This window comes from Mustelus asterias, chromosome 2 (assembly GCF_964213995.1).
Source record: "Mustelus asterias chromosome 2, sMusAst1.hap1.1, whole genome shotgun sequence".
Lineage (NCBI taxonomy): Eukaryota > Metazoa > Chordata > Chondrichthyes > Carcharhiniformes > Triakidae > Mustelus > Mustelus asterias.
In genome coordinates this window covers 44,443,977-44,556,814 of record NC_135802.1, presented here as the reverse complement: position 1 = coordinate 44,556,814, position 112,838 = coordinate 44,443,977, and the positions used below count along the sequence as shown (strand labels likewise).

Here is a 112,838-nt window from a genome sequence, read left to right as displayed (position 1 = left end):
CGGAGATGAGGGGTTTGGATTATGAGGAGAGGCTGAGGAGATTGGGTTTGTACTCGTTGGAGTTTAGAAGGATGAGGGGGGATCTTATGGAGACTTATAAGATAATGCGGGGGCTGGATAGGGTGGAGGCGGAGAGATTCTTTCCACTTAGTAAGGAAGTTAAAACTAGAGGACACAGCCTCAAAATAAAGGGGGGTCGGTTTAAGACAGAGTTGAGGAGGAACTTCTTCTCCCAGAGGGTGGTGAATCTCTGGAATTCTCTGCCCACTGAGGTGGTGGAGGCTACCTCGCTGAATATGTTTAAAGCGCGGATGGATGGATTCCTGATCGGTAAGGGAATTAAGGGTTATGGGGATCAGGCGGGTAAGTGGTACTGATCCACGTCAGATCAGCCATGATCTTATTGAATGGCAGGGCAGGCTCGAGGGGCTAGATGGCCTACTCCTGCTCCTATTTCTTATGTTCTTATTGTACAACTTCAACAAGACGTCCCAACTCCTGTCTTCAAAGTTCTGACTGATGAAACCAAGCATGCCGAATGCCTTCTTCACCACTCTGTCCACCTGTGACTCCACTTTCAAGGAGCTATGAACAGATCTCTTTGTTCTGTAACTCTCCCCAACGCCCTACCATTAACTGAGTAATCCTGCCCTGGTTCAATCTACCAAAATGCATTACCTCGCATTTGTCTAAATTAAACTCCATCTGCCATTCGTCAGCCCACTGGCCCAATTGATCAAGATCCCGCTGCAATTGGAGATAACCTTCCTCACTGTCCACCATGCCACCAATCATGGTGTCATCTGCAAACTTATTAACCATGCCCCCTATATTCTCATCCAAAGCATTAATATAAATGACAAATAACAGTGGGCCCAGCACTGATCCCTGAGGCACACCGCTAGTCACAGGCCTCCAGTTTGAAAAACAACTCTCTACAACCACCCTCTGGCTTCTGTCAAGAAGTGGAGATGCCGGCGTTGGACTGGGGTAAACACAGTAAGAGTTTTAACAACACGAGGTTAAACCTTTAACCTGGTGTTGTTAAAACTCTTATTCTGTCAAGAAGCCAATTTTATATCCATTTAGATACCTCATCCTGGATCCCGTGAGATTTAACTTTATGCAACAACCTACCATACAGATGAAGTACAATATTGGTAAATGTGAGGTCATCCATTTTGGTAGGAATAACAGCAAAATGGACTATTATTTAAATGGTAAAAAATTGTGGCATGCTACTGTGCAGAGGGACCTGGGTGTCCTTGTGCAGGAATCTCAAGGAGTTGGTTTGCAGGTGCAGCAGGTAATTAAGAAGGCAAATGGAATTTTGTCCTTCATTGCTAGAGGGATGGAGTTTAAAAACAGCGAGATTATGTTGCAGCTGTATAAGGTGCTGGTGAGGCCACACCTGGAGTACTGTGTACAGTTTTGGTCTCCTTACTTGAGAAATGATATACTGGCACTGGAGGGGATGCAGAGGAGATTCACTAAGTTGATTCCGGAGTTGAGAGGGTTGGTTTATGAGGAGAGACTGAGTAGACTGGAGCTATATTCCTTGGAATTCAGAAGAATGAGGGGAGATCTTATAAAAACATATAAGATTATGAAGGGAATAGATAAGATAGAAGCAGGGAAGTTGTTTCCACTGGCGGGTGAAACTAGAACTAGGGGGCATAGCCTCAAAATAAGGGGAAGCAGATTTAGGACTGAGTTGAGGAGAAACTTCTTCACACAAAGGGTTGTGAATTTGTGGAATTCCCTGCCCAGTGAAGCAGTTGAGGCTACCTCATTGAATGTTTTTAAGGCAAGGATAGATAAATTTTTGAACAGTAAAGGAATTAATGGTTATGATGAGCGGGCGGGTAAGTGGAGCTGAGTCCACAAAAAGATCAGTCATGATCTTATTGAATGGCGGAGCAGGCTCGAGGGGCCAGATGGCCTACTCCTGCTCCTAGTTCTTATGTTCTTATGAAAAGGGCCTGGGTGAGATTGTGGTCGGTACAGACTCGAATGGCTGAATGGCCTCCTTCTGTCACTATAGAGATTCTATGATTCTATGGTGGTCAGAAACTCTTCTTGGAATCAATTATGACCAAGTTTGTGAACAAATTGGTTTAGTCTCAGACTGTTGCCAATGAGGGGGATGCATACCATAGCTAGGGAATGGAATTTCAAGTGATGACAGAAAATATTGACTTCAGTCTCCCCAATAATTAATTGGAGGAAATTTCTTCTTATCCAGAACTGGATGTCAGATAAGTAATAGAGCTGGGTGTTGTCAGTGTACATGCGAAAATTAACGCTGTGCTTTCAGATGATGTTGTTGAGAGAGAGAAATAGACACCAGAGGTAATAGGGCAGGATTGGAAAACCATTTCAAGTAATTCTCTAGTTATGTTTAGATAGCTAAGAATGGAATCAGGTGATAGCAGTCTCACCCAGCTGGACAACAGTGGAAGAGGCATTGGAGAAGAATGGTGTGTGTTAACTGTATCAAAAGCTGCAGGGAGGTTGAAAATTATGAGGAGGGAGTGTTTATATTTATTACAGTCACATCAAATGTCATGTGTGATTTGGAAAAGAGCATTCTGGTCATATGATGGGTGGAAAACTGACTGGCAAATTTAAACACCCACAATGCCATTACGGAGTTGCCCGATTTTGACCTCGCAACAGTGAAGGAACGGCAATATACTTCCTAGTCAAGATGCTGTGTGGTTTTGAGGGGAACTTGCAAGTTCCCTTGTATCTGCTGCCCTTGTCCATCAGGGTGGTGGAGGTCGCAGGTTTGGATTGTGCTGTTAAAGGAGCCTGGGTGAGTTGCTGCAGTGCATCTTGTAGATGATACACAAATAACAGCAGTGTGTCAGTGGTGGCGGGAGTGAATGTGTTTAGGTTAAAGCCAAAACAGTTCCTGAGGCTTGCTCAGTCAAGTAGAATGCACATAGACTATAGCTCCCAACAAGCTAAGCTAGGAAAAGCATGACAGTCAAACAGAATGTGAATCTTAATTCAGAGTAACTTGGGGGCTTCAATTTAGGCTCAGTGGCAGCATTCCCATCTCAGAAAGCTGTGAGCTAAAGTTCTAGTTCAGAGACTTGAGCATGTTATTTACCTTGACATGTCAGAGCTGGACCAAAGGAGTTCTCACTGCTGGAAGCGCTGTTTTTCATTTGAGATTTTAAATTTAGGCTTACTGCTCTCTCTGGTGGACATACAAGATCTCAATGGCACTGTTTGTGCCTCACAGATGGTGGACAGGCGCTGGGGAGTCAGAAGGTGAGTTACTCGCCACAGAATTCTTCGCTTCTGATCTGTGGTTGTAGACATAGTATAGTAGCTGGTCCAGTTCAGTTTCTGGTCAATGAGAACCCCAGGGTGTTGATAGTGACAAAGGTAAACTTGCCCTCCTTGTCCTCTTGACTTGTCTGCAGTCTTTGACATGTGGCCATACCATTCTCTTTCACAGCCTCTCCACTGTCGTTCAGCTGGATGGTACTGCTGACCATCCTTATTTATTTAATCATATCCAGTTAATCATTTTCAATGGTTTCTCTTCTTGCTCTCTCACCTATCTCGTGTCTTCTAAAGATCTATCCTTGCCTCCCCCCACTCCTCTGTCATCTTTATGCTGCCCCTTGGGGACTGCATAGTGCTAGTTTTCAAATGTACACTTACAATACCCAGCTCTACCTCATCACTAGCTCTCTGGGGTGGCACGATGGTTAGCACCCTGCTGCCTTAACAGCATCAGGGACCCTGGTTCAATTCCCGGCTTGGGTCACTGTCTGTTAGGAGTCTGGACGTTCTCCCCGTGTCAGCGTAGGTTTCCTCCGGGTGCTCCAGTTTCCTCCCACAGTCCGAAAGATATGCTGGTTAGGTTCATTGGCTATGCTAAATTCTCCCTCAGTGTACCTGAACAGGCACCGGAGCGTGGGGACAAGGGGAGTTTCACAGTTAATTCATTGCAGTGTTAACATAAGCCTACTTGTGACTAATAAATAAATAAACTTTAAAAAACTCAACTCCTCCACTGATACTAGTTTTTTAGACTGCTTAGCTGATATATATTGCTGGATGAGGAGCAATTGCCTCCAATTTAATATGGGGAAGACAAAAACTATTATTTTGGTCCCTGCTTCAAACTCTGTTCCTTAGCGACTGACTCCATCCTTCTCTCTAGAAATTGTCTGAAAATAAACCAGTCTGTTTTATCTTTATTCATTCATGGGATGTGAGCCACACTGGCTAGAATTTATTGCCCATCACTAATTGCCCTTCCGAAGGTGCTGATGTGCTACAGTCCATACGGTAGATTATGGACAGGCTTTGGGGGCGGGAGGAGTGCAGGAGATGAGTTATTTGCCACAGGATTCCTAGCCTCTGACCTGCTCTTGTTGCCACAGTATTTATTTGGCTAGTCCAGTTCAGTTTCTGGTTAATGGTAACCCTCAGGATGTGGATAGTGGGAGATTCAGTGATGGTAATGTCATTAAATGTCAAGGGGCAATGGTTAGATTCATTCTTGTTGGAAATGGTGATTGCATGGCACTTAACAAAATGTTACATGTTACTTGTCAGGTTAGCATGGTGGCACAATGGTTAGCACTGCTGCCTCACAATGCCAGGGAGCTGGGTTCAATTCCCGGCTTGGGTCACTGTAGTCTGTATGTTCTTCTCTTGTCTGCATGGGTTTCCTCCGGGTGCTCTGGTTTCCTCCGACAGTCCAAAAGATGTGTTTAGCCATGCTAAATTCTCCCTCAGTGTACCCAACCAGGTGCTGGAGTGTGGTGACTAGGTGATTTTCACAGTAATTTCATTACAGTGTTAATGTAACCCACTTGTGACACTAATAAATAAACTTTAAGCAGGCCTGGATATTGTTCAGATCTTGCTGCATTTAGACATGGACTGCTTCAGTATCTGAGGAGTTCCAAATGGTGCTGAACATTGTGCAATCTTCCGTGAACATCCCCACTTCTGATCTTATGATGTAAGGAAGGTCATTGATGAATTGCTGAAGGTGGTTGGGCCTAGGCCACCACCCTGAGGAACTCCTGCAGTAATATCCTGGAACTGAGATAATTGACCTCCAACAACATCAAACATATTCCTTTGTGCTAGGTATAACTCTATAACCAGCAGAGAATTTTCCCCCTGATTCAGTGACTTCAGTTTTACGAGGGCTTTTTGATGCCACACTTGGTCAAACATTGCCTTGATGTGAAGGGCAGTCGCTCTCACCTTATCTCTGGAGTTGAGCTATTTTGTCCATGTTTGAACCAAGGCTGTAATGAGGTCTGGAGCTGAGTGGCCCTGGTGAAACCCAATCTGAGCATCAGTGAGCAGACTATTGCTAAGCAAGTGCTGTTTGATAGCACTGTTGAGGACCCTTTACACACTTTACTGATGATCGAGAGTAGACTGATGGGATGGTAATTGGCCGGGTTGGATTGTTTTGGAGGTTTTCCACAATGCGGGGAAGTGCCAATATCTTAGCTTGGCTAGGGGCGCAGCAATGTCTGGAGTACAAGTCCTCAGTACTATTGCTGGAATACTATCAGGACCCATAGCCTTTGCAGTATCCAGTGCCTTCAGCCATTTCTTGATACCACATGGAGTGAATCAAATTTACTGAAGATTGGTACCTGCGATGCTGGGAGGCATCGAAGGAGGCCGAGATGGATCATCCACTTGACACTTCTAGCTTAAGATTGTTGCAACTGTTTCAGCCTTACATTTTGCATGGATGTGCAACACATCCTCCAACACATTGTTTAATTGCCCATCACCATTCATGACAGGATGTAGCAGGTCTGCAGAGATTAAATCTGGTTGTGAAATAGAACATAGAAAAAATACAGCACAAACAGGCCCTTTGGCCTACAAGTTGCGCCGGTCATGTCCCTACCTACCTAGGCTTATATATAGGCTTACCTATAAGCCTCAATCCTATTAAGTTCCATGTACTCATCCAGAAGTCTCTTAAAAGACCCTATCGAGTTTGCCTCCACCACCACTGACGGCAGCCGATTCCACTCACCCACCACCCTCTGAGTGAAAAACTTACACCTGACATCTCCTCTGTACCTACTCCCCAGCACCTTAAACCTGTGTCCTCTCGTAGCAGCCATTTCAGCCCTGGGAAAAAGCTTCCGAGAATCCACCCGATCTATACCTCTCAACATCTTGTACACCTCTATCAGGTCACCTCTCATCCTTCGTCTCTCCAAGGAGAAAAGACCAAGCTCTCTCAACCTATCCTCATAAGGCATGCCAACCAATCCAGGCAACATCCTTGTAAATCTTCTCTGCACCCTTTCAATAATTTCCACATCCCTCCTGTAATGAGGCGACCAGAACTGAGCACAGTACTCTAAGTGAGGTCTGACGAGCGTCTTATAAAGCTGCATCATTATCTCCTGACTCCTAAAGTCAATCCCTCGATTGATGAAGGCCAGCACATCATATGCCTTCTTAACCACCTCCTCTACCTGCAAGGCCAATTTAAGAGTCCTATGGACCTGGACCCCAAGGTCCTTCTGATCCTCTACACTGCTAAGAGTCTTACCCTTGATATTATACTCCTTCATCCCATTTGACCTGCCAAAATGGACCACTACACATTTATCTGGGTTGAAGTCCATCTGCCACTTCTCCGCCCAGTCTTGCATCCTATCTATGTCACACTGCAGCTTCTGACATCCCTCCAAACTATCCACAACACCACCAACCTTCGTGTCATCGGCAAACTTACCAACTCGAGTGAGAGCGAGAGAGACACCGAGTGAGAGAGAGGCACACCGAGTGAGAGAGAGAGAGACACACCGAGAGTGAGAGAGAGAGACACACACCGAGAGAGAGAGAGAGAGACACACACATTTATGAAAATGACAAGCATCAAGGGTCCCAGAACAGATCCCTGGGTCACTCCACTGGTGACCGACCTCCATTCAGAAAAATCACTTAGCTCAGTCTATAACTTGCTGCGTATGCTGTTGGCACTTAAGTCGTCCTGTTTCGTAGCTTCACTCGGTTGACACCTCATTTTTCATTGAACCAGGGTTGACTCCCTAGTTTGGTGGTAATGGTAGAGTGGGGGATATGCCAGGTTATAAGTTATCAGGACTACTATTCCAGGTCATCTTGCTTAGCTAGCACTGCCTATAGAAATGTTAAGGAATGCAGATATTGGCAGAAGTTAGATTGCCCCTGTTCTGAATGAGTGGTGTGGAGATGCCGGCGTTGGACTGGGGTAAACACAGTAAGAAGTTTAACAACACCAGGTTAAAGTCCAACAGGTTTACCAAATAAACCTGTTGGACTTTAACCTGGTGTTGTTAAACTTCTTACTCTGAATGAGTGGCACAGCAGACTTGAGAGGCTAGAGGGTGAATTAGTAAGGCGAGAGTAAACTCATGTGCAACCTAAACACTGACGATGAATGATCTGTTTGTGTAATTTGCATTTTGATATTAAAAAGGTGGCAGTTTCTAAAGGGCGGCACGGTGGCACAGTGATTAACACTGCTGCCTCACAGCACCAGGGACCCAGGTTTGATTCCCAGCTTGGGTCACTGTCAGTGCAGAGTTTGCACGTTCTCCCTGCATCTTTGTGTGGGTTTCCTCCGGGTGCTCCGGTTTCCTCCCACAGTCCGAAAGACATACAGGTTCGGTTGATTGGCTATGCTAAATTGCACCTTAGTGTCAGGGGGATTAGAAGGATAAACATGTGGGGTTACAGGGATGGAGTCTGGGTGGGATTGTGGTTGGTGCAGGCTCAATGGGCCGAATGGCCTCCTTCTACATTGTGGGGATTCTACGATTCTAACTTCATTGTAGTGTTAACGTCAGCCTACTTGTGACAGTAACAAATAAACTTTAATGTATCACATTGAGTCTAAAAAAGGTACCGCTCCACAAATTTAAATGGAGAAGATCACCGATCTCCTCCACTGTGTTTTTCCCCACCATGTTTGATCGGCTTGTTAAAATTTCTAGCCTGCAAACAGTGGAAAAATGTCACATTTCGCAGCACTTTTGCTGCTTTCACTTCGCCCAGAGGCGGCGGTTTACGTGACACGCTGCGCGCGGTGTTGTGCTGTCGCTTGGCAACCGCCCGGGGCTGGAGTTGGAGAGCAGTCGGCGAGGGGGGAAACCTGCGGATGTGGGTGAGTGTCTGCGGGGGGAGAGAGAGAGCGAGCCGCTAAGCCCGGCTGCTATCCGCAAAGGCGGCCATTTACCCGCACTTGTCTCACTCATTCGTGGGTGATTTCCTCCGGGTCCGAGGACAGCGTGTCCGGTGGCCAGACCTAGGCTGTGGCGGTGCTCAGTCAGGCAGTGATGATGCTGATGAGCCTTTCCACCGGTTGATTGGCATTTTAAACGAGGCGCAATAAGCTTCTGGTAAAGGTTCACCAAGATTGAAATTATATTTATTGATTGATTGATTGTGATTGCTCATGTTATAATTTTTATAATTACAATGGGATTTTCACAGTAACTTCATTGCAGTAAAGTAAATGTTAAGTAAACTTTTAAAAAAAACTTAAACTTAAAAGCTTTAGCTCACCAAGTTGCTGAAAAGCGTGGCCACTTTTTTATGGAAATTATCCGCCAAAAATTCGTGGGATGCTTTCCTCTTATTGAGAAAATCAGCAGCACCTGTAGATGAATGTGTGGATAAAAGCAAATTACTGCAGATGCTGGAATCTGAAACCAAAAGAGAAAATGCTGGAAAATCACAGCAGGTGTGGCAGCATCTGTAAGGAGGGAAAAGAGCTGACGTTTCTAGTCCAGATGACCTTTTGTCAAATCTGATGAATGTGTGGAATTTACAACCACAGAATGTGGCTGAGGCCAAAATGTTGTCTGATTTCAAGAAAAAATTGGATATAGTTCTGGGGGCTAAAGGGATCAAGGGATATGGGGGAAAGGGGGGATCAGGATATTGAATTTGATGATCAACCATGATCAAAATGAGTGGTGGAGCAGGCTCGAAGCGCCGAATGGCCTACTCCTGCTTCTAGTTTCTGCATTTTGTTTGACCTCAGACGAAGTGTGTGAAATTCATTAGGGGGTTTGACAACACCAGGTTGGGGTCCGGCAGGTTTGTTTGGTGGCGGGGGCCACACAAGCTTTCGGAGCCCCAAGCCCCTTCTTCAGGTGAGTCACTTGGGGCTCCGAAGGCTTGTGTGGCTTTTGCTCCCAGGTAGACCTGTTGGACTTTGGCCTGGTGTTGTTAAACTTCTTACTGTGTTTACCCCAGTCCAACGCCGGCATCTCCACATCATAAATAAATTCATAACAGTTGAAGGATTGTTGTTGGCTACCCATATACAGCACATCTCCTGTTTGAGATAATTGATATAGGAATTAAACTGAAGACATGAATATATTAAAATCTCAACTGGTTCTGATTTGAATTTGGGCCAGTAGATGTGAACCCAACACCATCAAGGTAAGCACCAGTAACAACCGAATAAATGCAATAATGGTTGGATTTTGCAATGGTGCTCGCTGCCGACCTCAAAGATCTCTGATTTATCTTTCTCAACGGCAGTTTAAATCTAGTGCCAAATTGACAGGATCTGCAGGCATCAACAGCAATGCTGTCAGCAAACAAGGTAGGTAGCCAACCACATTGAAGTATTCTCACCGACAGCAAACCAGGAAGATAAAACAACTAATTACCCTTTACTTTCAATTTAAATTCTCAGATAGCAAAATAAATGATTATAATTTGATTTATAAATTAAAATACCATAAACAAATTGAAATTTTAAAATGTTTTATCATAATGGAGAAATTTGACATTTTATAATATAAGATTAGTCTTCAAGTCCAGTGAAGCATTAATTATTGAGAACTTAGTATAACATTAAAACCCCAGTTACACCTCATTCAACAAAGTGGTACTTTTTCAAGGGGATTTTCAGTGAAACTAACGGTGTAAAAGTTTTGTCATTTTATGGATTACACGTGGCGACCTCAACAATGCACTTTATCGAAGAGTGTACAATCACTGTCAGCAACTTTTAGATTTCCGCATTGTTCTGTGTGCGGAATCATAGAACGACGGAAGGAGACTGTCGTGTCTGTGCTGGCTGCCTGTAAGAGCTATTCAGATAAGATAGTCCCACATCCCTGCTTTCTCCCCATAGCTATGCAAATATTTTCATCCTCAAATAATTATCCAATTCCCTTTTGAAAAACATAATGAACTCTGACTCCACCACACTCAGGCAGTGCATTCCAGATCTTAACCACCCTCTAGATTTAAAAAGTTTTTCCTTGTGTGCACTTCAGAAGTTGCTGTCAATGTTGCCGAACTTATCAGCATACCGAAGGAAAAATAGCAATTTGGAATTTCTCAACAACCTATACATCTCAAAATACTGATCTCGACAATTTTCCTGGGAAGCTTTAATGTTAGAATTTAAGAACAGTTTTTTTTACTGCTTTTTAAAAAACCCCATGGGCAAGATTTTCTACCTGGCGGGATCTTCCAGTCCCACTGAAGTCAATGGCAGTTTGAATGGCTTGTCCATCCTGCTGCCAGGAAAACCACAGGGGGGAGGGGGGTTGACTTCAAGGCAAATTCCAGCACTTGTTTCTTTTGGTTCGATTTACTGCTCACTAAGGTGAAAGCTGGGGAATGAAACACTCCACTTTTGACACCCAATGTTAGATCATGTGTAACTGGATGCAGCTGTTGATACAGATCAAAGATCTGTCTGTTCCAGTGATGGACCAATTAGTCTAGTGAATGGGCTGCATGAGTGGCCCTGTTTCATCTCAGTGAGCCGCAAGATTGAAATCGGGCGTGTCCACTTTGACCCTTGAATAAGATTGAATATATTTAATACATACTGACTCATAAGTTCTCGGAAATGCTTAATCATTTATATATTAATAGAACTGTCATCAACTTCAGGTGGTAAAAACAAAATAAATATTCACATTTGGTATGGAGGGGCTTAGTTATGAGGAGAGATTGGGTAAACTGGGGTTGTTCTCCCTGGAAAGACGGAGGATGAGGGGAGACTTAATAGAGGTGTACAAAATTATGAAAGGCATAGATAGGGTGAACGGTGGGAAGCTTTTCCCCAGGTCGGTGGTGACGTTCACGAGGGGTCATAGGTTCAAGGTGAAGGGGGGGAGGTTTAACACAGATATCAGAAGGACATATTTTACACAGAGGGTGATGGGGGCCTGGAATGCGCTGCCAGGCAAGGTGGTGGAGGCGGACACACTGGGAACGTTTAAGACTTATCTAGACAGCCATATGAACGGAGTGGGAATGGAGGGATACAAAAGAATGGTCTAGTTTGGACCAGGGAGCGGCACGGGCTTGGAGGGCCGAAGGGCCTGTTCCTGTGCTGTATTGTTCTTTGTTCTTTGATTGGATGCAGAGGGAGTACACGGTTCTCACAGGCAATATTGTGTGCAATCAGCACACACCTCACATCACGTACCCTTGCATGCATGCACATCATTTCAGTCATGCTGGTAGAAAAATGCTACGTGGATGGAAGCCAGTGGAATGTGGCAACTCTGCTTGTGTTTCCTTTGTACTTTGATTTCTGTTCGGGCTGTTCCCCCTCCTTTTTGGGGAGCTGCCCCTTTTACTTTGTCCTGACTTAATCTGAGTTTGTTTATTTGTTTTGACCTAAAAAGAGGGCAACAGTCAACAAGATGGCTTGTGGGCCACACTCAGAACCCTGATGGGTTGAATGTGGCCCCTGGGCTGCAGGTTGCCCACCACTGGTCTGTTCTGCTTTAATGTGCCTCAGTCTTAATTCAGTGGAGCATTTGCCTTATACATTTGTTAGAATATTTCCATTTCTTCCATCAGTCATCTTTTGAGATTGCTAGATACCTATTGATATCTATTGTTAGGTGGCACCCTCTAAGCCAGTGGTTCCCAAACTTTTTTCACTGGGCCGCACTTTCGGAATAAAAATTTGCTCGCGCCACACCAATTTTTTTATTGATAAGAAATACATTCAAAAACAATTCCTAGCAGTGCTTGATTCATAACATGGAACACAACTACTTTATAATATGATCATGGGACATCCAGAAAGTATAAAACAATGCTTGTTTAAACCATGTTTAAATGTTTCTTTGATTGTCCTTGAATCTTCCCGCCACACTTGCCATCCTCTCTCGCCGCACCAGTGTGGCGCGCCGCACCCTTTGGGAACCACTGCTCTAAGCATATGTGTGGTCGATGAAGTTTCAACTCTGCACTGGGTTGCACTAAATTGTTATCCCCGAGGTAATTTATTGTTACCTCAGAGGGACTACAGTGACTGTATTTTTTCTGTTTTAGTAAAAAGTAAGCAAAGTATGTAGTAGTTTTAAATGGGACACAATTTGGAGAACCTGAAATATTAATTTGGCAGGAATTGATCAGTACAATTCCTTCTAAAATTCCAGATCATTAACATCAATAGCTTACTTGTTTTCATATAGTAGCCTTAATGTGGAAAGTCCTAAGGCACTTTACAAATTGAAATCGAGAGGCTAATGAAGGAAAATCACAGATCAGACAATTAGGAAGTTGTGCCTGAGAGTTTTATTGAAAGGATGTGTATTGAGAAGGTTTTTGAAGTTGGAATGATTTAGGATGAGAGTTCCAGAAGAGCCTTCCACTGGTGGTGAAAGGAAGGAGGATTGCCAAAAAGCCAGCGTTAGAGCTCCAAAGTATGTAGAAAGTTGTGTAACTGTAGAGAAGGTTGCAGAGGGTGGAAATTAGGCTATGGAGGAGCTTGAAAATGAGGAATCATATTGGAATCAAAATATTAACTCTGTTTCTCTCTCCACAGATGCTGCCGGGTCTGCTGAGTTTTTCCACCAGTTACTGTTTTTATTTCAGATTTCCAGCATCTGCAGTATTTCATTTAGAATTCAATGGCTTGGGGAACAATGGCCCATTGTAAAATACCAAAGAATTGGTGGGGACAAATTAAAGGTCTTGGGTTTTGGTCGACGAGTTAGCATTTCTGGAGAGTGAAACACCAGTCAAATGATCAGTAGAATAATTGAGCCCAGAGGTAATAAAAGCATGAAAAATAATTTTGTCAGCAGAAGTGAGAAGTGTTTCATAAACAGAAGGCAGCACTCTTCATAATGGATAGGATGTAGGGTTTAATACATCTTTGGGTGAACGGGACATCAGGGCCATGCATGATCTGGTTCAGCTTAAACAGGTAGTTGGAGTGGATAGAGTTGCAGGTAAGTTTCTGGTAGGATTTCAAAACGATGATTTCAGTCTTCCCAATATTCAATCGAAGGAAGTTGTAGCACATCTGTGACTTAATGTTAAACATAGGAACAGAAACAGGCCATTCAACGCCTGGAGCATATTCCTACATTTCATGAGACCATGATTAATCTGTACCCTTTGCTCCATATTCTTTAATATCCTTGACTGGCAAAATATATCAATCTCAGAATTAAAATTCTTTAATGAGCAAGAATCTTTGTGGGAGAGTTCCATGCTTCTCCCACCTTGAAGAAGTGTTTTTCCAAGTTGGGCAGCATGGAGGTAGTTTTGGGTTCTAGGGAGATGGTGGAACAATAGAATTGTGCATCATCAACATACACTGAAATCTAATTGCATGCCTATGGATGCTTTTTTTGAGAGATACTATCTGGATGAGAAAAAGGAATGGAGCATAGAATTCTGAGCTGACAGAGGGTGATGGTGCTCAGATGGTAGGAACCATTGCTAAAGGTTCTCTGGCTGTACATGGGTAAATAGGAATGGAAACACATAAAAATGAAAGCCCACTGCACTAAAAAATGGAGGAGGTTGGTGTAATTGACTTTATCAAATATTGCATTGAGGACAAGGAAGGCTAATCCACTACAACCACGATCCCAGAGGATGATATTTGTGACTTAGACTTGGTGCAGAATCTGCGATGCAAGAGAAAGAAAACTGAATTCTCAGTTTGAAGTTTTGATGGTGCAAATTATTTTTTTCCTCGTCAATATTGTGTGCACCTGTGTCCCTATTAGGTCAGCTAGGTAAAAAACAGATATTAATTGAGCCCAATCGTTTTTATTAACTCTTGTTCAGGTGAATTTTCCAGCGGAGTTATTGTAAGTAATTATTAAAAAAGGAAAAGCTGAGTCCCCCAATCACTTAGTGGATAATGACATCAGTTTAAAAGCTTTGACATTGGTCATGTTGCATTGTCTCTCTGTCTCTTTATGTATCATATCACATTGGCAGCCTATTCCTAAATCAACAAGAAAGAAATTTATTTGAAGTAATATTTAATAACAACTTGCATGTATATAGTGTCTTTAACATAGCAAAATGTCCCAAGCACTTTAGTTATTGTGCCAGAATTTACTGTGCCAGTGTTCATTAGATTTTCCCTTGCTCTTTTCTATGACTTTTTGCACTGGAAATTTCTGTAACTTAGAAATCAGAACATTGCAATGTTTTTTATGGAGCCAAGCGTGAACAGGGCAGGCAACCTTTTGACTCCCGAACCAATCATAGTGAAGTGTTGTTAGTGAACAGTGCCGTCTAAACCAGAAAATGTTAGAATAATGAATTCTGTGTCAACTTGGGTACAGAAATTGAAACAGAGGGAAAGAAAGATTGGATTAAGGGAGATTGAAAGGGGGAAAAAAAAGACAAAAACTTCAGTAAAAATGTTCATTTGAATATCTCCAGCAACAATTAGAATATGGGAGAATGAGATTCCACATGTGTAAAAGTGACTTTTCAGTGCCAGAGAGGTTGTTTGGAAGTAATTAGTACATATCTCAAATAACAACTTGACGTTTGTGCAATTGTCTGATTTGTGCATTAATAGCTGTTAGTGCCATTGGCTTCACCTTACTTTGAGAGTAGACTTTGACTTATACCTTTTGCTAAAAGATAGTAGTTTACTTGTAAACTAGAAGGGATAATTCATTGCTGTTTTAAATGGCCGACTGCATAATAATGCAGTTTTGCTTGTATATATTCTGTAGGGTGCTGTTTTTCTTAACAGAAATAATTGATTCTTTTTTATTTGAAAGCATGTTATTAAAATTCATGGATTGTGTGATTCCATATGAAGGGTCGGTTTTTGTTAAACCTGATCTTAACCAACTCAACTGCTTGTAACTGCTCCTAACCTACACCAAGTAGCATTCACCTTTGTGATTACTAACTTGCATTGACTTTCATTTCACAAATGCTTCGAATTTAACATTCTCATCTTCATGTTCAAACCCCCTTCTGGTCTTGCTCTTTTCCATCACTGCAATCTCATACAGCACAGAATGTTTAAAATATCTGTCTTCCTCCAAATTCGGTCTTTTATGAATTCCACCCCACCATCAGCTACCAAGCCTTCAGCCATTTGGATCTCAAATGTTCTGCCTAAACTTCTCTTTTTCCGACACCTCTCTCTTCATTTGAGACTATCCTTAAAACCTAATTCACTGGCCAAGCTTTTCGCCATCTTTCCTAATATCTCCTTTTAATTATTTTTTTTGACTGTTTGCATAATTGTTAAGCACCTCGAAATATTTTCCTACGTTGAAGGATTTATAAGTACAAGTTGCAGTTGACAATGCCTCCTTCCTTATTGGAGTAGAAACATACTATTTAGGGAGAAGTCTTGAATGCATTTTTAAAATTCTACTTCACTTTGACGAGATGTGTTAGCTTTGATCTGGTCTGCCTTCCTTATGGCTCAGTATCATTGCCCAGTTGTTCTGCACATCCTTCCAATTTTCCCCCATTTTTCATCTCCACTGTTTGCTGGCTTGTGAAGCACAGAGAATTACACCATTTCTCTTTCTAGTCCTTTTGGATTTTATCTTCAACTTCTAGTAAATCCTTACAACCCAGTGCTCTTGATACGAGTCTATAATAATAATACCCAGTTTTGGCCTGTCCGGACTGTTTTGACTCGTCAGTTTAATGGCCATGTCTATTGGTGGGTTTATTTGGTGGGCAGGGCCTGCTGCATGTAGAGGCACATATGCAGCTTAAAGAGGTCTCGAGGGCATGACACATGCAGCTGCCAGTGATTGGAAGCAACAGCGGTGAGGTGGCAGGGTTGGTGGACAAACAAAATTATGAAGGGAAAGGTGAGCCCAACAACAAAATTACCCTAGCTGGAGGGATTGTCCCTGTGAAGGAGGGAACAGTTTGATGTGACGGATGGGGGGATGGCAAGAGTGGGATTGGGATGGCATGGGAGGGAGGGGATAGCATGGCAGGGGTTGGGAAGGATTGATCAGTTGATGGAATGATCAGATGATGGAATTGGTTGAATGTGACTAATTGGCAGGGACAGTTAATTGGTATAACTTTAAAAAGCTATTTGTTGTGTTAAAAATGAAGAATAACTAGATTTGAATAAAAATATTTTAGAACTGCTGTCAGATGAATTAAAAGAGTACATTAGCATTGATCTTATAAATGAAGAAGATCATAATAATCTTTCCTAAACATGTATAAACATGGCTTGAAGTTTTTGGTTGTCAGTGTTATTCTTAGCACACTCAGGATTGTTTAGCAAATGCAAGAAAGGTGCAAAATCACAACAGAATCTTTTAACCAAAGACATCAAAATGCTGTACAGCCTAAGCAAAATGAAAAAGGAGATCTTTTGCGTAGATTTAAAGAAAATGAATTGACCAGTAATATAAAAACAGCTAATTTGCTCGAGGTTTGGGAATCTAAGAACTCATGCCGAACTTTAAATCTTCATTGTCACGTTCGGATGGCAGGTGAAATGTAACAGTAGGGGAAACAATATTACTAGTACCATATGTTGTAGGTTAGTTGTTAAATGTTTACAATGTTGTATTTTGATAGTGTTACTCTTGCTACGGTAATGCTTTTTCTGATGCTTAATTGGAGGTGTTACAAATGCGAGACTTTATAAGAAAGTTATGTTTTAAACTGTCTCTTTCAATTTAAGGTAAGACAGAATGTTCTGAATGGAGTTGGTGTTATCATGCCAATTCTGCCTGGAAAGAGGCCCATGTGATCTGTAACCAGAACATTTAGAAAATCAAGTGACAAGTTTTCACACTTTGACACAGTTTTTCTGGGAAAAGACACACAAGATTATGAGGACCTAGAGAGGGGGACAGAAATAGCTGCTGCTGTATAAGGTGGAAGAAAGTGTTTTGTGTTAACCATCAAGCAGGATGCTGGAGGGAACTGGTTCTTATTCAAAAATAAAGGATTTAAGAAACAAGGAGTCACCAGTGTGGGCTTTACAGCTATTTGGGTGTACTCAGAAAACTGCAGAAATGGCTCAAAAGATGGAAGACTCAGCCTGGTGTGGCAGAGAGAGGGGGAGTCTGCTGAAAAGCCAGGAGGAACTTGGCACTGAATCTTCACAACTGCATATCTGTAGGGAGTGTGGTATTAAATAATTTGATGGTATTAATTAGTTAATGGAAAAATACCTTTTCAATCTTGATGTTTTGTTGTCTATTAAGTAATGTTTAATCTAGTTGACTTTTGTTTGTCACAGTAAAACTCGTAAAACATAATATTTTGTCATGCATTTCTTTCCATCTGTCGCTGGAAATTCATCTTTTTCAAGTTATTGGTTTCCACAAGGATTGTAACAAGATAACATTTGTTTTATGGTTGTAATCTGCAAGAGAGTAATCTATTATATAGATATTAAGGAAGAAAAACTTGCAATAATGTAGCACCTTTCATGACCTTGGGATGTCCTAAAGTATTTTAGGGTTAATGAAGTATTTTTAAGTATAGCCGTTGTTTTCATGTAGAAAATTAGGGAGCCAATTTGAATTTACGAGCTCCCACAAACAAGAATGTGATAATGACCAGATAATCTGATTTAATGATGTTGATTGAGGGTTAGAGATTAGCTGGGACACTGGGCACCTCCCTATTTTTTTTTGAAATGGTATTGTAGAATGATAAGGAGGCCATTCTGCCCAATGTGCCTGTGCTGGCTGAAAGATCTATCCAATTAACCACATTCCCATAACTTGCAAATTTTCCTTCTTCATGTACTTATCCAATTCCCTTTGGAAAGATTATTGAATCTGTTTACTCCATCCTTCTAGTGTACTCTAGAACCCAACAACCTGCACTGTGTGTGTTTGTGTGTGTGTCTCTCTCTCATATATATGGATTTTATATGTGCAATGTATTTATATGTACACAAATAAATACAAGTTTCCTCATCTCACCTCTGCTTCTTTTGCCAATCATCTTAAATCGATATCCAATGACTCGTCTCACTGGAAATAATTTATCTATATTTACTCAAAACCCAGTGGATGGGATCTTCTGCATCAAACGGATAGACAAATATAGCCTAGGTTTAATGAGTGTTCCAATTAATGGCACCTCCAACTGTGCAGCACTTCAACAGTACTGTGTGGAGGCGACTGCCCAGATTTTGACTTCAAATCTCCAGAATGGGACTTTGGCTCAGAGGCAAGGTTAACAGTGCTGTGCCAGACTGATGCCTGGTATTAATAGAATGATTGGCTTGGATTTTAGATCCCCTGAGGGAGAGGAGATTGGAAAGAAATGGCTGCTGAGATGTGGAAATGGAAGTCCTACCCCACTGTTTCCACCTTTTGCCGTTTGTACCAGTCCGGGAAAGGAGGTGGGATTGTGAGCATGACAAGTTCTTATTTGGAAAAAGACAATATTATAGAAGTGGGCATTTTGCAACTTTTGGAATTTTCATAGAGGCGGCCACAATTTGGAAGACCTCTTAACCCACACCTGCAACCTGGAGGTGTGAAATGTGGCTTGGAGGCGAGAAGAGTATAAACTCCGAGTAAAACATGCTTTTTCTATACTTTTGTGGGATGTGGGCATCAATGGCAAGGCCAACCTCATTGCTGTGGATCTGGAGACACACCGAGACCAGATCAAGTAAGGATGGCAGATTTCCTTCCCTGAAGACCATTAATGAACCAGATGGATTTTTTTTTATAACAACCGGATGATAGTTGTCATTGTCATCATGACTGAGCCTAACTTTGTATTCTAGATTTCTTAAGTGAATTTAAATTCCACCAGCTGCCTTGGTGGGAATTAAATCGGTGTCCCCAGACCATTAGGCTGGGCCTCTGGATTACTAATCCATTGGTTTTACCTCTGTGCCACCATGGCCAAAGGAAGTAGTTGATGCCAAAACATTAAATGTATTCAAGAGGCGGCTGGATATAGCACTTGGGGCAAATGGGATCAAAGCTAATGGAGAAAAAGTAGGATTAGGTTATTGATAGCCATGATCGTAATGAATGGCGGAGTTGGCTTGAAGGGCCAAATGGCCTCCCACTCCTATCTTATATGTTTCTATATGAAAGTGTGCTTGGAAGGTTAAACTTGAGCATATATGGAGATCCAAGAGAAAATAATCTCAGAGGGCAAGAATGAAACTGGAGGTGAATCCTGGTTGAGACCATCCAAATGAGAGCAACATGTGGGAGAGAATTCCCAGACAAGTTTTGAATGCTGAGATTTGAAACCTTCCTTGAGAGAGACAGTGGACGGGATTCTTCAGTCATGCTCACCTCAAAACCAGTGAATCCTGCCCGAGATCAATGGACCTTTGCATGGACTGCCCTCGCCACCCACGACAATTCCTGTGGCAGGCGGGATGGGAGAATTCTGGCCAGTATTTCAATGAGACCAGTTTGCTCACAGTACAACAAGCATCTGGGTGGGTTGTTGAGCAAACCATAGGTTTGGTTGCATTTGTAATTTACTTTGCAGTATGGTGTCTGACCATAGTTGGCTTTTTCATTCACATTTACGACTGTAATTTACCATAATTGGTAAAATGTTTTATCTTTCCAAATTTGTTGTGTCTGCAAAGTGATAGCTGGTTTGAAGAAATCGTGAATATTTGATTGATTTTCTTGTGCTTTATTGAGATCTTTCCAACCTGGTGTAATATACTTCATTTTCTTACTTAATAAATGTTTTATTCCTTGTGTTAATATGGGGATCAGGCGGGTAAGTGGAACTGATCCACTTCAGATCAGCCATGATCTTATTGAATGGCGTGGCAGGCTCGAGGAGCTAGATGGCCTACTCCTGCTCCTATTTCTTATGTCCTTGTGTTAAAAGTTAATGAGCAGATTCCTATGAATTTGTTCAGTACTTTACCTCCATGGTTTCTAAAAAAAAAGCTAGGATCTATCAAGCCAGGTTTTCACTTTGACTTGTCCAGTATTAACATCAGCTGGGATTATAACACCAGCTATAATTGTTCTGAAAAGTATATTTCTATTTTTCTTTTAAATGTGCTGTTAAGTAATTTGTTTAATACATTTGAGTTTTTCAAAATCTTCCAAATGTTATTGTTGGGCTTGTGAGTTCTGTTTATAGGATGACACAGTGGTTAGCTTGCTGCCTCACAGTGCCAGGGACTTGGGTATGATTCCTGGCTTGGATCACTATCAGTGTGGAGTCTGCACGTTCTCCTTCTGTCCACATAGGTTTCCTCCGGGTGCTTCTGTTTCCTCCCACAGTCCAAAGACGTGCTGGTTAGGTGCATTAGCCATGCTAAGTTTTCGGGTGTACCCGAACAGGCGCTGGAGTGTGGCAACTAGGAGATGTTCACAGTAACTTAATTGCGCTGTTAATGTAAGCCTACTTGTGACACTAATAAATAAACTTAAAAACTGAAAGTATATACTGGATGAGTAGGTGAAGGAAGTGTGTGGGGTGGCAAGGGGAGGGGGTGCTTTTCACTGATCCATCGGTTTAACTTTATTGTGGGCGAGCCACTGATGCCATTGAAGAACTGAGTCGATGTATCTGGAAATGGATGCAGGCTCTTTAACCAGGAGACTTCAAGATGGGCTTGCCCCCATTTTTGTCTTCCCCTCTGGCCTCCTATTGGAGGCAGCAAACCCATTGCGATGTCTTCCCAGCCTCCAAGACATGATGTTTCCACCTGCTGGCACTGCCAGGCGGAGGCAGGGTTAATCCCGACTCCTGATCCCTGCCTCCAATGGGAAAATTCTGGCCCTTGCGTTTCTATTTGCAGTGCTGACCACTGTCTGCTTGTAGCAATAATTCAGTTGTTGCGGATTATCTCATGCATTGAAAGAAAAATATGAATACAATTTTTCCCATTGCAATTTTATCAAAACTTGGAATCAGCAGTAAACTTTGAAGGTGTTCACTCTTCCAGGTAATTTATGACTATCAGAATTCCTATAGAACTCCACGTCATTAGCCCTTAAGTGAAGTTTTTCGGGTTACTTGATGGGGACTTACATGAAGTACTCTTAATACATTCAACATTTAAAATAAAAGATATACTGCATCTATGTAAATATATTTACATACATCTTCATATGATAATTATTTAAAACATATCTGTCTTTGTCTTTTTGCATAGGATGGGTAAGAAGCAAAAGAAAGAAGTTGAGCCATCTCCAAAAGATGCAGTAAGTTGGTTTTAAATATAAAAGCCTGCAAATATCTATTAGCCACGCTGTGAAATATTTTGTATTGTGGCAATTTGTTTAAAACATTTGATTTAATTGATACTTGAACAATGCTACAACACATGACGACTCAAGCCTAGTCTTGCAAAAACAATATCCAGCTTATTTCATCTTCAAAGTGCAAAAACCAATGAAGAGCTCAACATCCAAATGAATGGCTACAAGTTAACGCACCGCCCAATGCCAACATACCTCAGAGTGACCCTAGGTAGGACACTGACCTTCCGGGAACACCTAAAAACAACTGCAGCCAAGGTCAAGTCCAGTAATAACTTGATTGCCAAATTAGCCGGCTCAACGTGGAGTGCTGCGACCACCATCCTTTGAACCTCAGCACTTGCACTCTCATACTCATACTCTTTTTTGGTCAAAATCATCACACAAGTAGAGTTGACATCCAGCTGAATGCCACCATGTGTATCATTATTGGAACACTTTGCTTAACACTACTCCATGGCTCCCTGTCCTGGCAAACATCACTCCTCCACATATCCGCCAACTTGCAACAACCAACAAAATGATAGAAAAAGTTTGCAATGGCCCCCATCTGCCACTTCATGCTGATCTATTCAGCCCACCCAATTTACAGCTCCTATCAAGAAGGTTGGTCTGGAAAACCTTCTCACAGAAGGCTTCAACACAAATTCTGACAATTGATTTCACTGTCTAAGCTCTCACAAATTGGCTGAAGGGCTAGAAGACTTGAAATGTGTGTGAAACTGTATTATCGGAAGATTAAGCTCAATGAGAAGAAAAGGGAAAATATTGGAAGAGAAACCATTCTGGAAAGGGTCATCAGAAAACAAATACCTGTTTATCATGAACAATCATTTGTATTTTCTGAGGAATAACTGCTAAGGACCCTGATGATTTAAATGTGAGGGTATTCTAAATTCCTGATAATTTTGCAATTTGATATTTTGAAGAAAGAGTTGAAAACCAGTGAGGAAAGTTACAGTCTTGTTGTAATCATTCAAACAAAAAATGTTTGTTAAACTGTAAAATACAACAAGAAATACAGAACAAAACTTACAATTAACTACAGTAATGGCTACACACACAGTATGCTTGAAACAACTCTTTCCAAATCTCTACTTTCCTAAACTCCAAGAACATATCTCCCCAAAAAAATCCCATAGGTTTTGACACGGAGTCAAATCCAGTAATAATTACCATAAATGACCTGAATCTTTCATTTTGGAAAAGTTCTTCTGGTTTAGAGTAGCAAACACCTAGGGTTTAAACAGCAGTCTTCGGGTGAAAGCTTATTTGGATGTGGCTGTGATCTTTCTCACTTGTCATCTCTTCTCACTACAGGACCAACCCTGCTACTGGTGTACTGTTTATTCCTTTCGATCTCTTATCTGAACATCATGAGGTGAATTTTCCCGTTATGTCCACCATAGAAATCGTAGCGGGTGAGGGGCAGACAATGGAAAGGTCCGTTGACCTCGGGTGGGATTTTCCAGTTTCACAGCTGGAAAACCCCGCCCCTTGTCTTAGAAGTCCTTCTGACTAACATTTCTTACATGAGCTCTCCCTCTTAGCATGTAAGTGTGACATTCATTCTTATTTCCTCTTTTGAACGCCTACCCTCTATATCTTTAATTCCTGCAATGGGCCTCAGCACCTCCCTCTGCGACTGGATCCTGAACTTTCTAACTCACAGACCTCAATCAGTAAGGATAGGCAACAATATCTCCTCCACGGTCATCCTCAACACTGGTGCCCCACAAGGCTGTGTTCTCAGCCCCCTACTATATTCCTTATACACCTATGACTGTGTGGCCAAATTCCCCTCCAATTCGATCTTCAAGTTTGCTGACGACACCACCACAGTGGGTCAGATCTCAAACAATGATGAGACAGAGTACAGGAATGAGATAGAGAATCTGGTGAACTGGTGCGGCAACAATAATCTCTCCCTCTCTGTCAACAAAACGAAGGAGTTTGTCATTGACTTCAGGAAGCGTAAAAGAGAACATGCCTTTGTCTACATCAACGGGGACGAAGTGGAAAGGGTCGAGAGCTTCAAGTTTTTAGGTGTCCAGATCACCAACAACCTGTCCTGGTCCCCTCATGCCTCACTATAGTTAAGAAAGCCCACCAATGCCTCTACTTTCCCAGAAGACTAAGGAAATTTGGCATGTCAACTATGACTCTCACCAATTTTTACAGATGCACTATAGAAAGCATTCTTTCTGATTGTATCACAGCTTGGTATGGCTCCTGCTCTGCCCAAGACCACAAGGAACTACAAAAGATCGTGAATGTAGCCCAATCCATCACGCAAACCAGCCTCCCATCCATTGACTCTGTCTACACTTCCCGCTGCCTCGGCAAAGCAGCCAGCATAATTAAGAACCCCACACACCCCAGACATTCTCTCTTCCACCTTTTTTCTTCGGGAAAAAGAAACAAAAGTCTGAGGTCACGTACCAACTGACTCAAGAACAGCTTCTTCCCTGCTGCTGTCAGGCTTTTGAATGGACTTACCTTGCATTAAGTTGATCTTTCTCTACACCCTAGCTATGACTGTAACACTACATTCTGCACTCTCTAGTTTCCTTCTCTATGAACGGCATGTTTTGTCTGTATGGTGCGCAAGAAACAATACTTTTCATTGTATGTTAATACATGTGACAATAATAAATCAAATCAAATACTGCAGCTGTACAGGGCCTTGGTAAGGCCACACCTCGAATATTGTGTACGGTTTTGGTCTCCTTATCTAAGAAAAGATATATTTGCTATAGAGAGAGTGCAGCGAAGGTTCACTGGTCTGATCCTGGGCTGGCAGGATCATCGTATGAGGAAAGATTGCGTTGACTGGCCCTGCGTTCACTTGAATTTAGAAGAATTAAAGGGGATTTTGCTGAAACGTATACAATTCTGACTGGGTTGGACAGACTGGATGCAGGGATGTTGTTTCCTGTGGCTGGGGGACAGTCCAGAACAAGGGCTAGAATCTCGGGATGCAGGGTAGTCCATTTAGTACTGAGATGAGAAACCTCTTCACTCAGACAGTGGTGAACACTGGAATTCTCTACCACAGAAATCTGTGGAGGCCAAGTTACTTAAAATACTTAAGGAAATTAAATTTCTAGACTCAAGTTGTCAAAGGCTATGGGAAGAGCACTGGAGAATGGTGTTGCGATACAGGAACAGTCATGATCATATTGAATGGTGGAGCAAGCCCAAAGTGCCGGATGGCCTACTCTAAGAAAAAAGGCGTGGCACAGTGGTTAGCACTGCTGCCTCACAGCGCCAGGACCCTAGGTTCAATTCTGGCCTCAGGTAACTGTCTGTGTGGAGTTTGCACGTTCTCCCTGTATCTGCGTGGGTTTCCTCTGCATGCTTGAGGTTCCTCCCACATGCCAAAGATGTGAAGGTTAGGTGGCTTGGCCGTGCTAAATTGCCCCTTAGTATCTCAAGATGTGTAGGTTAGGGGGATTAGTGAGGTAAAAATATGGGGTAACAGGGTAGGGCCTGGGTGGGATGCTCTTTTGGAAAGTTGGTGCAACTCGATGGGCCTAATTGCCTCCTTCACTGTAGGGCTTCTATGATTCTATTCTATGATTCTATAAAATGAAATTGTGAAGAAGCTAGTCAAGTAACATTAATTTGTTTGAGCGAATCCTATTTCCTCGTGAACACTTTTTTAAAATTTGGAAAATAATTAAATTAGTAGGTTATATGTTCTGATCTTCTACTACACATCTTAATTAAATTTGCACTTTACCATGATTATAAACATTTAGATTAAGTCACCTGAATCAGCTTTTTCATCTAATACTAGGTAGATTTTTAAATGTGATTGAATGAACGCTGGGTAATATTGTTCATCAATCTTGCAGTGATAGAATATTAAGAAATACACTAAAATGTACTTTACTATCTTCAGCAGTTTAATTCACTTGTTATCGAGAGCAGAAATGTACACACAGTGGTCCTTATGCTGGATTCACCAGAGGATGAAATTTTACTTAAAGCCTGTGAAGCCATCTACAAATTTGCCGAGAAAGGTTAGTTTATTTTCATTGACATTTGTCTCATCGTACTCTAGTATTACAAGTTGTTTGTCATGTAATAGTGCATGTTACAATTTTGAATACTTAATCATTGCAATCCCTCTTGCATTGCTTTTGTAGAATTAACCTGATGTGAAATATAGATTTTAATTTTGATGTCATTTTGTTTTAAGGAAAACTTATGTATTTCCTACGTGATGGCATTTTCAAAGGGTTTGCTTTTTAAATCCACTGCATATTTTGTATTTTTATGAGTTCAAATATAATTTAAAATCGGGTTCCTTTTGGAGGTATGCTGCAGCTAAAAGGTGCCCCTGAAGGTGAACACATTCTGGTCTTTGAAGTGTATGAAAATTTGAGGCGGGCATTTTATTTTTTGGGCTCAGAAAAATAAGAGTTTTCCATAATAATCAGATGATATGCAAATAACCAGAAGCTACATGAACAAGATCTTTTTTATACAATGAGTGGTTAGAAGGCGAGGTGCACTGCCTGAGACTCTGGAGGAGACAGGTTCAATTGGGGCTTCAAAAAGGAATTGGTTGTTTATCTAAAGAGAAAAGATTTGCTTGGGGAATAGGCAAGAAAGTGGGGATAGCTTAGGGAACTGATATGGACATGAACGGTCGAATGACCTCCTTCTGTTCTATTGCCATTCTATGATTCAATGACTTGAGATGGTCATTCTAAGGAAAAATATACCATAGACATTAAATTATTGTATAAAAGTTTCATTAAATTCGATTTAGGAATCCTTGGATCAGTAATACTGTTTAAATTGCTGGATTGTGCTAAGTTGTTTATTATGGATAAGACTCCTGGTTCTAAGTCATGCTTGGTTCTTGGAGAGGGAGACCGTGTTGGATCAGATGTCCACTGACTTGAAAAAGATCCTGGGGGAATCTGTCATTTCCTATGGTCCTCATGGAATAAATAGGACATTCTGTGGTGACGTAAAGAAAAGAAGACTCAATGATTTTGAAATGTTGCAGATATTGAACGCAAATAATACAATTGAATGATTAAAAGCAGATAGAATGAGAATGAAAACACCTTTATCAGATCTGGCTGTTGCAGGAGAAGACAAAGTTGGAACAAAATAATAGGTGACTGAATCCCAAGAATATCCAAGGGACAGCTAATCGATAATTCAGATACAACTTGAATGCCATATGTGATGGACTACTGAAATTAGAGAGCCAGAGTCCTCAAAATGGTACAAAACAAAGAAAATTCTTAGCAAGACAATGAAGATAATGATTAATCTGAATGAATTATGCTGGTCATGAAGGATTTTAGTCCTGTGTTGGTCATGGACTCCTTTAACTATACAATGCACTTCAACTTTATGTAGAACAGATTGGTTAAAATGTTATCTTCATTCACTAAGTAGTATGGATTAGTGCAATGTTAGAGAATATAAAAATACTGCTTACTTTAGGTTTGGCACTGAAAACACATTGAGATCACGAATGAAAGTTGTAAGTAATTCCATGTAAAATAGTTGTGTTAAGCCATTTTGTAACTAGTGATGCGGTCTCTATTGAAATACCTGTGGTAATCAGTAAACTTTCTATGAAAAAGGCACAAATGAAAATTGACATGGAACATGCTAGGGCAATTACTTTTGGAAAGTCGTGTATCTGTATTTTACCCAGTCAGGACATTATCAACAAAACCTGATGTTTCTCAGCTGAGTGCGAGACAACTATTAACAGTGTTAGGTGGTAAGAATTGGAGAGAGAAAGTAAATAGATTGCTTTAGAGCTACTTGGACAATTTATTCACCTTATTTCTTAAAGGTTCAAAAATAGGTAAAGGCATGGTTCGTGAAGAGGATACAAGGCTAATAGAAGTGCAAAATCTCTAAAATGTATCAGGAGATGCTGCCATGTTCTATTGTGAGCCTTCCATTAGCATCAGACTTTAATCAAGTAATCACCATGGATCTAAAAGCAGGGGAGAAAGACATAAATATTTTGATACCACATTTTGTAGACCTGGCAAGCAGATTTAGTTTTTCTACAATGTTACGATCCCAGTTGATATAACTGGACGGGAAGATTCCAGAATGGAAGCTGACTCTGTGGAGGAACAGAGTTAAAGGACTACCAATTAGTTTTAACAACAAGAAAAAATATTAAACATGAAAACTTGGATTATTACACAATACTCCTTTACTCTCCCCTCATCAAATACACAGCTTTTAAGATTAACACAGATTATAATGTACATCTTAGACTACAATGATCTCAGTAGCACAAAGTCCCTTCAAGCACAGAAATTGGCTGTGGTCAAATACACACACTGCATTCTGGACCCAAGTTTTTAATCTGTGGATTTCTTCTCAGAATCCCCCCAGAAGCTTGTCACAGAAGAGTATTCAAACTCCACTCCCAAAAAATACACTTTAAAATCTTCTCTCACAGTGATGCCTTCCCTTAGTGATTTGGTGGAGTTTTTTGGTGAAGTGACAAATTTGGTGGAGTTTTTTGAGGAAGTGACAAAAACGGTTGATGAAGGAAGGGCCGTGGATGTCGTCTATATGGATTTCAGTAAGGCATTTGACAAAGTCCCTCATGGCAGGTTGGTTAAGAAGGTTAAGGCTCCTGGGATACAAGGAGAGGTGGCTAGATGGGTAGAAAACTGGCTTGGCCACAGGAGACAGAGGGTAGCAGTCGAAGGGTCTTTTTGCGGCTGGAGGTCTGTGACCACTCGTGTTCCGCAGGGCTCTGTACTGGGACCTCTGCTATTTGTGATATATATATAAATGATTTGGAAGAAGGTGTAACTGGTGTTATCAGCAAGTTTGTGGATGACACGAAGATGGCTGGACTTGCGGATAGCGATGAACATTGTCGGACAATACAGCAGGATATAGATAGGCTGGGGAAAATTGGGCGGAGAAATGGCAGATGGAATTTAATCCAGATAAATGTGAAGTGATGCATTTTGGAAGAACTAATGTAGGGGGGAGTTATACAATAAATGGCAGAGCCATCAAGAGTATAGAAACACAGAGGGACCTAGGTGTGCATGTCCTCAAATCTTGAAGGTGGCAGTACAGGTGGCGAAGGTGGTGAAGAAGGCATATGGTATGCTTGCCTTTATAGGACGGGGTATAGGATACAAAAGCTGGAGTTTGATGTTGCAGTTGTATAGAACGTTGGTTAGGCCACATTTGGAGTACTGCGTCCAGTTCTGGTCGCCGCACTATCAGAAGGACGTGGAGGCTTTAGAGAGAGTGCAGAGAAGGTTTACCAGGGTGTTGCCTGGTATGGAGGGTCTTAGCTATGAGGAGAGATTGAGTAAACTGGGCTTGTTCTCCCTGGAAAGACGGAGAATGAGGGGAGACCTAATAGAGGTGTACAAAATTATGAAGGGTATAGATAGGGTGAACAGTGGGAAGCTTTTTCCCAGGTCGGACGTGACGATCACGAGGGGTCACGGGCTCAAGGTGAGAGGGGCGAGGTATAACTCAAATATCAGAGGGACGGTTTTTACACAGAGAGTGGTGGGGGCCTGGAATACGCTGCCAAGTAGGGTGGTGGAGGAAGACACGCTGGCATCGTTTAAGACTTACCTGGATAGCCACATGAGCAGTCTGGGAATGGAGGGATACAAATGAATGGTCTAGTTGGACCAATGAGCGGCACAAGCTTGGAGGGCCGAAGGGCCTGTTTCCTGTGCTGTACTGTTCTTTGTTCTAGTGGTTTGCGTTCTGAAATCCAGTCCAGGATTTCCAAATGGTACTTTAAACAAAGCTTCCCCTCCATTTTTAACAGTGAATCCAGTCCAGGACTTTACGCCACCTCCTTTAGGATTTCTTTGTCGTGACTGCTGTTCAAAATTTTCTTAACTGCTTTAACTCTCAAATTCTCAAATCCCTGACGATTAAAATGGCATCAAACATTTGATTTACCTCTGAAGTCTGTTTACTCACACTAAATAAGGTCACTGCAATTGTCTGTTTTGACTCAGAACACTTTGTTTACTTTTCCTTCAATTCTTCAGAACAATATCTTTGTCTCTGTTCTTTTAACTCCAGTCACCTTAAGACATTCTTTCAGACCCAATTCCCTGGTTATCTGAACAGTAACTGGTTCTTTAGGTAGCCTTCCTTTTTTCAGCTCCTGTCCCACAAAGCCTTTCTTCTGGCAGAGTTGAGAGATATTCACCCCCCAATGTCCTGTCTTCAGTTGTAACATATCCAGCTAAAACTAAAACTAAAACCTAAAAGCTTTACCCTTAAGAGGGCCTCCAGTTGCTAAGCAACTCCCGCACACTTCTGCTGGCCTATTTACTCTTCATGCTGTAGCCCTCTCTAAGCACAGTAGCATTGCAGTTGAAATTGAAACCAATCCCCACACATACAAACACCTTTGTCCTGCATGAATCAAACTAGTGGTTTTACCATTCCAAGCACAGAAACATTAAATTAAACCTATTTAAAACTATAACTTATTTCTAATATTTGTCAATACAAATACAAATCCCTTAAACAACCTCTATTTTCCTAAAAGGAATACTTAGTAACAACTAAAGGGCTATTAAGGACAAAATCATTGGGAACTTGGGACACCAGCAAAGTTTCTGCCTGATAATGGAGGGCACTTTGCCAATTATGAGTTCAGAGATGTGTGAAAATGTGAACACCCTGGTCCTGAAACTGCAGCTAGAAGTCCTTTCAGCAATGGACTTTGAAAGGAATTATGTTGATGAAATGCTTCATTCCCTTTAGGGGATCAGCCAGACTGCAAGTTGCCAACCATTCTATCTTGGGCAATTGATGCAAAGAATTCACTCCAGATGGTTGGAGGAAATGCTCCTTCTCACTTAGTTTATGTGTGAAATCCCAAATTGTCGTTTATACTATGCAGTCATCCTCCTGCTGTGGAAGGTTCTTTAATAGTGTGATTTTTTTGTTGCACATTGAACTTAAATAGACCAAAGAATTTAAAAATGCAAAACTGCATGTGTAGCCTGCTCCCGGTCTGCGCATGTGCGGAAACTCCAAAGTCTGCTGGGACTTGGAGTTCCTGATCTCTGCTCCCAATGAGAAGGTAAGTGTGGCTTTCATAAGTCTTATAAGGAATCATGAAGTAAGTTACAGGGACATGGTGAAGATGTTTGTAACAGGATGCATAAACTGAATGAAAGGAAGACGAAAGAATTGTTCTCATGAGGGTTCATGACATGGACACTGAAATAGTTGCTAACTACAGGTATCTAGGTATCAAAGTAGATGAAAGATTAAATTGGAGATAACAGTGCACATATGTGGTAGCCATGAGACATACATGATTAAACAATAATTAAAGTCGAGTAGATCCCACAATCATGAAACTCTTCTGTATGGTTGTGGTTGAGAGTGCTATCCTTTTTACATATCTCTCTTGGTACTGTGCCTTAGGAAAGTAGACTCTTTAAGTATACAAAGATTACTTGGAAGGCTTTTCTTGAGCAGATCTTTCTTGATGAAATCTGTGCTTGAAGAATTTTGATGAAAGTATAGAATGTCATAAACAATGAGAATTACACTTTGTCTCAGTATGGCTGTTGAATGCATTCAAGGAAAAGGCTATAATCTCTCAGATGTATGGTTCCTGAACTCATTTGTGCCTTTCGCTATAAGAATATTTAACAGGAATTTGAATGGATGATGGGACTCAAGATGGGACTCACTGACTGGTTATTTCAATGCATTTGAGTAGTTTTTAATACACTTTAATTAAAGATAGATCTCTGTGATGGAACAATGTTCGTTGTTTTTCTTGTTATTATTCACTTAGAATGTTTTCAACAATGAGCAATGTACCTGAAATTAGTGTCCATAAGGACAACAAAGTGAAATTAAACATGAAAGAGTTAAGACCAATGGTGATTGTCTCAGTATGGTGTACTTAAGTGACATATATTCTTGAGACATCTAGTCAATGGAGAGATGATGTAGAAATTAGACATTGAATTAAAGACTACAGAGTCTTCAAACAGAATTAGAAGCAGAAATCCTCATGATTATGAAGTTTTACTGACTGCTGATAAATTTGAGGATGAACTAATGAGAGGCAAAACAAAGGAAATTAGACAATTAGTTATATTACTTATCAGGGAGTGTTTATTTTGAGGCATCAGGAACGGGGCAATCAGCCTTCTCTCACAGATGTATTTTTACTGAAAAAGTCATTGCTGATGTGATGTACAGGGCTAAAGTTTCTAGGGGTTTTGAAGAAGGGTTATACAGATGTTGGACTGGACTTTCTCACAGCTGGAAAAGTAATCTTGGAAATTGTTTCAGCTTTTTTGGCCCTAAGATCATGGGAGTGTCGATCAATGAAAATAAAAGTCGCATTTCTGCAAGATAATACATTTCAGAGGGATGTTTCTGAAACCTCGCCAAGAGCAGCAGATGCAGAAGGAAAAACATGGGAATTAAATAAATGCAACTTTAAGAGAATGATGTTTCCAGAGTATGATGTTTTTCAGTGAGATCTGTGTTGCTGAAAACCAACTGCATTCAACCAGAAGCAGATCCCACAATATTTTATTGGTATCAAACTTTCTGGCATTCTGGGGCATGTTGTGGTGGCAGGTAATGATGGAATAAAGAAGAGGATAAAAACATACTTGCCCTCATTCTCACCAACCTGCTTACCACAGATGTGTCCATCCATGACAGCATCAGTAAAAGTATCTCCTGCACAGTCCTAATTGAGATGAAGTCCCGTCTTCACATTGAGGATACCCTTCATTGTGTTGTGTGGCATTACCACTGCGCTAAATGGGATAGATTTTCAACAGATCTAGCAACTTGGGTCTGGAAAACCATGAAGCATTGTGGGCCATCAGCAATGGCAGAATTGTACTCAAGCACAATCTGTAACCTTATGGACTAGCATGTCGCCCACTTTACATTACCACCAGGCCCGAGAATCAACCCTGGTTCAATGAAGAGTGCAGGAGGGCATGGCAGGGGCAGCACCAGGCATAACTAAAAAATGAGATGTCAGCCTCATGAAGTTACAACACAGGAGAGTTAAGCGATTCCACAACCAACAGATCAAATCTAAGCTCTACAGTCCTGCCACATCTAGCTGTGAATGGTGGTCAACAATTAAATAGCTCACTGGAGGAGGGGGCTTCACAAAAATCCCTATCCTCAAAGGCGGGGCCCCATCCCACCAGTGCAAAAGATAAGGCTGTGGCGTTTGCTACAATTGTCAGCCAGAAATGCTGAGTGGATGATCCATCTCAGCCTCCTTTGGAAGTCTTCAGCATCATAGATGCCAACCTTCAGCCAAATTGATTCATTCCACGTGACATCAAGAAATCCCTGAAGACACTGGATACTGCAACAGCTACTGGTCATGACAACATTCTGACAATAGTACCGAAGACATGTACTCCAGAACGTGCTGCACCACGAGCAAGCTATTCCAGTACAGCTACAACAGGTTAACATGGATATCAGAAGGACGTATTTTACACAGGGGGGGCCTGGAATGTGCTGCCGGGCAAGGTGGTGGAGGCGGACACACTGGGAACATTTAAGACTTATCTAGATAGCCACATGAACGGAGTGGGAATGGAGGGATACAAAGAATGGTCTAGTTTGGACCAGGGAGCGGCGCGGGCTTGGAGGGCCGAAGGGCCTGTTCCTGTGCTGTATTGTTCTTTGCTCTTTGTTAACACTGACATCTATCCAGCAATGTGGAAAATTCCCCAGCTATATCCTGTGCACAAAAAAGCAGAACAAATGCAAAACAGTCAATTACCGACCCAATGGTCTACTCTCAATCATCAGCAGTGTGATAGAAGGTATAATCAACAGTGTAGTTAAATGGCACTTGCTCAGCATTTTTCCGCTCATTGATGCTCAGTTTGAGTTCTGCCAGGACCACTCAGGTCCTGACCTCGTTACAGCCTTGGTTTAAACATGGACAAAAGAGCTGAGCTCCAGACATAAAGTGAGAGTGATTGCCCCTGATATCAAGGCTGCATTTGACCGAGTGTGGAATCAAGTTTCCCTAACAAAACTGGAGTCAATGGGAATCGGGGCAATTTCTCCACTGCGTGAAGTCATAGGAAGATGGATGTGGTTGTTAGAGGTCAGTCATTTCAGCTCCAGAACACAGAATCATAGAGATGTACCGTGCAAAAAAAGCCCTTTGGCTCATTGCGTCTGCGCCAATCAAAGACAAACCATGTAATTATTCTAATCCCATTTCCTAGCACTTGGCCTGTAGCCTTGTATTCTATGGCATCGCAAGTGCACCTCTAAATGCTTCTTAAATGTTATGAGGGTCTCTGCCTCCACCACCCTTTCAGGCAGTGAGTTCCAGACTTCCACCACTATTTGCATGAAAAAGCTGCTATTTGACTCTAAACTTAAACTACTTTGTTTAGTATTACAAACCAAAGGACAGGAGTCGACTCATATTCATTTAAACAAACTCACGACAGTTGCAACACTTTAACTCTTACACTTCAACTTTTAACTCTTTAACTGAACTTTAGCTCTTTAACTAAAAATGAATACTACCTGCATTCTTGAGCGAACTGGCCAGGTCCATTCCCGATGTAGATTCTCTCTTGTGGTTCTTTGACTTTGAAGATTTTCCTTCAGGGCATACTTGCGATGGTTGGTCTTCGTGTTCTTCCTGAAGACAAAGGCTTTCTTCATCCTAAACTTCTCACATTCTTCCAGAAAGTTTTCTGGTGCTCAGCCAATGGTGTAACTGGAAACCAATCACGTTGTTTGATCAGACCAATGGAGTTACTCACAAACAACTCCATAATACTTGGATCAAATTGCCTGTAGGCCACATAGCCTTAACCCCCAAAGTTTTCCTCACATCCCCTCTAAATCTCCTGCCCCTTGCCTTAAATCTATGCACCCTAGTCATTGATCCCTCCACCAAGGGGAAACGTTTCTTCCTGTCCATTCTATCTCTGCCCCTCATAATTTTATAAATCTCAATCATGTCACCCCTCAGTCTCCAAGGCAGGAGTTCCTCAGTGTAGTGTTCTAGGTCTAACCACCTCCAGCTGCTTCAATTACCTTCCTTCCACCATAAGGTCAGTAGTGGGGATCTTTGCTGATGATTGCATAATGTTCAGCACCATTCATGACTCATAGGATCATAGAATCGCTACTGTGCAGAAGGAGACCTTTTGGCCCATCAAGTCTGCACCGACTCTGACAGAGTATTTTATCCAAATCCTCTCCCCTGCCATCCCTGGAATCCCACACATTTACCATGACTAATCCATCTAACCTAACATATCTTGAGACACTAAGAGGAAATGTTTTTTTACCATGGCCAATCCACCTAACCCGCATATCTTTGGACTGTGGGAGGAAACCGGAATACCCGGAGGAAACCCACGCAGACACAGGGAGAACTTGCAAACTCCACACAGACAGTCGCCCAAGGCCAGAATTGAACCAAGGTCCCAGACACTGTGAGGCAGCAGTGTTAACCACTGTGCCACCATGACTCTTCTTATACAGAAGCAGCCCATGTCGAATATTCGGGTTTGGGCAAACAAGTGGCAAGTAACATTCGTGTCACACAAGTACCAGTCAATGACCAATTCCAATAGGAGAGAATCTAACCATTGCCCCTTAACATTCAATGACATTACTATCGCAGAGTCCTCTACTGGTGGATGCCATTGACCGGAAACTTAACTGGACTAGCCATACAAAAACTGTGGCTACAAGATCAGGTCAGAAGCTAGGAATCCTGTGGCAAGTAACCCACCTGACTATCAGCTCCAACTGCACTGAAAACACTTGACACCACCCAGGACTAAGCAGCCCGCTTGATTGATATCCCATCCACAAACATTCACTCCCTGCACCACAGCCACAGTAACAGCAATGAGTACCATCGACAAAATGCACTGCCTCACCAAGGACTCTTAGCACCTTCCACACTCGCTGCCATCTAGAAAAACAGGGCAGCAGATACATGGGAACACCACCACCTGGAAGTTCCCCACGAAGCCACTGCCCATCCTGATTTGGAAATATATCAACATTCTTTCACTGTCGCTGTGTCAAAATTTTGGAACTCCCTTCTTAACACCGCTGTGGGTATATCTACATCAAATGGACTGCAGTGGTTTAAGAAGACAGTTCATCTCCACCTCTTGTCAAGGGCAATTGGGGATGGGCAATAAATGCTGGCCTAGCCAGCAAAGCCCACATCTCTTGAATAGCATTTAAAAAAAAAATAAAAGCTGCAATTCTAAGGGGCTGCAGGAGTAGAGGGTCACGGTTCTCCATATGCATAAATCATTGAAGGTGGTACAATGGGCTGAGAGCACGATTAATAAAACATAATGTATCCTGGGCTTTATCAATAGGGACAGAGAACAGTTTTTTTTGCAAATATATACTTATAAAATATCTGAAAGACACAATACAAAACATTTCAGATTGTCACAACAAAGTGCAAAGATATTTACATTTCCCCCAGTGATCAAGATACACTCTTGATGTGCATCAACTCCGTATTGAAAACATTACAAACATTTCAATATTTTTGTTAGAGAGTACAGTTCTGTTCAAACTATATACATCGATCATGTTGCACTCTGAAGTGCTAAAATACAGTTACATATGGTTAGGATTAAGCACACAGTCCGAGGGGGTTTATATGGTTACCAGCCACTTGGTGTAGATTGGCTGAAAGACCTGACACATTGCACCTTGACAGCGGCTGCCGCAAGCTTGTGTGCATCCTTCAGCATGTAGTCCTGGACTTTGGAATGTGCCAGTCTGCAATACTCGCTTGAGGACAATTCTTTGCGTTGAAAGGACAACAAATTTTGGGCAGACCAAAGAGTACCTTTCACCGAGTTGATAATCCTCCAGCAGCAGTTGATGTTTGCATCCCTGGAAAAGCCCGTAGAGCACAGAGTTCTTTGTCACAGAGCTGTTCAGGGTGAACCTTGACAAATACCACTGCATCTCTCTCCAGACCTTCTTTGCAAAAGCATGTTCCACAAGTAGGTGTGCGATCTGTCTCTTTCCCCTCCCACAGCCGCTTCAAGGGCAACATGTGGTGGCATAGAGACTTTGGGCATGCATGAAGGATCTGATGGGGAGTACTCTTCTCAGCACAAGCCAAGCTAGGTCTTGGTGCTTGTTTAGAATTTTTTCACTCCATTCTTAAAGTTACAAAGCCAATGCTCAGAGTTGAGTGGGCAGACCTGAATCCCTTCCTTGCTTACTCCAAAAACCAAATTCAAATTCCAGTTGAATCCAATTCGTGGTCCCCACAAGAGAGACAAACAAAATCCAAACTGACAAGATAAGGCATTGCAACCCATTTTGGGCTTGATCGGCACCTGATTTTAGTCAAAAGGCTGAGAAGTGAATATGAAACAAATTGTGTTAAATGTGTATAAAACACTGATTCAGCCTCAGCTGCAGTATTGTGTCCTGTTGTGAGTAGCACACTTTCGGAAGGATGTGAAGGCACTGGCAAGAATGCAGAAATGATTCACAAGAATCATTCCAGAGATGAGAAACTTCAGTTTTGTAGAAAGATTGGAGAAGCTGCAATTGTTTTCCTTGGAGAAGAGAAGGGTGAGAGGAGATTTGATAGTGTTATTCAAAAATGAGGGTCTGGACAGAGTAGATAGGGAGAAACTGTTTTGATTGGTGGAAGGATTGAGAACCAGAGGGCATCGATTTAAAGTAATTATCAAAAGAAGCAATAGCGACATGAGGAAAATCTTATTCAGCAGCGAATGGTTAGAATCTGGAATGCGTTGACTGAGGATGCGGTGGAGGCAGGTTCAATGAAGGCATTCAAGAGGAAATTGGATTGTTATCTGAAAGGAAATAATGTAGGGCACAGGGAGAAAGTGGAGAGTGGCATGAGGTGAATTGCTCCTTCAGAGAGCCAATACAAACATAATCGGCCGAATGGCCGCCTTCTGTGATGTAATCATTCTATGATTCTATGACTCTCATTCTTAATATGCCAACAGTGGACTGGGCCCTTGCCTACAAAGTATGAACAACCATTTATTATGAATCAAGCAGAACTTATTGAGCAAATAGCTAAATACGCTACAAAAAGCAGTGAAGGTGACATGGAAATATCTCATCCCATGGAGCTCTAGTATTTCATGTTGCTGATAACGTCAATTTGCTCTTCTTGTATCTTGAAGTTCTCTCTGAGTGTCAAGGATGGCTCTCATTTTCTGCTTTTATTCTTTATTTTGACCCTCATCCTTTGTTCGAGTATAATTCGAATTAACACTCTCAGTTGGCTAGGTTCAGGTGTCACCTGATACCCCATCTCCTTAATCCTTCAGTTCCTTGGCACATATTCCCAAATAAATGTCCAATTCAGTTTGACAAAGGCTCTTGGGGTCAGATCCCTTTGTTAACAAAATCCCTTGTTGCACAAACAATGTTGCATCTTCTTATCAACAGTTCATTCTGTTCACACTGATAAGGTCAATTACTATTCACACAGATCTTAATTAAAAACAAATGTAGCATCATAACTTTTGGCAAGATATGGAAAAATATAGGCGCACTATGGGATGGAGGTCTTGTGACGCAGTCGTTGGCATCCCTGCCTCTAAGCCAGAAGTTCCGTATTCGAGTCCCACCCCAGGACTTGATGGCAAAGGAAGGTGTGTTAATCATGCAGCCAACAGGTTGAGTTACAATCTGCAAAATACTTCCAACATGCCAATGGCAGGCAGTAAGAGCAGGAGAGACTCCTGGTCAGCCATGCTTGACGTGGAGTGCTACCCCTCAAGCTATAAGTCTCTGACAACAGACTAGTGACTTGTTTCAGGAGAATCCTTGCTATGAGAGCAGATTAAAAATCTGTCTTGCCCATCACTAGATGCAGGAAGAGAAACAACGCTACAGAATACAGTTAATGGATTAATGATCTAATTAAAATATATGACCCTTGTTTAATGAACTGAAAATACAGGTTACCTACTGATCCTAGCTGCAGGCCAGGAAAATCACATGCTCATTTGCACGGGCCATGAGGCAAGGACCTTGAATGAAACAAGGTATAGTTCTCAGTCTCAGCTGCAAAAGCTAGTTAGAGTCAGATAGATTGGTGCCTGAACATTTGTGTGCCTTATCACGAAAGCGGTTTTCCCATAACTTTTGATGGCAGCTTTTGCTTAAAAAGCAGAACTTAACTTTAGTTATTAAAGAAGAACCCAAAATTACTAAAACTCAAAATTAATCGAATCATTAAAATCAGATGCAAGTGGAAAAGGTTATCCCTTAAGCTTAAAAAAAACTGAAAAGGGGTGCGAAAAGTACTTTAGCTGCTGAAACACAGGCTGGTTTAGAGGCAGTGGATATGGGATTCTAGATGTCAATTATTGCAAGTGATATTCTGTATAATGGATATAATGAAGAGAGAGAAGATAATTTGTTGATTGTATATTGTAGGCGGTGATGGAAGTTAAATGAGGGTTTACTTGTGCCTATATAAAGGTTCGCAGACCTATTCTGTGGTGGTTATGTAAGTACACTTACCTAATCAACCGTAGTCAGCTTCCCCCCTCATACCTGTGTAATTGACTTTCTTTAAGTTTGAGATTCTTGTTTTGGACTCAAGTATGTCAATCTCAAACTTAATATGGAATTTAGTTGTATTATGAAGACCTTCTCCCATGAGGTGACATATTTAATTAAATATGCAATACTACATCTAAAATATATCTATCCCTAGTTGGTTCCACATTGGATTGCCCTAGGAATTTTTCATGAAAGCATTCTACAAGCTCTCATCTTCCAGACTACCGTTGACAGTTTGATTTCTCTGACATGAAGATTAAAGTCAGCCAAGTATTACATTGCCTTTATTGTAAGCTCCAGTTCTTTCTTTTGCAGTGTCCTTTTGAACAGCAAAGCTACTGTGAGGGGGCCTTTAAATTACCATCAGGAGTATAAACACACAGAGGGACCTGGGTGTACAAGTCCACAGATCCTTAAAGATGGCTGCACAGGTGGAGAGGGTGGTCAAGAAGGCATATGCTTGCCTTTATTGGACGGGGCATAGAATATAAAAGTTGGCATATGATGTTGCAACTGTATAGAACGTTGGTTAGGCCACATTTGGAATACTGCGTCCAGTTCTGGTCGCCACACTACCAGAAGGACGTGGAGGCTTTGGAGAGAGTACAGAAAAGGTTTACCAGGATGTTGCCTGGTATAGAGGGCCTTAGCTATGAGGAGAGATTGGGTAAACTGGGGTTGTTCTCCCTGGAAAGACGGAGGATGCGGGGCGACCTAATAGAGGTGTATAAATTTATGAAGGGCATAGATAGGGTGAACAGTGGGAAGCTTTTTCCCAGGTCGGAGGTGACGAACACAAGGGGTCACGGGTTCAAGGTGAGGGGGGCAAGGTTCAACACAAATGTCAGGGGTACGTATTTTACACAGAGGGTGGTGGGAGCCTGGAATGCACTGCCAAGCAAGGTGATTGAGGCGGATACGCTGGGATCGTTTAAGACTTATCTAGATAGCCACATGAACAGACTGGGAATAGAGGGATACAAACGAATGGTCTAGTTGGGCACATGAGCGGCGCAGGCTTGGAGGGCCAAAGGGCCTGTTCCTGTGCTGTATTGTTCTTTGTTCTTTGTACTCCCACTAGCATTTTCTTTCTTCCGATCCGCCAATATTTATTCTAATTCCTGATTTTTCTGAGCCAGGATCGTTTTTTTACTACTGCCTTAAGTCATTCTTTATCATCAGGTCTACTACTGCTCCTTTTCCATCCTGTCTTTCAGAAATGTTTAAACCCCTGGCATATTCATTGGCCAATCTTAGCCACCTTGCAACCATGACTCTGTAACGATAATCCTCTCAAATACATTTTTCTCTATTTGTGGCACTCATTTGTCCATCTTGTTACAAGTGCTTCACGCATTCAGATAAAGCGACTTTAACTTTATTTTTTACCTTATCTTTTGCCTGGACCCAATATGCTGATGCATTATTACTGTTAATCTCTCCATCCCTTCCAGTCTCACTCCGCTGGTCTTTACCCAGGTTACTACATTGCTCCATTATCTCAACATTGCTCTTCAGATTTTCACAGTAACTTCATTGCAGTATTAATGTAAGCCTACTTGTGACATTAATAAATAAACTTTGAAAAAAAAACTTTGAAATCTCCCTTCATCTGTTGTTTCCTCCACCCCATTTTAATTTCTAACTCTTCTTAAGCTCTCGTCATAAAATTCACCTGGACCCTGAGCCCTTCCCAGGTTTAAGTGGAGCCAATTCCATTGTCACAGCCCCCTCTTTCCTTAGTACCTGTGTCATTCCCCCTTCCTTTCCATGCCACTCTTTCAGCAATGCATTTAATTCTCTAATCTGTTGACCCATACCAGTTGAGATGATTACTTTTGAGGTTCTATGTTTTGAATTTGGGCCCTAATTCCCCAAACTCTTTAAGCAGAACCAAATTCCTTGTTTTTCCTATGTCGTTTGTTCCTACTTTGGACTGCAAACTGGATTCTTACACTCCCCTCCCAAGTTGATCTCCAGCTGTGAGGAGATGCCCTTAACCCCAGCATTAGTCAGGCAACATGTTGAGACTAGCCTTCATACCCCTGACTATACTGCCCCCTATCACTATCACGTTCCTTTTCACTCACACAAGTTGAAGAGCTTGCTCCATGGTGCAATGGATAGTTTGCCTTTTTTCCTGCAGTCCTTGTTCTCATATGCACAGATGGCCAAGATCTGAATCTCCTCCATCATTGCACCCTGAATCTCCATACTTGTCTGACTCGTAGTCACATTTGCCTGTCCCGATCATTGACCAACTCTAAAATTCTACTTTGTTTATGGAGTGTTACTGCCTCCTGGGACAAAGTGTCCAGGTAACCCTCCCCTCCCCCTCCCCCTCCCAGTACGAGTTGCAATCTCTGCAATTCGTACTGCCAATATTTGGGATTTTGAAGCCAAGCTTGGAACCCTCTCATTATTATATGCTCATTTACTTTGTGTTCTCTTTATTCTTTTCGGTTTTCATCATGTCCTGCACCTTGGGCTTTGGTTCTTTACCTTGCTTTCCCTGTTCCTTTTGAAAAGCATTAAATTCTGTTATAGATACTTACTGTTGGTTGCCATTACTCCAAAGGCCATGGTAGCATACATATGGATTTGTTTGGCTCAGAGCCAAACACGCTTGAGCTGCAGACACCTGATCAAAGGTGTAGGTTTTAATGAGCGTTTTAAAAGAGGACTGAGGGGTAAAGAGATAGAGAGGTTCAAAGAAAAAAAAATTGAGCTTAGGGCTTGAACAGCTGAAGGTACAGGAACCTAGGATAAAGTGTTTAGAACCACAAGAGGCTAGAATTAAAGGAGCATAGAGATCTCAGAAGTTTGTAGGTCTGGAGGATGTTGCAGAGACAAGGAGGAGCAAAGCCATGGAGGCATTTCATAGCAATGATGAGAATTTTGAAATTGAACTGCTCCATGACAATGCAAGTCAGGCAAGTGTAGGGGTGATGGATAGAAAGGACCTGATGCAATTTAGTATATGACGGCAGAAATTTGGATGACTTGCTGGCTGGAAGACAAGCCCAGAAAGCATTGGAATTGTTGAATCTAGAGACAATGAAGGCATTGACGAGGGTTTCGACAGCAGGTAACTTGAAACAGAGTAGAGATGCCCATTCTTCATCTGTGATCCTAAACAGTGTGTCCTGGCAAGTTATTTTATAAGGGGAGATATTTCCACGAACTATGCCAGTATGTAGAAACAATATAGTTGATTTTCCTACTCCTTTCTGACTACATTGAATTCATGAAGTGCATTGCACGTGAAAAGTCCACCCATTGTTCAGGTATTATGCTTTAGGCCATTTCTTGCCATGCTCCAAGGAAACTGTACTGTTGGTGAAACGAGTGAAATTGTAAATTCGAGGGTTTAGCAACCAGCCTTAAGACCTGGGATATCGTACTAGAAGAAAAGGGACAGGAACTTTCCAGATGTTAATGTCCCTTTCAGATTTTTCGGACTATTTCAGATTCTCTGGTGTGTTGGTATCTCAGCATAAGTCACACTTCAGTACCCCTGTGTTTGAGTGACCTATTTCACGGAGGAAGGTGTGTGAGGAAACTCCTTGCCTTCCTAACAGCACTGAGTGCATCTATACCAGATGGACTGCAGCCGTTCAAGATGACGGCTCACCACCAAGTTCTCAAGTGAAATTATAGATGGGCAGTAAATGCTGGCCAGAGGTGCCCACATCCTTTGAAATACTTTTAAAAATGACTGAAGTCTTTCAATACAGACCAAGTATAGCCATTTGAAAAAGCCATGGAAATTCTGGGACAGCACAGCTTGGGTGACCTGATGTTTTGGCCCCATTTGTTAGTTTCTGGAAACTGGCTTCAGGCTCAGCAATGAGGAAAATTGGCCTGTATAACGTCATATATTAAAGTTTTGAACTTCGAAAAGACAGAAAATGTTTGAAGCCTGCCAACTCACTTCACTCGTGGCTGTTTAAATAATAATGTATTTATTACTATTTAACAAGAGTTTTAAGTTTGCCGCAATGGATAATGATGGTGGTTTGTTTTTGTTACAGGGGATGAAAACAAAATTAGTCTCCTGGCACTTGGAGCTATTCCAAGATTGGCAAAATTAATTCCCCATGAGGACAAACAAATCCATATGTATGCTACCATGGCCTTTGGAGTAATGGCAACCAACAGTAAGTATCTATAACAGAATTTAATGCTTTTCAAAAGGAACAGGGAAAGCAAGGTAAAGAACCAAAGCCCAAGGTGCAGGACATGATGAAAACGGAAAAGAATAAAGAGAACACAAAGTAAATGAGCATTTAATAATGAGATGGTTCCAAGCTTGGCTTAAAAATCCCAAATATTGGCTGAGAAAAGAAAGACTGATAGATTTAAGCAGTTCTACAGTTTTCATTGTAGAGAAAGACTGATGAATCTTAAAGTAAAGTTTAAAGTTAAAGTTTTTTTATTAGTCACAAGTAAGGCTTACATTAACACTGCAATGAAGTTATTGTGAAATTCCCCTAGTCGCCACAGTCCGGCGCCTGTTTGGGTCAGTGCACCTAACCAGCACGTCTTTCAGACAGTGGGAGGAAACCGGAGCACCCGGAGGAAACCCACGCAGACATGGGGAGAACGTGCAAACTCCACACAAACAGTGATCCAAACCGGGAATTGAACCCGGGTTCCTGGCGCTGTGAGGCAGCAGTGCGAACCAATGTGCCAGCATGCCGCCCATATTCTGTCACAGTTATTATTATTGTTGGTAGAATGCATAGTTGGAGTTAAAAAGGAAATTTGACAGGAGCATTGAACATAATAGCACTGTTAAGAGAGGCGGGAAAAGTAGTGAGATAGAGAAAGCAAGCTGTGATTGGGAGATTGTTTATAGGAACATAGAAAATAGGAGCATGAGTAGGACATTCAGCCCACCTAACCTGTTCTGCTGCCACTCAATGTGATCATGGCTGATTCGCTATTCCGACTTCATATTCCCACTCTCTCCCCATTGGACAACAGGCTTTTTGTCTGGAACAATTTATATCGTGAAGAAACTTCGACTTAACGAGAGTTGAGTTTTATTGAGAGGAAACATTTGCTTCAATATCATGATTGTGAGTGGAACAAATAATTATAGTACACTCACTGTGGTGGGATAGAACAAGTGTTTCGTGAAAGTCCCATTTTTTCATATGCTTTTGAAAAGGATTCGACAATGACCTGGAGCTCAGTTTCTGAGTGAGCAGGCACATAAGCTTCATCTGCATGCTGAAGTTTAATGACTGAAGTTGCAGTAGTTTTGGTTTGAAGGCAGCATAGTTGTACAGTTTCCTGTTGGTTCTGTAAATTATCTCCATGCCTTTTGGGTAATTTACCGAAGGTGAGGTGTAGTATTACAGCGAGTGAGATAGAGAAGACAATTGGTGAGATGACAGCCTTATTTGATCCCAGTCTTCACTGATCTGTGGAGGTAATGGTCACTGTTTGCATGTTATCTTGGAGTAAATGGAGGAAGGCGACAAATTTATGAGTGTAGTCAAATTTGAGGAGAATATTCTAAAAGCTTTCTGATCAATTAAGATCAACAACCCTATTCCATATGTTGAGAACCTTCTCTTGATGAAGGCAGACATAGATGATTAATTTCATCATTGCCTCCAATGTGCCAGCTCAGCCTTAGGCCAACTGAAGAAAAGAGTATTTGTAGACCAGGGTCTCAAACCCGAGGTCATGCTTTACTGGACAGCCTGAGTGAGATGCTCTTTTGGAGAGTTGATGCAGACTTGATGGGCCAAATGGCCTCCTTCTGCACTGTCGGGATTCCCTGGTTCTATTCTATGGTTCTCGAGCAATAAGGGATGGGCAATAAATGCTGGCTCACCCATCCACATCCCATGAATGAATTTAAAAAACACTGAATAATAATTACAACATTTGCTTGACTTTCAATGGGACCCATGGGTTACAGCTGTGCTCTTACTTTGGTGTCAAAGGCTAGGTTCATTAAGCTTGGAAATCCATGGAAATGTTGTTAAATTCAATATTACATTGAACTCATGCTTTAGCGGAATGATTAAGATATTCAAATCCCGAGTGTGCATTGCATGCAACTTGCTGAATGTGCCCGAGGTATTTTCTTTAATCAGGTAATCAGTGTGCTGGAGCAAGTTTCCAAACACGATTGCATCTTTGACCACTTGACAAAGCATCCAAACATATGCTTTGTTCCATGTTAAAATTCTATCCTTTTTCTCTTTTTGGGCAATGATTTGTAACACCTTTGGATGAAATGGCCTTTGGTTGCAATGGCTCAGCTTTGGTAAAATGAATAAAGATACTTAAAGCTGTTGATTCATTTTCTACATGCTTGATGCTTTCATTTATTTCAGGTGAAGTTCGAAAATCAATGAGGCAGTTGAATTTTCTACCATCCATTATCGCATGTCTAGCTCCAGATGGTAATTCTAAACCTCATTGTTATTATTAAGAATCTGCAAATAGTGTAATTCTGAGAATAAATTTCAAAGGGAGGAAGAATATGGTTCTATCCAGATAACGGCTTATGTTAAATAATCTATTGCTGTGCCGACAAACCTTTTGACATCACCTACAAAATTATGGTCTAAATTGCTTTGTTGCTAATTTAGTACTTTTCAAATACAAAATTCATTTAAAATAGATAAAGTTTCACCATTGTCATCCCCTGAAATCATGTTTGCTACTTTGGAGCATTTGATATTGTGTGGAAAGGCAGAAGAAAGTTCAGCATGTCTGTCCATGCGTTTTTATCTCATAAGCCCTTTATTCCCAGATTTGGAATCCAGTGAACAGCAGTAGACATGATGAGCACCTACGTGACATAATCTCAATTCCAGCTTTTAAAGGGGCCAATGTGAAGCTGGACCTTGAGGAATTGAAGTTGGAAATAACAAAGTAAAAGTTTAAGAATGGATTCCAAATCGACAAAGACTGTACTGCAATTTAGTGACCCCTCACTTGATGGATTGTTAGGGTTAGTTTAAGAGTTGGAAGATGGTACTCTATCCCAGCAATGGGCGGGAGAAACCAACAGCTGACACCAAGAAGGTGTAGCTGGAGGTCGCCCTGCAAGGCAATAGCAAGGAGTGTTGTGTGATGCTCATTGATTTGTTGAGGGTCAGAGTTTCACTCTGTTCAACTGGAATTGCAGATAAACACACACTTACTAGATCATAAATGAGTATTTATTAATAACGGACTTAAAGATGCCAACTGATGAGGTGAGTCCCAGCTTAGGATCCATCTTGCACAATGGTTATTCTTGTAGGTTCCACTCACCTCTCCGATGAAATATTGCCTTATGTAGCTGATATTGCCTTCCTTCTCGAATGTTCTGAGCCCTCTGCGTCTCGTGACACCTCTGGCCTCTGCCGAGCTTCTGGTCAACAACTCTCTGCGTTTTCTAGTTATGCTGATTCTTGCCTTTCCTCTTCTGTCACGCAAGACCTTTTAATGTGTGACATCCTCTTCAGTCGCTTACTGATCAAGGAGATGTTTACTCCATTGTCCCTCCTTCAGTCCTTTGTTTAGGAACATTTACAGCATTTCAATGTTAAATAGGTCCTTATCACAAGATGATTGTTCAGCAGGCTAGCTGGTTAAGCTGTAATCACTTTTCCTCCACAGCGCTTGTGCTGGTATAAGGTTGACTTCTTTTCCCATCATGCTTTAAGATTTTAGCTGTTAGCCATATGGCTATAGATTCAATGCAGGAAATGCTTTATGGAAGTAACCAGGTCAGGGAAGTTAAGTATCTAGCACATTTTCCTGTATGTTGCTGTACGCATCACCCATCCTCAATCTGCCTTCTCAAACCTATTCTATCACATGACTTTTCATACCCACTTACCTTGCAAGTACGCTAACTCTTCTTTTTCTATGCACTTTCTCACATCCCCACCTGTTCAACCACTACTGCCATTCATCCTGAAACTTATGGCTGACAATAGCAGAGAAGGAGATGTTGGAGATCACTAAAGTTACAGTGTCCTTGACTTTGGAGATAAGTTATACCTACTTCAAACATTGTTGATGACAGTTATCATCTGCTGCTGATTTTTTTTTTCTTTGTTAGGTACAGCATCTGCATCTAACTGAACAAAGCTTGGAGAGGGTTGCAGCCTCCAGTGCAGACTCTCCACCATAACCTGTCCTTGTGACTCATTCTTGACTTTGGAGATGAGCACCTCCCAGCTATCTGGTGATACAATTAGATAACAGTAATCCCTATGTCATACAACCGTCAGTCATATTGACTTGATTTCAACAAATGTGATTATCTTAACAGTAAGCTGCAACATGGTTTGCCTTGTCAATGCTAATTCATGTCCTTTATCTCCGACAGTGCCTTTGTGCATACAGCAGCAATAGCTGCAATTCGCAAATGACAATTCCTCAGGGCACCTGAACCTTCTGAGGTTTGCATCATTATAGGGCTCATGCATAACAAGTACCAGCTCAGATATTCATACTTTGGTAGGATCAGTCAGACAGATTTTTACCTGGTCACAAGAACAGGTTATGGTGGAGATTCTGCATTGAAGGCTGCACCCCTCTCTCAGCTTTGTTCAGTTAGATGCAGATGCTGTACCTAACAAAGAAAAACAAATCAGCAGCAGATGACATCTATCATCAACAATGTTTGAAGTAGGTATACCTTATCTCCAAACAGCCATCCCTCCAAATTGCTTATTGCTCCAAAGGTATCGGGGAGCTTTAACTGCTACAAGGTGGCAGCATCATGGCAGCTTCCCCTCGAATTTTGTGTACACTTGTATAATTATTGTTTTGTGATTGCACATCCTAACTGCATATTAATAGAATGGAGGTGATTGACGAATAGTCTAGTTTATCTGATGTGCCCAGCCTGCTGCTGTGGGAAATCAGCCAGAGACGCAAATCCTACTGCCTGCTCATTCTGACTGGTATCTTTGCAAGAAAAGTCCACAGAATTGCTGACTTTGCTGTATACATTTGTGGTCAGCAGATTAGGAATTCTTGGAGATGTCTGTGCAAGAGCCAAGGAAGGATCTGAAAGCTAAAAAAATGAATGTTGCAGTGACCTTGGCAGCCATTAGTAATGCATGGTCATGAGGTCCAGCAGATAGCATGTCTTCCTCTTGGAGGTTGCAGCTGTCTATCACCACCTGATATGACAACTTGAACGTACTGAAACACTGGTGTTTGGATATGTGAAGGAAGCTCAGCCTTTAATATATACGTGAAAGGTAAACTCTCAGCAAAAATGCTATAAACAAACCCTTTCTCACCAGCAGGTAAATAAGCAGCTGTGAGTATGAGTATTTATTACAGTAATTCCATGAATTTGATTCAAGGCCCTCAGTTGCTATTGTGTTCTCTCAACTTTTGCTTTGACCAGCAAGGTTCAGGAAACATTTGGGTGTGGTGTTAAATTTGAAAGTGAATTGAAATGTCACTCTAATAGAGCAATTAACATATAGAAAATAGGAGCAGGGAAAGTCCATATGGCTTGTTAATAGACAATGTGTCTCTCCTGTGGGGTTGCTTGGAAATAGTCAGATGGGCTCAAGTTAAACAAGTTGGTGAGTTGGAGCCGGCTTCCAGATGCGCTCATTTTTTCCCCCCATTTTATTCCCCAACTGCAACTAACCCCATTCACTCCACCAGACTAAAATTCCCCACTTAAGGGACACAGTGCAGAAACAGGCCACATGGCGATTAGTCACTATCAACATTTATGCTTCACATGAGCCTCTTTCGATCCCACTTCATCTAACTCCTCATCATCTAACCCTATCAGTGTATCCTTCTATTCATGTCTTCAGATGTGCTTATATAGATTTTCCTTACATCTGTGATATTCTCCTCGACAGCTTTTTGTCACATACTTGGGGTTGGATTTTTGTCTTCAAGGGAATTGGGAGTCAGGATTTTTCCCAATTCCGCGAGCCTGCCTCTGTCTCAGCTGTTCCCAGCTGCCATATTTTCATCCTGAGAAGATGGGCACGAGCAGGAGGCAGGTCCACCATCTCCCAAAGCAGGCCTGAGCTGGCAGCAGAGGCAAGTTGGAAGGTCTGCCTCCATCCATTGGGACATGGCCCAGTTCGCAACATGGTTATTAGGCCCTCTAGCCTTCGTCCCCCTCCAGTGGTCCCCAAAACTTTCTACAACCAGGGTTTCCTCAAATCAAGTCTGAGTGTATTGTAGACAAATCAACCATTAATCTATAGATCCATTGTTATGATTATTTCAAGAGTAAAATGTTTATTAGATGTACCATGGCCTTTTTTTGTACAGCAATTCTTATTTTTCCATTCAGTATTGGATGAACATAGAACATAGAACATTACAGCGCAGTACAGGCCCTTCGGCCCTCGATGTTGCGCCGACCAGTGGAACCAATCTAAAGCCCCTCTAATCTACACTATTCCAATATCATCCATATGTTTATCCAATAACCATTTGAATGCTCTTAATGTTGATGAGTCCACTACTGCTGCAGGCAGGGCATTCCACGCCCTTACTACTCTCTGAGTAAAGAACCTACCTCTAACATCTGTCCTATATCTCTCACCCCTCAATTTAAAGCTATGTCCCCTCGTGCTAGCCAACACCATCTGAGGAAAAAGGCTTAATTTCTTTCAATTAAAGCTTGGGCAGATAGATTCAATCCCCATCAAAACCTGCTCCCTTTCAAGAGGTTCCACTTCTTCCTGAATCAGGCTAAACCAGATCGTTTGCAAACTTGATGTCCCTGTTTGACTTTGAGCTAAGCTTCCAACTCAATATCTTTAGCTGAGCGTTGGAACTATTTCTGAGTCTTGACTCAACACTGACAGTTGACACACTCGCCTCTGAGACTTTTTAAATAATTTGTTCATGGGATATGGGCATTGCTGGCTCGGCCAGCATTTATTGCCCATCCCCAATTCCCCTTGAGGGGGGCAGTTAAGAGTTGACCATATTGGTATGGATCTGGAGTCACATGTAGAAAAGATCACGTAAGGACTGTGGATTGCCTTCCCTAAAGAACATTAGTGAACCAGATTGGTTTTCACGACAATCAACAATAGTTTCATGGTCATCATCAGACTTTTAATTCTTGATTTTTAAAAAACAATTGATTCCTAATTTCACCACCTGCTGTGGTAGGATTAGAAACCAGAACATTACCCTTGGTCTCCCAATTACTAATCCAGCGACAATACCATGATGCCACTGCTTCCCCTGTGATTAGAGCGTTTACAATGTAAAAGCAAACAAGTATTAAAGAAGGACTAGGGCGTTGCTTAGCAACCAGGAGTCATTTGGTTAGAAAGAATTTGAGTTTAGTTTTTAAACTGGACTCAGTAGCATTTGGAGAGGAAGCAGCTCCCTCAGAAACTGCCAGATGCAGAGAGGCAGATCTATGGAGTAAGGGCAAGAAAGCAAGTCCCAGAAGCTAAAGAACAGATAATTCAAGAATCCAAGGACGAAAAGAGATGTCCTAGGAAGATTCAAGTCAAAATGACAAAGGAACTGGAAATTAAGCAATGTACTGTTCACTGAAGTTAAAGAAAGGGGCAGAGAGAGGCTTCCTGTTAAAGATAGATCTGAAAGTTGCAGACCTGATGAAATTGACTCGTGAGAAGCCAGATATCTGAAGTAATTCGAAGGTGATTAAGGTGATTCCTTAATACATACAGCCTGTGAAGCAGTGGTGTTCTGTTGGCATGGCTGGGTACCGGAGAGATTGTGTGGAAGGTAGAATGCACATGGCTATTCAAAGCAGAGGAATACTGAAAGGAGAGAATGAAATCCTGGATGTGGATCCGTGGTGAAGGCACCTGAAAGAGAGAAAGCATTGTTTAGGAGAAGATTCTACGGCATGTCTGTTTGAGAGTGGAGTTTGGAAACACTCAAGTTCCAGTGAGACCAATTGACACTCAGTATGATAATCTCATTTTTCATTTGATGAGAAATGCACAGAAGTTGGATTGAGTGGTGTCCCTTACTTAGTTTCAGAGTGGGGTGTGTCTAACTGCAGTAGGCCTGTTGGTTGACAGGGAATGTGTACTTACCAAGAACATTATCGTAAGAGATACATTTTGTAACTTTTGTTATCCTTAAAAATCAGTGTACACTTGTAAAGATGTAGGTGGGGTGAAGGAGTCTGAAGTCTAATAAACATTTTTTTGGTTGAATATTGTGACTTTGTTCATCAATATTTCTAAAATAAAATAGAAGTTACAGTCGATTGAGCCAGAGTTTCATTCTGGGACCTTTCCATCCAGTAGTAACATCAGCTGGGATGGTAACACTACCAACTCCATCCCTCACCATGAAAACAGTCTGAGGTTAAGCCTGGCTGTTCACAACCTTGGTTGTCACATTTGATCCTGACCATTTATGACATCTCTAAGACCACCTATTTTCAACTCTGTCACATCACTTGACTTCACCCCTGTCTTGGCTCATCTGCTGCTGAACTCCTAATCCACACATTTGTTACCTCTAGACTAGACTATTCCAGTGCACTCATGCTGTTCTCCCACATTCCACCCTCTGTAAACTTGAGGTCATCCAAAACTCCCCTGCCAGTGTATATTAACTGACAGTATGTCCCTTGTTTAAGAAAGGAAACAGGGATAATCCAGCAAATTATAGGCCGGCAAACCTGACATCAGTGGTGGGGAAGCTTTTGGAGATGGTACTAAGGGACAGGATATATGCACATTAGGAAGAAAATGAACTAATTAGTGACAGGCAGCATCGTTTTGTACAGGGTAGGTCACGAGTCACCAACTTGATTGAGTTTTTCGAAGAGACGATGAGGGAAGAGCTGTGGATGTAGTTTACATGAACTTTGGTAAGGCATTTGACAAGGTCCCACATGGCAGAATGGTACAAAAGCTAAAATCACATGGGATTCGGGGTGGGCTGGCTAGATAGATACAAAACTGGCTTGGTTACAGGATACAGAGTAGCGGTGGAAGGGTGTTTTTCAGAATGGAGATCTGTAGCTAGTGGCATTCCACAGGGATCAGTGCTGGGACCTCTGTTGTTTGTTGTATATATAACTGATCTGCAGGAAAATGTCGGTGGTCTGATTAGTAAGCTTGCGGATGACACGAAGATTGGCGGAGTTGTTGGCAGTGCCGAGGATTGTCAGAGGATACAACAGGATATTGATAGATTGGAGACTTGGGCACAGAAATGGCAGGTGGAGTTTAATCCGAACAAATGCGAGATGATGCATTTTGGAGGATAAAATTTAGGTATGAATTATACTGTAAAGGGCAGAAGCCTTAGGAACGTTAACATTAGAGGGACCTGGGTGTGTAGGTGCACAGTTCCCTAAAAGTGGTAACACAGGCAGCCAAGATGATTAAGAAAGCATATGGCATGCTTGTCTTCATCAGCCGGGACATTGAGTACAGGAGTTGGGAAATCATGTTGCAGCTACATAAAACTTTGGTTAGGCAGCATTTGGAGTATTGCATGCTGTTCTGGTCACCACATTATCAGAAGGACGTGGAAGCTTTGGAGAGAGGTAAAGAAGTTTCACCAGAATGTTGCCTGGTCTCAAGGGTATTGGCTATGAGGAGAGGTTGAATAAACTAGGATTGTTTTCACTGGAGAGACAGAGGCTGAGGGGAAAACTGAGAGAGGTCTACAAAATTATGAAAGGCATAGACAGGATGGATAGCCGGAGGCTTTTTCCCAAGGTGGAAGTGTCAATTACAAGGGAGCACAGGTTCAAGGTGAGGGGGGGGAATTTTAAGGGCGATGTACAGGGGAAGTTTTTCATGCAGAGCATGGTGGATGCCTGGAATGCGCTGCCAGAGGATGTAGTGGAAACGGACACATTAACAACATTTAAGAGACATCTGGATGGGTACATGAATAGGGAGGAAATAGAGCGATATGGACCGAGTAAAGGTAGAAGGTTTTTTGAATTAGGGCATCATGATTGGCCAAAGGGCCTGTCCCTGTGCTGTACTTTTCTTTGTTGTTTCTTTGTCCCATTGACCTATCACTACAGTACTTGCTGACCTTTGGCTCCCAGTCAAACAGCATTTTGATTTTAAAATCTTCATCCTTGTCTACAAATCCCTGCATGTCTTTGCCTTTCCCTAACTCTAATCCCCTTCACAACCCTCCAATATATCCGTGTTTCTCTAAATCTGGCCATTTATACATTCCCAGTCATAATTGCTCCAGCATAGATGGCAGTTCCTTCAGTTGCTCGGGCTCCAAGTGCTGGAATTCCCTACCTACACCTCATTGCATCTAACCGGCTTGCCTCCTTTAAGACATTTCTCAAAACCTTCCATTTTGATCAAGCTTTTGATCATATGATTTAATATCTCCTTGTTGTCATTTTGTAACGCGCCGTAGGATGTTTCATTATGTTAAAGGTGCTATATAAATATAAGTCGTGAATAGGGTAGACAAAGGAACTATTTCTTCTGGTGGGGGAATGAAGAGCAAGGAAGATAACCTTAAAATTATAGTTCAGCTGTTCAGGAGCAAATTCAAAAAAAAAAGTTTTCGCACTATGGGCAGTAAAAAATCTGGGATTTTCTCTCCCAAAGGATATGGATGATGGTGCAACTGGAACTTTCAGTACTGAAATAGATCATGGTATCAAGGGATAGGGCAAAAGCAGGTAAATTGAGTTATGTTACAGATTAGTCATGATGTAGTTGAATGGCTGAATGACCTACTCCTATGTCCTGAAACTCTGGTGCTAATATCCTATGACATGCCATTTACTATCACCTTACCTTCCACTCTTGTCCTCGCTGACTCATTGTCACCAGTCCCCAAAAATCTTCAATATAAAATTTGTGATCGTGTGTTTGATTTTCTCCATAACATCTCCCCTCCTTATCTTGTAATCTACAACAGCTGCAAATACTACCCTTCCCACACTCTTACTCCTTCAAACCTCCTTTTGCTTTTCCCTTCTTGCTTCCAACTTTCAGCTACCTTCGATTCAACTCTCTGAATTTCCCTTCTTAAAACTCTGACAAATTTTCTTTATCCCTTCAAATATCTTTTTTTTGGTTTATTCTTTGTTTATCTCATATTTCTGTGAAGTACCTCGGAACCATCATCTATAGTAAACGTGATATAAATGTAAATTATTTTATTGCATAGAAGGTTATCAATACAAAGAAATTCCCTTTATTGCTATCCTGCTCCCCCCCCCCCCCCCCATCCCCACACCTTCAGCACATGCTTCACACATTGCACAATATCTATAAACTCAGATAACACGTTGTGTTGTTGAAGAAATCCATAATTGGGATACGTGAATATTCCCAAAAATAAAATGAATGTAAATAGGTTCACTATTAATTGACAGCCCAAAATGGTCCTGGCTATTGATGTGGGTTTGGGCGTGACATTGCCATTCAGGAACCGGAAGGGTGCTCATTGTAATTATGGACATAACACATGCAATAATAATTGTTTGAAAAATTCAGCCCACACTTTCCACAGGCGTTTTGCAATTTTTTCCATTAAGGACACCAGGGAGAAAATTCTACATTGGTACTGATTCCCAAATATAATCAAATTAAATTGATTATGATTTCAGTCTGGACTGTCACCTTATAACTTCACATCTCAACACAATACACAAACAATCACAGGCCATTCTATCATCTACACTTAACTGGTTTTGCTGGATTTGAATCCATAAATGAGGATAAAAATCTTTTCTAATCTCTAAATTCATTAGTTTCTCAATGATGATTGTCAATAGTTTGTTGATTATGTTGTTAAAGAAACACTGGTGAAGGGCATTATTTGATTAAGAACAGGGATCAAGTCTTTTTGATTTGAGAGTCTGCTCCTCGATTTTTGGTTGCACCTCAGCCCCATGCTCCTGATCTTTGGCCACCAGATGGAGAGGAAGGTGGGCAGATTGGAGTACCTCATGGGTCTGCCCTGGGGCCTAGCCAAGGTGGCCATTAACAGGTTCAGATAGCAGGCCATGGTGGGGGTTGTTTGGCCTGACTGCCCCTCTTCTGAGGCTGTGTTCCCGGCTGGGTGTCCATAGCAAGGGAGCACACGGTTCTTTTGGTACACTTGAGGCCTCTGCAACTGGTGGGTACTGCAAGTTCAGGCATGCAACATCAGCCTCAGGAACAATATTATTTAATTAAAGTTTCCTTTAGTCTTTTGTTTTTTGTCATAGTGCCTCTTTAATGGGCTGTAAATTGGTTGATTTGCTATTAGTCCATTTATTCAAATTATATATTCAAAACAGTATAAAGACAGTTGGTTCATGTGGCTGGAGAAGGGTATGAGAGCTGGGGTGACGAGATTTGGGAATGTACTGAATGGTGAAGAGTGGACTGGATGACACCCCAACAACCTAAGCATCACACATCTATTGATATCCAGCCTTAAAACTGTGATATTTGGCCCCAACTGCGTTCAAGGTGCTGAGGCAGCTCAAGCATGTGGTGGACTCCCGTCTGAACTGATCCCCATTCAGACCCAATTTCACATTGGCCTCAAATCCCAAAACCTCCTTCTGCAATCTTGGCCCCACAAATTGAACCTCCTCGCAGAAATTTCCTCTGTGCCTTTTTGTTCTGCTAGGAGGGGCTTCCTGAATAGGCTGCTGCTGCACATCCTTCGCCTCCTTTCCCTCGCCAACCGTCTGGACACTATGTGGATTTTTGTCCTGCTGTGCTGAGGTAGCAGGAGCCCCCAGTGGAGGTTTCTTTTTATTGTGGTCCTTTGCCATTGGGATTTGGCATGAAGGGCATTGCATGCAGCAGTCTCATGCAACCATAGGTTAATGAGTTCATGGACTCCCAGGTCTCCTATTTTCTGCGGTCTTGAGGAGTCTGTGTTCCATATGCATATCGATTGAGTGAGCTTGCTGTCCCTTTTTGATTACTTGAAGGTGCTCCTCAAGCTTTGATTGCACTTCAATCCCACAGTCTGGATTTTTGATGGAGAGGCATGGGTAGATCAGAGGACCTTCTTGTGGGTTTGGTCAACATGAGCATTAACAGAGGTCGTCCAACCTGACTGTCTGCATCTCTTCCATGGCTGTGTTCACGCCCAGGTGTCCCTATAGAGGGAGCATGTGGAATCTGAAGCCTTCTGTGACTGGTGGGTGCTGCAAAGGCTGGAGTGCATCATCTGCCCTGGAAACAATATTTTAATTTAATTTGTTAAGTTTCCTTTAAAGTTTTTTTTTATTATTGTGCCCCTTTAAGGGGCTGCTAATTGGTAAATTTGCTATTAGTTCATTTGTTTAGTTGATACTGAGAGTAAAAAGAGAGTCAACTGGGACACCGGGGTAGTAGTTAGGAAGCAGCGATCTGTAAAGCCGCATCACATGAATAAACCTCCTCTCAAAGAAAAGAGTTGTGTCTTGCTTCGTACTTTATCATCTGGCTTGTATCCATTTAACAATGATGAGCAGAATTTTATTCCAGGGTCCCAATTCCAACATTGAGCTGAACTTCAGATCTGGACTCCGGAGTAGCTGTGCTTGAACGCTAGAGAAGATTTTCAAGAAAGTGGTCAATTAAGGACCAATCCCAGAAGCTGCCTGCCTTATAGGCTAGATGTGGGAAACTGTTGGTAGCACACCAACTGATAGCACAAAATTGCTGGAATGTCCACCTCCAAACAAAACCTACCTCTGCCTCAAGATAAAAACTCAGCCTAATATTTCATTCAGATGAATATCTTCTGATGGGGAGACCTGATATGCTAGGCCTCCTTAAGTTGCTTTAAGACATCTCAAAACAACATGTTGAGCAATCTTTAGTAATATTTTTGTGAAGGAGACAAGTTTTTACTGTCTTAAGGTACAATGGTGAGGTAGCACAGAGAGCTTTACTTTTCACTTGACTTATTTGAAAGGCCTCAATGCTAATGTTTGGTCCCAAGTGCCGAAATTGTGTCTGTGCAATTGTGCTTGGTAGCACTCATTGGGCCATTTTGGTGCCAAAATAATGTGCACGCAAACGCATACTCATACTGTGAATTGCGCCAGATGCATTTTAGTGAAGGTATTAATACACGTGCAGCTAGGTTCTGCCAGAATTTTGCCGAGCAAGCAGATCTTGATATCCACCAGTGCTGCCATTTTGAGTATCCATAGTCCATCCAGCTCTTAACTTCTCATAGCTGAACGCATGTTGAGCAGCATGTAGGACTTCCCGTCTCACCAGTGCTATTTAGAATGAAGGTCAACCATTTGTTAGTTACTGGTTGATTTCTTCTTGTATTTGGTAAAATTCTGTAAGTGTTTGGCGCTGTCCATAGTTTCATATTTCAGAAATATACAGGAAAAAAATGAAAAATATGGCATTGCTCATGTTTAGTCTGGAGTCTGATTATTGTTGTGATGTTTTCAGTTAGATTTGGACTCCTTTTGAGGTCATTTCCCTGTGAGAAGTTTAAGTTTGTTTATTAGTGTTACAAGTAGGCTTACATTAACACTGCAATGAAGTTACTGTGAAAATCCCCTAGTTGCCACACTCCGGCACCTGTTCAGGTAGACCGAGGGAGAATTTAGCATGGCCAATGCACCTAACCAACACGTCTTTCGGACTGTGGGAGGAAACCGGAGCACCCGGAGGAAACCCACGCAGATACGGGGAGAACGTGCAAACTCTGCACAGACAGTGACCCAAGCCGGGAATCGAACCCGGGTCCCTGGCACTGTGAGGCAGCAGTGCTAATGACTGTGCCACCGTGCTGCCCTTCCTAGTGGCCTAAAATGGCCGAAAAAGAAAACCCAGGTAATTGTAGTTCTATTAAACTCTTGAGCTCAACCATGGACAATTTTAATTGTCTTTAACTTTCTGACTCCAGGTCAGGAGAACCCATCAAGAAGGAGTAGGACTCTATTTCATTCCAATCTTCTTTTTTTTTTGCATGTGTAATAGTGTGACACTTTGAATTGGGACAGAGAGAGAATGAGCGATTTTAACTGTTTATTGCCTCTTCTGCCTTTGCTTCAGATGATGTTGTTGTCCATGAACTTGCTACTCTGTGCCTAGCTTCCATGTCCATTGATTTTACCAGTAAAGTGGAAATTCATGAGAAAGGTGGGATGGAACCACTTATTCATCTTCTTTCAAGCCCTGATCCTGATGTTCAAAAGAATTCCATTGAGTGTATTTCAAATTTAGTTAAGGTAATATTTATTTTTCTTCAATTATGATTGACAACCATATTCTCAGACATAATGTGATAATACTGATTTTCTTAATTCAATAAATGTAATCAATATGTGAAACCAATTTAAAAAATCAAATGTCATGGGGGTTGCTGTTATGACCTTTTATAAAGTAATCCTAAACCAAACCTAAATTTGTATATATCTAATTTGCCAGTCCCCTGAGGATGGGCTGGCCAGTGGGAGGAGGAGGGGCGGCACGGTAGCACAGTGGTTAGCACTGCTGCTTCACAGCTCCAGGGACCTGGGTTCGATTCCTGGCTTGGGTCACTGTCTGTGTGGAGTTTGCACATTCTCCTCGTGTCTGCGTGGGTTTCCTCCGGGTGCTCCAGTTTCCTCCCACAGTCCAAAGATGTGCGGGTTAGGTTGATTGGCCATGCTAAAATTGCCCCTTAGTGTCCTAAAATGCGTAGATTAGAGGGATTAGCAGGTAAAATATATGGGGGTAGGGCCTGGGTGGGATTGTGGTCGGTGCAGACTCGATGGGCCAAATGGCCTCTTTCTGCACTGTAGGGTTTCTATGATTTCTATGATTCTATGAAATAAAATAGCCTAGCTTGGACCTTTAATGTACCTATGTTTATAATTTCTAGTAGTTAATAAATACTTACTGTTGAACTACATAAGAATACAAATACATTACTAAGACCTACCAAACTATGCCCAACACTTTACAGCGTGGTAGCATTAAAGGGAAGAACTCAAAACCTTGCACAAACCACAGAAGAAAATTAAATTCCTGGCAAACTGAAGGAAAAATCAAAGAAGCATTCTGACCTGAAGAAAAGCTCAAGGAGTAAAGGTGCAAAAGGATATTGTCAGAGAAAAGCTCCAAAGAAAGGCTTTGGAAACTGAAGGCAGAAATTAAATTCCTCACTGCAGCAGAAGATTCCAATAAATCCTGTGGAAGTCCAGCTTCAATACCCAGAGTGTGCAGAGTCAGCAAGTCTAGCAGGGGTGAGCTAAACATTTAAAATTCTTGGACAACACAAGTCCTGTAAAAAGTTAAGTACTGCAGTGCTCAGAAATTGCTGTTTAAATCACAGTCCAAGAAACCCGATGCCTGAGTCGCCACCTGAACATGTGGATGCTGAGTTTACTCCAAACAAAGAAAAACAAGTAATTGAAAATTAATTATGACTGAATGGGCAGGTTTAAAAACCCAGCAAAAGCCAGGATTCAATGTGACCAAGACCGGCGAAGCTTGTGCTAAAATCCAATCGGCCATTATTGAAAATATTTAAACTCTAAGATCACGGACGTCTGTACAGCAAGGATAGAAAAACACTTTGTGCCAAAGCATATGGTTACGCCACCTTGGATTTTTGGAAACCTCTTAAAGTTGAATCCGCAATTTAAAAATTATAACCATGGATCAGAAGTCCACTCTTCCAGATTAATTTGGACTTATGCAAGGCCAATCACAAAATGGGGGACTTTAGAGAAAGAGTTCCCTCAGTTACATTGTTTCATGTCTGGATAAAAAGACACAAGCTGAACAAGTTAACACACAGCTTTATTCGGTAGGCCTAATAGCCGACAATATAATAGCTAAACAAGGAATCAACAAATCATCTTCAAAGTTTGATGAACTTTTAACATAATTTGACGCTTATTTTAACCTCAGAAGTGACAAAATCCTTGAACGGGCTAAATTTAATAAAGGTGTCTAACAACCAAAAGAACCTGTTGACTCCTTCATTAATGAACTGTACAGAATATTGAAGGCTATGATTATGACAACCTGAAACCTGAGCTAATCAGTGATAGAATAGTTGAGGATTGGCAGACAATGCAGTCTCAGATATGCTTTAAGCAAAGGAAGATCTAACCCTTGGGACAGCATCCAGATTGTCAGGAATCTGAAATCCATTTACAGCAAACAGTGGTGCAAAGTAAACCGACTACGCCCAACACTGTTCAACAACATCAAATCTGGATACTGACTCAGGTGCACTACGACGTTCCTCCAAAGCAGTCCAGAAAGAGAAGGGCTGCTTGATTGCACTAATTGCTTCCTTATTTGTATTCCTCATGGCAGTATTGGCTGGAATTTACATACTGCCCCCCCACCACCAGCGGGTCTGAAGGTGGGAGACATGTAAAATCCAGTGGATGACCTTTCTGTGATCTACTTGCCTTCTGATCCAATTAATGACCACTTAAGGGCCTCATCCTACTATCACTGGTATTTTGATGTGGAGATACCGGCGTTGGACTGGGGTGGGCACAGTAAGAAGTCTCACAACACCAGGTTAAAGTCCAACATTTATTTGGAATCATGAGCTTTCTGAGTGCTGCTCTTTCATCAGGTGAGCTCTTTCATCAGCTGCTGGTGGGGCTGGTGCTTGCAGGCCGGATATCGGAGATCAGTGGGTTGGGGGGTCGGGGCTGGCAAATGGGAGGCCAGCAATGGGGAGAGGGGGAAGTGCTTGTCAACTGATCTCCCAGTATACTGTGAGATCAACACATGCATACTAATTCCCTCTGCACTCTGATGCCGGCCTCTCGGGCAGGATTATCCGCCACCCCATCCCCTCCACCGGCATAAATCCCTTGAATGGACTCTGTAGTGCATGGAGCTCGTACATTCATTCCACTAAGCTCGCCAAAAAAAATAGGTGGGAAAAACTCCCGTATTCCCACCCGGTGGGCACTTCGTTTTTTTTTGGAAAATCGTGCCCATGGTCTCCTGTCCAATGTGTGTTCCATCTCCTCCTCATCTTTCTTATATGGGTAGCTTTCCCTTCTCTGTAGTGTCTTCCTTACTGTTGCCTCTTTACTCCAGCCCTAAAGACCATTCTGCCTCTACTTCCTCCTGCTGCATCCTGAGCATATGTCTGGAGCACCATGTGTTACCCTCTGGATACAGGATGTCTCTCCTTCTCTCTATGCCTTTCACCAAGACTTCCAGTGCATCAACAGAAAACCTGATACCTACTACCCCATTACTTCGTACAGCCACAACCCCTTTAAGAGATGCTGACTGCCTTTAGGTGGGGAGATGGTGGCGTGGTGATAATGTCACTGGGCTAATAATCTAGAGTAAGGAGTCCAACAACACCAGGTTAAAGTCCGACAGGTTTATTTGGTAGCAAACGCCACTAGCTTTCGGAGCGCTGCTCCTTCGTCAGATGGAGTGGAAATCTGCTCTCAAACAGGGCACAGAGACACAAAATCAAGTTACAGGATACTGATTAGAATGCGAATCTCTACAGCCAACCAGGTCTTAAAGATACAGACAATGTGAGTGGAGGGAGCATTAAGCACAGGTTAAAGAGATGTGTATTGTCTCCAGACAGGACAGCCAGTTAGATTCTGCAAGTCCAGCAGGCAAGCTGTGAGGGTTACTGATAGTGTGACATAAACCCAACATCCCGGTTTAGGCCGTCCTCATGTGCGCGGAACTTGGCTATCAGTTTCTGCTCAGCGACTCTGCACTGTCGTGTCTGCTGGACTTGCAGAATCTCACTGGCTGTCCTGTCTGGAGACAATACACATCTCTTTAACCTGTGCTTAATGCTCCCTCCACTCACATTGTCTGTATCTTTAAGACCTGGTTGGTTGTAGAGATTCGCATTCTAATCAGTATTCTGTAACTTGATTTTGTGTCTCTGTGTCCTGTTTGAGAGCAGATATCCACTCCATCTGACGAAGGAGCAGCGCTCCGAAAGCTAGTGGCGTTTGCTACCAAATAAACCTGTTGGACTTTAACCTGGTGTTGTTAGACTCCTTACTGTGTTTACCCCAGTCCAACGCCGGCATTTCCACATCATCACTAATAATCCAGAGACAGGGGCTGATGCTCTGGGGACATGGATTCAAATCCCACCATGGTAGCTGGTAGAATTTAAATTCAATTACCAAATCTGGAATTGGAAGTTAGGCTCAGTGATGGTGATCATGCAACTATCATCAGTTGTAAAAATCCAAGTGGTTTGCTAATATTCTTTAGGGAAAATAATTTGCTATCCTTACCTGGTCTGGCTTGTATGTGACATCAGATCCTAGCAAGCCATATATCTCAAGGGCAGTTAGGAATGCTGGCCTTGCTACCAAATAAACCTGTTGGACTTTAACCTGGTGTTGTTAAACTTCTTACTGTGTTGCCACCAACACCCATAGCCCATGAAATAATTAAAAAAACACTCATCACTATCAAGTGATTATTGGGCCCCTCCTGTTTCTAAAGGCCTTGTATTGACCAATTCGTATCAATGCATTAATAAGTATAACAGAAGTGAGGTGGGCTGCCCACAACAATTGTTTAAAATAGTAGGCAGTATGAATTTTATACATATATATAATATCAACAATATATAATATAAAAGCAAAACACTGTGGATGCTGGAAATCTGAAATAGAAACAGAAAATTCTGGAAAACCTCAGCACCTCTGAAGAGAGAAACAGAGTTAACGTTTCGAGTCTGTAGGATTCTTCATCAGAACTTAATATGCAGCCTGCAATGCAATAATCACGCACGGGCTAATGTGTACCGTAATGTGCAAGTCAATTTAACCTCCATACATCTTACTGTCATTGGCCATAAAATTGAACTAAAAGTAAGAATGATGTATGACTGAATAACTGAGATACAAGGGCACAGTTTTTAATTCAAACAGGCACAGTAAGTACAATTCCAAAGTATGGGTGTAATTAGGATTCACAGAAGTAGATTTATAGTATTTTTAAAATTTTCGTTCAACAGTGAATTAAAATTCTGATGGTTATTTTCCTCTTGAATATTTTTTCTAGGACTATGTGTGTCGTGCTGCACTTAATGAAATTAATGGAATTTTTCCTGTGCTGAACCTACTGAACTCTGAATATCCTGTCATTCAACACTTGGCATTGCAAACCCTCATAACCATATCCACTGATGTAGAGAGCAGAAAGGCACTGTGTCAGAATGATGGCCATGAAAGCCTTCTGCAGGTTCTTGATACACCGGTAATACAATTGTGCATTTTATAAAAGTGCAGTGTTTGATCGAACTGTTAACAGTATGATGCAATAATGAAAGTAGTTTCAGTACTTTCTTGAGCAACTGTGATATCACATAGTAGTCATTACCATAATGACCAAAATACAATAGTAAATGGAATTTGAAATCAGTTCATTTTGTCATGTGGCATCAAAATCAATTATTGATTCCATATGTCCCGTATAAACAACAACTGTTGACTAAAAATTCTTCCCCAAATGTTTAATGTTTTCCTCCTCCCATTCAAACAAAACAGCAAAATAATTTTGACCCACTTGCCATTGTGGAAAATAGGAATGCAGGGTTGGGAAGCTAGCAGCCTGATCCTGCTGGAGTGAAGGGGGTGCAATCGGGGCCCCCCAGAGGGTCAGGTGGTGGGAGGGGTGCCCCCAGGACATTGGCACTTTGGCAATGCAACCCTGTGCTGCCGGCACTGCCCAAGGGAAAGAGTGCCAATGCCCCGGGGCACCTTGGCACTACCTGTTGGGGATCGGGCAGTGCCAAGGAGGTGGGGCATATGGGGTGCCTTGGGGGCGGGACCTGGTGGGGCAATTGGTGGGGGTTGCGGATGGGGGGGGTCTCGCTGTCACTCTGCAGATAGGATCAGTGGGGGAGGGAGGGAGGCCAGCGATCGGGGCATGCTGGGGCTGTGGGTGCTTCGGCAGGGGCTGGGTCGGCACTGTCGGTGGGGAGAAAGCAGGGCGGTGGGGGGGGAGGATCGTGACTGGGCCCGGACAAGGTCGGGGGGGCCAGCGATCAAGCCATGGGGGGGTTGAGAGGGCTGGCATTGTGGGGGTCGTGGGCTGGCCAGCAATCTGGAGGGGGGCAGACGGGGGTCACTGCGCATGCGCCGATCTTGGTGCTGACAGATCAGCGCATGTGCAGTGGCCTGCTCAGTGCTATGCTGCAGCTTGTCCAGCCAAACTGCCCACAGATCTTTAGCGTGATTTACGCTAGTGGACTCTGCAGTGCACAGTGGGGAGATTCATTTTTAAACTCCCTCTGAAAAAAGTGTGATTTACTCCAGTTTTCACGCAAATTCGGTACTTAGAATTTGTTTGGGAGAATTGCCCCCATAATACTGGAGGAATTAATGGGACTAAAAGCTGCTAAATTCCCTACAGCTGATGGTTTATACACTAGAGATTTAAAATACAGAGCTACAGAGTTGGTGGACATATTGATCTTGATCTTCCAGAATTGCCTAGATTTTAGAATCATCTTCTGGATTGCAAGGTAGCAAACTCAACTCCACTATTGAAGAAAGTAGGGAGGGAGAGAACATAGAACTATAGACCAGTTAGCTCTATATGTTTAGCAGGGAAAGTATTAGAACATATGGTTAAGAATGTCATAACAGAGCAATACGGATTTATGAAATGGAAATAATGTTTGATAAATTTATTGAAAGTTTTTGGAATTGTTACAAGCAGGTAAACAAAGGAGATTCAGTGGATGTAGTGCATTTGGATTTTCTAAAAGTAAGGTGCAATACAAGAAGTTATGAGACAAACTTAGACTCATGGGTTGGGAGTAATATCTTAATATAGATTGGTGATTGACTAACGGGCAGAATAGACAGTAGGAATAAATGGGTTATTTTTGGGTTTATAGGCTGTAACTAAAGGATGTTCAAGGATCATTGCTTGAGCCTGAACTATTTACAATTTATATCAATGACTTAGGTGAGAGGAGTGGGTGTAATGTCTTTAAGTTTGCTAAAAAAAAATTATATTGCGAGGAGGATGCAGAGAGCCTGCAAAGGGGTAGTGATTGAGAAAGTTGCAGATAGAATATAATACAGCTTTGGAGAATAAACGTCTTCACTCAGAGGGTGGTGAACCTCTACCACAGAAGGCTGTGGAGCCAAGTCACTGAATATAGAAGATAGGAAATAGATTTTTAGTATCTAAAGGCATCAAGGGGTATGGGGAGAGAGTGGGAATATTACATTGATTTGAGTTTGTTCTTTTACATTAATAATCAGTTTGGGAGAGCCAACTCCTTCCTGAAAATTTTACTGGTATTGCCTTATTATTAAAATATACTGTTTTGTGTTCCTGTGGAGCTCTACTTGCCTGGCCCTACGTTTAATTTAACCTATCCTTATCCTATCCTTATATAATATACTGAGTTAACCGGCTCTTTGAATATTTTCTGTGACTGGTGGGAAAAATATAACATTTTTGTTTTAATTTCCTTAGGTTATACCATTTTGATTTAATTTTGTTATGTTTTCATGGTGGTTTGCATGGATGAAATTCTTGTGGTATTGCTGTTTAAAGATAGGCATTTGATTTTAGACACTTAGGGCTGGGTATACTTAAATCTATAATTAGACAGTCTTTCTGAAATTGAACCTTTTCATCACATGATTGGATGTACAATTCAGGTGAGGCATGTGAATATAGTTTACTGGCCTACTTGAAATAGGAATTTGATTCAATTTGCTCTGTATACCAGCTCACTGGCTGGCTTCCATGATCAGTGCACACAGTATGAAGACATGTCATGCGATTACAATTCACTTCCAGTTACAGGTTTCCGCTGGAGTTTATTTGCTTGATTCAATGGAATTTAATTGGTTATTAAGGCTCCAAAGAAAAATACTTTACAAAGTAGAAGACAATTTTGTAATTTATGATTCATGATTTTTACAGTGATACTCAGAATATTTAACCATTTTTGCACAACATTGCAAATATTAATACCATATTTTAATATTAGTGATTGAATTTATTTTGTCCCCTCAGGAATTTAGTGATCTTCATGCAGATACATTGCATGTACTGGCAAACTGTCTGGAAGAGGCACAGAACGTTGCAATCATCCGTGAAACAGGAGCCCTGGAAAAGCTTTTGGTATTAGTAGCTACATCTACTTTTCCTGAGGCACAAAGGCATGCAACTAACGCAATAACAAGATCAGCTCGTAATAGTATGTCAGAACTTAATTTTGAAAAATATATTTAAGATACAACATTATCTAGATTGAAGCAATTGGAAATTTCTCTTGGTTATTATTTGATGAAAAATAATTATTAGCACTCGAGGTAAATACAGTACAAATAATGCTTTTTTGCCTGCTGTCACTGGTGTGAGTAACAGCACAGCATATTTTTGTATAAAAAGTAAATGATTGTTGTTGGGGAGTATCAATGATATACGAATTTACACTGGGATGTTTTAGAAGGTGCTGCCCTCTGGATGGAAGCTTTGTTATATGCTCACTTTTAAAACTTTTTTGTAGTTTAATGCTAATTGTTCACTTACAATATTTTGAAAATTTGGCCTTACGAGCATCATGGGTTGAGGCTTTAACCTGCGATACAATGACAATGGCAATGTCTCAGTTGCTGCACTCCAGCCCCCTCAGCCCAACTTAATTTTAGATGCTGCTAGTGTATGTTTCTAGCCAGAATGTGAATTTATAGTTGTACACTACACAATTTGTAGTCGCACCACGAAACATGACTCAAAACATTTTTTGTGCACAAGAGAAACAGAGCAAAGTTTGATATTTTTGCAATTTGTCACTTTCCTGAGCCAGTAAATCAAAAGCTTTTATCCAGTAAATGAAAAGCCTACTTTACCAAAGTCTCTGGTGACTTTGTCAATTCCACACATGTTTAATAATGTACTTGAAAAGGCCACATGATACGACGTATGGCTCAGAGATAGGCAACTCTAATGAAAAGTTAGATAGAAAAGTGATGAATCAATAACCTCAAAAAATTAAAAACTTGCAAACATCTTTGAAGAGATGATCAGTAGTAACTGTCAGCTTGGGTGGAACTGGACAGGGAATTTTCAAAAACTAACGTTGAAAGATTTAACACAACTCAGTTCTTCCCCCAACACACTAGATTGGTAATTGAACATGCACCATAAAAAATCAGAATATGTACAGTTCACTGAAGTATGATGTGAAGACGATGCTTCACTTCCAGACAAAGAATAAACAGTCCAGAAACTGATAAAAGCTGTTTGTTCTGGTAATCATTTTTGCAAACCAGCAATTGCTCTTAGTCCTTTTTTTCTAATTTCTGTTTCTGTTGCTGTAGCATTTCTTGCTAAGAATTTGGGACTTAGATTGGCTCTCAATAAAGCAACGGCTTGATTTTAAAATTCTCATTCTTGTTTTCAAATCCCTTCATGGCCTCATACATCCCTTCCTATGTACTGTTCCCCAGCCCCTTATCTGAGATTTCTGTGCTCCTTGAATTCTGACCTCTTAAAAACCCTGATTTTAATCACTGCACCCTTGAGGACCATGCTATCAGCTGCTTGAGCCATAAGCTCTGAAGTTCCTCTCTCACGTCTCTGCCCCTCAACATCACCTTACTCGTGACACTCCTTAAAACCTACCTATTTGACTAGGCTTTTGATCACTGATTTGATTTGATTTATTATTGTCATATGTATTAGTATACAGTGAAAAGTATTGTTTCTTGCGTGCTATACAGACAGAGCAAACCGTTCATAGGAAAGGAAAGGAAAGGAGAGAGTGCAGAATGAAGTGTTACAGTCACAGGTAGGGTGTAGAGAAAAATCAACTTAATGCGAGGTAGGTCCATTCAAAAGTTTGATGGCAGCAGGGAAGAAGCTGTTTTTGAGTCAGTTGGTACGTGTCCTCAGACTTTTAGATGGAAGAGAGTATGTCCGGGGTACCACTCTTTTGGATTGTGGGAGGAAACTGGAGCACCCGGAGGAAACCCACACAGACACTGGGACAACGTGCAGACTCCACACGGACAGTGAACCAAGGCCAGAATTGAACCCGGGTCCCTGGCGTTGTGAGGCAGCAGTGCTAACCGCTCTGCCACAAGGGTAGGTCGTGTCTCACAAACATGCTTGAGTTCTTTGAGGAAGTGACAAGAAAAATTGACCAGGGCAGGGCAGTGGATGTTGTGTACATGGACTTTAGTAAAGCCTTCAATAAGGTTCCTCATGGCAGGCTGCTACAGAAGGTGAAGTCATATAGGATCCGAGGTGGGCTGGTAAGATGGATACAAAACTGACTTGGGCATAGAAAGCGGAGAGTAGCAGTGGAAAGGTACTTTTCTAATTGGAGGTCTGTGACAAGCGGTGTTCCACAAGGATCAGTGCTGGGACCTCTGTTGTTTGTAATATATATAAATGATTTGGAGGAAAATGTTGGTGGTCTGATTAGTAAATTTGCAGATGATACAAAAATTGGGGGAGTAGCGGATAGTGAGGAGGATTGTCAGAGGATACAGCAGGATATAAATCGGAGACGTTGGCCAAAAGATAGCAGATGGAATTTAACCCGGACAAATGTGAGGTGCTGCGATTTGGAAGGCCGACTGCAGAAGGAAAGTATACAGTAAATGGTAGAGCCCTTAGAAATATTAGCATACTGAGGGATCTAGGCATGCAGACCCACAGTTTTCTGAAGGTAGCAACTTGGGTGGACAAGAAGGCGTATGGCACGCTGGCCTTCATCGGTCGGGGCATTGAGTATAGGAATTGGAAAATGATGTTGCAGCTGTATAAGACTTTAGTTAGGCCATCTTTGGAGTATTGTGTACAATTCTGGTCGCCACACTACCGGAAGGATGTTGATGCGTTGGAAAGGGTGCAGAAGAGATTTACTAGGATGTTGCTGGTTTGGAGGATATCACCGATGAAGAAAGGTTGAACAAACTTGGATTGTTTTTATTTGAGCATTGGAGGATGAGAGAGGACCTGACAGAGGTTTACAAGATTATGACGGGCTTTTGGATAGAGCGGATAGTCAGAGTCTTTTTCCCAGGGTCGAAGGGTCAATTACTCAGGGGCATAGGTTGAAAGTGAGAGGGAGAAATTTTAAAAGAGATGTAAGGGGCAAGTTTTCACACAGAGGGTGGTGAATGACTGGAACGCGCTGCTGGAGGAGGTGGTGGAAGCAGATTCTATAACAATGTTCAAAAGACATCTGGATAAATACATGAATAGGCAGGGAATGGAGGGATATGGACCACATAGAGGCAAGAAAATATTAGATTAGAGAGGCATCTGTGTTGGCACAGACTTGGTGGGCCTGTTCCTGTGCTGTACTGTTCTTTGTTCTTTGGTTTACTCCTGACGAATTTTAGTTCATTCACAACTTCGAGTTGGTCGATGCTGGTACGAAAGTTGAAGTCACACGGGATCAGAGGAGAGCTGGCAAGATGGATCTAGAACTGGCTTGGCCATAGAACACAGTAAGGAGTCTAACAACACCAAGTTAAAGTCCAACAGGTTTATTTGGTAGCAAACGCCACTAGCTTTCGGAGCGCTGCTCCTTCGTCAGATGGAGTGGAAATCTGCTCTCAAACAGGGCACAGAGACACAAAATCAAGTTACAGAATACTGATTAGAATGCAAATCTCTACAGCGGTTTATTCTCACTGGAATGACAGAGATTGAGGGATGACTTGATAGAGGTTTACAAGATTATGAGTGGCATGGACAGAATGGATAGTCAGATGCTCTTTCCTAGGGTAGAACAGTCAAGTACCAGGGGACATAGGTTTAAGGTGCATGGGGAAAAGTTTAGAGGAGATGTGCGAGGCAAGTGTTTTACACAGAGGGTGGTGAATGTCTGGAACGTACTATCTGGGGAGGTGGTAGAAGCGGGTATGATAGTGGCATTTAAGGGGCAACTGGACGAATACATGAATAGGATGATGTGGAGATGCCGGCTTTGGACTGGGGTGGGCACAGTAAGAAGTCTCACAACACCAGGTTAAAGTCTAACAGGTTTATTTGGTAGCACGAGCTTTCGGAGCACTGCTCCTTCATCAAGTGAGTAGAGAGTTGGGTTCACAAACAGGGCATATATAGACACAGTCTCAATTGCAAGATAATGATTGGAATGCGAATCTTAACAGGTAATCAAGTCTTTACAGATAGAGACAATGCGAGTGGAGAGAGGGTTAAGCACAGGTTAAAGAGGTGTGAATTGTCTCAAGCCAAGACAGTAAGTAGGAGTTGTCTACCTGATACGCTGCAGGAAAGGATTTCCTGAGGCTTGGTACATTAGTGAGACCATGCAGATGCTACAACAACGGATGAATGGACACCACTCGCCAGTCACCAGGCAGGAGTGTTCCCTTCCTGTCATGGAACACTTCAGCAGTCAAGGACATTCAGCCTCCGATCTTCGGGTAAGCGTTCTCCAAGGCGGCCTTCAAGACACATGACAACATAGAATCGACGAGCACAAATTGACAGCCAAGTTCCGCAAACATGAGGACGGCCTCCCTCAACTGGGATCTTGGGTTTATGTCACACTACCTGTAACCCCCACGGTTTGCCTGGGCTTGCAAAATCTTACTAACTGTCCTGGCTTGAAACAATTCACACCTCTTTAACCTGTGCTTAACTCTCTCTCCACTCCTATTTAGGCAGACAGCATGATCGACGCAGGCTTGGAGGGCTGAAGGGCCTGTTCCTGTGCTGTACTTTTCTTTGTTATTTCGCCTTCCTTTAAGACTGTAGCTGCAAAGAATCCTGAGGCCGAGGCCATGCTGTCGGGGGGCATATTGAAGAGAGAGTGCTGGGGCAGAGATCACATTATCAGGGGCATATTGAAGAGGCTGTGGTGGGCTTTTATGGGCCATGTTAGAGGGCTCTATGTCACACATTTCTTGGTCCTGGTCTTTGGCGGGAGAAGGCCTCTTTGGGCATTGACACTTATGCATAGTATGGTGTGTAGGTTGAGTACTGGGTGTAGACTTTTCCCCATGATTCCCAAATTAAGATTTGCACTGCTGTGCAGGTTTCCAGCAATATTAACATGCAGTGTTATCAAATTTCCTTTAATTTAGGTATGATGCAATTTAATCAAGTTGCATAAAATTGAGGGTCACAACATGTCATCTGTGCTTCAAATAACATCTTTATTTTCTTCAATTTTCCCCTTTAGCAAATTGGGGAGGTGGTGGCGTAGTGTTATTGTCACTGCATTCGTAATCAAAAAACCCAGGGTTATGCTCTGGGGACATGGGTTCAAATTCCACTTCAACAGGTGGTGAAATCTGAATTAAATAAATCTGAAATTAAAAATCTAATGATAATCATGAAAACATCATGACACAATTCTTTCAAAATGGATGTTTTGTGAGTGATTGCGGATAATTTACTCGAGCATTCCATCTGACATCAAAAATTGTGGATTGTGCTGTACCATTTTATCAATGGACCTTCAAGTTTACATTCCTGTCTTGAAATCACTTTGGAGATGTTGTTTCTATCAGTGTATGTATTCATTTTATGGAATAATTTTCAGTTTGTTTGGGCCATCAAATGAGTTTTATTGCAGAATCCAGTGTTGCTTGTGGTGTTAATGGTCGCAGTGAACACTTGTTAATTTGTGTTTGCATTACCGCAGGCTTTCAAGGAAAATAGGAAATTCTGGCCAGTATCTAGACAGTTGTATACTTAAAACTAAAGAACACTTCTCTGCAGTCAAGAAATATGCTTTCTGTGACGTACATGATTTTACACTCAATATCATTCAATAATTTTGATTGAATATTGCTGATCATAACCCAAGTATGCTGATCATTTGAAAAGTGTTCAGAACTGGAGTATGGAGGATTATAGACAGGAAAAATAGTCATAATGAAGATGTGGTAAATGATACCTACCAGTATTGCTGAGTATCCTTGTTATGAGTTTTATTAAGTTAGGCACCATCTACAGATTTGTGCAAAAACAATGTGTCAATCATAGAATCCCTACAGTGCAGAAGGAGACCATTCGGCCCATCAAGCCTGCACCGACCACAATCCCACCCAGGCCTTATTCCTGTAACCCCACATATTTACCCTGCTAGTCCCGCTGACACTCGGGTCAATTTAGAATGGCCAATCAACCTAACCAGTACATCTTTGGACTGTGGGAGGAAACCTGAATTAAGAGTGAAGCAAGGTACATTGAAAATAATTAATATGTTAATCTTGGAAATGTAATGGTCATATGTATTTGTCATTGCAGTTATTAGATGTACAAAGAACTCTCCATATATATAATACTTATGTGTTTTGAAACTTTCATTCACTCTTGTCTTTCAATGATATAAGGTGAAACCAGACATATTTTCCATCAAGATGGTTTGGAAAAAGTATTGGTGATGCTTTTAGGAATCAACAACGATGCAATCAGAATAGCTGCTTGTGAAGCAATAGCAGTTATGAGTGAAGATGAGGCTAGCAAAGAGACTTTCAGAACAGAAAGTAAGTACGAATGATTTAAATCATTCTGTGGTTAAATTTTTGTTCCATGAATAGCAAATTTTATAATAGACAACTGCACGTATGCAAAGTTGAAACTAGATTTCTCTGGGGTCTTTTTTTTTTGCAGGAGGTATTGCTCATGTGGTTCCACTTCTGACGAGTGACAATGTGGAAATAAAAGAGGCAGCAGCCTTAGCTCTGGCAAATCTAACAACTGCTAATTCCAGCAATGCTAGGTAATCAGATTTATTATTAATGCTATACTTACTTTGCATCGGAGCTTATCATGCAGATTTTTCCCTGTAAATTTGTTGCTCATGCGAAGAGTAATATCAGTGATCAGGAATGGATCCATTATCTGTTTTGTGCAACAAAACCTCAAAATTTGTGAATATCAATGTACAAGTATTCACTGTGTCTGAAGTTTTTTAATCTGCAGTTTTATTTTAAAGAGGATTTAAATAAATGAAATCTATATCAAAGTTTCAAGCTAATGTTTCTTGTTCGGATTCTTGGATAGGTCCTAGACCTTGCTTAGACATCTAAAATTGATTCCAAAGATAGACAGTTATGTTTAATTAAATACTGTATGGCTCCTTTTTAAGATCTGTAAAAAACCTCATTTTCTCTTTGACTAACAATATGTTTATGGGGTGCTCTGCCATCTGCTGGTAGACTAGTAAAACTGCCTTTGTGCTTTTACAGAAATGGACACCTGCCCTGATCAAACCAATAACCCTTTCCCACAATTTGGGATCGGGACTATGGCTTTACGTGTGAACATAAAGGCTTACTCCATGCACTTGTGTCAGCATAGCAGAACTCCAGACTTTCAGCCCCTAAAGATCTATCTCAAGCAGTCTAAACGTTGCCTTAATCCCAATCGCAAAAGAGCATCTTCATTACATCAGTATGAATTATTGAATCTCTGTTTCCAGCTGCCTTTACCTTCACATTATCGACATGTTGTATTTTCAGGCTCTGTCCACATACTGCAAGGTTTGAAGTCCAAAGACTTAGGATCTGTGCAGGCAGCAATTTCTACTAAATTAAAATTTTGGGTTCCAAAAGTAAAAGGACAATATGCTTAATTTCTACATCAGTCAACACTCTTGGTAATGAACCCTGAGATTTGAGATTTCAGGTTCAGAGTCAAAACTTCTGTGCAACTCAAAAAAATATTCAGACACAGGAAGGTAGTGTTACATAACAACACACGTAGGCTATTCAACCCTTTTGAGCTTGTTCCACAATTCAGTCAGATCGTGGCTGATCTATACCTCAATTCCATTTTCTCACCTTGGTTCCCTATCCCTTGATTACCTTATCTCATAAAATCTAACCATCTCAGTTTTGAAAACAACAATTTTCCCACCATCTCGACTTTTGCGGGAAAAAGTTCCAGATTTCTGTTGGGTTCTCCACAAAAAAAAGCTTCCTTATTCTCCTCTTTAAGTGGTGTAACTCTAGTTTTATTAAAGATTGTGTCCCCTTGATTTTGATTGCATCACCAGAAGAAATAGCCTGTTGAATCCCTTTAACATTTTAAACCCCTCAATCAGATTGCCCTTAACCATCAATACTCAAGAGAATACAAGTTATGCGTGTGCAACCTCGCCTCATAATTTTATCTTTTTGGCTCAATGTTGTTCTTGTGAATATATTCTTTCTGAGGTGTGGTGCCTAAAGTTGAACAAAAGGAACCAGATAGAGACTGACTGAGGCTCAGTTCTAACTTCCTTTTGCATTTCAGCTCCTTGAGACAAAGACTAATGTTCCATTAGCCTTTTTGATTTCATTCCTCGCTACTGGTTTCAAATTACTTGTATACTTGAAGTCTCAAATCTACTTTTTTCTTGTACATCATCATTGCCACAATTTATTTAATACACCAATTTAGGTCCAAAGTAAATGACCTAGCACTTACCGACATTAAACTTTGTCTGTCATCATTTTGCACATTCACTTAATCTGTCTATGTCCCATTGCAACTTTCTGCTCTCATTTTCACTATCTACTGTCCCATCCCTCTGATTTATCTGGAAAATTGGATATACAACTCTCAATACTTGCATTAAAATCATTAATAAATATGGTGAAAAATTGATATTCCAGAACAAATTCCTGGAAACATTACTTGTCACGTTCTGCCAAAATCAGTATTCTCTTCAGTGCATTCTTATTTTTGCCAATACTCTGTTATATGGAACCTTATTACATGTGTTCTGGAAATCCATACAGACAGCAGTGTAGAGTGCGAGACTCAGAGGAGAAAGCAGCAAAGAGTGCAAGATTTCGGAGGAGAAATTAGTGGAATGTGTGAGACTCTCCAAAGTCCAAAGCTCTGGAATTCCCTCTCTTAAACCTCTCCACCTCTCTCTGCTCCTTTAAGTCTCCCATTAAAATGTACCTTTCTAAATTCATTCGTGGGATGGGCGTCACTGGCTGACCAGCATTTATTGCCCAACCCTAGTTGCCCTTGAGAAGGTGGTGGTGAGCTGCCTTCTTGAGTCACTGTTGTCCATGTGCTGTGGGTTGACCCACAGTGCTATAAGGGAGGGAATTCCAGGATTTTGACCCTGGGACTGCGAAGGAATGGCGATTTATTTCCAAGTCAAGATGGTGAGTGGCTTGGAGGAGAACTTGTTCCCATGTATCTGCTGTCCTTGTCTTTCTAGGTGGAAGTGGTTGTGGGTTTGGAAGGTGCTGTCTAAGGATCTTTAATGAAATTCTGTAGTGTATCTTGTAGATAGTACATACTGCTCCTACTGAACATTGGTGGTGGAGGGAATGGATGTTTGTGGGTGTGATGCCAATCAAGCAGGCTGCTTTGTTCTGGATGGTGTCAATTCTTCTTGAGTGTTGTTGGAGCTGCACCCATCCAGGCAAGTGGGGAGTATTCCATCACACTCCTGACTTGTGCCTTGTAGATGATGAACAAGCTTTGGGGAGTCAGGAGGTGAGCGACTCGCCGCAATATTTCGAGCCTCTGACTTGCTCTTGTAGCCATTGTTTTGAGTTTCTGGTCAATGGTAACCCAAGGATGTTGACAGTGATGGTAACACCATTGAATGTCAAGGGACGATGGTTAGATTGTGCCTTAATGCTGATGGTCAATGCCTGGCATTTGTGTGGCGTGAACATTACTTGCTACTTGTCAGCCTGAGCCTGGATATTGTCCAGATCTTGTTGCATTTGAACATGGACTGCTTCAGTATCTGAGGAGCCGCGAATAGAGCTGAACATCCCCACTTCTGCTCGTATGACGGAGGGAAGGTCATTGATGAAGCAGCTGAAGATTGTTGGGCCTAGGACACTACCCTGAGGGACTGCTGCAGAGATGTCCTGGAGCTGAGATGATTCACCCCCTGCCCCAAACCACAACCATCTTCCTATGTGCAAGGAATGACTCCAACCAGTGGAGAGTTTGCCCCCTGATACCCATTGATTCCAGTTTTGCTAGGGCTCCTTGATGCCACATGCAGTCAAAAATAACCTTGATGCAGAAGAGTCATAGAGGTCATAGAGGTTTACAGCATGGAAACAGGCCCTTCAGCCCAACTTGTCCATGCCGCCCTTTTTTTTAAACCCCGAAGCTAGTCCCAATTGCCCGCATTTGGCTCATATCTCTCTATACCCATGCAACTGTCTAAGTGCTTTTTAAAAGACAAAATTGTACCCGCCTCTGTTACTACCTCTGGCAGCTTGTTCCAGACACTCACCACCCTCTGTGTGAAATAATTGCCCCTCTGGACACTTTTGTATCTCTCCCCTCTCACCTTAAACCTATGTCCTCTAGTTTTAGACTCCCCTACCTTTGGGAAAAGATATCGATTATCTAGCTGATCTATGCCCCTCATTATTTTATAGACCTCTATAAGATCACCCCTCAGCCTTCTATGCTCCAGAGAAAAAAGTCCCAGTCTATCCAGCCTCTCCTTATAACTCAAACCATCAAGTCCCGGTAGCATCGTAGTAAATCTTTTCTGCACTCTTTCTAGTTTAATAATATCCTTTCTATAATAGGGTGACCAGAACTATACACAGTATTCCAAGTGTGGCCTTATCAATGTCTTGTACAACTTCAACAAGACATCCCAACTCCTGTATTCAATGTTCTGATCAATGAAACCAAGCATGTTGAATGCCTTCTTCACCACTCTGTCCACCTGTGACTCCACTTTCAAGGAGCTATGAACATGTACCCCTAGATCTCTTTGTTCTGTAATTCTCCCCAACGCCCTACCATGCGCTGAGTAAGTCCTGCCCTGGTTCAATCTACCAAAATGCATCACCTCGCATTTATCTAAATTAAATTCCATCTACCATTTGTCAGACCACTGGCCCAATTGATCAAGATCCTGTTGCAATCCGAGATAACCTTCTTCACTGTCCACTATGCCACCAATCTTAGTGTCATCTGCAAACTTACTAACCATGCCTCCTATATTCTCATCCAAATCATTAATATAGGTGACAAATAACAGTGGACCCAGCATTGATCCCTGAGACACACTACTGGTCACAAGCCTCCAGTTTGAAAAACAACCTTCTACAACCATCCTCTGGCTTCTGTCATCAACACCAGATTAAAGTCCAACAGGTTTATTTGGCAGCACTAGCTTTCGGAGCCTCAACCTCCTTCTTCAAGTGAGTGAGGACTTGTGTTCACAAACAGGGCATATAACAGGGCATATGAACACAAGTCCTCACTCACCTGAAGAAGGAGCTTGAGGCTCCGAAAGCTAGTGCTGCCAAATAAACCTGTTGGACTTTAACCTGATGTTGTGAGACTTCTTACTGTGCATACCCCAGTCCAACACCAGCATCTCCACATTCTGTCATCAAGCCAATTTTGTATCCATTTAGCTACCTCACCCTGGATCCTGTGAGATTTAACCTTATGCAACAACCTACTAGGCGGTACCTTGTCAAAGGCTTTGCTAAAGTCCATGTAGACAACATCAACTGCACTGCCCTCATCTAGCTTCTTGGTTACCCCTTCAAAAAACTCAATCAAATTTGTTAGACATGATTTTCCACTCACAAAGCCATGCTGACTGTCCCTAATCAGTCCTTGCATCTCTATATTTGATTTGATTTGATTTATTATTGTCACATGTATTAACATACAGTGAAAAGTATTGTTTATTGCGTGCTATACAGACAAAACATACCGTTCATAGAGAAGGAAACGTGAGAGTGCAGAATGTAGTGTTACAGTCATAGCTAGGGTGCAGAGAAAGATCAACTTAATGCAAGATAAGTCCATTCAAAGGTCTGACAGCAGCAGGGAAGAAGCTGTTCTTAAGTTGGTTGGTATGTGACCTCAGACTTTTGTATCTTTTTCCCGAAGGAAGATGGTGGAAGCGAGAATGTCCGGGGTGCGTGGGGTCCTTAATTATGCTGGCTGCTTCGCTGAAAGATCCTGTCTCTCAAAATACCTTCCAACAACTTACCCACCACAGATGTGAGGCTTGCTGGCCCTAGTTCCCAGGCTTTTCCCTGTAGCCCTTTTTAAACAAATGCACAACATTTGCCGCCCTCCAATCTTCAGACACCTCCCCTTTGACTATAAATGATTAAAATATCTCTGCTAGGGGACCCGCAATTTCCTCCCTAGCCTCCCACAATGTCCTGCGATATACTTCATTAGGTCCCGGGGATTTATCTACCTTGATGCACTTTAAGACTTCCAGTAATTCCTTCTCTGTAATATGCACACTCCTCAACACATCACTATTTATTTCCCCAAGTTCCCTAACATCCATGTTTTTCTCACAGTAAATACTGATGAGAAATATTCATTTAGGATCTCACCCATCTCTTGTGGATCCACACGTAGATGGTCTTGTTGATCCTTAAGAGGCCGTACTCTCTCCCTAGTTACTCTTTTGGCCTTTATGTATTTGTAGAAGCTCTTTGGATTCTCCTTTGCTTTATCTGCCAAAACAATTTCGTGTCCCCTTTTTGCCCTCCTGATTTCTCTCTTAACTCTACTCCTACACCTCTATACTCTTCAAGGGATTCACTTGATCCCAGCTGCCTATGCATGTTATGTGCCTCCTTCTTCTTCTTGACCAGGGCTTCAATATACCGAGTCATCTAGGGTTCCCTACTTCTACCAGCCTTGCCCTTCACTCTAAAAGGAATGTGCTTACCCTGAACCCTAGTTAACACACTTTTGAAAGCCTCCCACTTACCAGACATTCCTTTGCCTTCCCACAGACTCCCCCAATTAACTTCTGAAAGTTCCTGCCTGATACCATCAAAATTGGCCTTGCCCCAATTTAGAATTTGAACTTTTGGGCCAGACCTATCATTCTCCATAACTATCTTAAAACTAATTGAATTATGGTCACTAGTCCAAAAGGCTGTCACCCTCACCTCATCCCTGGAATTCAGCTCTTTTGTCCACGTTTGAACCAGGGCTGTAATGAGGACAGGAGCTGTGTAACCCTGGCAAAAGTCAAACTGGCCATTCCTGAGCAGGTGCTGCTTGATAGCACTGTTGATGACCCCTTTCAACATTTTAATGATGTTTGAGTAGACTGGGCAGTAATTGGCTGGGTTGGATTTGTCTGGCTTTTTGTACACTGGACTAACCTGGGCGATTTTCCACATTGTTGGGTAGATGCCAATGTTGTAACTGTACTGGAAGTGCTTGACTAGGGGAGCAGCAAGTTCTGGAGCACAAGTCCTCAGTACTGTTGCCTGTGACCAAGCCTTTTAGTCACTCATTCTAATAAATCCTTCTTTGTTTTGGTGCCTATTTCTTGTCCCTTTAGTTTTGGGACATGTTCCAATTTTAAAGATTCAACATACATGCAAGTTGTTGATATTAGCACAATATGGAAAATATTAGACATGGGAGAAATGAAATTCCTTGAGCCAAGTGACTATTTCCTAACCCTGATCTCTCTTACTCTTACTCAATGCGTGTTACCAAAATAGCTCATTACTTTTAACTTTATTTTGAAAATTATTTTGTTTACAGGGTTCATTAAGGAGTTAGAATTTCTCATGGAAAGTGCACTCCAATGATGTCCACTGAAAGAGATGGAATGTATCTTTTTTCCATAAAACAAAATGATACAACACATATTGGGGATAAGAAACTGATCTTTTACTGAAGCAATGAAGGACCTGTATAGTGCACAGACAAACCTTGCAAATATGTGATTATTTTCAAATAATGATGTACCTCTATAAATAATTACCTGAAATACATATGGAGGTATACATTTCTCCCAACAAAAAGGTACTTATATACCACTTCAACATAGTAAAATGTCCAAAGGCACTTCACAGGAGCATTTTGACACAAAATTTAACACTGAACCATATAAGGAGAGACTAGGTTTTAAGCAGGAATGAGAGACATAGAGGTTTTAAAGCAGGAATTCCAGCACTTTGTGCCTTGGCAGCTGAAGGCCGATGGTACAGAGATTAAAATTGGGGATGCTCAAAAGGCGCGAATTAGAAAAGCACAGATATCTTGGAAGGTTCTATGGCTGGAAGGGATAGGGAAGGTGAGAGCATGGAGTGCTTTGAAAACAAGGATAGAATTTTAAAATTGAGGCTTAACCCGATACCAAAATAGGTTAGCGAGCACTGGGGTGATAAGGGAATAGGACTTGGTTTGAGTCATGAGAGGGGCTGCAGAGTTTTGAAGGACCTGAAGCTTACAAGGAGTAGGCTGGCCAGGAGTGAATTGGAATTGTCAATTCCAATTGTACCAAAAGCATGAATAAAATTCCAGCAGCATTTCAGCAAAGGCAGAGGTGGAGTTGTGCGACGTTACAGATGTGGAAATAGGTGGTTTTAGTGGTGGTGTAGGTATGTGGGAAAAATGTGTGAAATATTATCTCAAAATATCATCTCATGGTCAGATATTACATCCAAGTTGCATATAGTCTGTGTTAGTCACTCACAGTTGCCAAAGAGAGAGAGGAAATCTGTGGCTAGGAACATGTTTGTGATTTAATGGATGGGGGTCTCGTATACTGACTCGAGGGGCCCACATGGGGAAGGCCCACTGCATCATGTGTCAATCGGACACTTGAAAGGCTAACAACTGGCCTTCCCTGGGATCAAGGATCCCAGGGACAAAAGTCCAGCCCACTGAAATGTTGACAGCTCTATTGAACTGCAGTGGTAGCAGGGAGTGATGGCTTCTGTAGATACGACACTCCCCCGAGACCTAAGACTGCCATGGGTGACCCGGGCCACAGTTGAGTGATGGGGGTTGTGGGTTGTGAGGGAGGGGATCAGCAGCAATTGCAGGGGATGAATCTCAGCGGCTCCCCCCTTCCCATGTCAAGCAAGCCAAGCTCCCTCTAAAGCTCATCCCTGTTTTAACCTAAATCTTCCTTGATCGAGTTCTGATTGTCCCCACTTCAAGAAGCCCGCCCAACCCTGCTTGTTGTTCTCCCGCATGGTTAGCCCCTCTGCCCATCACTGGGTTAATATTAACAGTTACAAAATGAGGCCCCAAAGTAGACATTTATTGTCCACTTAAGGGTATCATGAACTTAATCAGGATGGAATCCTACTCACCGCCCTCCCACCCAATTAAATGCTTCTCTTGCCACCAAACCTGCACAGGGGAAGGCATTCAATTCCACCCAATGACTTTGGTCTTCCCAATATTTAATAGGAAAAAATTCTCTTCATCCAGTACTGGATGTCAGGAATGTAATCTGGCAATTTTGAGACTGGGGTGTTTGTGAGAGGTGATAGTGCAGCAGAACTGTGTGTCACCAACGTACTTGTGGAAACTGATGCTGTGTTTTCAAATGATGTCGACCAAGGGGCAGCATGCGGAAGGCTTCGGAGGTCGCTGTGTGGGAGCGGGAAGACTACAATTGGAGAGAATGCAACCTGGAGAGGTCACAACAGGTGGATGGGTAATGATGAAGAGGCATTGGAGGAGGAGGATGTGTTTGGTTAACCATGTCAAAAGCTGCAGACAATTTGAAAAGGATGAAGGGGGATAGGTTATTTTTGTTATATTCACATGGAATGTTCATTTATGACTGATGAGACAGTTTCGTACTGTGGACTTTTGAGAGGAAAGGTGGTTGGAAGTGAGCAATACTTTGGAAGGAGGGAGGGTCAGGGGTCTTTTTTGAGGAAGCTTGAGATGACAGCAGATTGGAAGAAGGGGGGACAATACTTAAGACAAAATTGCTAACAATATCAGCTAATATGGAAGCTGGCAGAGAAATTGAATTGTCAACAGTTTTAGTGGAAACGACATCGATGGAACAAGAGGAACGTCTTGTGGACAAGATAAGTTTGGAGAGGGCATAGGGGAGAAGGGAGAGAAAAATGCAAATTTAGGTTAGAACAGGGATGAGCTTTAGAGGAAATTTGGCTTGGTTGGCATGGGGTTGGGAAGAAATCAGCAGAGGCACCAAGAAGTTACTTTATAATTCTGACCAAGTTTAAGAAGAAATCCTTGTTTCTAATATTTATTTTATTTGAAACAGGGCTGTGTTTGTTGCTGAAGGTGTGGAGCCATTGGTGAAATTGCTAACTGAGCCAATAGATGGCATTGTTGTCAATGCTGCTGCTACAATTACTAATCTAGCCCTACAGGAACCTATTCGTGCCAGTATTCAGAATTATGGGACAATGACTGCCATCACAGAACCATTGAAGTCGAGCAACACTCTGGTGCAGAGCAAAGCTGCACTAGTTGTGGCTTCATTAGCTTGTGATGCAAATGGAAGAACAGAGGTAAGAATTAGTTCAAAGCTGCAAAATGAAACAGTGATCGTATTCAGAACGTTAAATGTAATTTGTGTGAAATATATTTGTATGAAATATGTTTCACTGAAAGTCTGCAAAGGGATATAGATAGTCTAAGTGAGTGGGCAAGGGCCTGGCAGATGGAGTACAATGTTGGTAAATGTGAGGTCATCCATTTTGGTAGGGATAACCGCAAAATGGATTATTATTTAAATGGTAAAAAACTGCAGCATGCTGCTGTGCAGAGGGACCTGGATGCCCTTGTGCATGAATCACAAAAAGTTGGTTTGCAGATGCAGCAGGTAATTAAGAAAGCAAATGGAATTTTGTTTTTAATTGCAAGAGGGATGGAGTTTAAAAACAGGGAGATTATGTCGCAGCTGTATAGGTGCTAGTGAGGCCACACCTGGAGTACTGTGTACAGTTTTGGTCTCCTTACTTGAGAAAGGATATACTGGCACTGGAGGGGGTGTAGAGGAGATTCACTAGGTTAATTCCGGGGTTGAGAGGGTTGTCTTATGAGGAGAGACTGAGTAGACTGGGGCTATACTCATTGGAATTCAGAAGAATGAAGGGAGATCTTATAGAAACATATAAGATTTTGAAGGGAATAGATAAGATAGAAGCAGGGAAGTTGTTTCCACTGGCAGGTGAAACTAGAACTAGGGGGCATGGCCTCAAAATAAGGGGGCGCAGATTGAGGACTGAGTTGAGGAGGAACTTCTTCATACAAAGGGTTGTGAATCTGTGGAATTCCCTGCCCAGTGAAACAGTTGAGGCTACCTCTTTGAATGTTTTTAAGGCAAGGATAGATAAAATTTTGAACAGTAAATGAATTAAGGGTTATGGTGAGCGGGCGAGTAAGTTTCACAAAAAGATCTGTCATGATCATGTTGTTGGTAGGAATGGGGTTATTTCCTGAGGTTAAGGTCAGGAGCAGAAATCTTCCTGGAGCAAGGCCAAGAACTGGGGTTGAAGCCACTGGTGTTTGCATTTTTTGGGACTGTGGCCAGAGTAGCAGATATTTGTGGGACTAAGGCTGGGAAAAAGCTTACTGCAGCCTGCTTTAAGTTCAGGCTCGAGGGGCCAGATGGCCTACTCCTGCTCTTAGTTCTTATGTTCTTATGTTTGCTTAAATTTATATGAAATTATGCTTAAATATAACTTGTAAGAAATTCCAGATGCATCAGGTGATAAGGCACTGCATATTAGCATAAGTCTGTGCCTATGAATCTCAATATTTTATGGCCCTCAGTCAAGGAGTAGAAAATGCAGACACATTTCTTTTCATAGGCAGAAAAATCTAAATGGAGAGCCAGCCATGATGCATAATGTTCCTGGAAAAATGCCAGGGGTTGAAATTCCTGGAGGTTGTGCCCAGAGCATTGACTTTCCTAGGATCATTGCTGGGCTTTAGTTGCAGCTGAGTATCCTGAAGACAAAAGTCAGCAAAGACCTTCTTAGTTTTGGAGCCAGGGTTGGAAAATTCTTACACCCTAGGCCACATATGTACTGAAGCTAAGATGGCCGAGTTGTTGGTAGGAATGGGGTTATTTCCTGAGGTTAAGGTCAGGAGCAGAAATCTTCCTGGAGCAAGGCCAAGAACTGGGGTTGAAGCCACTGGTGTTTGCATTTTTTGGGACTGTGGCCAGAGTAGCAGATATTTGTGGGACTAAGGCTGGGAAAAAGCTTACTGCAGCCTGCTTTAAGTTCAGGCCTTTCTAAGGCTAAAACTAGGAGTGCAGTCATTTTTAGGTGGGCTGGGGTTATGTGATGGCAGTTGATGGCTGGTGAGGTGGAACGGGTGAGGCAACCCATTTCAGGGACCAGAGGCCAAGAGAAGCTATTTTTGGAGCTGACTACAGTGTGGGCATTCATGGGGCTGAAGAATGGAGGGTAGACATAGAGTCATAGAGGTTTACAGCATGGAAACAGGCTCTTCGGCCCAACTTGTCCATGCCGCCCTTTTTTTAAACCTCTAAGCTAATCCCAATTGTCCGCATTTGGCCCATATCCCTCTATACCCATCGTACCCATGTAACTATCTAAATGCTTTTTAAAAGACAAAATTGAACCTGCCTCTACTACTACCTCTGACAGCTTGTTCCAGACACACCACCCTGTGTGTGAAAAAATTGCCCCTCTGGACACTTTTGTATCTCTCCCCTCTCACCTTAAACCTATGCCCTCTAGTTTTTGTCTCCCCTAGCTTTGGGAAAAGATATTGACTATCTAGCTGATCTGTGCCCTTCATTATTTTATAGACCTCTATAAGGTCACCCCTCAGCCTCCTACGTTCCAGAGAAAAAAGTCCCAGTCTATTCAGCCTCTCCTTAGAACTCAAACTATCAAGTCCGGGAGCATCCTAGTAAATCTTTTCTGCACTCTTTCTAGTTTAATAATATTCTTTCTATAATAGGGTGACCAGAACTGCACACAGTATTCCAAGTGTGGCCTTACTTGATACCTGTGATGGAAGGTGACATTTTAAAAAAGGAATTAGGCCAAGAATGGCAATGAGCACAATTATGGTGGGGACAAGGGTGTAGCGTAAGTTAGTAATTTCATTTAAGCAAATTTATGGCAAAGAATTCACTTAGGTTGGAATGGACAGACGTAAATCCTGTGGGCCAGTGGCAGTACATGTAATGTGCTGTGGGTCAGAAACGTAGCTCTAGGGGCCTGACTGAAATTAAGCTCTGGGGTAAAATTCAACTGGATATATTTTTGGAACTGGGAATCTTTATGGGTAAACTAATTTTTTTTTGGCTCTGCAAGTGCATAATAAATTGGTAGCTTACTTTCCTTAATCAGTAGTTAGTTGATGAGGGAAAATGGAGAATGTAATATTTTCTGAAAGTGTTATGATTGGTTCAGTTCCTGCCTCTTTTACATTGATTTAATCGGGTCTCAGTTACTGAGCTTTGTTTGTTTTCCACTGAAAGGAGTAAAAAATGTTAGCAAGTTGGTTCAAATTGTGTTTGTTTCATTGGTAAACGGTGTTTGTTTCATGGGGCAGCACAGTGGTTAGCACTGCTGCCTCGCAACGCCAGGCACCCGGGTTCGATTCCTGGCTTGGGTCACTGTCTGTATGGAGTTTGCACGTTCTCCCCGTGTCTGCATGTGTGTTCCGGTTTCCTCCCACAGTCCAAAGATGTGCGTGTTAGGTGAATTGGCCATGCTAAATTCTCCCTCAGTGTATCCAAACAGGCACCGGAGTGTGGCAACTAGGGGATTTTCACAGTAAGTTCAATGCTGTGTGAATGTAAGCCTACTTGTGACTAATAAATAAACTTTAAACACGTGTTGTATTTGGCTAATGAGTTATAATTTGTTGAATATGAAATTTGAACAAATGAAAAGTGTGACACCAAAGAAGAAGTGAATCAAAATGTGTGACAGGAACTCTGATACAGAGGACAACATTTTGCCCATGGATAAGAGACCCTGAAGGTAGGGTCAATTGTTAGCCAGCTGTGATTTTCTCCAAATTAGCCACAGCCAGAGAGCAGGCTTGCTATCCAATTAAGGATAACAGGCAGGCTTGAGAAGCTTGAAGGCCACAGGAGGCCCCAAAACAGGGAAGAAACGGAAAGCTGCCTCATCAGGTAAAATAGGGAAAAAGAGAGGCACAAGATGGAGGACCTCACAGCTATATGCGAGAAAAGGTTTAGTGACTTGTACAAGTTGTCAAGGTAATCGAATGCTTCTTCAAATGTCATTTCCTGTCCACCACACCACCAGCCTCATATTTCTCAAAGCAGCATAACCCCATCACCCCATTGCTCACCTATCAACTAGGGCAGAATTTGCCTCGACAGGGTTCTGAGGCAGGGTGGGGAAGTGGGGGAGAGCTTAAAATTGAATGGATGGGATTGCTCCTGGGATCCTATCTGCCCAAAACCCAGGTGCAATTTTATGCTTGGGCAGGAATCCTGCCGTTTCACTTATGAATTGCTCTTAAGGGCCTTTTCCCACCCAACCTCAATTTTTAGGCTGGTGGATGTGGGAAGTGGAAAGTGGCAATGAAACTTTTCTGCATCTTGCGAACGGATGGTGGGAGCATCGAAATCTGAAGGCTCCATCAGAGTTGGGGCGCCCTCCCCACAAGATGTTGGAACCCAGAGACCCTCCCCGCCTCCCCCAGAACGTCCCCTACACTCCCAGCCCTGCAAGCCCAGGATTTACCTTTTCAACGGTCTGGCACTTAGTCCCAGGCCGAGCACTGCGTTGCAGTACTCCTTCTGGCCACTGCAGCGCTGTGCATGGCCTAGTTGAAAATTAGCCAACAGCTGTCATGGGTAGGACATCCTTCCAAGGACAGGCAGAAGTCACACCCACTGCCAATCAATGCTCAAGTTAGCATTAAATGGCAGTGGGACTTTGAGAATCGGCAGTTGTGCATTATGCGTTGACCTGCAGGATGGTGAGTATTGATTGCTCGTCATTCTTATCATCCTAGCCTCAGAGTCATGCCTAGCACTAATCACAGCTACAGGTCACATACCTACAGCTATTCACCTTTGACACCCAAACACATTGCACCACACTGATTGACAGACTTCCGTCTGTTGCAGAAAATGGTGGCACATAATACGAGGAAGCATGAAAGAACATAACATGAGAAATAGGAGCAAGAGTAGACCATTTGCCCCATTGAACTTGCTGCACCATTCAGTATGTTCATGGCTGATCTTTTCCCTCAACTCCACATTCTTGCCCATTTCCATAGCCCTTGATTCCTGAGAGACCAAAAATCTGTCAATTCTGCTTTAAATATGTTTAACAGTGCAGCATCCACAACCTTAAGGGGTAACAAATTCCAAAGATTTACACTAAACAAGAACAAAATACTGTGGATGCTGAAATCTGAAATCAAAACAAAATGCTGAAAGTACTGAACAGGTCAGGCAGCTTCTTTCTCAAAACCTCTTTCTCTTCAAAGGTGCTGAATATTTCCAACATTTTTTGTTTTTTATTCCAAAGATTCATAATCCTCAAGTGAAGACATTTCATTTCCGTTATCCTGAGACTGTATTCTATACTCCCCACCCAGGAGAGGAACCTCTGTGTCTATACTGTTAACTTCATTCAAAATCTAGTATACTTCAATGAGGTCACCTCTCCTTCTATACTCTGCCTTTCATCATAGAACAACTCTCTCATGCCAGGAGTCCATTTAGTGAACTGGCAGGGGACAGGTACATCTGCATGTCCTCAGTCCCTTGGAAGAGAATGCACTGACCAAGGCCTTTGCAACCAGTGTTGCTGAATGTATCCAGCATGATGGCATGTTTCTTAAGCACCTTCTCAAATTCCACTTTCTCCTCATGCCGCAAACTAGTATGAAGTACAAGCTACAGATGGTGTAAGCATGAACCTCTTGCTTTCCATACATCTGCCATTTCCCTCACCCAATACTCCCTTCCACATGTATGCTTTCAGATACCCAAGAGCTGCCACCTGGCCAGCCAGTGCTGCCTGACTATGAAGGATGAGAAGAAGCCCATATGCCTAAAAAAGAAGCAGCATTATTTAATCTGACACACATAGCCACCAACTCAAATACTGTATTGTGCATACTTTTGCACAGTGGCAGGATCAGCACGTGTGGTGAGCCACAGGCATAAATGGGCTGCAACAAGGCCAGGGGGAAAGGATAACGCATGTTCCAGCTTCTCAGAAGACAAACTCATAGAAGGGCACTGCTCCACAAGATGAGGACTGATGGCTCAGCCTACGTGAAAGGCCTGATGAACATTGCGCAGAAATGCTTGCTGCATTGGCAGGGCTGCCCGAGAACTTCTTGTCAATGTAAAGGAGCATGGAGAGGAATGGCTCCATATTGGGACAGAGTTTTGTGCAAAGCCCAGAGTTCATCATTTCCAGCAGGAAGTGGTGGCCAACTCCATGACAGCAATTTCTGACCCAGCGGTGATGCAGCATCTGATGGCTGATATCTCAGCTTCCTTTGCAGCACAGGCAGAAGCCATGTGACATCTGAGTGCTTCAGTGGAAACTCAAATTGACAGCACATGTTAATGATGCAAATATATTGACCCTGGAAATTTTTGAGCAGTCAATGTGCTCTTCTACTGGCCAGAATCACAACATTAGCCCTAATGGGCTCAGTCTATGATTTGTGGAGAAAACTAACTAGGAAAGTAGCTCTTTGAGCTATGAACATTGGAAGTCAAACACATTTATAAAACTATTTGTCACAAGAGTTACAAATTGTTTTGGATTCGGGACTGAAATTGGTAGAAGTCATATCTTTTGATTATCAGGTGAATTGAACTTTACATTCCCACTGAAAATCAACAGATCATAGCTATTTTCTTAATATGTAGTGGCATTTTAGCCAATATTTTCTGTGTAAAAATTGGCTATTGGAAGGATATAAATGAAACTTATTTATAACTGAGCTTGTTTTCACAGCTGAGAAATGCTGGTGGATTGGAACCACTTGTTGAACTGCTCCATTCTAATAATGAAGAAGTGAAACGCAATGCCTGCTGGGCTATACTTGTCTGTGCTAAAGATGAGCCAACAACAGCTGAACTTTGTAAGTTTGGGTAAGTATGGAGTAGAATAAGTAGCTATAATTGAATGCTAAATGCCAGGAAACAAAAATTAATACAACATTCTATCCAATTCCATGAATCTTTGAAGAAGTGATTTGTCAGAGCAAGTCAACTATAATGCACAACATTGCTCAGAAGATGTTTTGGATTATAAATGCCCTTCAGGTAGCTTTTATAGCTCTGGCTCCTTCATAACCTCATTGACATTGACGCAAGTTTGTCTCCCCAGGAAGTAGCATTTAAATGGCCTTTCATGGCTACTGCGCAGCACTCAGTAATTGCGTTTTACTGTGTCTGTTAGTCATTAAAAATAATCACTTTATACAGATGGAAAAAATATTCCTGTGTTTTATAAAACCTGTGTTCTGTTATTCTGTAGTAACAGTTCTCTATATAACAGTTTCATTTATTTTAATGGAACCATATACATGTAGTAAGAATTTGTGATAATTCTCAATGAGGAGCAGTTAACAATAATGCAGTGTGAGTTATATTGTAGTTATTAAATTCTATTCATTATGGTGTTGACTGAACTGCATGCATATCAGTCCATCAAAAATTAAACTTATACCAATTGTAAATTTATATTGCAAACAATATAGGTGTGCTGATTAAAAACTGATGGCCTAATTGTTAATAATAATTGGACCAATTTGTCATTTTTCCCCCTTTTGTTTGTATCCATAAGCCACCTCACTAAGAAAAATAGATCTTTGCCTATGCTGTAATGTAGTTTGCTGCCAGGACCACACTGGAGTACTCAAATGTGACTTTCCACCCTCCCTAAGGGAAATTACCTGGCTGGTTTGCTGTACAAATCGTATTTAGTTAGGACCAATATTCATTGGTTCCTTGATCATCTGGAAATACTCAACAAAGAATTCATGGCATATCTGATATCACCTGATCTACATTTAGACAGTTTTTTTGGTATTTTTGAATACAAAGTTTGGATGTCTGATTTAGCCAATTAAAATGGTTTGGAGAAGGTAAATGTTACTTTGAATTGACATGCTAGTTGAAAAGTACAGATTTCATATGAGTTCCTGTCAAGATATTTAGTGTCATGCCCTATTTAAGGAACTTTGCTATCAGTTTACAGGGAGGTTGTACTATACTACTAGTTAAAAAGTAAAAATGTTTTTGTGGATTGGGAAAATCAATCAATCAAAAGGACAGAAAAGCCTATCACTAAACCACATCAAGGAAAAGTAACCACATCATTAGTTCACTGGAGATACAAATTAAACATCAGTACCAAATTGTCCAACTCTCAGAAAAGGCTGCCAGGATGGTGGAAGATAGATGGTTCATTTATTTTTCTTTCAATACATGATCTTTCCTCCAAATGGAAAGCAGCAGACATCGCCATTTTTCATTCACTGTGGTTTTCAGGAGCTTTCATATAGTTGTCCTTTGGGATTCTGGTCTGTAGTTGAGGTGTAAGTAGCATGGATTCCTCCTTAATAAGTACAATGTGTCCTGCTTTCAACTCAGATGAACAACATTGGCAGAGAGTAGTTGAAATAGATGACGTAAGGAAACAGACAGTTGTTCAATAGGCTTTTGAGAACCAGAAAAAGCTTATTAGTGAATTATTTTATCTTAACATATGCAGTTTATTTTGCACATTTTTTTTAATGTTTGTATTTATTGAGATGAAACACTCCAATGCTGAGGAACTGAGAACATTCAGTAATTCCATGGTAAGACACCATGCAGAACACTAATTGCCAACAAAATGTGCCTAAGTTCCATTCGTAAAAAAACATGCTTAATGCATTAACATGACTTAAAGGCTAACTAAAAATGTTAGAAATAGAGTGAGTTGCATGAGCTGATATTGACTTAGAAGAATTCGTATCATCCATTAATATATAGACTTCACATTCATTTTACTTCAAATCTTCGTATCCAAGAGGATTCTCAGACTGCTTTCTGTTAATTTTTATCCGAAAGTCCAATACAATAGATGAAAGTACAACTTGCATACCAGTATGTTACTCTGTCCTCCAGCTTGCTTTCTGAGTATTTATTTACTTTTGTTTTATAGAGCTTTGGAAATCCTACAGGAGGTAAACCTGTCCTCCAGTCGCAAGAACAATTTTAGTGAAGCAGCTGTGAAAAGACTGCTGGACCATAACACTGCTCTCAAATATGCTTTGACTGGCTACTTATCATCCAGTGACATAATTGCAGATGGTTTCTATGATCCTGGTCGGGTAAATTTTATTTAAAATATAAAAACTTTCTAAATATCTCATTTTACGAAAGATATTCAACACAGTAACAAACCATTCAGCCCGACTGCTCCATTCCAGCTAACAAACAACTGGTTCAATGAAAATAGATACCCAGGGTCCTGTTCTCTGCTATGACGTCAGGTTAGTTGATTGGTAAACCCAGTAAAAATAGCAAAATTTAAATTGACGTCAGCAACTAGAGCTGCATATTGGAATCTGAGTTCTTGGGTATCAAATTGGAGGCAATTTTTCATCATGTTTTTTACTGTAGAACTGTTGTTAAAACCATTTAAATATTAAGCACTGTAAAGTTGATTCTGCCAACTGGATAATGCGAATATAGATCTCCTGATCTTTATTAATGTGATCATTGATTACCTGCGTTTTCTTTAATTGATGTTAAAATAACATAAATGCTGTATTGTTTGCAATATTGCCAAAGATTGTATTTAATGCAAAGATACAGAAAACAGATAGCTGAAAGGAAGCACAAGGGCAAAAAACTGACTTTTTTTATTCATTCATGGGATGTGTGCATTGCTGGTAAGGTAGTAGCTATTTTTTGTCCACAAATATAATTATTCATAAATTTTGTTGACGTTTATTCTAAAACATTACAAATTGAATATTACAAAAAGCTGCATTCATCCAGGTAAATTGAGAGTGTTCCATCATACTCTTGACTTGTGCCTTGCGAACATATCTGGGGAGTCAGGAGGTAAGTTACTCTCCGTGGAATTCCCAACCTCTGACCTGCTCTTGCATTCACCGTATTCATATGGCTGGTGAACAACTCAGAGTTCATCAACTAGGAGCCAAAGTTCCTCAAGCTGCAAGTGTGGTTGCAGTAAATAGGTATGATAAATATTTATCACAAATGGTAATGTATTATAAATAGGAAATGTATTGCGCTTTGGAAGATGGAATAGGTGATGTGGATACTTACCAGTAAGAGGATGGGTGAGGAACTTTGAGGGTATGATGAGAATTAGTAGGATTTTGAAGAGAGGGCGAGACTTAAAATGAGAAAATGGTCTTGGGGAAAAAGCTCCACGAGGTAAAGGCACAATGGTTTATGGTGGCGGACAGGAAATGAGAACAACCATAGATCTTCAAGTCAATTTGCTAGGTTCATTTTTAAAAATGCAATACAAATTGTCACAGAGGCTGAGTTAACTGTAAAGTTTATCTTTATAGATTAAACCAGGCATGAAGGTCTTGACTCTCGAAGAATTCAGTAATCAGGAGTTGAACCAGCACCGACCAATACTGCTAATTAATACAAAAAGAACAGATGGGTAAATTTCATTTTATTTTAGTATTCCCAATTCCATATATGAAGATTAAATTGTTATTTAAAATTAAGAGTGTTAAAAGAAATGGACTAATTTTTTATTAGCATTCAAATGAATTGCTGGTGAGTAGCATAACTCCATCCACATCAGTGATATGATGTGGGGACACACGACAGCGCAGAGTCGCGAGCAGAAACTGATAGCCAAGTTCCGCACACATGAGGACGGCCTAAACCGGGATGTTGGATTTATGTCACATTATCAGTAACCCCCACAGCTTGCCTCCTGGGCTTGTAGAATCTCACTAGCTGTTCTGTCTGGAGACAATACACATCTCTTTAACCTGTGGTGAATGCTCCCTCCACCCACATTATCTGTACCTTTAAGACCTGGCTGGCTGTAGAGATTTGCATTCTAATTAGTATTCTGTAACTTGATTTCTGTGTCTGTGCACTGTTGGAGAACAGATATCCACCCCATCTGACGAAGGAGCTGTGCTCCGAAAGCTTATGGTATTTGCTACCAAATAAACCTGTTGGACTTTAACCTGGTGTTGTGAGACTTCTTACTGTTTTTACAACATGCCATGGTCATTATTCTGGATGGTGGGATTTGAACCCGGGTCCCCAGACCATTACCCTGGGTCTCTGAATTACTAGTTCAGTGACAATATCAATGGGAAGTTCTGATTATGAATCCCATTTGTAAATTCACCAGATAGACTGATATTCTAAAGCTTTGATTTTAATCCAGTATGCCCAACAAAAGAGGGGCAAAGCATGTGGTTAAAATGATGATTGTCTGCTGGTTACATTCCCAATGCGCTTCTGCCTGCTGCCTTTTAACCACGTGTTTTTTTTTAATTAGCAAGAGACATTCTGACATCTCAGCATCTAAATCTCAGAGTTGTGGAATTGGAGGAGATTACAGGGAAGGGTGGAGTGGGGATGAGACCCTAAAGGGCCTTGAAAACAAAGATGAGAATTTTAAAATCGAAGCATTACTTGACTGAGAGCCAAGGTGGATCAGTGAACACAGGACTGAGGGATAAACAGGACTTGGTGCATATGAAAACTAACAGTGTGTTTTTAGATTATGTTGACCTGGGGCAGCATGTGGATGAGGAATAGAAGGGGACCAAGGCTAAATCCTTGGGCCACATGAGAAGTAACAGCCAGGAAGCAGGAAGCGAAGACATTGCAAGTGATACTCTGTCTGCAATTATAGTTAAGAATAGAACCCGCAACACAGACCCACAGAGCTGGGTAAAAGTAGAAATGCATTCCAGGAAAATAGTGAAATCAGTAGCTGCGGTGAAAGCGGGCCAAAGGCTAAACAGTTGGGATTTAAAAGTGCAGCTGTAAATGAATTGCGGAGGTGTTGTTTCTTCCAGGGGCAGGCACAGAGGGAGGTAGACATGTGGAAGGGGGGTGAGGTTAGAGGTTGATACAAGGAAGTGATCAGTGGTGGTATTATCTATGATAACACGAGGAGAGGAAGCAAACCCTCTTAAAAAGAAACGTCCCTTTTTTAAATAGGCCTTAAGAGTTGCGCCATGAATTATGCATGGCTTGTGGTTGGGCTGCCCAATTCTTCATGTGATCAGAATGCAATTTGTTAGTCATGGAAATGATGTCCAGGCCTCATGTCAACAGCATCATAGGGGTTTCCCTCTTGTTCTGTCTGCCTCATTCAGGTCTTGAGTTAAGCTAACCCAAAGTTTATTTATTAGTCACAAGTAGGCTTACATTCACACTGCAATGAAGTTACTGTGAAAATCTCCTAGTTGCCATACTCTGGCGTCTGTTCGGGTACACTGAGGGAGAATTTACCATGGCCAATTCACCTAACCTGCACATCTTTGGACTGTGGGAGGAAACTGGAGCACCCGGAGGAAACCCATGCAGACACGGGGAGAATGTGCAAACTCCACACAGACAGTGACCCAAGCCAGTAATCGAACCCGGATCCCTGGGGGTGTGAGGCAACAGTGCTAATCACTGTGCCACCGTGCCACCTAACCGGTAAATATTTGTAGATCAATTAATGGTGCAACATGACAATTTACAGGTTAGCCCCTGAATCCATTAAAAGCTTGCATCATTTATGTGGCTGGCAGGTCAGAGGAGTCCTGAAAATAGAAAGCAAAATTCTTAAAAGAAAAAAGTCTAAAATTTTCAAAAGTCCAGCCCATTTCCGCCACTTATGTCTCTGATGCCACATCTGTGAACCTGGAACTCTCTGTCCTGGTGTTTCATTTAAATTCAAACAACATCATTAAGTGCAACTTTCCTTTAAGAGGGACAGGTTGATTTTAAGAAGAGCAGGTTGGCTGCATCAGTCACTCTGAGCACAATGCTCATTGGCCCTCTGTTGAGTGCAGAGGCAGTGGCACAGGGGAAGCCAGTGGAATGGAAATGCCCAGACCCAGGCTATAAGCATGACAATGACATGGGAGCACCAAATTTGCATGCTTCCCACATCCAGTGGAATTGGAACAGGCAACTTGTGAATTGTGATCTTCCCACCAAAAAGATGAAACAAATTCTCCACCCATCATGTTAAATATCAGAATTGAAAATCTTTTTGAATGCTAGAAAGCTCGCAGGATATAAGACTTTGTCCCATGTCATTAAATCTCTGATTTAGTGTCTTATTTTGCAGACAGTCAGCAGGACTATCAATTGACGATAAACTCACTGAGGCTCTGTCAGCTGCCAGCAATCGCTTCCCTTCGAGCAAATCCTATACCAAAGATAAATCATCTAGGTCTGTCTAACTTTTTATGTTACTTTTTTACAGAATGGTTGTGAAATTATAACAATCAAAATTTTGAGGTGATAACCTGAGTTCCTCGTATCAAAATCCATAACTACAAATCTCACATTGTTACGAACAGGAGTGGTGGTTAATCTAGACAGCACTAATTTCTTTGTTTTTGATTTGCTTCCCTCCTTTATAAATATTGGTATATTTCCCAACCCCTCAGTTTTGGTATGATCCAATTTCCTATTAATAATGCCACAGCAAACTCAAGATAGGATGAACTCAAAAAGATTAGTTTATTTGCACACATAAAACATGAGATGAATCACAACATTGCCTCCTTTGCATTCATACAGTTAAAGATGGATAAGGAAAGAAAATATTTACAATATAGAGGCCACAGAGAAAATAAATATTGTTTCACATGGGTTCCAGAGTCCAGAATCAAAATCCAATGAGGTATTACTTCACAGAGATCCATGGGTTGAAAACCAATGTTGTATTATTTACTTCTCCAATGATGTTGACTTCACACAATGAGATAGGCACCATGATATGAAGCGGTCTTGTAGGCAATGGTATAGAATTTCCAGCAGAAGCAATGTAGATGGAGCCAGGGCAGAGCTCCATTTTTGTGAGGCTGCTCACAGGATGGCAAAGTGGCACACTGAGACTTTTGTAGTCCAGCAAAGCAGTATTACCTAATCAAAACTCTACTCTGAAACCCCATAGGGAACCCAAGTAAACATAAATGCACAAGCTCTAATTAAATAAACACTCCGGATGGAATTTTACGAAATAAATTCTAGGTGCCCAACGAGCGTGAAAACAGGAGATGATCACGTTAATTTTTTGGGCGAGCTCTCAGTTGCAATCGTATGGCACTTAGTTAAAAAAGAAGCCAGGATGCAATTCTTGCCAGTAGAGAGAGGGGCAGAGCCTAATTTCACTGGTGAAGCTGACTGCTGAGCTCTTGGGGCACCATTGAGCTCTTGGGGCGCAGGCAGCCCAATCTCCCAGTATACTGGAAGATCTCCTGCCCCCCCACCCCCATGGACATCGGGACACGCCCCTGATCACTCACTGTGCCTTATCTCACCCCCCCAGCACCTCACTTCGCCCCCGCCAATCTCCGCCCCTGCAAATTTCCTCCCAATCACCCCCTCTGCAGAGCTCCCCCTTTATACTCCCCTGCAGAGCTCCACTGCCCTCCTTGCCCTACCCCCTGAGGCCCCAACCTTGGCACTGCCCCAGGCACTGCCAATGTGCCTGGTTGGAACTGCCAGGGTGTCCAGTGGGCAGTGTTAGGGTGCCCGGTGGGCACTGCCAGGCCTTGCCCCTGACCACCCAGGGGCTTCAATGGCCTCCGGACCCTCCGGCGAGGACCCCCCCTTTGGTGGGGTCATACGTGATTCTCACCAGTGAGGACCTCGAACAGTGAGTGGGTAAGTGCCACTGAGCCAGGACGATAGCATCCGGGACTCACTGATGATATGACAAGCATGTCATGCATATTCGAATTGTGGCGCAAAGCTGATTTCGCCGACAAATCAGTGCTGGTAAGATTGTGAGTCGAGAAACTGGGCGCGATACAGATTTTTTGCCTCTCGCCTTCACCTCGCGGTGGGACGAGCTAGTAAGATCGCGAGTTCCATGTCTAAAATGAGTACTTATCTTGTGCTCCCAGCTACCAATTTAAAGGCGTTTCCTAGACAAATTAACACCCTGCAGAACCGATCTGAATTGTAAACATACCCCTTACAAGAAACATGGGGCGCAACTTTACCAGCCGTTCATGCCACGCTCTCAGCGAGGTCAGAGAATTTGGCACCCAATCAAATCTCCCTTCGCTGCAGGGGATAGGAAATTCCCGCCAGCGTGAACGGCCATAACATTCTGGCCTAAGTGTCATAACAGCAAGAATAGTGCAGTGATCCGCGCCAATCTCTCAGGAGTGCTCCATACAGCAATCGTCCCACACTCAGTAAATTTTTTGGAGTGCGGTGAGGTGTGCAGCTGTACTAGGGGATAGGGCCTAAACACACCAGTGAACCCGGCTTCAGAGCACTCGGGCATTGTTTCGCAAAGGCACCCTGATTTCTCAGTGCACTGGGAAACCCCCTCCCTCCCCACACACACTGGCGGCATGTTCCCCCACCCCGACATGGGTAAGTGCTGAACTTTTGACCGTCCATTTTACCTGAGCAGCTCAGTGGGAACTCAAGGCGCATGAACAACTTCTACATTACATGCCAATGATCTGATCCTGGAAATTCTATGGGGTGCAATTCCCACTTCATCATAAATATGACAAGGATTTATGAATTTTTGACCCCATCATCTTAAACAAGTCTCCAAAATATTTTTTATCACATCACAGCAAAAGTAAAAGCAGAGGGAAAAAAGAAGAGGAAAAACTAAAAGAGGAACAACTCCAGCTAAAGACTGAGGAGGAAGAGAAAAATAAGCCATGGGAGTGTCCTTATGATGTTCTTTTTGATGCTTACATCAGTGAAGTTACAAGAAATATTTTACCACTTGCCAGCACAAAAGAACAAATCGTGGCACTTGCAACGTAAGTACTTTTCGACACAATTTTGCATAAATTTAAAACATCCAAACAGGCAATATTTTTGAATTGTGTTCCTAATTCATAAAACTTGTCCTCGACTTCAAATAGTTATTTCACAGATATAGTAGTGTAAAGAGACTCCAGAAACCAGGATTGTTCTCTGCAGAATGGTAAAGGTCAAGGGAGATTTAATAGTGATGATTAAAGGTACGAGGGGCATTGATAAGAGTTTCCAGTGGCTGTTGGCTTGGTAACCGACAAACACAAATTTAAGATAATTAGCAGAAGAACCTGAGGGCAGATGAGAAGATTTTTGTAATGCAGTGTGTTGTTAGGGTCTGGAATGCGTTGCCTCAAAGAGTGGTGGAAACAGACTTATTGGTAACTTTCAAAAGGGACTTGGATATATACATGAAAAGGTCAACATCAATGTCAGTGGGAAAGAGCAGAACATAAGAACTAGGAGTAGGCCATCTGGCCCTTCGAGCCTGCTCTGTCATTCAATAAGATCATGGCTGATCTTTTCGTGGACTCAGCTCCACTTATCCGCCCGCTCACCATAACCCTTAATTCCTTTACCGTTCAAAAATTTATCTATCCTTGCCTTAAAAACATTCAATGAGGTAGCCTCAACTGCTTCACTGGACAATGAGTTCCACAGATTCACAACCCTTTGTCTGAAGAAGTTCCTCCTTAACTCAGTCCCAAATCTGCTCCCCCTTATTTTGAGGCCATGGCCCCTTAGTTCTAGTTTCACCTGCCAATGGAAATAACTTTCCTGCTTCTATCTTATCTATTCCCTTCATAAAATCTTACATGTTTCTATACTCATTCTTCTGAGTTCCAATGAGTTTAGCCCCAGTCTACTCAGTCTCTCCTCATAAGCCAACCCTCTCAACTCCGGAATCAATCTAGTGAATCTCCTCTGCATCCCCTCCAGTGCCAGTACATCCTATCTCAAGTAAGGAGATCAAAACTGTACACAGTACTCCAGGTGTGGCCTCACCAGCACCTTATACAGCTGCAACATAACCTTGCTGTTTTAAAACTCCATCCCTCTAGCAATGAAGGACAAAATTCCATTTGCCGCCTTAATTACCTGCTGCACCTGCAAACCAACTCCTTGTGATTCTTGCAGAAGGACACCCAGGTCCCTCTGCACAGCGGCATGCTGCAATTTTTTACCATTTTAATAATAGTCCATTTTGCTGTTATTCCTACCAAAATGGATGACCTCACATTTACCAACATTATACTCCATCTGCCAGACCTTGCCCACTCACTTAGACTATCTATATCCCTTTGCAGACTTTTGGCGTCCTCTGCACACTTTGCTCTGCCACTCATCTTAGTGTCATCTGCAAATTTTTACACACTACACTTGGTCCCCAACTCCAAATCATCTATGTAAATCGTAAACAATTGCGGCCCCAACACTGATCCCTGAGGCACACCACTGGCCACTGATGGCCAACCAGAAAAAACACCCATTTAGTCCCACTCTTTGCTTTCTGTTAGGGAAGTGGGTGACTAATTGGATAGCTCTTTCAAAGAGTTGGCACCAGCAGGATAGGCTGAATGGCCTCCTTCTGTGCTGTATGATTCTATAATTGCAAAGACTGGATAAGCACTCGTCAATATGGAGCTTACCTGCTGGTTTCCTGCTCCAATCCCACTGACTAACTTTAAATTGCAGACAATAAGGATACCAGTTCCGAGCTGGGTCTGCCAGTCTTTAGGTATCGTATCATGTTCCATTGATGTTGTTAGGACATAGAGTTACTTATGCAAGGCATTCCTGGAGATTTAATCAGTTAATGTTGTGACTACATGCACAGAACACATGAGATCCAATGATGTGAAGTATCGCCGCTCTGGCACCTTTGGTTTCAAGCAAACTTGTAAGCTCAATGCAGCCTGCCAAACATAAACATTCAAGTGACTGATATTTGAAAGATGCTGTAAAACTGCTCCGATCCAATCACAGGCTGATTCTCTATGGAATTTGCTCATTAGTGAATTTATTAGCAGCAATCAGAGAGAAACCAGTCTGTGACTGGATGAGCAACAAGGAGAGAGAAGGCAGGTACTGAAAGTAAGTGGCAGTGTGGGGCCCAAGTGAGGCAGCAGGTGCGGCAGCGGGGGGCTCAGGTAAGGCAGCAGGAACAGCAGTGTGGGGTCCAGGTAAGGCAGCAGGAACGGCAGTGTTGGGCCCAGGTAAGGCAGCAGGAGCGGCAGTGTGGGGCCCAGGTAAGGCAGAAGGAATGGCAGTGTGGGGCCCAGGTGAGGCAGCAGGAGCAGCAGTGTGGGGCCCAGGTAAGGCAGCAGGAATGGCAGTGTGGGGCCCAGGTGAGGCAGCAGGAGCAGCAGTGTGGGGCCCAGGTGAAGCAGCAGGAGTGGAGTGTGGGGCCCAGGTGAGGCAGCAGGAGCAGCAGTGTGGGGCCCAGGGAGGCAACAGGAACGGCAGTGTGCGACCCAGGTGAGGCAGCAGGAGCAGCAGTGTGGGGCCCAGGGAGGCAACAGGAACGGCAGTGTGGGGCCCAGGTAAGGCAGCAGGAGCGGCAGTGTGGGGCCCAGGTGAGGCAACAGGAGCGGCAGTGTGGGGCCCAGGTGAGGCAACAGGAGCGGCAGTGTGGGGCCCAGGTAAGGCAGCAGGAGCGGCAGTGTGGGGCCCAGGTGAGGCAACAGGAGCGGCAGTGTGGGGCCCAGGTGAGGCAGCAGGAGCGGCAGTGTGGGGCCCAGGTGAGGCAACAGGAGCGGCAGTGTGGGGCCCAGGTGAGACAGCTGGAGTGGCAGTGTGGGGCCCAGGTGAGGCAGCAGGAACGGCGGTGTGGGGCCCAGGTGAGGCAACAGGAGCGGCAGTGTGGGGCCCAGGTGAGACAGCTGGAGTGGCAGTGTGGGGCCCAGGTGAGGCAGCAGGAACGGCGGTGTGCGACCCAGGTGAGGCAGCCAGAGGAGGATTTCTTCTCTGGAATCTCTCATAATTACTACAGGTTCACAACTGCATAGGTCCTTTTGTGCATATGCAAAATATTTTCAGATGCAGTTTAGCAAACAAGCAGAACTTTGTGAAATTAATGATTAATTTGAACTTCATGCCTCTTTTCCCTTAGATTGCCTGTATTTAGTCTGCTTAACTATATGCTTCCCTTCCTGCCTTGGTAACTGATGCGCTATCAATAAGGCGAAAGACTACCGATATGCCAATATAAGTGTAGGCTTTTATTCACAACAGAATCAGGAGCAGATCCCAACAATTAACCGACCTGGACTGAACAAGGGGGAGGAGACAGCCACCTTTATACTAGGTGCTGAGGGGAGGAACCAAACTGGAAGGGGATGTGTCCAGGTATGACAAACACACACAATGGTGGTCCATATAGGACAAAGGCACAACTGAGGTCCACCACAGTAACAACATCCAGAGACCCCAAGTTTCTATCCTGGGACTCTTCCTATGAGGAGAGATTGGGTAGACTGGGGTTGTTCTCCTTGGAAAGACGGAGAATGAGGGGAGATCTAATAGAGGTGTACAAGATTATGAAGGGTATAGATAGGGTGAACAGTGGGAAGCTTTTTCCCAGGTCGGAGGTGGGGGTCACGGGCTCAAGCTGAGAGGGGTGAAGTATAACTCAGACATCAGAGGGACGTTTTTTACACAGAGGGTGGTGGGGGCCTGGAATGCGCTGCCAAGTAGGGTGGTGGAGGCAGGCACGCTGACATTGTTTAAGACTTACCTGGATAGTCACATGAGCAGCCTGGGAATGGAGGGATACAAACGATTGGTCTAGTTGGACCAAGGAGCGGCACAGGCTTGGAGGGCCGAAGGGCCTGTTTCCTGTGCTGTACTGTTCTTTGTTCTTTGTTCCTTTTTCTCATTCTTTTTATCCCTTTGCTTAGTAACCAGCAACTGATTTACTTTGTTTAATTTTCAATACAAGGTTTGTTTCTGACAAGATGGGTGGACCTGTAAGCAAGGAAAAGCTTCATGAATTCACCTGGGAACTTCACATTGCTGACGTGAAATTTGAATTAAAATCAAATATCATCCCTATTGGGAAAATTCAGAAAGGAACCTACTACCACAGGGCCCTTCTATTCAAGGTAGGTTTTTTTTCTAGTAAACAATTCAATTGCTCTTTTATACAGTTTCCAAAGTGAAATAATTTAAAGTATTTGTAATAACCTGCTTAATAAATCCATTTGTTTTTCAGGCTTTAGCTGATAGAATAGGGATCGGTTGTAGTCTTGTTCGTGGAAACTACACCCGAGCCTGGAATGAAGTCCAGTTGGTTGACCAACCACCGCAAGATATTATTGGGCTTTTTGTTCCACCAACGACATACATCTTGGATCTCATGCATCAAGTTGGCAACTTGATGAAGTCTGGCAGTCCAGACGCAGCACACTATGAAACTTATACTAGTTGTAAACTTGCATCTTGTAAATGTTGCAAACAATTGTCTTGGTACCTAGATCACTTTGAAAAAAACTAATAAATTGCTCGTCTCTGCATTTGACAATGTTAATAGATTTAAACACATTGCAAAGGGATGCTGTAAAATCATAAATGCCATCTTACAACAGACGAGTAAGTCTCCATTCCAATTTGTTCACTTAAAATATTTCTAATCATCCTCTGTTATTTCTTTATTACTAGGTGAAATAATCTTGTTTCTGAATAGGATTTTTTAAGTGTAGCTGAGATGCCCACATGTTACTGGATTTTCATAAAGACAAACACTTCAATGGCTCTTCTGCCTGTTAGCAAATTCTCACAAATTCTGTACGTTATTTTGCATTATAAATTGGATAACAAATAATAAAGCAAAGTTAGAATGACACAATCACTACTTATTGAAAAGACCATTATTAATGTTATTGCTCCTACAGCATGTTTTAAAATTAGATGAACAACTGTCGTTGGTATTATCTTGTCCTGTTCAGAACTGAATTCTCGGCCAACATCTTAAAGATACAGGACTGTGCATCTCTTTGTAGATAGTTTTAGTTAAATAGGAAGAAAATAGGAACATGGAGCAAGAATAGGCCATACAGCCCCTTGAGACTGCTCCACTCAATAAGATCATGGCTGATCTGAACATGACCTCAACTTCACTTTCCCATAACCCTTGATACTCATGGCCCGGCATATTCCCCACTCAATCATTACCATCAAGCCAGGGGATCAACCCTGGTTCAATGGAGAATGCAGGAAGGCATGCCAGGAGCAGCACCAGGCATATCTAAAAATGAGGTGTGAACCTGGTGAAGCTACCACACAGGACTACTTGCATGTCAAATGGCAAAAACAGCAAGTGATAGAGCTAAGCGATCCCACAACCAACGGATCAGGTCTAGGCTCTGCAGTCCTTCCACATTCAACTGAGAATGGTGGTGGACAATTAAACAACTCACAGGAGGAGGTGGCTCCACAAATATCCCCATCCTCAACAATGGAGGAGCCCAGCACATCAGTGCAAAAGATAAGGCTGAAGTATTCGCAGCAATCTTCAGCCAGAAGTGCAGAGTGGATGATCCATCTCTGCCTCCTCCAGTGGTCCCCAGCATCTCAGATGCTAGTCGTCAGCCAATTCGATTCGCTCCATGTGATATCAAGAAATGGCTGGAGGCACTGGATACCGCAATGGCAATGGGCCCTGATAACATTCTGGCAATAGTACTGAAGACTTGTGCTCCAGAACTTGCTGCTCCCCTAGCCAAGCTCTTCCAGAACAGTTACAACACTGGCATCTATCCAACAATGTGGAAAATTGCCCAGTTATGTCCTGTACACAAAAAGCAGGACAAATCCAACCCGGCCAATTACTGCCCAATTAGTCTACTCTCAATTGTCAGTGAAGTGATGGAAGGGGTTATCAACAGTGCTATCAAGCACCATCTGCTCAGCAATAACCTGCTCAGTGATGCCCAGTATGGGTTTCGCCAGGGTCACTCAGCTCCTGACCTCATTACAGCCATGCTTCAAACATGGACAAAAGAGCTGAATTCCAGAGGTGAGAGTGACCACCCTCGACAAAAAGGCCGCATTCGACCAAGTGTGGCATCAAGGAGCCCTAGCGAAACTGGAATCAGTGGGTATCAGGGGGCAAACTCTCCACTGGTTGGAGTCATAGGAAGATGGTTGTGGTTGGTCAGTCGTCTCAGCTCCAGGACATCTCTGCAGGAGTCCCTCAGGGTAGTGTCCTAGGCCCAACAATCTTCAGCTGCTTCATCAATGACCTTCCCTCCGTCATCAGGTCAGATGTGGGGATGATTGCACAATGTGCAGCACCATTCCCAACTCCTCAGATACTAAGCAGTCCATGTTCAAATGCAACAAGATCTGCACAATATCCAGGCTTGGGCTGACAAGTGGCAAGTAACATTCGCGCCACACAAATGCCAAGCAATGACCATCACCAATAAGAGACACTCTAACCACCGCCCCTTGACATTCAATGGTATAACCATCACTGAATCCCCCACTAACATCATTGGGGTTACCATTGACCAGAAACTCAACTGGACTCACCACATAAACACAGTGGCTACAATAGCAGGTCGGATGCTAGGAATACTGCGGCGAGTAACTCCCCTCCTAACACCTCAAAGCCTATCCACCGTCTACAAGGCACAAGTTAGGAGTGTGATGGAATACTCCCCACTTGCCTGGATGGATGCAGCTCCAAAAACACTCAAGAAGCTTGACACCATCCAGGACAAAGCAGCCCGCTTGATTGGCACATCTACAAACATTCAATCCCTCCACCACCGATGCTCACCATTGTGTACTATTTACAAGATGCAATGCAGCAATTCACCAAAGATCCTTAGACAGCACCTTCCATACCCACGACCTCTTCCATCTAGAAGAACAAGGGCAGCAGATAAATGGGAACACCACCACCTGCAAGTTCCCCTCCAAGCCACTCACCATCCTGACTTGGAAATATATTGCTGTTCCCTTGCAGTCACTAGGTCAAAATCCTAGGATTCCCTCCCTGACGGCAATGTGGGTCAATCCACAGAACATGGACTGCAGCGATGCAAGAAGGCAGGTCACCACCACCTTCTCAAGGGCAACTCGAGATGGGCAATAAATGCTGGCCAGCCAGCGATGCCCAGGTCCCACGAATGAATAAAAAAAACCCTTGTAGTTCAAAAATCTGTCCGATCAGCCTTAAATATATTCAATGACCCACCATTCACTGTTCTTGGGCAAAGCGAATTCCAAAGATTAATAGCTCTCAGAGCAGAATTTCTCTACAACTCCATCTTAAATGGGAATCCCTTTGTTTTGGAATTGTGCTCCCTTGTTCTAGAGGAAACATCTCAGCATTGACCCTGTCAATCCCACCTCAGAATCTTGTTTCAATCTGTTCACCTCTCATTCTTCCAAACTCCAATGAGTTCCAAACTCCAACCCACTCAAAACATTCCTCATAAGACAACCCCTTCATCTAGTAAACCTCGTAAACCTTCTCTGATCCTCCTCCATTTCAAGTATATCCCTCCTTAAAAAAGGAGACCAAAATTGTACACAGTACTCTCGGCGTACAACACCAACACCCTGTACAGTTTATAGCAAGACTTGCTTATTTTTATACTTCATCTGCCTTGTGTTAAAGGCCTGTATTCCATTTGCCTTCCTAATTACTTGCTGTACCTGCATGCTTTTCATCTTTAATATAAGAGGACACCCAGATCCTTATGTATTACAGCAGTCTTTTTAGTCTATTTAGATAGAATTTTGATTTTATATTCTTCTTACCAAGGTGAACAACCTCACATTTTCCCACATTATTGTCAGCTGCCAATTTTTTTGCTGCTCATATAACTTATGTATGTCACTTTGCAGACTTATTGCATCCTTCTCACAACTTGCCTCCTCCCTGTCCCCATGCACAACCCTCCACTAGTTCTCTGACTCTTCCCTGGAGGTCCTGCTGTGGATTGTGAGGGCCCACAGAAAAGTATTGGCCCCCATGGATAGGAGGTAGAGGCCAGCCTCGTCAATCAAATCAATATTTTCTGTTTTTATTTCTTGGCAGTTAACTGGCCCATTCTCCATGGCAATGATGTCTTGACCAACATTCCTCCATCAACTAAAGAGTCCGCCCTTTTCTCATACATTATAAATTGTTGTTCGCTTTGAGATTTGTTATTATTCAATTAAGTTCTGATTTGTTAAAGATGAAAAGCTATCATAGCATGTCTTTTTTTTCAGTAATTCTCCACTGTTGCTAAATTATCAGACTGTTTATCTGACATCCAGTAGTGGATGAGTAGAAATTTCCTCCAATTGAGTATTGGGAAGACTGTAAACATTGTTTTTGTTCTGCACCCCAAACTCTGTTCCGTAACTATCAATTCCATCCTTCTCCCTGGCAACAGTCTAAAATTAAGCTGGCTTTTTTGCACTTGGTGTCATATTTGATCCGTAGATGAGCTTCTGACTTTATATTGGTACACTAAGACCACCATTTTCACCTCTGTAATGTCACTCAATTTCACCTATTCTCAACTTATCAACTGCTGAAACCCTCATTTATTACCTCCAGACTTGACTGTTCAAGTGGACCCATGGCTGGTCTCCCACATTCAAGGTCTGTGAATCCAAATCTTTGCTATCCATGTCTTAACTCACAGCAGGTCCTGTTCCCCTATCACCTCCATGTTTTCACTGACACCCGGTCAAGCAATATCTTGAATTTAAAATTCTCATTCCTGTCTTCAAATCCCTCCATGGCCTTGGCCTGTCTTACCTCTGCAATCTCCTCCAACTCCACAACCCTGCGCTCCTCTAATTTTGGATTCTTGTGCATTCCCAATCATAATTACTCTACCATTGGTGACTATGCCTTCAAGCTCTGAAGGTCGCTCCCTGCATCTCTCTGCCTCTATCTTACTTCCCTCCTTTTGGACACTTGAAACCAAACTATTGGTCATCTGACCTAATATCTCTTACTGTGGCTTTGTGTCATATTTTGTTTTATAATACTCATGTGAGGTGTCTTGGAACGTTTCATCATAATTAAGTGCTATATAAATATAAGTTGTACTTGTTCTGTTGTTTAATGTGTTTTTAAGCCAGTTGTAATTTGGGAGGCAAACTCGCCTATAAATGTCTGACCTCCTAAATGTAGTCATGGGGAATACAGTTGTTCTTCATAGGGATATCTTTAAAAACAAAATTAGAGTTATATCTTATGTAGTAGTACACAACACTAAAAGAGATACAGAATAATTGACATAATAGTAGTTTACAGCCAAGTAAGTAAGGGAACAGCATTTTTGGGCCATCTTTTAAATTTCAGTTTTACTAAAATTAATGAAAGAAACACATACTCCCAGATCATATTGTCAGAGCATCATATGTCACATGTGGAATGATGAATGAGAAGAATGACCAGTTCATATGCTTTTAGTTGAAGGAGGAATGTTGGTCAAGACATCGGGAAAATTTCTGTTCTTCTGGAAGAATGAAATAAAGGGCAGGATTTTCCACGCAAGTTGCTGCGTATTTCATGGCAGTGGGGTTGGCCTACCACTGGCCAGAGGTGAGATCTTCCCATTGAATGCACCCCTTGCTGTGGCAGGGTGCATCATCAGTGGGACTGGAAGATCCCACTAGCGTGAACAGCCAGAACATTAGGGCTAAGATGTCTAACATCCCACTTAAATATCTCGGGTAAAGGTTTACACCGTTAACAGCTATCATGCCCCTGGAACAGCACTAGAACTGCAGGCTGGAAACATACTCAATTCTAGTGTATAACTTAAACCCATTAGCTTCTGAGCTAGCCATGCACCCAAAGCAACTGAAGTTAATCCAAGCTGACAAAGTTGCAACTGGCGTTTTATGACAGGACTGAAATGATAATACATTGGCTGCATTTTACAGAATTTAAAATCCACTATGTATATATAGCACTGATCTCTTTTTCCTCTGTGTCATCAATTCCAGAATACCACAGTATAGTTTAACCTTTTCTTAGTTGGTCCTTATCAGAGGATATTTTTGATCCTTTTTTGATGTTTTGGTTTCTGTGTGATCAAGTGAACCAAGCATAAGAATCTTCCAACATTCAACCAAAAAACTACGTCATTGTATCGATTCATAATCTTGAAACCATACTCCCAACTTCAATTAAAAGGCGCAGTTTATATAACTCCTACCTTATGCATACAGAACAACTTCTGTAACCTGTGCAAATTATGCTGTTCAATTGGATTTTTCCACACCAAAAATTAGATGTCTTGAACCACACTTATTTCTGCATCTCCACTAATGTTAATAAAATCATTAAATCACACTTTATAACCTTAAGTCACCCCTGTTGTGAACTACAAGCTTGATACAAATGGCAAAGTGAAAGCATATTCAAAATATCTCAATCAAAAGTCAACGTATTTGACTGCAATGCAGCCTGACTCAGGCCGCCTGGAAATAGATGCATCAAATATTTCTTTGTATGGCTAACGATGGCTCCATTTGTGATTACCAAGATACAGTCTGGTTTCATATATTACTTTTGAAGTTGTAATGTAAAATATCTAGAACACATAAATTTAATACAAATATACAAAATTCCTTGGATACTATTCAAGCCATAACTATGCAGCTGCAATGCTTAGTTATCACAATTCCTTGGATTCTATTCAAACCATAGTCATGCAGCTGCAATGCTTAGTTATCACAATCTGTTGAAAGAATATACACAATTGTTCCATAAAAACTAGTGGAGTCCCTGTAAGGATGCTAATGCTGAATTGAACAGTAAGGTTTTGTTTTATGACAATAAGGGTTGTGGTACAGTTCGCTGTAATGGTTACTCATCAAAGAATATTTCAACTCCTTTTCCTTCATGGTGTCTTCCTAATTGTTCACTTTCCTTCCTCTCCCAATCAATGCCTTGCTACTCTTTTTTTCTGTTGAATTTCGAATTTGATATTTACCTTCTGCCATGATTTCCTGGCGACTATTGGATAGGGAATTAGATGATCAGATGTCTGGGAAACTAGGAACAGAATGGAAAAGTCTATACTTTGTGCTGCAAGGGTTTGAAATTCAGAGGCTGGATAGATAAATAGGAAAAAGAAAAAAATGAAACAATAATGAAAGTAACTGTGAAACAACATACCATCAGCTAAACTATTTCTCTAAAGTGACAATACAACAAGGTTGTAGAATTGTAGGGCTATATTTTTGTCCCCAAGTCCCTATCTCACTGTTGGATAAAACACAGGTTGGAAACTCACGAAGTGCAGCAATGATACTGCCAAGTGGTACTTGCTCATTGACTATCTCACACCAATGCTCAGTTTGGGTTCCTCCAGGACAACTCATCTCCAGATCTTATTGCAGTCTTGGTCCAAAAATGGACACAAAAACTGAACTTCAGAAGTGACATAAGAATGATTGCCCTTGGCATCTTGCAGCAGCTGAACAGACCTAGAACAGAACAGTCCTGTTTTCAGCTGCTTCACCTTCCATCATCAACTCAGAAGTGGAACTGTTCACTGAAAATTGCTTGGTGTTCAGATTCATTCACAATTCATTGCATAATGAAGCAGTCCATGTCTGCATGCAGCAAGATCTGGACAGCATCCAGATTTGGATGTCCTTGCTTGGACACAATCACACAGGTTGAAATGTCTGTCCTGAGCATGATAATCATGTCTCCTGCTTTTCCTGTCTCATTCCCACTCTCGCTTTGGCATCTGGATGTAACAGATCCAGGTGAGATTTGACTTCCTATCCATTAGTAATTCAGCTAGTGAGAGTCTGGTTGTTTGTGGCATATGATATGGGAACAAGAACCGTGAGAGCTTGGTTCCCAAAGTATTACCTACTGTTCTCCTCAATCCTTCTTTCAGCATCTAAACAACTAACTCTGCTAAACCATTTGAAGCTGGATAAAAAGGCTCAGTATGCACATGGTGCATTCCATTCCTTTGTATAAACTCTTGTAACAAATCACTTGTAAATGTTATACCGTTATCAGAAACAAGAGAACCCAGTAAACCATGAGTTTCAAAAACTTGGAGTAGCTTCTCTATCCTAGTGGGAGCTGTAATGTTGCCCATGATGTATACTTCTAACCACTTGGAATGCGTGTCCATGATGACTAAAAACATATGACCTTAAAAGGCCCTGCAAAGTCCACATAAATCCCATATCATGAATTATCAGGCCACTGATTGTACTGGTAGGCTGTGAGAGTCCAGGGCTGTATTCTTGCTGAGATCATGAGAGGAATAAACTTGGATTCACTGAAAAGACTCATCAATGGCTTGTGGTTGGCACATGTGGTGAATGAATGACCATAAAGATACTGCTGAAACCATTTCACAGCAAAGATGATGGCTAGACCTTCCTTGCCTAACTGCGAATATTCCCCCTCAGCTGTTGTCAGTGTACGTGATACAAAACTAATGGGTTTTTCTGACCCGTCCTCCATCAGATGAGAGAGTACTGCCCCAACACCATAGGGCGAGGCATCGCATGACAGAATGAGTTTTCTGTCCCGATCAAAGTGAACCAGCAGATTAGCTGATTGAAGGAGCACTTTCATATCCTTGAAAGTTTCCTTTTGTGCTGGCTCCCACTTCCATTTTGTTTCTTTGTGAAATAGATACAGTGGCACCAACATTGTTGAAAGGTCTGGCAGAAACTTCCCATAGTAATTCACCATGCCCAGAAATGACCTGAGCTCAGACACACTTCTGAGGTTTGAAGCTTCCTTGATAGTTCAGACATTGTCTTCCACCGGGGACAGACCCTGCACTGTGATGTTGTGAAAAGTAAAAAGAATCATAGAATCCTACAATGCAGAAGGAGGCCATTCGGCTCATCGACTCTGCACTGACCACAATCCCACCCAGACCCTATCCTCATAACCCCATGCATTTACCCTAGCTAGTCCCCCTGACACTAAGGGGCAATTTGGCATGGCCTATCCACCTAACCCATACATTTTTGGACTGTGGGAGGAAAACGGAGCACCCAGAGGAAACCCATGTAGACACGAGGAGAATGTGCAAACTCCACACAGACAGTGACCTAAGCCAGGAATCAAACCCGGGTCCCTGGCGCTGTGAGGCAGCAGTGCTAACCACTGTGCCACCCAAAAGGTAGTCAAATGTGTTGTGATAATCAATCTTCTTTACTTATAAAGATATCAAAATACAGTGCAACATGGACTCAGAACTGGAGGCAGCTCAGTAGACTAAACCCCCAAACGCCCATGCTACTGATGACATTACCCATGCATGTTCATACCCACTAAAGACATCAGTATTTACAATTCATTACCATTCAAATAGAAAGATGCTTACTATAACACTTTACACTAGTTTACAATTCCTAAACAATTGTCATTGTGACTTACATGAGAACAACAACTTAGCATGTGAAATCAGACTAAGAAGTGGACGGAGACTCTGTAAACCCATTATACTAATATCCCTTAAAACCAACAGAGAAAAGCAACATCCATCCTATCAATTGGGCTGCAATCTGAGGAATCAAATGTGAAAGGCCATTGAGCTAATCCACTAAACCAAGATTGACCAAGTATTAGAAACTCAGACAAACCTGTCTGATTAATCCTTTATAATCTGAAAGCATACATAGTGGGATTCCTACAGTATTGGCAAAGCACATCCTTGCACAGGCACAGATTATCTGGTTCTTCCTGCTGGTGGGATCGTCCAGTCCTGCTGAAGTCAACTCCACCATGGTGGGTTCCCTTTTGGCAGGGTGGGTGAGATATGCCAAGGCCCATAGATTTTGGCAGGACCAGAAGATCCCGCCACCAATTGCCCGCCGCATCTGCAGCAGGAAACCTGCCATGGAGAATTCTGACCATTAACATTCTTTCTCTCTCAAAATATGCTGCCAGAACTGCTGAGTTTTTCTAGCACTTTCTGTTTTTAGTTCAGATCTCCAACATCCATTATGGGATTAATGCTACATGATTGATTTCACAATCTATTATCACAGCGGGATGTCTATCAGTTCAGTTTGTTTGACAGTTCCAAGTACTTATGAGTCTTGAAATGGAACAATGAAACAAATGCTTGTTTTTATAAGAGACTCAAGGAAGTTAAATGTAGTGAATGGGTTTTTATCAATAAGGATGTTTTTTTGAAATAGTGAATTCACCAATAGACACTTAAAACCTTTATTTAATCTCAGCATAAGTCTCAAGGTCAACCATGGTGGATATTGGGTGAGTTGGCATGGAGCACATCAGATCAAAGGGTGTTAGGTGGCAGCACAGGTTTGCATAAATTTCCATGGTGCTACAAAGCACTTTGGAAGGTCTGGATACCTCTTGGGTTGGACATGCAAGCATCTGAATTGGGGGGAATCTTACCAAAAAGTGGCAGAGTGTTGTTTCCAGCAAGAAAACCATGTGTTTCTCTCCAGATCTTAGACACTCTGCCAAAAAGATCAAGGGGCGTATTTCACACCATCATGCAGTGGGGTGGGGACTCAACTTGCAGACAAAACCCAGCTGCACTGAGATCAGGGTGCCACAGAAGTTTCAGGGTTTACCTCCTTACCCCTGATCAGAGTTAGCACTTCTCTTCCCTCCCCCCCCCGAAAATCGGCCCCTTCTCCCCCACAATTAACAGTTCCTTCACTTCTCCATCATCAGCCCCTCCCCCCCATCATCAGCACCTTCACCCCGCCCCCAGCCAGAGCCGGCATCCATCTGTCCCCCAGCAATAGCTATTGCTGGCATCCCCTGCTGCTGGCCACCACCACATCTAAATGAATCCCCCTCTCCCATGAGGCTCCCACTGGGGCCCGCCCTTTGGCACAGATTAGCACTGCCTGGCCATGTCTACTGCCCCTGAAAGCTACACTTATTTTTACACCCCTGGGGAGACCCCCATGACAGGTTCACATCTAGGTTGGACCTGTTATAAACTGTGCTGGCGTAATATATACCAGTGAGGGGAGTGGGATAATGACATGAAATTGTCTTGAAATTGATGTAAAACAGGTTCATGCCCATTATGAGTATGAGCCTGATGATATTGACAGCGAGGCGCAGGGGAGATCCAGGATCGTGAC

General features: G+C 42.2%; 1 protein-coding gene across 1 annotated transcript; it reads left to right on the top strand.

The window, feature by feature from the left end:
* Nucleotides 1–21,398: 21,398 nt before the first annotated feature.
* On the top strand, nt 21,399–102,589 carry armc3 (armadillo repeat containing 3). The gene is made up of 17 exons (XM_078227694.1): nt 21,399–21,446; nt 25,414–25,531; nt 43,157–43,282; nt 45,482–45,550; nt 58,103–58,278; nt 63,077–63,271; nt 66,059–66,242; nt 72,376–72,528; nt 72,659–72,764; nt 82,023–82,272; nt 88,723–88,859; nt 90,922–91,090; nt 92,309–92,409; nt 95,071–95,175; nt 97,553–97,747; nt 101,686–101,848; nt 101,959–102,589. Exons 1-17 carry the CDS (start codon nt 21,399–21,401, stop codon nt 102,238–102,240), a joined length of 2,577 nt encoding a protein of 858 aa, XP_078083820.1. The 3' UTR covers nt 102,241–102,589.
* The last annotated feature ends 10,249 nt before the right edge of the window (nt 102,590–112,838 follow it).

What these genes read in the sequence shown, in the direction of transcription:
- armc3 (XM_078227694.1), top strand. Translation starts at nt 21,399, where the DNA reads ATGGGTAAGAAGCAAAAGAAAGAAGTTGAGCCATCTCCAAAAGATGCA. An exon ending in ATGCAAATGGAAGAACAGAG is followed by an intron (nt 82,273 to 88,722) that starts GTAAGAATTAGT and finishes TTGTTTTCACAG; the next exon opens with CTGAGAAATGCTGGTGGATT. An exon ending in AATACAAAAAGAACAGATGG is followed by an intron (nt 92,410 to 95,070) that starts GTAAATTTCATT and finishes CTTATTTTGCAG; the next exon opens with ACAGTCAGCAGGACTATCAA.